A 144,179-nucleotide genomic window follows, 5' to 3' on the forward strand; every position below is an offset into this window, starting at 1 on the left:
CTTTTTCCTTCTGATTTCACTAATTTTGTGGCATCAGCAATGTCTTCCATATTCAAAACTATGATAATTTTAAAAACTCATCTTTCACCTTTCCAATCCAATTAGTTGCTGTGTCCTGTTATTTCTACCCAATGTGTCTCTCAAAACCATTCCCTCCTTTCTATTTTCATCACTACTACCTTAGTCAGAATTCTCCACACAGCCTATTGTCGAAGGCCTTCCTACTAGCTGCTTTCCTTTTCCTCCACTTTACCCTTCATAACACTGATTAATTAATCTGTCTTATGCATGAATCTGTTGAAAATATTTTGTTCTTTATTGCCTCATGAATAGAATTCAAAATCTTTGCCTGCCCACCAAAAGCTCTTCACAGTCTAGCACCACAGAATCTTTCTAGGTTATAATCAGATGATTACCCTCGATGTACTCTATTCTAGCCAAATCAGTCTACTTGCTCTACCCCAGATACACACTTTCCTTCCTCCATGACTTTGTCCACAGTTCTCCCTTATCCTGGAATAACCTTCCTTCCTTCCCCTCTTCATTTTTTAAAACACCTATCTATTACTTCAAGTCTGACTCATTTGCTACACCTATCTATGAAGCTTTTTCTAATCCTTAGAGTGGATTTCAACTATTTCACATATAGGCTCATATAACACTTTTCTTATAGTGTATTAAGCTATAGAGATAGGACCTGTAAGTTGTTAGTATAGACAATTTATGAATGAGGGACTTTCCTTAACATGTGAAGATAAACATCTCTGCAATTTAAATTCTTGAAATAATGTTTGGCGATCCTAAGAAGTCAGGTGATTTCCCAGAGTCACAATGCCAATATATGTGTCAAAGTTGGATTTGAGTCTACATCTTCCTAACTCAGAGAGCACCTTTCCAGACAGAGTATCATGCTGAATGAATTTCATTATTCTGGGGATTTTTTTTGCATTGTGTTATGTAGCATTTTAGTTATTTATGTGCACGCCATATTCCCTCCATTCTGTTCAGATCAATTCACCAAGCATTTATTGAGTGCCTACTAAATTTTGTGACAGGCACTGTAGTAGGCACTTTATAGATGAGGGAAAAAAAATGAAACAGTCCCTGCTTTGAAGAAACTTGCATTCTCCTGGAGAAGAGAGGTCTTGATAGCATTTTTTTCTTTTCTTTTTTTACTTGTGTAACTTTTCAGGGAGCAGATAAAGTACTTCAGTACAGCATTTCCAGGCCTTGGCCTCTTTCTAGGCCCTGAAGCAGTGGTAATGATCACAAAAGAGATAGGGAGTAAAAGTAACAAGAGAACAAACACCTAACTAGGCCTCTTCACTCATACAATTTTCAGTCACCCTTCAGAATCACTTGCAGATAGACCTCATTTTGACATTGTGGTGTAGAGGAAAAGAATGTGAAATCTATATTATAATAGTACCTGAACGCCTCTGAATGAACTTGGGAAAACTGCCTTTACCTTGGTGAGTGTCTGTTTTCTTGCCTGAAAAATGGAAATAATATTTGTGTAACCTACTTCATAAGGTTTTAAGCAGAAAAGTGTCTTTGTAAACCGTAAAATACTACAGAAATATGTTTGTTGTTATTAAAATTAAATTTATTGCAATGAAAATTTACTGGATTTGAATATAAGCTCTGTTAATTACTACCTATATGACTTGGGTGAAGTCAGTTCACTTCTCTTCACTGGCAAAATGAGCATTTTGAACAAATTGAGGGGGTAGGGACTAAAATCCCTTTTAGCATTTGATCCTATACATTTGTCGATTCATTTCCTCCCCACCCCCACCCCCATTATATCTAAATCATTGGACTATGGTCTTCATTTTGATTCTTCTCTACTTTTGTCCACAGTAGTCACTGAGCCCATACCTTCTTTATTATGTTCAATTCACTAGCCTTTCTTTCTATTCTTACCTATTCTCAACCATAGTTTGAAAAAGCAAAGGAGAATGATGACTGTTTAAGGGATAAGAGAAGAGCCAGGAGAATGGGAAGCATTCAGGTGTATAGAAACCAAAGAAGGAGAGAATATATAGAAGGAGGGAGTGAAATGTCTAAATGCTCATCCTACTTTCCACAGGTCACCTTTATCTGATTCCTTTTCCTCACCTCATATTTTCTTTTTGACTTAAACTCTCTGATGGTCCCATCATTATTTTACCCTTGAAGGTGCCATCATCATTTTACCCTGTCTAGCTCCAAAATAAAATGAATGAGTCAATAGTCAAATACTTTATTAAGTATCTATTACATGTCATTCACTGTGCTAAGCAATGGAGATCTAGGTACAAAGAATGAAACAATCCTTATTCAAAGGTATCTTATATACTAATGGTGGAGACAGCAAGTATATACAATATGTAATATAATACAAGAAGTATATATATATATGTAACATGAATAAATACAAATATGTACAATTCAGTTAAATACAAGATAGTTTAGGAGGGAGGACACTAGCATTTGCTAGCACAGGAGAAGCTTCCTGGAGAGGGTCATGCCTGGGGTGTGTGTTAAAGGAAGAGAGGCAGACATAAGAAGGGGGTATATTCCAGGATGTGGAACAGCTAGTTCAGTATCTCCATTTGATTTGGGAGGTGGCAAAAAGAAGTACAATTTAAATCACAAAAAGTAGCTGGGAGAATAAGGTCCAACAAGGCTAGAATAATAGATTGGGGCGGGATTGTAAAAGACTTTAAAAGCTAAAGAGATGGGGGCGGCTAGGTGGCGCAGTGGATAAAGTGCCAGCCCTGGATTCAGGATTACCTGAGTTCAAATCCGGCCTCAGACACTTGACACTTACTAGCTGTGTGACCCTGGGCAAGTCACTTAACCCCATTGCCCTGCAAAAAAAATAAATAAATAGATAAATAAATAACAACAACAACAAAAAAAAGCTAAAAAGAAAGCTTTGTTTGATCCTAATGGTGATAGGAAGCAACTATAGCTGATTGAGTAGAGGAGTCACATGGACAGATATGTATATAAGGAAAATCACTTGCTAATAGGGTACATGATGAAAAGGATAGTGAGAGACTTGAAGTAGATGGAGAAATTAGAAGACTTGCTATGAACCAACAAGTAGCGAGAGAGCCTGAACTAACTTCATGGAAGAAATAGGTCAGATGTAAGAATTCTTGTGAAAAGAAAATGCCAAGATTTGGCAACCAATCAGATAGATATATGGAGTGAGGGAGAGTCAAGAGTTCAGAATAACACAAGGTTATGAACCTGGGGAATTCGATATACCTTCTACAGAAATTGTTTTTAAATGGAAAAATAAAAGTTATGAGAAAGAAGACAGCAGAAAAACAGAAAGAAGCAATTGCTAAAGAACTGCTTTCCACATTTTTTTTAACAGGAATTTTGCAGAGGTGAAAATCACCTATCACTGACTGATGACCCAGTAGTGTTTCTCAACGCAGATATTTTCTGCTGACGGCCATCTAAGCCCTAAATGCCCATGAAGCAAATTAAATAATCCTCCAACTAAGAGTTTGTATAATGTGATTTGCTACAAATTATCTAATTTGCTTTTTTATTTGTGAATGTAATTTTTTTCTAGTCTATTGTGATTAAATAGGTTATAAATAGGTTGTCTCCCTTGGCATAAAAGATGCCCTAAGTTAGCAGATTGATGATGTATCTGGGATCAAATGTTGCTTCTGTTTGCAAGTTATTGTTAACCCCTTATTTTGTTGTTGTTGTTGTTGTTATTGTTTTGAAAATTGTAGATGAGCACTTAAAGTAATAGTTGTGGCATTTAAGTCAACTAATGATCAAAGGAATCAGAGCTGAATGGGAACTGGAGATCATAATAGCCAAAGGCACACAACCTTAGAGGAGGAAGAGACCTCAGATGTCACCTACTGCAACTTATTCCTAAACATGAATCTATGTACAACAATCAAATGTGATCAGTCAGCTTGAAAATCCATTATTTAACTCTCAATCAACTGACATTTATTTTTAGTGTATTTTTTATTTTATGTTTTAATTTTTTTCAATTACATAAGTAAAGATTTTTTTTTGTTTCAAATTTTTCTGCCATCCTCTCTTCCCTTCCTCCCTCTCCAAAGCCCAAAGCCAGCAAGCAATTTGATTTATGCTATATATTACAATCTTGTTAAACATATTTCTACATTAGTCACATTGTAAGAGAAGAATAAGAACAGGAAAAAAATGCAAGAAAGAATAAACAACAATGTCAAAAAAAAGCTACAACAAAAGTGAAAATAGTATACTTCAATCTGCATTTAGACTCCATAGTTTGTTTTCTGAATGTGGAGAGCATTTTACATTGTGAGTCTTTTGGCATTGTCTTGGATTAGTTTCTTGCTGAGAAGAGTTGTCTATTACAGTTAATCATCACACAATATTGTTGATACTATGTGCAATGTTCTCTTGGTTCTGCTTATTTCACTCAACATCAATTCATGTAAGTCCAGTTGTTGTTTTTTTTTTCTGAAATCCATCTGCTTATCATTTCTTACAGAACAATAATATTCCATTAAATTCATATATGACAACTTATTTAGCCATTCCCAAATTGATGGGCATCCCCTCAATTTCTAATTCTTTGACACCACAAAAAGAATAGGTATAAATATTTTTGTACATGTGGGTCCTTTTCCCTTTTTTATGATTTCTTTGGGATATAGACCTAGTAGTGGTAATTGTTGGGTCAAATGGTATGCACAGTTTTAGAGCCTTTAGGTCATGGTTCCAAATTGCTCTCCAGAATGGTTGGATAAGTTCACAGTTCCAACAACAGTATATTAGTGTTCCAATTTTCCCACATCTTCTCCAACATTTATCATTTTTCCTTTTTTGTCCAATTAGCCAATCAGATAGGTTTGAGGTGGTACCTCAGAGTAGTTTTGTTTTTGTTTTTGTTTGGGTTTTTTTGGTGAGGCAATTGGGGTTAAGTGACTTGCCCAGGGTTACACAGCTAGTATGTGTTAAGTGTCTGAGGCCGGATTTGAACTCAGGTCCTCCTGAATCCAGGGCTGGTGCTTTATCCACTGTGCCACCTAGCTGCCCCTGAAAACAGTTTTAACCTCTGGTCTTCCTGCCTCTAGACCCAGTACTCTCTCTACCCTTCCATTTAGCTGCATTAAGCTATGAAATCTTGGCTGTCTGTTCTCTGAAGTGTTGTTAATGTTGTTATTTCTTGGTTCTACTGAGGACTCCTGTGTGACAATTTTTGTCTTCCTCTCTATCTCACATTTAAAATACACTGTTTACTTTCTCCCAAGTTTCTATTAATTTCTACTTTTTGAAACTAGCCACTACTTATTGGTTATAGTCAAGTCAATAATTACATCAAACCTTGTCCTTGTCACCCTTTTCTCCTTAAAAAATATTGTTAAGACAAATCAAGAATTTACCAACTGCCTTACTTTGAGAGGAATGAATATTCTGTTGAAAATTAATTATCTTGGGGAGGGGGGGAGGGAGGGGAGGGAGGGAGAAAAATTTGAAGCCAGAAATCTTATAAAGACAAATGTTGAAAACTATCTCTGCATTTAACTTGAAAATAATAAAATACTTTTATGAAGAAAAAAATTAATTATAGCTTTTATCTTCCTGCCTCCTGCAAACAGAATTAATAAACAGATGAGAGAAATTATAATATCTTATATCTCCTATAATTTGTTTCCATACCTGTCCTCCTAAAAAACAAAACAAAACAAAACAACAAATGAGAGAACATAAGTCTCCTACCAAAAACAGATCACAGAACATGGCTAAAAACCAGATCAGAGACAGATAGAAAAAACATAATGCCAATTAAATTTGTCCCAAGAAGAAGAGACCAATGGTTATGTGGAGACCCTTCCCAAAAGGGCTCGGGGACTCCCTCTTTCTGAGGGTATAGAAGGGTTTTTTTGTCCATGGTTTACAGAGTGTTATCAGTTTCAATAGTATGATAAATTCAACCCATAAGCAAAAGCAGGTTAATAATTTCAGTTATAAGAAGTATGGAGGAAATACAGAAGCATCAGGGTTTGGCAAGGATAAGGACACCCAAATTTCCCCATAAGATAGGGACTTACTATCCTGAGGGAAAGAAGTAAGCAGGTAGGGACTTTTACCAGCTAGCTATCTGGGTTCATTTTGGAGTTAATTTAAAGGACATTTTGCTCCTATTAACCTAGGGTTTCATAAAAAACAAACAAACAAACAAAAAATTTTGGATAATACGGCACTGCCAACAAATCCAGATGATCCATATATTCATATTAATAATTCCAACAGATTTCCAGATAATTAGCATACTACAGGGGCACATTTGTTTCTTTGTTTTATAGAGTTAAGAATTAACTGCTGACATAGGAGCCAAGATGGCAGAAGAGAGGCTGTGACTCCCACAAGCTCCAGATAAACACATCCATTCACGCCCAAATAATGCGGTAAAAATCAAAACCCAGAACAGCCTAATGCACATAAGAATAGAGTGACACTGTTTCTCCACAAAAGAGGGCAATTCTGATCACCTACTAATCAGGCTGAACAGCTCAGCGCACAGTCCAGACCCAGCCAGGGACACTGCTTCCAGCGCATGTCAGTCTTCAGCACCAGCAGCTTCTGAGGCTCCAATCATGGACTGGTGAGGGGGTTTGGCAGTAGGCTGGGGTGAAGTGGAGGCAGTATCTACTGTAGTTGGGGCAAAGCACCCTGGGTCTGAACCAGTGGGCTGAATCGAGTGGTGGTGGCCCAGTGGGGGAGGGGTAAAAGCACACCAAGCTTCAGACCATAGAGAATCAGAGTTCAATCAGACTTCTGTTTCTGGGTCAAAGAGAAAGCAGCTATGATTACTCACAAGCCAGGCAGACTGAGAAGAAGCCCAATCACCCCCTGGGCCATGGTGAAGCACGAACAGTGTGTCCTGGAAGCAGTGCTACACTTTAAGGAGTAAAAAGCCAAGAAATAGTGAGCCAGGATGAGTAGGCAGAGAAAGCAGAAGACCATCAAAAACTTCTTTGGGGGAAAGGTAGACCACAAAACATGCTCAGAAGGAGAAGATAATAATAGGGTCAAAGCTCCAACATCCAAAGCTTCCAAGAAAAATATGAACTGGTCTCAGGCCATGGAAGCTCTCAAAAGGGACTTTGAAGAAAAAGTAGGAGAGATAGAACAAAGATGTAGAGAAAGAGAGAAAGGAATGGAAAAAGAAATGAGAGCAATGCAGGAGAGTCATGAGAAAAAAGTCAACAGTTTGAAAAGCCAAATGGAAAAGGAGATTAAAAAACAGTCTGCTGAAAATAATTGCCTAAGAATTAGGATTGAACAAATGGAAGCTAGTGACTTTATGAGAAACCAAGACACAGTACAGCAAATCCAATTAAATGAAAAAATAGAGGGCAATGTGAAATATCTCCTTGGAAAAACAGCTGATCTAGAAAATAAATCTAGGAGAGATAATTTGAAAATCATTGCACTACCTGAAAACCATGACAAAAACAAGAGCTTTCTAAGCTCCAAGAGATTGTGAGGGAAAATTGCCCTGATATTTTAGAAGCAGAAGCTAAAATAGAAATTGAAAGAATCCACTGATCACTTCCTGAAAGAGATCCCAAAAGGAAAACCTCCAGGAATATTATAGCCAAATTCCAGAACTCCCAGGTCAAGGAGAAAATATTGCAAGCAGCTAGAAAAAAGGAATTTAAATACTGTGGGGCTCTAATAAGGACAAAGCAAGATCTAGCAGCTTCTACATTAAAGGACCGGAGGGCATGGAATATGATATTCTAGAGGGCAAAGGAACTGGGTCTACAGCCCAAAATCATGTACCCAGCAAAACTAAGCATCATCTTTCAGAGGCAAACATGGAATTTCAAGGAGAAAGAAGACTTTCAGGCATTTGTTATGAAAAGACCTGAACTGAATAGAAAATTTTACTTTCAAATATAAGACCCTGCAGAAGCATAAAAAGATAAACAGGAAAAAGACTTCATGAGGGATATTAAAAGATCAAACTATTTATATTCCTACATGGGAAGATAATACTTCAAACTCATAAGAACTATCTCAGTAAGGATTTAACAGAGGACACAGGTCTGAACTGAATACAAAGGGATGTTATGTTTTGCTCTTTGTGGGGTGTCTTATGTCTGGGGACAGATTTGGGCTTGGGGCCTCCTGGGTACAGGGCTGGTGCACTGTCCACTGTACCACCTGACTAACTCATAATGACATCCTTAAAATAGGGTTGAGGTGTAGGAGAAATAGACTGGGGGAGGGGGAAGGGGAGAGATGGTCTGGGGAGAGGTTGTTCACATGAAGGAAACAAGAAAAAAGCTTATGGAGGTGAGGGGAAGAGGGGGAAGGAATTGGGGAGTGAGTGAACCTTAATATCATCAGAATTGACTCAAAGAAGGACTAACATATATACTCAAGTGGGTATAGTAATATATTTTTGCCCTGAGGGAGGGGAGGGAGATAAAGGGGCAGGGGGAGAGGGGAAGGAGGGAAGGGCAGATTGGGGGAGAGAGCAGTAAAAAGCAAAATACTTTCGAGGAAGGTAAAGATGTTCTGCATAACTGCACAAGTATGACATATTGAATTGCTTGATTTCATAGGGAGGGTTGAGGAGGGAGGGAGGAAGAAAATTTGGATCACAGAATTAGCTCAAAGACCTTAAACTCATCAGAATTGGCTCATGGAGGGAATAACATTTACATCCATTTGGGAAGAGTAATCTATTTAACCCTACAGGAAAGTATATGGGGAAGCGGATAAGGAAGGAAGTGTGAAAAAAAAGGGAGTGCAGAATAGGGGAGGGACAGTCAGAAGTAAAACACTTTTGAGGAGGAATAGTTTAAAAGAAGATAGAAAATAGAGTAAATATCATGGGAAGGGAATAGGATGGAGGGAAATAGTTATGATGATTGACTATAATGGCAAAACATATGGTACCTACTTTGCTGGGCTAATATGAAGAAAATTCTTTGTCAAGTTTAAGGTACTTTATTCAGGTTATGATGAACAGGATACTATCAGAAAAACCTGGAAAGACCTACATGAACTGAAGCAGAGTGAAATGTAATGTATACAAAATAACAGCAATAGTGTAAGATGATCTGCTGGGAAGCATGTGGTTATTTTCAGCAAGGCAATGGTCCAATATAACCCTGAAGGACTTATGAAAATGGCAACCCATCTACAGAGAAAGAAGTGATAGTATCTGAAAATAGATGGAAACACATTTTTTTTTCTTTTCTTTTCTTTTTCTTTTTTTTTTTTTTTTTTTGGTGAGGCAATTGGGATTGGGTGGCTTTCCCGGGGTCACACGGCTGGTGGGTGTTGGGTGTCTGGGGCCGGATTTGGGCTCAGGTGCTCCTGGTTCCAGGGCCGGTGCTCTGTCCACTGCACCACCTAGCTGCCCCTGGAAACACATTTAAAAAGAATTTTTTTTTTCTCTTTGACAATTCCTCAGTCTGAAGTTTTGGGAGTTTTTTGATTATTTTCTCTCACAACCTAGCTAATGTGGGAATGTTTTCCATGACTACTCATGTATAACTTATTTTGAAATGCTTGAGTTCTAGTGGGTGGGGGGTGGGAATGGAGGAGGAAGAGAAGTTAGAACACAAATTTTTTTAAAAAATTGATGTTAAAATTTGTTTTTACATATATTTTGGAAAATAAAATTCTATTCAATAATAAAAATATATATATATATATACTTGTAAAAAAAAAAAGAATTAACTGCCAGGGGCAGCTAGGTGGTGGAGTGGATAAAGCGCCAGCCCTGGATTCAGGAGGACCTGAGTTCAAGTCCAGTCTCAGACTCTTGACACTTACTAGCTGTGTGATCCTGGGCAAGTCACTTAACCCCCATTGCCCCACAAAAAAAATAAAAAATAAAATAACTGCCACTATGAGATTTGCAATTGAGGGACATTGTCAAAAATCTTTGAATCAGAAGGCAGACTTGTAATAACATCAGTAGAGAGACAGGATTCCCAGTCCCACCTAGTACTTTATAAGATAAGCCCAGAAGAGTCAGTGTTACAGGTGCAACAGATGAAACGTTTAAAAAAATGAAAGGAGAGAATGAAAGGAGAAGGTGAAAGGAGACTTGAGCTGTGTCAGAGAATGGAAAACTCCAGAATTGTCATCAGTATCCTACAAACATCTTCAAAAAGACTAAAGCTGAAACTACTGACTGTGCCTAATTTTTCAAGATTGAGGGAAGTTTCTACCAAAGTCTATTCACTTTCCAATGTCTTCTCACATCTGCTTAGGGACATATAGTGTGATATACTCTATTGACTTCTTTTACTTAACACTTGCTGTGTTTGCATGGTTTTGCTTCAAACAGAAAGAAGCAAATGGTTAGCTAGAAATAAGCAACATTTTAAATTAGAATAGAAAGCCCAACTCCTAACTCAATATTAGGGTGTTTGGTAGCTCTAGGGCCCCAAAACCTATTATGATTGTATTGATAAGTTTTATCTGATATAAACTTTATAAAATAAGGAAAGGAACCACATGCATATAACAGGCAACATATGGCCCTTAGGTTAAACAGGGAGATAATTTTTGTAACAAGTTTTGTTGAATTAAATCTCTAGAAATAAAAGGATTGGAGTTGAAAGGATGATAACTGGAAAAATAATCACAACCTAAACTATTCCTCCCCAACCACACCCCTCCAACACACCCAGGAAGAAGACCTGAAGGATTCAACTTTACCCCTACCCAACCAAGAAGAAGAAGTAGAAGTGAGAGAGTACTGGACAAGTCTACAATTCACAAAGAAACATATTAGTGTTTTATTTTTACTGATTTTTTGGTTTTGTTTTGTTTGGGTTTTGTTTTTTTTTGGGGGGGGCGGAAGAGATCTATACTTGTGATTTCACCATTCTAATTAAGTCTAAGCCTTCAGGGGCAGCTAGGTGGTGCAGTGGATAGAACACCAGACCTGAAATTTGGAGGACCTGGTTCAAACCTCAGACACTTACTAGCTGATGACATGGGCAAGTCACTTAACCCCAATTACTTTTAAAACATCTGGGGTCATCTCTAGTCATCTTGATATATATCTTGCCACTGGACCCAGATGGCTCTGGAGGAAAGAGTGAGGTTGGTGACCTTGCACTGCACTTCCTCCCTTAAATCCAATTCAGTGCAAGTCATGACATCAACCTGATGTCATGGTCCTCTTCAAGAATGAAGGCAAATATGGGGCAGCTAGGTGGCGCAGTGGATAAAGTACCAGCCCTGGATTCAGGAGTTCCTGAGTTCAAATCCGGCCTCAGACACTTGACACTTACTAGCTGTGTGACCCTGGGCAAGTCACTTAACACCCATTGCCCCACAAAAAACAAAACAACAACAAAAAAAGAATGAAGGCAAATAACAAGCCCTCTACTAATGCAGGTTAACAATCTTTTCATGATCCTGAGAGATTAAGGGATCTTCCCCGCCACCCCTGCCCCACACCCCAGCTAGCTAGGATATGTCAATGTAGGTAGGCCTACATTAAGCTTAGTTTTCTGAATATTTGCATATAAAACTAAAATATAACCACATATGTTTAGACTACATCTATTCTTGATATACATACAATGTGAATGGATCTAGAGAAAATCCTCCAGTTTATAAACATTTTGAGGAAACTTCCTATGGAGGATTTGCAGTGGATACAGACAGGAGTTGCATGGGATAAATAAGGTTAGATGTTGTGCTATCTGTAACATAGTTCTGAAGTATCCACATGGAGATGAAAGAGTTATTAAAATTTTGAATTTAGAACTTGAACATTGTTTCAAAGTATAAATTATGTCATGTTTGGCTTTGAGGCCTTAAATGTTTTAAGATGTCTAATTAAGTATATAATAATTCACTATAAAGCAATAAAGCTAAATTACAAAATGTTTTAAAAAACCTACTAACATTTGCACATTTAAATGAGTGTTTTCTGCCCAGATTCCCATCTTTGCAAGCTAAATTAATATTCCATCCCTTGCAGCTGCCATTGCTCAAAACATTTTGGAATTTACCTCTTGGAACTCCCTTTAGAGCCAAACTACAAGCTACATAAGAACATCCATTTCACTTCTTCATAGGCAAACCTTTTCTGATCCAAATTATTTTTATTTATCAGATTCAACTCACTTGGCTCTGGAAGGCCTTTTACATCTTCCAAAATTCAAGTCCACTCTCAAAGGATCATAGTGTGCCGTCAATCAGGATTTGCAAATGGATGTGCCCATGAACTCTGAAGGCAATTCCAGAAAGAGGATTGGGAGAAAAATGTTTTGAAAATGGAAACATCACTGGAACATTATATATATATATATATATATATATATATATATATGAAAATATATATATGAATACACACATATATGTATGTATATATAATCCATCTATTTAATCTCACAGATGACAATTTTAAAGCCAATAGGACTCACAAATATATTCCCCTCTTTTATATTTAATCTTCTTATTCTAAAATCATTTTTCCTATAGTCATTTTCACAAAATTCAAAGAAAGTTACCCATCGATTCATGGAAGCCTTCAATAAAAGAAGGTGATGAGAATTGTTAACTGCAGATTGTGGCAGATGTATTAAAAACATGAGAAGTACTTCTGACCCCTATGAGTAAATATAGCAGATGTATTTTTTAAAAAAACACAACTAGCTATGTTATAGTAAAAATCAACTCCACCATTATAAGGCACATTAAATAAGACACCATGAAATTTCCACATGTAGAAAAGAGCTTAACATTTTTGGGCACTTGTAACCAAAAGAAGCTGGAACAGTCTTCAGCTTTGTTGTCATGTTGATGCCAAAAATTGGCCACCTATATATTTTCTGAGCCCGTTCACTTCCCATTCAACCTATGTGCCAAGACTTTTTCAAAAGCAAATAATAGTATGATTAATTTAAATGTTAAAGGAATTTGCTGTCATTATTCTTGAAGTAAAAGCACATGTAATCCATTAGAACCAAAAAAAGAGAGAGAGCATAAAGAACTTAGAAAAGCATTTAACAGTGGAGAAAGAAGAAAGCTGTGTGTTATTTCTTAAGATTCAACTATTTCTCTTGCTCATTATATGTGTTTTTAGAAACAATACCAGAAAATAAATTCTATCAAATGGAAATATGTACCCACTGTTTAGTGTCAGAATAATAACGGATTCTCACACATTTACTCTGCAGTCTCACACACACAATAGAAACAGAACTATAAGTCTTTTCTCACATAAACAAAACTCAGTCTTAGGGGCTTCTCTCCAATAAAATTAACATTGGCTTATGAACTAAATATAATATCTATAAGGATCTGCTCCCTTCCAAACTGGGTTCATATATTAATTCCAAAAAAAAAAAGGATTACAAAGTCAGGACTTTTTTGCTCTTGGACTGGGTCAAGGCTCAAACTGCACTTCCCTGGACACAATTTCCTGGTATCCTCTGCCTGTATTGATATTGTCACCCAAGGGGTATAAAAAGGTTCATTAATGTGTGTTTAGAACATTTTCAGATTTGTTGGATGCCCCAATGCCATGTGAGTTACCACATTCTACCTTGCTGATTGGACACATTTAAATATGGAGACACAGGGGAGTGTGTAATTTAAGATTCTAAATGTGGATTCTAATCTGTTCCCCCAGCTTTGGGGGAAACTGACTACAATCCCTGATAAAATGAGTTTAGGTTTTTAAGGGTTTATTGGAAAATAGAAAGAAAAAGATTGAGAACAGAATTCCAACAGCCTGGCATTCCTATCTTTCCTCAAATTTCCTGTGAAGTCCTCTGCCGCTGCCACCACCATCAAGTCAGGAACCCAAAAGCAGGAGAGCTCTCTGCGCAGGCTCCCTTTCCTCCTTCCTGTCTCTTCCCAGAAAATAGGAGGCTCCTCAAGTTGATTGGCTGGTAGCCTTGATAGACAGCACCCATGAGCAAATGTCATTTCCTGACACCAAGGAAAAGGCACAATGACTCTGAGGCATTTTCTTCATGGTGGAGCTTTCCCACAGCAAGTCTCCAGTAGGTGGCATCATTCCAATCATTACAGGAACCATGTCTATTTGACATAAGTGCTACTCTTTGTGTGTTGAATATCTTTTCCTTGTTTGGGGAAGATAAACCTACATTTTTTTTAACTGTTCAATGTCCTACGAATACTTCATTTCTTAGTGATATCAAACCTAAACTAACAGGGCAATAGCAGAAACATTCACATTTCAATAGTGTCTCCTTTGATAATGTTATCTCTACCTAGGCTTTTCAATAAGAACAAAAGAAATTGGCTTCCTGGTGCCTTGGTTTTTCTGATAAAAGGGAAAGGGTTCCTATATCTTCATGTAAGGACACCATATAAATGATAAACTTTAACTCAACAACAATGAAAAGTACAAATACCTACATCTATCAAGAGTTGAAACAACAATTCTGTCCTCTATGTTGAACCTCGCCCTTTCCCACAGGTGTGTAAAGTCCTCTACACTTAAAGTACTTTTTTGGGGCTGAGACTTCCCAGAAGGTGAAAGGCCACTGATTTGCACATAGCACCAGTGAAAGGCACATTTGGGGTTTTCTCTTCCACACAGTGACTCATTGGCTTTCTGGTCCCTAGCTTCAGCTGTTTAATGGTCCAAGAACTTTTCTGCTGAACCAAAGAAGTTTAGCCTAGGAATTCCTCTTCTGTCCCAGGATTTAACCTTTTACTCCACCATTGGCTCTCTTGACTATCTTTCCTCAGTCCACATGTTTTCCTCCAGAAACTGCATGAATATTCAGGCTTCCATTCAAGGGAACATAATCTGACTATCTATGTAATTCTCTATGTATATCTCTCTGTCTCTTTCTGTCTCTGTCTCTTTCTGTTTCTGTTTCTGTTTCTCTGTCCCTGTCTCTCTGTCTCTCTCTGTCTCTCTCTCAAATGGTGTAGGACAGCTAGGTGGCACAGTAGATAGAGCACTGGTCCTGAAGTTGGGAGGACCTGAGTTTAAATCTTACCTCAGACACTTGCAAACTGTGCAAGTCACTTAACACCAATTGCCTTAAACATCCGGGGCCATCTCCAGCGATACTGATATATATCTCACCACATGACCCAGATGATTCTGGAGAAGAGACTGAGGTTGGTGACCTTGCATGGCCCTTCCTCACTTAAAATCCAAATCATTGCAAGGCATAACATCAGCCTGATGTTATAGTCCTCTTTGAAAATGAAGGACAGGGGGGCGGAGCCAAGATGGCGGAGAGGAAGCAGCAAGCTGCCTGAGCTCTCCTTCTGTTCCCTCAAAACGAACATTAAATCAAGCCTGTGGACGGATTCTGAAACTATAGAACCTGCAAAGAGACAGAGAGACACAGTCCTCCAACCAGAGATAATTTAGAAGACTTCAGGAAAAGGTCGGTCTGACTGGAGCAAAAGGGAGGCCCAGCGCAGGGCAGCAACCCAGCGCGAGGGGGTCGGGGCAAGTCAGAAGGAGCTGTGGGTCACAGCCAGACAACTGAGGCTCCCGGAACCTGGTTCAAAAATCTGGTGGCCAAGAAGGACAGTGGAAAAACCTACCTGCACCGGCCGGGAGGGAGACGAATGGGTCAGGCGGCATCAGACGCCGGGGTCTGGCGCCTGGCTGGCCAAGCGCAATCAGACAGGAAGTGCAGGGTGGGGGATCTCCACACACCATAAAGGCCTCAGAGTAAAAGCCCGGTCACACAGCACCTATACCCCTGCACAAGAAGAAACAATTAACAACTTTAGCAAAGTAGCAGGATATAAAATAAATGCACATAAATCATCAGCATTTCTATACATGACCAACAAAGTCCAGCAGCAAGAGATAGAAAGAGAAATTCCATTTAAAGTAACGGTAGATAATATAAAATACTTGGGAGTCTACTTGCCAAGACAAACCCAGGAACTCTATGAACACAACTACCAAACACTCTTCACACAAATCAAATCAGATCTAAATAATTGGAAAGATATCAATTGCTTATGGATAGGCAGAGCTAATATAGTAAAAATGACAATACTGCCTAAATTAATTTACTTATTCAGTGCCATACCAATCAGACTACCTAAAAATTATTTTATACAGCTAGAAAAAATAATAACAAAATTCATCTGGAAAAACAAAAAATCAAGAATATCCAGGGAAATAATGAAAAAAAATTCACAGGAAGGTGGGTTAGCGGTACCAAACCTGGAGCTTTACTATAAAGCGGCAGTCATCAAAACTATCTGGTACTGGCTAAAAAATAGAGTGGTAGATCAATGGAATAGGCTAGGCTCAGGAAATGCAGTCGTAAATGACACTAGTAATGTAGTGTTTGATAAACCCAAAGACTCCAGCTTCTGGGATAGGAACTCAGTATTTGACAAAAACTGCTGGGAAAACTGGAAGATAGTATGGCAGAAATTAGGCATAGACCAACATCTTACACCTTATACTAAAATAAGGTCAAAATGGATACATGATTTAGACATAAGAAGTGATACCATAGGTAAATTAGGAGAGAAAGGAATAATGTACCTATCAGATCTTTGGAAAGGAGAACAGTTTTTGACCAAACAAGAGATACAGTATATTATAAAATGCAAAATGGATGATTTTGATTATATTAAATTAAAAAAAATTTTGTACAAACAGAAGCAATGCATCCAAAATTGGAAGGGAGGCAGAAAACTGGGAAACAATTTTTGAGGCCAGTGCTTCTGATAAAGGCCTCATCTCTAAAATATATAGGGAATTAAATCAAATTTATAAGAATCCAAGTCATTCCCCAATTGAGAAATGGTCAAAGGATATGAACAGGCAGTTTTCTGATGAAGAAACCAAAGCTATCTATTCCCATATGAAAAAATGCTCTAAATCTCTAATGATTAGAGAGATGCAAATTAAAACAACTCTGAGGTACCACCTGACACCTATCAGATTGGCTAAAATGACAAAAAAGGAAGATAATAAATGTTGGAGAGGCTGTGGGAAAATTGGAACACTAATGCATTGTTGGTGGAGCTGTGAGCTGATCCAACCATTCTGGAGAGCAATTTGGAATTATGCCCAAAGGGCGATAAAGCTGTGCATACCCTTTGACCCAGCAATTCTACTTTTAGGTCTTTTGCCCAAAGAAATCATGGAAGGGGAAAGGGACCCACATGTACAAAAATATTTATAGCTTCTCTTTACGTGGTAGCAAGGAATTGGAAGTTGAGGGGGTGCCCATCAATTGGGGAATGGCTGGACAAGTTGTGGTATATGAATACAATGGAATACTATCATGCTGTAAGAAATGATGAGCAGGAAGAGTTCAGAGAAACCTGGAGGGTCTTACGTGAGCTGATGATGAGTGAGATGAGCAGAACCAGAAGAACATTGTACACAGTATCATCAACATTGAGTGTTGACCTACTGTGATGGACTATATTCTTCTCACCAATACAATGGTACAGAAAAGTTCCAGGGAACTCATGATAGAAGAGGATCTCCAAATCCAAGAAAAAAAAAGAAAGAAAGAACTCTGGAGTATAGATGCTGATTGAACCATATTATTTCCTTTGTTTTGGGTGGTGTTGTTATTTTTTTTTATTTTGAGGTTTTGCATCACTGCTCTGATAAAGCACTGGCCTTGGATTCAGGAGGACCTGAGTTCAAATCCAGCCCCAGACACTTGACACTTACTAGCTGTGTGACCCTGGGCAAGTCACTTAACCCTCATTGCCCTGCAAAAAAAAAAGAAAGAAAGAAAGAAAGAAAATGAAAGACAAACTCAACTGATACCTTTATTTAATGGCCACATCCAAAAGTGTTACTCATATTCATAAAGAGTTGCCATGATTTTGATGATCAACTCATGGTCAACTCATGGTAATGATAAATTGTCATTTGTATATTTGTCATCCAAGTACTTCACCTAATGTTAAAAGGCCAGTTAGGGCAAGGTGTGTCCACACATTGTCAAAGAGTCAGACTTGTCAATGCCTAATAGAATTTTCATCAATGTGGGGAAATGATGAGGACTCACAATAATGGGTAGGTAAACTCACTGCATTCCTTATATTTAAAATATTAAATGGATAATTTGGGTCCAGAAGGAGTGTTTTGAAATGGTCCAATTCTTCATCATTAGGAACTAAAGAAATTAACTACAAATGATAACAGGTCTTAAATCAGTAATTCTTAACATGGAATCTGTGAACTCTATAGATAGATAGATAGATAGGTCTATAGTTCTATATATGTTGTCATATATAGTTATATATACATATATAACATAGTATAGTATATTATTTATATATACATATAGATACAATTGTATTTAAGTATAATTTATTTACTATGTAATACATATTTTATTTTATTATTCCATGTTCTAGAAGAAAATGTCACCTTTTTTTCTATATTTATGAATTAGCTACATTAATCGGACTCTCAGTGATTTTCATCCTATTACTTTGGTTGCTTAAGGAGAAGCCAACAGTTTCTTTTCACGTTGTTACTATTGAGTGCACTGCTGCCTCTGCATTGCATTAATGAAATGGGACCGCAGTGGTTAGAATCAAATACACTGGAAAGACTAGTAGTTTGTCTATAATTTGAGAATTGACTCTTCACCACAAAGCAAGTCTTTATAATTTGAATTTAAGGCATAAAATTACAATAAATTAAAACTTGACTTTGTATTAATTACATGCAGTAAAATGGTAAATGATACTCTAAGATGAAACTCTAGAGTCTCAATTCCTATATGCATCAATGACTGAGCTTCTCTTGGATTAGGGTAAAAATAACCAGTAACTAAAATTATTTTTCTTTTTCATCTTCACATATTGCTCCCTAATCGAGAAGTAAGTGTTTATCAAGCTTAAATAAAAACAAGTCATACAAAAGCACCAAATGGCATATTCTATACAATTACTTTAGAAAGAGTTTTGAGGGTTTATTATTTATTTGTATATTTTATTATTTATTTTTGTTATTTGGGATGTTGTTATTCATCCTTTGTTTTCAAAGAGTACCAATGACATCATGGGGTGATGTCTTGACTTGCACGTGATTTGTATTTAAGTAATACAGAGTTGCATAAAGACATTAGCTTTCCTCTCTCTTCCAGAGTAATGGAAGTTTAGAGGAAAGACAAAAGTCAAGAATGCTGGTCATGGACCAAGATGCAGTGAATGAACTTACCATCTTTGATGTCTGACCAAATTCTAATCACTCCACAGATGCTGTTTCAGCTACCTTCATGCCTTTGGAACAAATTGTTCTCATCAGTCCAATTCATCAGGAAATCTTCACTTGTTATGTGTGTATGAGGTATTCAGGGAAGACTATAAGCTCTGATGTGGAGGCTTGCAGAGCCTTTTCCAAAGCTGTTCATCTACCTTTGGTGATAACCTCTCCACCCAACTCTCAGCTGTGGTTCCAAGAATCTCTAGCATGCATTGTGGGCCCACCTCCATCTTAGCAAATGGGCTAAGCCAGGTTGGGAGTAACCAGAAGGCCTCAAACCTGTTAATGAATTAGAGGGATGACTACCCAAGAAGTGATTGGAATATGGTCAATACAAAGGACCCACTCCAAAGGTTTTGTTACTCTTTTTTTTGGGGGGGGGAGCAGGGCAATGAGGGTTAAATGACTTGTCCAGGGTCACACAGCTAATAAATGTCAAGTGTCTGAGACTGGATTTAAACTCAGGTACTCCTGAATCCAGAGTTTGTGCTTTTTATCCACTGGGCCACCTAGTCACGCCCCTACCTCTATCTTTCTATTGAACCATGCTATATCTCTAACAGTAACTACCATAGTATGTGGAAGCTTTGTACCAGACTACATAGTTCTAGGTCATAAATCCAGGGAAGACTGAGGAGAAAACCTACTCCTAGGATTAATGGAAAGGAGCATGGATTTGGGAAGCAAACAGTTTTGGGGTGGCTCTGATCACAGGAGAAAAGCAAGGAGTCAATTTTAGCCTCTAGTACAGACTGAAGTAAAATAACCAGGGCAGGAATTCCAGACAAATGGGGAGCCTACAGTTCAGTCACTTTGACCCTTCAGAGCCTCACAAAGGATAAGAACAGGAGCAGTCAGTTTACTGAAACTTCAAACTACTTATAAACTGACAGACTCAAACCTGGGTCAGGAACTTGAAGAGCTCAGACTAGAAGGGTAGTAAACAGACTTCACCTGGGATCACATCATTTTGGGAGCACTGAAAGCTTACATGTCCTCAGCCTGAGCAATGAAAACAGAAAGACATGCAGAGAGCTCAGCCATAAAATACAAAGTCAAGAAGTAGGATATAAGAATGAGAAAACAAAGAAATAAAGTAACAACCACAGCAAAAGGGATCCCACAATAAAGAGACTATAGCTCAAGGCAAACCCAGAGATAGAGAATGACTCAAATACCTCTACAAGTAAAACCTCAAAGAAAAATGCAACTTAGGTACAAGTCTAACCAAAATACCTAGAAAAGAAAGCAAAACTTTTTTTTTAAAGAACTGAATATTTATTTAAAGGAATTATTTAGAACAGTAGAGAAAGTAGAAAGAGAAATAAGGGCTACAGAAGAAACATATGAAAAGAGAATTAACTTGGAACAAGGGGTACCAAAAACTTATTCAAGAAAAATAACACACTGAATATTGACCAAATTGACCATGTAAAAGCTACTGCCTCCAGAAAACTTCAAGAACTATTGAAATAAAATTGAAACACTGAAAAATAGAAAATATGAAATATCTCAGAAAAAACATAGAAGATGAAAAGCATTAAGAAGAGAATTTTAAAATCATTGAATGATCTGAAAGCCATGATCCAAAAAAGGCCTAGATATTATATTTCAGGAAATCATAAAATTGATCAGATCACTTTGGACCTCAGGGCAAAGTAGAAGTTGAAAGAATCTACCAGTCACCTCCTAAAAGAAATTCCCAAATGAAAAGTCACAGAAAGATACCTAAAATCCAGAACTCCTATTCAAAGGGAAATTACAACAAGTAGGCTGAAAGGAAAAAAAAAATCAAATACCAAGGCAGTATCACACAAGATTTAGCAGCCATTATTATGATGTAGAGTACTTAGAATATAATATTATTTATTTATTTATTTATTTATTTATTTATTTTTTAATTTAGTGAGGCAATTGGGGTTAAGTGACTTGCCCAGGGTCACACAGCTAGTAAGTGTTAAGTGTCTGAGGCCGGATTTGAACTCAGGTACTCCTGACTCCAGGGCCGGTGCTCTATCCACTGCACCACCTAGCTGCCCCTTAGAATATAATATTAAAGAAGGAAATTATTCTAGGTTTAAACTAAGAATAGCCTACCTTGAAAAACTGAATTATAATAATACATAGAGGGGAAATGAATTCTTAATGAAATAGAGGACTTTCAAGTATTTCTGATGAAAATCAGAGTTGAATAGAAAATTTGATTTACAAACATACAAGTCAGGAGAATAGTTAAAAAGTAAATATGAGTAAGACATCATAAGATACTCAACAAGGCTAAATTCTTTACCTTCTTATATGGGGATGATCCCTGTAATCTCTCAGAACTCTATGAACATCAGTTGTCATGGAGGAAATATGATTAGATTGAGGAGTTAGGAGTGACCTCTTATTTTTGGATGATCATAGAAGAAGCATGGAAAAGGAGAGGTAAGGATAGGGGGAAAATGCAAAAAAAATCATATGAATGAGGTTCTATACAAAAAGGGAGAAGTGAGGAGAAGAAAAGAGGAAATAATTGAACCTTGCTCTTAATTTCAGCTTGTTAAAGGAGGGGCAAATACACACACATATATAGTTAGGTACAGAAATACATTTCATACTTGGGAAAAAAGAGGGAAGGAAGAGAGAACAAAAGGGAGGTTCAATTAGTGGAAGAATTAGTCAGAAAGAAAAGAAATTCTTAAAGAGGGAACAGAAAATTAAGAGAAGAAATAGCATAAGAGAATATGATGGAGGGAAATACACAATTAATATTAAAAATTGAATATGATGAACTCATCCATAAAACAGAAGAGGACAGAAAAAAGTGGTTTATAAACCAGAATCTAAAAATATATTGTTTACAAGAATCACATTTTATTTTATTTATTTTGTGGGGCAATGAGGATTAAGTGACTTGCTCAGGGTCACACAGCTAGTAAGCGTCAAATACCTGTGGCCAAATTTGAACTCAGGTCCTCCTGAATCCAGGGATGATGTTTTTTCTCCTGCACCACCTAGATGCCCAAGAAACACATTTTAAGCAGAAAAATACATGGAGAAGTAAAATAAGGGTCTGGAACATAATCTAATATGCTTCTACTAAAAAAAAAAAGAAGGGCAGAAATAGTGATTATGATCTCAGAAAAAAGAAATAGAAAAAAGTAGACTTAAAGAGATAAACAGGAAAATTTCATGTTCCCGAAAGGCATAAGAGAAAATTAATTAATATCAATTTTATATATACATATATATGCATATATATACATATGCATATATAAATACATATACATATGTGTATATGTATATACAAAATAGGACCTAAATTTTGAAAGGAAGATTTAAATGAGTTATAGGAAAAAATAGAAAGTAAATCTAATAATGGAGGATGTTAAATTATCCTTTTCATATATAAATACATCTAACCAAAAAGAAAAAAAAAATCAAACAAGAAGTGAAAGACCTGAAGAGAATTTTAGAAAATTAGATATAATTGATTCCTGGAAAATATTGAATGGGAATATAAAAGAATATGCCTGTTTTCCCCAGTACATTAAATCTTTATAAAAATTAACCATGTATCAAGACATAAAACATCAGAAACAAATGAAGAAAAGAAGAAATGATGAGTCCATCTTTTACTTGTAATAATGAAATTTAAAAATTATATGCAGCAAAGGGCCTTTGAAGCAATGATTTAAAAGTTATTAGAAACTAAACAACAATCCTAAGGAATGGGTGGGCCAGAAATCAAATCACAGAAATAATTGCTATTTCATTAAAGCTAATGTAAACAATGAGACAGCCATTTTCTTGAATGCAGTCAAATCAATACTTTGGGCAAAAGGTATATCTCTAACTACTTTTACAAATAAAAGACAGAAAGAACATATTGATGAAATTAGCATGCAGCTAAAAATTTTTAGAAAACCAAGAAATCAAAAGTCCTTATTTAAAAAAAAAAACAGCAACCCTAAAAATCAAAGTAGAGATTAATAGAATTCAAAGCCAAAAAAAAAATCCCCAAACATTGCACTAACAAATAAAATAAGGAGTTAGTTTGTTGAAATAAATAACATAGATAAGCATTAACTATTTAAAAAGAAAGAGAAACAAATTATTATTTCTGCCTACCCAAATAAAGTTCCCTACTTAGATCCATCATCCTCAAGACAGAACTAATCTCTGGACCCACCCTCCTTCTTAATTGTCTATGTAAAATTAGTTTCCCCGTACTCGATTTGATTAAGCCTTCTTCATTGACCTATAAAGTGAAAATTAACTAACGTAGGAGAAAACACAAGTGCAAATACTTGTGCTTCTCTGTTAATGCCTATGTTGTATAAATTGTTAATAGTGGCCTTCTGGAAGACTTTTAGCCCAGGAAGGCTATTCTAACATTGAAAATGTCTGGCATAAAAAAGAAAGAGCTATTTGTTAATTAGAGAAATTTTCCCATGCATCATGAATCACACTTTGTGAGTTCTCTGTCCCTGATATCTTTACCAGTATGGGAAAAGCAATGAAGTGGGGGTAGGAATGAGGTGCATAATTGCTTTACTTCAATAAATCAACCCCTTGCTTTATTTGTTAAGCCAATGTTTTGGACATTTTTCTTTTAGTTTTGTTCATTTCTCCTTTGATTTTCAGGATTTGTATTTTTTTTTTGATTGAGGACTTTTAATGTATTGATTTTCCAGATATTTTATTTAGTTGTGTGGTGAATGGCCTTAATAAGGTACTTTCTGCACCTGTTTTCATCCTTGTAAATCTCCAAAGTAAACAATTTAGATATGCAAGTAAAGATGTATATTAGGGATACAAAAATGCCTAAATAATATATTAAGGAAAAGTTATTTATTCCCATGTTGCTTCATTTGAGCTCATTCTTTCTGAAATTGTCTTTCAGTTATTTAACTAATACTTCAACCAATATTAAATGAAATCAAAACTAGAACTGGTAAGCACCCTCATGCACTCAGCTTTATAGCACAACAGTTTATTTTTATTCCAGTTAAATTATTTGATTAATGTAGGGTTGGTCCTGTCATACTTAACAGTTTAGAATAGACTGAAATATTTCCTTGAGTTTCTTATTTCTTCACTATTCTGAGAAAACAAAGTGGAAAGTACTGTTAAGAAAGTGGTCTCCCAGAGTGAAGATGTAGCTTAAATCAATATGCTCAGCAATACTTTTAAGTCTTGAAATTGAGTTTCCCGTAGAGTAGTTTTCCAGCAGCTCAGTGCATTAAAATCAAGTTCCTTCCAAAATCCTGCCGTTTCATATACACTTTGTTAAAAAGAAAGTTTCTTTGTTTGGGGAATTGAGGCATTATTGACCACATTTGAAGAAAGTGGAGTTAAGCCACGACCTAACGGCTAAGAAGCTGCCTTTTGTCCATATTCACCTAAATTTGAGAAATCAGCAGACCTTAATAGATGTTTTGTCATATGGGAACACTAGTGGCAATTCATAACTTCATCTACTAGGATCAGATGGACAGGACACTAGAAATATTTCTTTGTACAATTGTACTGTGGTGGAGTGGTGTGATCAAACAAGTAGTCAGAATTCAAGAGATAACTATACTGAGGTGTATAATTTTATTCTTTTCTAGATAAATGTGTTTTGATTGATTACACTTGAGAATGTAAAGCATCCCTTATTCATGAATGTACATACAGATATAGACACAGATTTGGCTGGATAGGGATGATATAAATCTAGATAAGTAGCCGCACAACGTAGTAAATAGTTCTAGCCCTGGGTAAGAAAGTCTGGGTTTGAAAAAATATGTATATGTATATGGGTGTTAGTATAACTCTGTTTATCTTATATCTATCTATCAACCTATCATCTATCTATCCATCCATCTATCTGTCTGTCTGTCTAAAAAGAAAATCCATTTGCTGTCCAAGAATCAGGAAGTAAAGTATAAAACATTTTAATATCATAGAAAATCTTTGAGATTTAATTGGTAGTGACCAAGATATTGAGAAGGATCCACTGGAAAATGGACTTCAGGGGTTCAATGGAAGCTGAAGCTATTTCCTGGCCTCCCAGAGCTGTTTCCTCACAGAATTACGTACTACATATTACAAGTAGATATTCTGTGTTGAAACTTCATGGAAATGATATGTACAGTAGAGCAAATACTCCTAATCTGCTTTTTAATTTTTGTTCATTAACCAGAAGGTTTTCAGGAGAGGTTAAGCTTATTTTTGTTTAATCACTGGTGAATTCTCCACATCCATGTAACCCTTTTACATGGCATACTACCTCACATTTTGGCCAAGATTTCTCACAAGCTTTCTCCTCCTTGTTTTTGCTGAGTGACATATCCTACCATCTAGTGTGGGTTTTTTCTTATTAAGGGTATTTTGAATTATACTTTAATTTCCTTTAAAAACATGTCCCTTTATGATGTGGTCAGTGATTTTTAAACCATGCCAGATTTTTTGAGAATTAAAGGTTAATGAGAATTATTAATATGTATTAGTCTGTAGAAATTTTAAAAGTAGCTCTTGAGCATTTGCAATAGAGATTGTACTTCATGAAAAGAAAAATAACAGGGTTGAACAAGCTCTGAAGAAAAAAAAATGAGGATCTATTAAAGTGCTCTTGTGAGGGAGTTGTTGGAAAAGATGAAAGATTTTATTTTGCTGGGGTTTTGGGGGGGTGGGGAGGCATTTGTCAAAAGAGGGGAAAAGATGACAAGATTTAGCTTGTATAGTAATCAGTGCAGAATGCCTCTAAGGAGGCCAATTCACTGATTAAAGTGCTTTTTCAAGAAGTAATCAAATGATATGAACAAATAATTCTAAAAGGAGAATTGCAAATTACTAACAATAGCAAAAATTCTCCAAATTTCTAATAATAAGAGAAATGTACAAATGATAATACTGACATTTACCTCACACTTAATAAACTGGAAAAATTGACAAAAGATGGGCATAGTTACTATTGGAGGAGGTGTGGAAATATGAACATATTAATACACTGTTGATGGAGATATGAATAAGTCTGACCCTTCCGGATAGCAATTTGAAACCATGCTAAGCAAGGGATTGAAAGGTCCATAACATTTGACTCATAAATCTCATCAGATACCATGATAAGGGAAAGATACCACACACACACACACACACACACACACACACACACACACACAGCACTAGGATTGTACCTATCCCCATGGAGTTTATAATCTAAATGGAGGGAGAACATACAACTAACTGTGGCAATATATTGAGTTATCTTAACACTGACTTACAATGTTTCATGAGTTAACCAAATTAAATTTTGGCAGAGCAGAATAAACAAGCCACATTTTGCAGGTAAACAAATAAATAAAGAGTAGAAGATAGAGTAAAATAAAGCTGTACTGTTTATGGAAGATATTTGAACACTGTTTTGATCAGCTGTAATCTCATAGGATCATAGGTTTATTGCTGGAAGGAAACAGTAATTATTAAGTCTAACTAATTTTTTTGCAAAGGAAATAAGAATGCATTGACTTTTTTCTCAGTAGTTCAAATTTTCAAGCTGGGTTGGTTTGAATTCTATATTAATTTCTTACCATACTTGAGCTATCTCATCTAAAATTAAACTTGAAAACTATCATGTATATAATATATAGCACATCTACTGTAAAGTGGATATCCACTCAAATTTATATATTGGCAAAAATCAAATTCAGAAAAGATAGTTTTCCATGAGAATACTTAAGAACTTTTATCTGATCAATGTTGTGGTAGCTCCCAAATTTTCTAAATGCATCCAGATCCATTACAAATTATGATGTAAAAAATACAATTTTTACATCATAATTGATTAGTCAAAGATTTCAAATATATTTACACGTCCATAGTATTTACTTTATTTATGTTATTGATAAATTCACTTTGTAGGAACATGGCTATAGTGGGCACTTCTCTATTGGAACCAAGATTATTTTTGCAAACCTAAAGTGCTACATAGAAGTCTATTATCATTGCCTTTCTTCTCATATACTGAATGGAAGCTAGCTAGAAAGAGTCTGAGGTCAAGTCATTATCATATTTTAATTTTAATTTTAATTTTTTTGCTTTGTGTTTAATATTTAAAGCACTTGTGCTGGCAGAAAAAAATTATCGTTCTTTGTAGTTGGATGAAAGAAATGGGATGTAAGATCATCTTTAGATTCACTGAAAATACCTTTGGGACAATTTCAGTAACAGATTGGTCAAAAAAGATGATTGTGGTGGTGATAGTGATGATAGTGAAGATGATGATATATGTCATTTAGATTTTCTTTGTTGCAAAGCTATAGTGTGTAATTCCAATTCCACTAAATTATTTTGCAACTTATGTACTGCTGCTCACGAGAGAGATATATGTACTGCTGTCCACAAGAGGGATAGTGCTGGCCAAAGTACATATGTGAGATAAAAGAACATAGCTAGTTCTATGCAAAGCTCCTATTATCAGAACAGAAAAACAAACAACATGACAACAAAGATACCTCTATTTTATTTTTTGTTCTTTAAAGTGATTAGTATTGCTGGCTGATGATTAGGTACACCTGGTAAGCAGTTCATATAAATGTTTTCAATTAAGATTACTTTTACTTATAACAATATTGTAACTATGATCAACTGAAAAGCTTAGCCACTCTGATCAATGCAATGATATAAGACAATAATTTCAATGGATACATGATGCAAAATACTATCTAACTCCAGAGACAAAACTGATAGACCGTGAGTACAGATTGAAACGTGCTTTTTAAATTTTCTTTGTGTTTCTTGCTTTTTCTTGTGATTTTATTGCAAGATTAATATGGAAATGTTTTTCATGACTTCACTTGTATTGTTGATATATTGCTTCCCTTCTCAATGGCTGGGGGAGGGGCAGGAAAGAGGGAGAATTTAAAACGAAATTTTTTAAATGAATGTAAAAAATTAATAAGTGAATGAAAGGGGGGAAAATATTTCTTTTACTTTTATACAACCAAATGAAATTCTTTGGTTTTTTCTTTTTTTTTTTTGCTAGTTCTTCTGGATCTATGATTAATGTCAATTTTGATATTTTTTTACTTATGCCATTAAATATTTCTATTACCATTATCACAGTCCTTGACATATAGTAAGTACTTTATAAATGCTTTTCATTACATTATTCATTAAAGGAGCTAGGTCATACTGTGGATAGAATGCTAGACTTAGAAACAAGACCTGAATTACTATCCAGCCTAAATAATATGCTAACTTCTGACCCAAGACAAGTCACTTAACTTTCTTCAGCCTCAGTTTCCTCATCTATAAAATAGAGGTGAGAATGTCATATTTATCTCACAGTTTTGTGAGGATCAAATGAGATAATGTGTACAGAACTTTGAAAACCTTAAAGTGTTATTTAAAGGCTATCTATTGGGGTCAGCCAGGTGGCATAGTGAATAAAACATTGGTCCTGGATTCAGAGGACCCAAGTTCAAATCCAGCCTCAGACACTAGACACTAACTGTGTGACCCTGGGCAAGTCACTTAACCCTATTTACCCCACAAAATAATAATAATAAAAAAAAATTTAAAAATAAATGCTGTATATTATCACATATTAATGGTATTTGAACCTTAAAACATGTTCTAGGTTTATTCTCTCATAGTTGAACTTCCCTTGTCCCCAGCCATTCATTAGGTCCAAGGTTCAACATGCCCTATTTGTAGAACTACAATTCCTTTATTCCTCACCCATATCCCTCAACTCTATGTAAGGGATCTATAAACAACTATTCAAGTAATGGTCGTTGGTACTGGAAGCCTTGAGGCACTAGAAATGTTGGGGTTTTAGTCTATAAATTAGTTGTCCCAGAAAAAAAAAAAAACATGATTATCTTTAATGAGTGGCTGGAAGAGGAGAAAACCAAGCCATGATGTTGGCATATAGAGGGATGATGATCCAGTAAGAATGAGATCTCAGTTCCCAGAAACTGGGAAGAAGAGGACTGAAAAGGAAATGAGAGGTTTAAGTTTAAGGAAACTAGAAAGGAAATGGAAATAGAGATGGTAACTTCATAACCAGCCATCTTAAAACAAAACAAAACACAAGTTTCTCTTTATGCCTAGTCTTGGGCATGGGATACTTTTAGGAGAAAGAAGAGTTCCAATGAATCACCAAAATAACTCCTCCCAAAAGCTCAATTTTGCTTGAAATTCCTTTAACAGGGGACTAAGCCTTTAGTCCCACAACTAAAGATAAAAGGCTTAAAATGCAAATACCTGGGAGAGTTAGCACATTGAGTTTCAGCCAGTGTGCAGACAAATGGAAACTGCGCTCAAAGATACTTTAGGTTCTGCCTGGCTACACACATATATGCCTAAGCAGGAACTGGGTTTGCCAATTACATCATCTTTGCAGATAAAGGTCAGAGACTTTTAAAAGTATTGCTTCATATCCACTTTGCTTGATGTGCCATTGGTTTATAATGCTATTTGTGTGTGGAGATAAAGGTATATCCACATAAGTAATATGGATGTAATCCACATAAGACTTTTTCCAAAAGTGAGTCAAATGAATATGTCTGCACATAGTCAAAGGGTCCCAAGTCCTAAATGGAAGAATTTTTAGCAGGTGGGAAATCATTATCAGGTAAAGAAAGGTATACCTAGGATTCTACTAGCCTGATCATTTCTGTGGACCAGAAGTTCTTAACCTTTTCTGTGTCAGGGACTCCTTTGGCAGTCAGATGAAACCTGACACTGTGGTTTGTTGCCTACACTCATAATTGAAGGAAATACAAAATATCTGTTAGAAATTGTTTTTCATCTTTGGTTTTCAAAGAGGACAAATGTCTTGATTGCATGGGTGATGTCTTGACTTGTGTGTGAATTGGTTTTAAGTGAAGCATAGTTCTGCAGAGTTGTCATCCTTCCTTTCTCATCTATAGTCACTGAAGTCAAGTGGCAGGGCAAAATCCAAGACAACTTCAATGGCCCTGGAGGCAGAGGATGACCTTGGCATTTTCTATATCTAATGAAGGTCTAAGCACTTCCTTCAGTGGCCTTCATGGCCATTGGAACAAATTATTCTCATGTGCCCATTCTATCCCCCTAATTCACCAATAGGTTGAAGGCCTGTTGGTTGCCCTCAACTTAGTCCATTTGCTGAGACAGTTTTACTGGGTTGTGGCCACTATGAATGCCACAGCTTCTTGGAGCCACAAATGTGAGTTGTGTATGTGGGGTATTCAAGGAGGACGAGCACCTCTGGTGTGAGGGCTTGCTGAGCCCTTTTCAGGGCTGCTTATCCATCTTTGGTGTCCATCTATTAAAAGATAGTGAAAATAAATAAATAAACAAATAAATAAAATATAAGTGATATGTTTATATACTATTATATATGTAACACATAAATAATATTATACATACATATTCATATGTGTGTATATATTCATATGTAGAAAAATTTCTGTATGGACTACATGTTTAACAGCTTTACTCCTTTAAGACTTGCTATTAGTACAGAATCTTTTCTTAAAAGGATGCTGATCTAAGGAAGCATATGAGAACACAGCAAACTGTCCTTGGCACTGATGGCTCCCACCTTCTAGGCCTTCCTGCAATATTAGGCTAGTCCTGATACTTCATTCTCAGCCTGGTTTCAGCAATGTCAACACTTTGTGATAGCAATGAACTAATCATCATAGTTCTTGCCTATGAGGAACTTTTTAACTTTGCTCTTCCTTTTCTTTTTTTATTTTTTGCTAATGTACATTTTATATGTTTTAGCTAGATTTTAGAAGAATTGGTTGCTAAATATGTCATGTTTTCAAAGCTAAAAGGGGGGAGTATTAATATTTCATTGAGATACACTCATTTCCTGAATGAAAATGGTTTAAGTTAGTTTTAGATTACAATCTATGCTGATACACACTTCTGGATAACAATAAGGAAATTTATTAAGGGGAATGCAGAGAGTAAGTTGATCTTCTGATGACTTATCTTTATAATAACAAAATAATAAAAACTCCACACTAATCCTTTCCAAACAAACAAACAAAGGCAACAGGATTATTTGCATTTCCATTGCCTACTTATAACAATGAACACTGATGTCTCACCTTGAGCTGCTCAGTTTACAATTTCAATTTCCTCTTCTGTAATATTCACTGACTATTAGATTTTAGAGGTAAACATGATTGAAAATGGTAAGATAGACTCAGGAAAGAAATCAGCAGGGCCAAAGGTGTGGAAGAAAAATGCAAGTGGGATAAAAGATAGAGTGGAGGGGAAGAAGAAACAAAAGAAAAATAGGGGAGAAAAGAAGGTGATACTACTTGGGATTTTAGAGGAAGCTCACTGCTCTGCCTGTGCTTATCATAGCCAGCTTTCTACATGCCTAAACACAGGTTAATTGTTGCAGGTTCACTGGAAAGAAATTTTAAGGCAAAAAAAAAAAAAAAAACCAAACCACAAAGCAAACAAACAAACAAACCACATGGTTATGATGAAAAATATTCTTTAATCACCTATTTGTTTAGAGTTTACTGGACTATTTCCTCTGCAGAAAACTTAGATAGTTCTTGTTGTTGGTAAGAGAATTGATTGCTGTATACTATAGAATTGATTCACAGAAGCACAGAACCTTTCAGTTGTTAAGAGCCCTCCAAAGAGCTTTGTTATCAGGGTATAGGTGAGCCTGCCAAATTGCTCAAATACACCACTGAATCTAAATGGATGCCCATGCTATAAATGTCTAAATAACAGCTCCCTTGCATCAATTTCTTCATCCTCTCCTATAGACAGCATAGAAGAGTATAAATCTCCGCCTCAGGGTGCACATACCTCACAGCATAATGCCAGTTATAGAATAAATAATACCAGTTATAGAATGTGCACTATTCTTTTTGTTTGGGGAATCACCATTTAAGCTACATAATTCTGTACAAAGAAGAAGTAATCCTTCCAGATCTGTGAAGACCAATTATACTACAAGAGAAAATTATCTCTTTCTACCCAACAGATTTCACTAATACACTTTTGAATTATCTAGACATATAGATCTCTTCCAATTCACTTTCTTGGTGATGGTGGCAGTGATTGTGGTATTTCTGTTCTCAGTATTTTCTGTCAAATAAAATAAGGACAAAGAAAGTCTGTTTCAATAGAATCATTGTAATATTGCAATTTATATACTATTCCATGTTAATTGGACTAAATTAAAAATATATAGTCTGTTAAGTTTTGTTTTGTAAGCTTCTTTGAGACAAGGACTTCTGCATTTTTTGTATCTTCAGTGCCTCACACGTGTAGGAAGTTTAGTAAATGCTTTGTAATTAATTCATTGGCATAATTAGGGTGGAGTGACTGGGACTTTGCCTCAATGCAAGAGAATTTAGAGGGCACTAAGCACTCGAACTCTTTCAGAAACAAAATGTCAGCCTGATTACCAAATGTAGCAACCACCCAGGCCTTTAATCCAGGCAAGAGTATTGCAATATTCAGCATGTGAGTACTGTAGTGCTCAGGAAGGAAGGTGGGGGTTTGGGGGTTACTCTCATGGAAAGTAAAGCCTTGAGAGAATCTATTTGGTAAATTGTTTTTTCAAAATAGCTGAAAGTGTCTAAAGAAGACCTGGGGAGGCTTGGAAGTGGTGACATCTGATCAGAACATCAGTCTGCAGGTGCAACAACAGGGGAAAAGAGAAAAAGGTTCCAGAAAGACCACAAAACAAGCTCCAACTGGTTTGTACCAGCTGGGGTCAGGTAGCCCCTCAGATGCTTGCATGCAACAATAGTAACCTTTGACATTATTAATTGATTTTAAAAGTAACCTTCCAAGTAGTCACTTCTATACCTTGGTAACCACATTCTAGATTAGTGACCTCCTTTTAAGGCCAGATAGAATTCCCACCCCTACCCCAGATTAGCTTTAAACATCAACATGACAGAATTCCTTCCAAGGTTTGAATTTGTCTTTAAAAGTTGATTTTTAGGGTACTTTTGTGCTGCTTGCTAGAAGCAGAACCAGAATTGTTAGTAAAATTAGTGTTAATGACCAACAGCATAGCACACTTATTCTGGATATGCATAGATAGTTTGAGGGATTTTTTTTCAAACGCAAAACTACCTGCAAATTTCACCCATTGGATTCTTATGCATAGTATTTCTTTAGGCCTATGGATGTTAATAGATCTATATGGAAATATGCACTTTATTATTTGACCTAGTTGCAGAAGAGTTGAGTATTCCAGGATGACTTCAATTCCCATGTTACAAAATAATCTTCATTTTTGTGGATGTAAAATTCATGTTCATTTTAAAACTTGTAAAAAGATCAATTGTAAAAGAATAAGTCTCGTCTTTTGACCTTATTATATGGAAGTTTGCAGTGCTCAGCTGTTATTTTTTTCAACTAGTTGAAAATGAAAAATTAATTTAGGACCATGGTGAATATTGTTGGGCTAAAAGTGGATCTGTATATGAATTATTTCATTAAATCTCTCTCACTGGAACAATGCAACATAATATTACTGCCTTGGTTTTATTACATTAATCATTTTCTTTATTACAGTTTTCAAGATTGCTGTGTATGATGACACATGTAGCTAATACTGCCATTTGAAATAATAATTTAGTTACCTTTAGGGTTTCCCAATTTTCCATTAACTTGTAATAGAACCAATAATTTAAGCATCTCTATTTCTTGTTAAAGTTGTTTGTGATCATAGTATAATTTTTTTAAAAAGTCAAGAATCATAGAATTAAAAAACTGACTATGATATTAGGAATCATCTAGTACAAGCACTTTTATTCTAGAAATCAAGGAACTGAAACCCAGAGAGGCTCAATTGAGTCATATAAGCTAGCTAGAGCTGGGGCTTGAACATTGATTTCCCTCATCACCACCATGAAAAACCACTTAACCTCTTAGTATTCTAGGCTACTCTCTATGACTATAAATTGCTGAGAATGTGTCCAGCAACACTGAGTTTCCTGACGATACCAGGAAGTTGCCTGTTGCATGTAATTAGAAGATGAGAACAAACTTACAATGTTATTAGTTCATAATTTTGTAGCCTTTGAAGATCCATAGGATTTGCTCTTCACAATAACTCTGTGAGGTAAATAGTACAAATTTAATTATCTCAGTTATAAAATGAATAAATTAAGGTTCAAATAAATTAAATAAGTTAAGATTCAGAGTGCCAGGAAAAGACATGGTATAGTGGACAGATTTTGTTGTTTTTGTTTAGTTGCTTAGGTCTTGTCTGACTTTTTGTGACCCTATATGGGTTTTGGTTTTTGTTTTTGGCAAAGAAACTTAAGTGGATTGCCATTTCCTTCTGAAACAGTTTTATAGATGAGAAACTGAGGCAAACAGGGTTGTTACTTAACCAAGGTCACACAGTAAGTGACTGAGTCTGGATTTGAACTCATGAAGATGAATCTCCCTGACTAAAAACCCAGTCCTTTTTCCAATGTACCACCTAGCTACTCCTAGAATAGATAGTTACTTGGAATAAAGAGCAAGAACATATGAGTCAAGTCTTATTTCTGATGGCTATGTTACCCTAGGTAAGTCCCCTAATCTTTCAGTGTTCTACACAATACTCTAAAGTTGTAAATGGCAACTGGTGTATATTGGTAGAGGAGGTTATCATATATCAATTAGATCACAAATTTAGCTCCTGTTACAGAACTAGGGATGTCATCTGACAAGATCCCCCCTTTTTTGCTCAAAAACATATTTAAGTAGAAACAAAATGATATTAGCCATTTATATAATTTGAAAGTTCTACTACATACATGATTCTAGAATGTGATTTGTTAATTTTCAACTAACAATTAATTTCAACTTTATAAATTTTTTTTTCATAATTTATACAGAGAAGAGGCTCAACAAGTGTAGATGTTCATCTGATGTCTGGGCAATGGAAAGAGGAGGGGAGAGAGAGGGAAAGAGAGAGAGAGAGAGAGAGAGAGAGAGAGAGAGAGAGAGAGAGAGAGAGAGAGAGAGAGAGAAACAGAAACATGTCTGGAAGTTGGATTTCTGTGTAAGCACTTTTAGAAGACAAAAACTATTCTGAGAGCTTATTCTTAGGCGTTCCACAGGAAACTGGCAATCTGTATCTCAGGTTAGAGTAGAGAAAACCAAGAACCATCATATTTCAAGAAAATAGAGGGAAGGTCCCAGAAAATGCTGGCCGTGAGGGAGATTTTACATAAACAGGGAGATGTCTCACCATCTGTGCATACTTACACTATTTAGGGGCTAATAGAAATGAAAGATGCCAATCCAGCAAAGAGACGTAAAGACTGACCAACTGGAAGACAAGAGTAAAGAACATAAAATGAGGGAAAAGGAAAGAAATGGTTGGAGGTTATATTTTACCTTAAGATATTCTCTATTTTTATATGTGTTTATATATACCTTAGGGCTTTTACAGGAATCGGTGATCAAATATGGATCAAATGCAGCTGAGAAAACTAAATAGTATTATAGCATGAGTAATATTAGGAGAAAATATTAGGAGAAAACCAGAAAAAAGAGAGAATCTTAACTATAGATAAAGCCTTCCTTTAGAGCAAACAGTGACTGCCTTCTCCATCTCCTTCCCAGCACTTTAAATCACTGTCATTTGTGCCTAGTCAACCCTTTAGGGCCCAATAAATATGAAATTGATGGATCTTTCCACAGTACCACATTGTTTCCCCAGAAAAAAAAAATATGATCATTAAAAATAATCCTTTTTTCAAGTATTAGACTGTGAGCTCCTTAAGAGCATGGATTGTATTTTGTTTTTCTTTGAAATTCAAATGCTGACCATGGTGCTTGGCACATAATAGTTAATCTAAAATATTTGTTGATTGGCCTTCAATTCTACCCCTACAGTATCTCTCAACGCTCTCCTTATCTTCCTACTTAGAAGATCACTACACAAATTCTGAATATCATCATTGTTGCAGGGATTTCCTCATTGATTTCCCTGCCTCATGTCTTACCCCTTCAATCCATTTCCCAAAATATTGCAAATTGATGTGACATTTCACACCCCGCTCATGAAGTTTCACATAGGGCTCCATTGCCTCCAGGACAAAATATCCACTCTTCTGGTATGTATAAGCTTCTACCTATCTTGCCAGACTGATTTCACATTACTTCCCCTTAGGCAATTTATGTTCCCTTGGATTGGTCTGTTTTATGCTCTACATATATGGAACAACAAAGACATGACACCTTTGCCCTCCTGCTCCATGTCCTAGCACTGGGGACTATGAATCCACAATTTGTGCGATTAAAAAATTGGTCCCCCCACAAAAAAATAAATTGGTCCCCAAACTGCAAACCCATGACTAGAATACTCTCCTTCCTCACATCTGCCTCTAGAAATCCTTAGCTTACTTCAAGGTTAGATTCAAATTCTGCTTTTTACAAAGGTCTTTCTTGATTCCCCCCAGGTTGTTACTGTTCTCTACTCCACCCAGGAAACACTTCAGATTGATTTTACATTTAATTGCCTATGCTGTAATTTTGGAGGTTTTCTTTGGATCTGGGTTCTAGATTCAGCAGGAATACTCTGGTTCCTCCTGAGAAGACTGGACTCTGCCACTATTTTCCTACTTAATGGCATGAGGCTTTTCACAGTTATCAAAATTAAGCATCCATTCTGTTAGGTGCTCTCCAAACAAACTACTGAGGGCCCTTGTAGTCGGGGATCCTTCATTTCTCAATCCCCAAGCCCTTTTGGCCATCTGATATAGATGAGTGGAGGAGTGGAGAAACATAGAAGCAAAATAAAGCTCAAAGAACAATGTCATTCTATTTTCCTGTCTAAGTATGTTCCTGCCTTGTTTCCTGAAGCAGCATGGCACACTGGAATGTGAGTTGACTTGGAGTCCAAGAATCTGGGTTTACATTCAGTCTTCTGCTACTTTTAAGCTGTGTGATCTAGGGCAAGTCATAACCTCTCTGAGCGTCAGCTTTTAATGTAGTTGTTATTCAATCATCTCAAGTCTCGTCCAACTCTTCCTCACCCACTTTGGGGTTTTCTCCAGCTCATTTTACAGATGAGGAACTGAGGCAAACAAGATTAAGTGATTTGCCTAGGGTCATCCAGCAAGTGAGTGTCTGAGGCCAGATTTGAACTTAGGAAGAGAAGTCTTCCTGACTCCAGGGCTGGCACTCTATCCACTGTACCAACCAGTTGTCTGGATTTAGCTTCCTTATATGTAAAATAAGAGAGTTGGACTTGATGGCCTCAAATTTCTTCCAGTTTCAAAACTCTGATCCTGTAAAAATGTACTTAGCAAATCCTTCTCAAGCTTTTGCACCTTTATGCACAGGGTATATAAGGAAATAAGCAAACACAGGCAAAAGAGACATATTTAAATACAATGTCCCTTTAAGGGTACAAGACCCCTTCAACTATTCTTCTAGTTCTCTAGAATTCTTAGTTCACTTTTTGACTTTTTGCTCCAATTCTGCACCTTTTCACTCCACACACAACAGCATTTCTGGCCCAGGTGGGCATTTCTGAGACCTCGTGCAATCTCTGCCAGTTTCCAAGCTACAAAGTTTAGAGCCTAAAAGCAAAATACCCACTATCAAACTTGTCTATGAAGATTGTGTACTGCGTGTGCCATTTCCTAGTTGTGAGACTTTTTTTTTTTGATACTTGTGTTTGCCTCATAAAGTATTTCCTTGAGAACCTCTCTGGAATTTCCTGGCAGCCTTTGATTACAATGTTATCTATTTAGGAAGATAATCAAGTTACATGGAGGTATTTTCAGAGAATATACATTTACATGAATATTGAGTAATCTAAAAGCTCATAGGTGTCTCTAGATAGTTAAACTGGTTTCCCTTGTCAGTTGTAAAGAGATATTGTTCTGTGGTACTGAGACCATTAAGAGCCATTAAGGCTAACAACTTCAGTCACAGTTTGGAGAAAAATCCTCACAGTGAAATTGCTTCCAAATTAAAAAATCCACCTACTGTAAATGCATTGATAATGTGCACTGAAGAAAAGGTATCTAAAGTAATTAGAAGCTAAACTTTTTGCTGATTTAAAAAAGAAAAAAGGGAGAACAAAACTGCCAAATTTCAGACTGTATCAGATGGCACTTAATGGAGCCCTGGTCGGTAAGAGCTTACAGATAGACAGGAATCATTCATCATGTGCAAAGACAGAATACTAATTGAAAGGAGCCCAGGATGTCGGTAAAGACAAAGTGAGAAATTTAAAATCCTGACAATTGGATAGCACATAATACTTTGGGAAATCTGAACATGTTACAGAGCTTTTTTCTTTTTTAAAGAACAACTGACTAAAACTGCCATTCCAATATTTGAACTGAGTCCAGTGTAAGAATTTATGGTGCGGAGGTTATCCTAAAACTCTGGACAGTATGCCTGTAGTTAAAAAAAAATGTTGGCTGTACTCCAAAGCTAAATATTTATGTCCTTTTAAAAGTTACTACGAAGAATAAATCTTGAAGTATAGGAAAACTCTACTTAATTATTTATAAAGGATCCCAGATCTACTCTCCTCTTATGATGGAATGAGACTAAAAAAAGAGTCACTTTATATGCACATGCTTCATAGAGACTGCATATGTGAGCATTTAACAACTGCTATTTAATTCAGGAAAATCTATTCCCCTGCTATGACAAAGAATGTTAGTTTTAGTGAATTGTCAATTTTCAATAATGAAAATAACTACCCAGGACAGCCTGAATTTGGTGACATTGTTCAGAAATTGCCAGCTGTACAAATAGTGCTGTCACCTTTCAGAAGAGAGGAACTGTGTAATAGATCAGGTTAGGCATTATATCTCTTTAGTGAAATCGACTCCAGGGATGATGTATCTGTATCTGTAGTATGAGTGTCCTGTCACTAAATGGTACAATTCTGATCTCTTGTAGGTCAAAACTTAAATCCTGATTTTTCTGTAGACAGCACAGAGGGTTAATAATGTTATTCATTGCATATATATGTATACATACACACACACACATATATATATAATATGTAAACACACACACACATATATATAATATGTACACACACACACACACATATATATATATATAAAATTCCTCAATTTCAGAATGTAACTATTTGATCATTTATACCTTACTAATTGTCAAATGATACAAAGCCTGGTTAGATTTATTTTTTTGATGATTAGCACCAAAAAGTGATGGGAAAATAATATTGATTCATAACAAACTTAAAAGTGTGTTGTGCATTTTCAGACAGCTTGTTGTTAAACACTTGTTACTACACTACTTACTTTAAAAGCATAATAATCTATAGTCACTAACACTCCGAGTATTTTCTCTTAATAAGACCCCAGCTAGCCTCTTGGATTTAGGTCGTAACTTTTATCGGAAGAACTTCTTGTTAGAAGACTTCTATGAGCCCAAAGCATCTGTAAGTGTGTTTAGTCTTGTGGTTGAGGCTTAAGGCTTTTGTAGACACCAACCATGTTAAAATCACAGCTGGATCTATTCTGCCTTTCTGCACTCAATATAGGTGTTGATGCTTTAAGGCATTGTCCCTCTTACTCTTCTCAGTACACCAGTGTAACAGTAACTGAATGCACAGGCTAAAAGAGAGCTCCTTCTCCTATCCTGTGATTTTTCTTGTCCATTGAAGGGAGAAATTAGGGCAGGAGTTGTCTGTATTTTCAGCCCCTGACAGAAACACCCTCCCTTTCTTCTATTCCAGCCCACTTCCTCTCTGTAAGGTGTTGTTACTTTCTCATTCCACACAATAGGGGAACATAATAAGTAACTTCCACTTCTGCTGTCAAGGAAGTTTACAAATCGTTATACAAACTTGTTTACTTCTGACAGATTTTCTTTCCTTATTTCTCCTAATCATATATATTTAAATATGCCAAATATGTTTTTAAAATTCCAAATACAGTTTTCTCCATAGGTATTCACCTGTCACTCTGTCAAAGATCTGTCTGCTCTCACACCCATTGTCTGCTCTAACTTGTCCATTTTTTCAGCATTAGCCCCATTCATATTCCACCCCTCTCCTACTGCCAGCTCTTTAGGTTTCCATGAAGAAAGCTGGGACCTTGAAAGAAATGTAGGTTTTATTGTTAGTCAATCAATCAACAAGTATTTATTAAGCATTTATTATGTACCACTCAAAATGAATGGAAAAACATGGTCCCTGTCCTCCATGAAGCATTTATTCTATTGGGAGGGACAAGCAAATAGGTCCATAGGAGAAATACATTCTCATATACATTCTTGGTATATATGGAGTAGATGGAAGATAATCTGAAAAGGGAAGGTATTAACTATTAAGCAGAATAGGAAGAAGGTAGACTTTAAGCTGAGTTTTGAAGGAAGACAAAGAAACTAAGAGACAGACATGAGAGGCTTTAGCATTCCAGGCATAGGCTAGGAGACAGGACAAGGAATGTCTTCTTCCAGATATTTCTAGTAGGCTGAATCACAGAGTGCAGAGAAGAGAGTAAAATTTAAGAAGACTGCAAATGTGGAATGGGGCTAGATTATGACATATTTTAAATGTCAAAGAAAAAAAAAGATTTTATATTTGATCCCAAAGGTATTAGTAAGACTACTAAAACTCACTGAGTTCATTGAGTGCCATAATCCAATCCATACTTTAGAAAAATCACCTTGGCAGCTTAATGAAGGATGGGTTGGAATGAAGAGAGACTTGCATCAAGGAGACCAATTAGAAAGGAAAGAGGCAATGAGGTACTAGAAAATTAAAACCCATAATAGCTTCAGTCTTGACCAATTTTTGGGGTAAAAATGGAATTTGAATAATAAGAAGAGGAAATTACATATTAGCATGCTGTTATCTAACAAACAAGTAAAATATAAAAATCCCAAGGCCAAAGCACTATGCCCAGGATCAAAACCCCTCACTTTTTCCTTCCTTTATTCAGGATAGAAGCAGAGACAACATACAAGGTGCAATAAATTTGTAAGAACTGGAGGTTTCTAATATGTTGTTTAGGTAAAGTAAATGAAGTAATTCATGAACACTCTTTTGACACACATCTTATTGCCCCTCTGAGCAGCCATAGCCCTGGATACCTTCTAGGAAGAATAATGAAACTAACATGAGGTCAAGATCTGATCAGCTAAGAGTTACAAATCTAGACCTCAGAGGCCACGTAGTTCAATTTCTTCATTTTATTGATGAGAAAATAAAGTTCCAGAAAGTGTCAGAGGACCCTTTGAAGCAGATTCTTAGACTTCAGAGACAGTGCTGTATTGTACCCCTCTGCCTCCCTTAGTCATAAGGTTCTTGAACACAGGTACAAAGAAAAGGTAACTAGATTTCAAAACTTATACAACTAGTGGCTGTGAATCCCTGACCAGAAGACAGAATAATTTTAAAGTTTAGTAGGATTAGTGCCTGAATAAAAAGTCATCCAGGATCTTAACTTGTAGCCACATTAGATAATAAAGTGGCTTACTCCTGACATATATGTATATGTATGTGTATGTGTATATACATGTATATATATATATATATATATAAATGTGAGTATATATATTATATATATGTAAAATGAGGAGATTGGAGCATATTATTTCTGTGGTTCCTTCTACCTGTAAATCTATGATCCTAGTAAAGAAATAACTACTTCATGAAAATATATTCTTGGTTTGAAATTCCATAATATTTCAACCATCAGACTTCTTGAGTTTGAACTTTGGAGCTTAACCTTTCAATAAGAGTTCCATAAGAATTCAATAAGAGTTACAATTTTTACTGTAGTCTCTACTATTGGAGGAAATACTAATATTTAGGAAATAGTCTATACACTAAAGTATGAAACCTACTAAATTTAATCTTCATTATAAATAGCCCTTAGAATCTATACTTCATAAGTGAATTATCCATTATGTTTGGTTGTAATGAAATAATTCCAGTGCTTTCTGTAACTCAATCCATTTCAGTAGATTCCTAAGACAGTCCCATTCCACTGAATTCTATCCTCTACCAGCTCATGTTATAATAAAACTACACTGTATCATGAATCGCTAATTAATTTATGGAATTAGTCATTGTGGCAAAGATAATGGAACCTCAAGTGGGAGGCAAGCATACCCTGTTTTTTGAATACTAACTGGGAAAGACTACAATGGCAGCCGCTGGGGAGTAAAGTTCTATCGCACTTTAATAAGACAAAGTACAGAGACAAACAGCACAGGAATCTAGTGGTGGATGGAGTGGGGATGGAAAATGAGGTTGTGGAAGGAAACAGGCAGCATGGGGAAGAGAATGGAAAGGGGTAGAGATACAGAATTACTTAACATTGAATTGGAGTTGGGAGCACTTAGGTAGCATGGACCCATAGCAGATGTAGGAGTGCTAGGGTGGGGATGGGGAGGGAGGAGTTTGGGGTCTCATTTTAATTGGGTTTTGTGGGAGGACAGATTGATTCTTGTCCGTGCCATCTTAAGGATAGTTCATTAACATGTCCAAATCATCTCAAAGTTATCAACAACTTTTAAGGTTAGTTCATTAGAATAATATTTGTTGGTATTCTTCTGGCCTGACTGTAGATGTCTAAAGCTTATTTGAGGTTTACAGATCATGGGCAGTCAGCAGTCCCTTACAATAAGGCCTGCTGGTGTCCCCTGATCTAGCACATAGTCTTAGGATGTGCCTTTAGTTAATTTATGAGTTTTCAGTGGCTTCTGTGTTCCCCTAATTTATGAGACAGTTTCCAAGTAATCTTTATGCTTGCTTAATTTATGGACAGTCTATAAGTTACTTAGAGGTTTCTCTTTGCAATCTCACTTGCTATTATTATTACCTTATACTAGCTACATATAAACATATAAACTTATTCTAACTAGAAGGGGATGGTAGTAAGGAGGACCAGAACAAAATACAACTTTAACAAATGCCAACAATACCAGTGAAAACACAAGTTCTTGTTACATGACCTTCTTTCACATCAGGTCATTCTCCGCCCCCCCACACACACACTCATCCTAACATCCTAACAAGATGGACTGAGGTCATCTAAGAATTAATGACTTTAGAAACTATTGTCCTTCTAGATCTATAGAAATGTGCTTTTTTCCTCCATGAAACTTGATAAACTATCCAAAGCCAGAGGACCCTGGAAAAACTTTTTTTTCAAATCTGTGAAGTTTGTAGGAAGATTTCATCTTTATCACTATTTCGTAGGTTAGTCACAGAGAGATTTAATGACTTTTCTCAGAATTAGTGATAGAAGTGGAAATGAAATTAAACACAGCTCTTACCAACACATATTCTCTTTCCTACACTACATTTCCTTCAATTTGTTCAAATATGTTTGGAGATGAAAGTGATTATGTGATTTAGATAATTAGGGTTTGAATGGGTAAAATTTTGCCTTGTTTCAATTTGGATAGCTCAGCAATGAACACAACACTGTTCTCTGTCTTGTGACCTTAATAAAAAACACCACCAGAAATATCCAAGCCACTGAAAATTATTTCAGTGGAAAAGATTTGTTACGAAGGAAGGAAGGTAGGAAGGAAAGGGGAAGGGGAAGGGAAGGAAGGAAAGAGAGAGAGACGAAAAAAGACAAAAGAGAGAAGATGGATGGATTTACAAAATATTTACCATGTGCCAGGGGCTGTGCTAAGTTCTAGGTATATAAATTCAAATTAAATTAAAAAAAAAAGTAAGTCCGTTCCTGCGCTTAAGGAGCTTAATTGCTAATGAAAGAAAACACCATACAGATGGTGGAGGTACCTAGTTCAGGAGCATGTTTGTAAAGTCCTGTAAGCAGGAAGAGAACCAGGAGGGGAATGATGGCTGGCCTGGACCCCTCACAAAACAAAAGTTCCAGAAGGAACTTACCAGTTGGAGACAGAATCAGGCCTTATAGAGAGGTATCAGCTAGGGAAGGCTGAAGTGTTGACTAGATGTTAAGGGTGACAGGGTGATAAGGCCCCAGGATTCCACATCATAGTTTAGAATAGGACACAGAGAGAAAAATTAGAATTGTTCAGTAAAACCATACTTTTCATGACTTTATTTGGGGTTTTCTTGGCAAACATACTGGAGTGGTTTGCCATTTTCCTTCTCTAGCTCATTTTACAGATGAGGAAACTGAGGCAAACAGGGTTAAATGGTTTGTTCAGGGCCATACAGCTAGTATATGTCTGAGGCAAGATTTGAACTCAGGAAGGTAAATTTTCTTGACATCAGGCTCAGCATTTTATCCACTCAGATACTTAGTTGTCCTATAGATTTTCTTTTCTTTTCTTTTTCTTTTTTTGGGCAGGGTCATGAGAGTTAAGTGACTTGTCCAGGGTCAAACAGCTAGTAGCTATCAATTGTCTGAGGCCGGATTTGAACTTAGATCCTCCTAAATCCAGGGCCGGCGCTTTATCTACTCTGTCACCTAGCTGCCTGTTCTGTAATTATCATTGTACAAAAGTAAAATATGCTTCCCCTCATTGTTCATTTTATTATGTTCTACCAGAATCCACAATATAGGAATCACCAAGTAAATGTTTTTAGCATAGGGCATTATTACCATGAAAATTTTTAAATGCTATGTTCTAAAGATAAAATAGTCTCTATTAAAACATTGTCTACAATAATAGAGGAAATTTGCAACCTGGGATGATAAATAATATACAGGTACAATAATTTACTTGATGCTAATACAATCAATTTCAGAAACTGATGACCTTTTCTTTCCTTTCTACTGTATTTTCTCACAGAAATGTATATTCAAAAAGTGAGGGGGACTGTCAGAAGTCATCTGGTCCAATTAACAACCTGGATCTGAGTAGAAATGTCTTTTGCATGGACTCCAACCCTGCTGAAAGACCTCCGATGAGGGAGAACATACAATGTCCCGTAGCAACCTCACAACAGTCCTGTTTTTGGAATGTAAGATTATTTTTGCTGAAGTCTGTTTCTCCAAAAAGTCCACTGGTAGCTCCAAATTTTGCTCTCTGAATGTGATTAACAGGCCTAATCCTTCTTGTACATTCCAGATCCTTCAAATATTTAAATAATAATAAGTACTCACATTCATAATTGTGTTAAATGAGGAGAGGATTTTCATGTAACTTTAGGTGAGATTTTGGTAGTAGCAGCAGATTTACAACAGGGCTCACATATGTTATCAATTCACTTGAAATGCATCTCACCTGAGCCCACAAGGTCTGGGACAAGCAAAGGTTACTAAAGTTCAAGGTGATCTAGTCAGGTGAAGGTGGTCCTCAAGTTAGCTTTTGCTCTCAGGTTGGTTGTCACTGAGTAAACGATCTACAGCAATAAATAACATATAAACACTGGTAAAATATATTCAAAGTATATTATATATAATGTATATCCATCCCCCAAACAAGTCCTCATTCTTTGGTTCTTTGTTCCCCCTTTACCTCAAGAGCTGTTCTCTTATGTCTGGGGGTTTTATTCACTTTAGGTTGTGAATCTCTCTCTACTTCAATACTCTTTTTTTCTTAAAGAACTTTACCAGTCCTTAAAATAATAGCTCAATATGTCTCCAATCCATTCATGATTCCCAAGAAGGAATCATCTCTGGCAACCCCTTGAACCTCAAAATAAAGAAGGTAGCCTGTTTGTGACTTTTCCCAAACCAAGCCTTCCCTAAATGTATACCTGTACTCAGAGACTTATTAAGCACATAACAGAACAAATGGCCATAATTTCTCTTTTATACAAGGTGGATTTTTTTTTTAAATAGCAACAAAGAGGAAGAGATGAAAGTTGTTTGGACATTTGAAAAATAATGAGTCTGCTTCTTTTAATTCCTTCCTTATTTTTTTTTTGGTTTATTTCTTTCTAATTTATTTTGTTTTCAATTCACAGAACAAAGTAGGCATTTCCATAACAAGGTTATATAAAAAAGATGATTGAACATCAAACAACAAATCTACTATGTACAACTTGTTATTCCTTTCTAATATACAATGGAATTATCATCTAAATTTCTATTTTCTTTTTTTTATTTTCCAACTCTCCCTGTCCTCCACCCTCCCCAGATGGCTACCATTAGACACAGATAAGTGTGTATGTGTGTGTGTGTGTATATGCATATATATGTATTTATATATAATTATTCTATACATTCTCCTACTTATCAGTTCTTTCTCTGGATGCATATCTTTCTATGCCCGTTAGGTTTAATTTGTGTATTTATAATAGTCAAATTTACTTCATCACTCAAAGTCTTTCTTAAAACCATATTTCTGTAACTCTATACAACTTTCTCTTAGTTCTGTTCATTTTGCTCTTCATCATTTGATGCAAGTCTATCTATACCTTTCTAAGATTACTGGGCTCATAATTTCTTATAGCACGGTAATATTCCATTACAATCAAATACTACAACTTGTTCAGCCGTTCCACAATTAATTCGTTATTGTGAGAAGAAGGGAATATTGAAACAATAAAAGAGTGAGGAAGTTAATGGGACTTACTCCTACCATGCCCCATCTCCACCTTAGAGACAGAAGGATAAAAATGTTGCCTCCTGAACATAATTTTCATTTCAAGGCAATTCATTGGTATAGTTAAAAAGTTTTAAAAAATCAGTATCAGAAGCCTCTCTCTCTCTCTCTCTCTCTCTCTCTCTCTCTCTCTCTCTCTCTCTCTCTCTCTCTCTCTCTCTTTTGCAGGGCAAATGAGGGTTAAGTGACTTGTTCAAGGTCATACTGCTAGTAAGTGTCAAGTGTCTGAGACTTGATTTGAATTCAGGTCCTCCTGAATCCAGGGCCAGTGCTTTATCCACTGTGCCACCTAGCTGTCCCCCATAAATGTCTCTATAGGAAAGAACAGGGTAACCAAACTTAGAAACTCATCTCAGTGCCCAAACCTGGTATACCCATGTGTCACTAAGATGGAAAATGACTTCCAACCTCAAACACTTGACAAGAACTAATTCCTAATAGCTTCCCTTTCTCTGAAATCTTCACAGAGAAGTCCTAGAAATTCCATTTCCAAAATGTTGATGACTGTTGAACTCTGAAATAGTTTCTGCTTGGGTGTCTGTCATCTCTATGGAACCCAGGGTTTACCTGTTTTATCACTCACATTTTATAAAGCACTTTTTAGAAATTATCTCATTTGATCCTCATGAAAATCCCATGAAGGAGCTTTTATTTTCCCCATTTGACAGATGAGGAACTGAAGACAAAGTGGTTAAGTGATTTACCTAGTATTATATAGCTATGAGGTAGTACTTGAACCAGACCTTCCTGACCCCATGCCCTATGAGATATTCAGTAATATAATACTGCCATTTTAAGATAAGCTTTCACTTACCTGGACAAAATACCAAAAATTCATGTCATCTGATTTTAAGTCATTTTACTCAATTGATCAGCAGATGTTGATAACAAATCTAAACCCATGGTTCAGTAAACTCCTACCTGGTCATTCCCCCACACCCCAGAGAATCCCAGTGATTCTGAATTCCAAGCCTTCATTATTTAAAACCCATACTTCGTCCCTTAATACCTGCTCTCTTCTTACAATTACCCTCAACCCAACCCTTCTACAATCCCATTCTAAAGCTATGTATCTCTTCCACTGTGCTTTCTGGAATGCCTGCTCCATAGGTAACAAACTTAGACAAATTAAATTTGTTTAAAATTGAACTCATTATCTTTCCTCCCAAATCCTCCCCTCTTCACAACTTCCCTATTACTATCAAAGATACCATCAGTTTCACAATCACCAAAGCTTGAAACCTAGGTCTCCTCTTCAGTATCTCATTCCTCTGATCCTCCATATTGAATCAGTGCTCAAGTCCTGTCTTTTCTACATTCAGTCTCCCACATGTGCTTCCTTCTCTCTTCTAGCACTGCAACCATACCTGTTACCTCACACTTGGACTACTGAAATATTTTCCTGTTTATTCTCTTTCCAATTCAATACATTAACCATATCTATTGAATTGATCTTCCTAAAATTCAAATAGAGTCATATCAATCCTTAATCAATAAATTCCAGTGGCTCCCTATTACCTCCAGGACCAAATACAAAATCCTTTTTGGCTTTCAAATCTTTTGACAGCCTTACTTTTTCTTACATACATATACATATATATATATAGTCTTCTCTCTTTCCTCTCTTTCTCTATCTTTCTCTCTCTCTCATCTGTCAGGAGGTAGGTAGCATGACCTTTCATCTTGAGTCCAATAAAATCTTTGTTAGTCATTGTGTTGATCAGAATTCTTAAGTCTTTCAAAGTTATTTTGTCTTTGCAATATTGTCACTATTGTATACATTGTTCTCATTATTACTAAAATCTATATCAGATCATACAAATTTTCCCATGTTTCTCTGAAATTATCACCTTCATCATTTCTTACAGTACAATAGTATACCATCTCATACATATACCATAACTTGTTAAGCCATTTCCTAACTGGTGGGCATACCATCAGTTTCTAATTCTTTGATACAACAAAAGGAACAGCTATAAATATTTTTTATACAAATTGGCCTTTTTTACTCTTTCTTTGAACTATTTGGAGTAGAAATCTAGTAGTAATGATTCTGTGTCAATGGGTATGCACATTTAATTACTTTTTGGGGAATAGTTCTAAACTGTTTTTCAAAATGGCAATGCATTACTGAATCTGCTTTCCCACAGCCTATCTAGCATTTGTCATTCTCTTTTTCTTTTTTTTTGGCCAATTTTGCCAACCTGATAAGTGTGAGATAGAACCTCAAAGTTGTTTTAATTTGTTTCTCTAATTAATAGTGATATAAAGTATTTTATATGATTGATATGATGGATTTCTTCTGCTTAAAACAGCCTATTCATTTACATTTACCGTTTATCAATTAGGGAATGAGTCATTATTATCAATTTAAATCTCCCACTTGCCCTCAACATAGCTTTTTTTAAAAGTCTTTTTCGTTGTCATTAGCATTCATTAGTAGCCTTACCTCACACTTAAGCAGATTGAGCACTCATGACAATGTTCCCACAAAACTATATTTTTTTTTCTCCCATTCTTAGCAATTGATACTTGCTTTCATTGTTTGTCCATGTATTTTAAAAATCCAAATTTATCTTTTATTTCCCTCTATATCTTAGTGCCTTTTAAGGCCTTTCTTTTTCTTTATCGGTTCATTTATGTAATCTTAATTCTGTTTGTGGTGTATTCTATCCCTTTTCAGCCTTATAGAATTTTAGGGCATGAATTCTGTTCTTGAAATCCATTCTTAGAATGTCTAAGGTAAAAGTTACCCTAACCTGGTTTTTCTCGCTTCCATCACAAACTATAAGATATGGTCATCACTGCCTTCCAAAAGTCTCATAAATTCTACTTCAGCCACCACTTCCTACTTATTCTTCATACTAAGTAGTTCCCTTCATCAACTTTCCAACAGTTCACAAAATTATAAGCCAGTAATATATGAACTCCGATTTGCTAATCAATCAACAAATATTTATTAAATGTTTACTATAAGCTAGGTATTCCACTAAACAATATGGATACAAAAAGAAAAGTGAAACAATCCTGGCCATTCAAATACAGAAGACAATATTCAGTTCTTCAAGTACATCTAAAGTATACAGACAGTGAATATAATACAGGTGGTTGTTTTGTTTTTATGGGAAGGTTCCAGTAGTTAAGTTGGGAAGGTGATAGTCTACCCTCACAGAGATCTACATCGAGACAATAGGTTATCACTCTAATGGCTTTTTAACAATCTAGGTGAATATGTCTGCCCCAATGATATCATTATATCTGGCTATTGGCTAATAATCATAAGGTCACCTAAATAAATGATTTCCCTTAATAGATTCCTTTTTGAGTCAGGAATCTTTGTCCACTAGGGAATCATCTGTCTGGAACCTTCTTCCACAAGTCAGTCAATCAATCATTGAAAAAAAAACAGTTGTTAAGTACCAACTTTGTGCCAGGTACATAGGTAATGGGAATATAAAAAGAGACAAAAGACCATCCCTGCCCTCAAGGAGCTTAAACTTTAATGGGACAGACAACATGCAAATACATGCAAAGTGAGCAATATCCAGGATAAATAGGCAATTAATTTTTAAAAGGAAAGCACTAGGGGAAGCTAGGTGGCACAGTGGATAAAGCACCAACCCTAGATTCAGGAGGACCTGAGTTCAAATCCAGCCTCAGACACTTGACACTTACTAGTTGTGTGACCCTGAGAAAGTCACTTAACCCCCATTGCCCCACAAAAAAACACAAAAACAAAAATAAAACAAAACAAAACACACAAAAAACCAACAACAACAAAAGGAAAGCACTAGAATTAAGTGGTTAGCAAAGATGACCTGTCGAAGATGGGATTTTAGTTGGAAATTAAAGGAAGACAGGGAGATCACTGGTTACAGTAGTGATTAATTGGACACCAGGAGAGAAAAGTAGTGGTATTAATAGACAAGAGACCACTTGGGAAAAGGGACCAGACTCCCCTAAAGTGATAACTGAGAGAGGGAATTCAGAAAACAGTTAACACAGATAGGGTTCCCCTAGAAGTTCCATTGAATCACATGGTGGTGACTACTAGTAATGGAGTAGGAAGTGTATGTGGAGGGGTGTGTGTGTATATGGGGAAGGGGGATATATATAGTAGACCTCTGATAACACCAGAAAAATTGAGATGAGAGTGAGGATGGGAACTGATAGAGACACTCTAACTCCATTCTCTACTTCCACCATCTTTCCTTCCACTGTATAAGCTTTTTCTTGCTTCTTTTATGCAAGATAATTTACCCTGTTCCACCTCTCCCTTGCTCTTTCTTCCAGTGCATTCCTCTCTCACACCTTAATTTTATTTTTTAAAAGATATTATCCCTTCATAGTCAACTCATACCTAAGCCCTATGTCTATATATACTCCTTTCAACTGCCCTAATAATGAGAAACTACTTATGAGTTGCAAGTAGCATTTAATCTTTTTAAATCCCTTATGATTTCCTTTTCCTGTTTTCCTCTTTTTAATGCTTCTTTTGAGTCTTGTATTTGAAAGTCAAATTTTTTATTCAATTCTAGGCTTTTCATCAAGAATGACTAAAAGTCCTCTTTTTTACTGAATACCCTTTTTTTTCCCTCTGAAGGATTATACAAAATTTTACAGGATAGGTTATTCTTGGTTGTAATCCCATTTCCTTTGCCTCTGGAATATTATATTCCAATCCCTCCACATCTTTAATGTAGAATCTGCTAAATCTTGTGTGATCCTGATTGTGTCTCTATGATACTTGAATTGTTTCTTTCTGGCTGCTTGAAATATTTTCTCCTTGACTTGGGACCTCTGAAATTTGGCTATAATATTCCTGGGATTTTTTATTTTGGGATTTCTTTCAGGATGTGGTCAGCAGATTCTTTCAATTTCAATTTTAACCCTCTGATTCTAGAATATCAAGAAAGTTTTCCTTGGTAATTTCTTGAAAAATGATGTCTAGGCTATTTTTTAAATTTTATTTTGATCATGGCTTACAGGTAGTCTAATATATATATATTATCTCTGCTGGGTCCATTTTCCAGGTCAGTTATTTTTCCAATGAGATATTTCACATTGTCTTCTATTTTTGCATTCTTTTGGTTTTGTTCTACTGTAACTTGGTTTCTTGTAAAGTCATTAGCTTCCATTTCCTCAATTCTAATTTTTAAGGAATTATTTCTTCAATGATCTTTTGTTGCTCTTTTTTTATTTGGTCAATTCTACTGTGTTTTTTTTTTCAATTTTACTTTTTAAGAAGTTTTTTGTTCAGTGAATTTTTATGCCTTTTTTCCACTTGGCCAATCCTGCTTTTCAAAGCATTCTTATTCTCACTGGCTTTTTGTAACTCTTTTACCATTTGGCCTAGTCTGGGTTTTTGTTTTGTTTTAGTTTTTTTTAAAGGTTTTTTTTCTTCAGTATTTTTTGTCTCCTTTAACAAGTGATTGACTAATTTTTCATCATTTTCTTGCCTTCTTGCATCACTTTCATTTCTCTTCCCAATTGTTACTTTACCACTCTTACTTGATTTTTAAAATCCTTTTTGAACCCTTCCTTTTTTTTTTTGCAGGGCAAAGAGGGTTAAGTGACTTGCCCATGGTCACAGAGCTAGTAAGTGTCAAGTGTCTGAGACCAAATTTGAACTCAGGTCCTCCTGAATCCAGAGCCAGTGCTTTATCCACTGCACCACCTAGCTGCCCCCTCATATTTTTCTTGGAGGCTTTGGAGGTATCAGTTTAGAATTTGTTCTCTTCTGAGTTTGTCTTGATCTTCATTGTCAGGATAGTAATTTTCTAAATTCAGAAACCTTTTCTTCTGTTTGCTCATTTTCCAAGCTTATGTCTTGACTTTTAACTCCTTGTTAAAGTGAGGCTTTACTTCCAGGCTGGAGGGGACACTGTCCCAAGCTTCAGGGGTTTTGTATAGCTATTTTCAGAGATACATCTAGGGATATGTAAGTTTTCAGGTCTTCTAAGGTGATATGATCTAAGGAGAGGTATGTTTACTACTCTCCTGGCCAATGCTCTGGTCTGTGAATGACCCCAAGCCCTGAACTGTGAAGAGAGTCTCCACTCCACTGCAGCTACAAGCTTTGGCATGCTAGTGCTCCTCCTTGATGTGGGACTGAGACCCAGGACTGCCTCCCAGGACTTTGAACAGGATCAAAGTATGTGCAAAGAAACAGAGTCTTGCCTCAGTGCTAGCAAAGAAACTTTTGTAATCTCCTTCTGACTAGGTGTTCTATCCCCTTACCATCTGTGGGCTAAGAGTTCTAGAAGCAGTGAATTCCACTGCTGAGTCAGTGGCCTCCAGGGTCTGCTCCTGGATTCCTGGGGCCTGATCTTCACTGGCACAGCCTAAATGGTGCAGCCTGCACCCTGGTACAAGAGACTTTTCCTGATAAACTTCTAAATTGTCTTTGGCTAGAAAATTATTTCACCCTGTCCTTTTGTGGGTTCTCCTGCTCTAGGAATCGTCTTATGGCATTATTTGAAGATATTTGAAAGGATTTGGGGGAGAGCTCAGGTAAGTCACTGCCTTTCCTCTGCCACCTTGGCTCTGCTCTGAGCTTTATAATTTTCAAAGCACTTTACAAATGTTAAATCATTAAGTTGTCAACTCCAGGAAGTAGGTATTACCATTATCCTCATTTTATAGGTGAGGAAATGGAGCCAGATGGAGGTTAAGGGACTTGCCCAGAGTCAGACAGCTATTAAGTATCTGAGACTAGATTCAGATTCAGGTCTTTCTGACTCCATAGTGTTCTATCTATGACACCACATGACTAATGCTTGGTTTACCACCTAATAGCCTCTAGGCCCATGCTGAGTTGAAAAGAGAGATGTAGATTAAAATGTTTATCATATATTATCAGAAGAGATAATTTATGTAAAGTGATTATTCTTAAAACCTACATAAATGAGTACATTATTCTTATTGCCATGATAAGAAATAAATTGAGGTAACATAATCTTCGCTATTTATTTTTTTAAACAAAAATTGCAAAGAGTTGAGGAAGAAAAATGTTCTCTATACCTACTTGATATTTATACTGATGTTCAACATGTAGACTTTAAATTATGTTAGGGCCCAGGCTTAACGGAATCTGGAATGACACTTTACCTTCACTTTACAGTCCTGACTGATAGTGCAATACAACTTTTTTCCATTACCTTGTCACTAAAATTAATGAGTTCAGCCCAATATCAATAAATGGAACTATATAGCCCCATAATGAAGAATTGGGACGTTGTAATGAATCGTAACTGTATTTTATTTTCTTTGATTAAACATGTTAAGAATATAATTATTTTAATTTTATTTCATAGTCCTTTGGATCTTTATCTAAATGATGGACAACGAAATCCCTGTTTGCCCTTAAATGCATCATAAGTTAAGTACTGAATCATTTCTACAAGCTTATAGCTCAACTGGTGGATCATCTTAAGCTCGTAATACCTTGTATACCTAATATAGGTGATTATAACAGGAATTAATCAGATTGACTTGTGGACACCTCAGGAGTACAAGTATTTAATCTTTAAGTAATAAGATTCACCAACTATAATGAAAAATGGAATATGTTTCATAAAAGGTCTAGGCTTTTATGAGATATCCTCCATATTAAAGAAATAAATGGGCAGACTTTTTAGAAATCAAATTGCTATAAAGTCAGTGTTTTCTGAAAAGAAACAGAATAATAAGTTTTTTTAATTTAAAATGTGACCAAAAGTTTTTTACTAAGTGTCTACCAATCGATTCCCACAGAATAGTGCTAACTTATTTAAAAGTTTTCCAGTTGCCTAATCAAGAGAACTCAATTTCTCCAAGTTTCAGGTCTTCACTTCTGTACCTCATTAAAAGTAAAGGTTCTCTCACTAGGAATGGCCTCACAAGTCTAGATAAAAGAAACCATGACACGCCTCATGAAAGATATGAAGCTTAACAAAAGTTTCAACATGTATTCGAACTCTTTCAAACTCTTTTGATTAAAAACTGCTAAGAAAAATCCAAACTTTTAAATTCCATATTGAAATAGCTGGTTTTCCCTCATTGTATTGCAAGTGCAAATGCTATAATAGACAGGATTGTATTACTTTTTTTTACTTCCTCTTCTGATTGAGCTTTGACTTAGTTAGGTGCAGAGTGATTCAATTAAATTCTGTGAGCCTCAAATGAACAGACTGAATTTATTCTGGCATATTCAAGATTGGCTTTAAACAGGAGAAATTGCCTTTTTTCTGAGCAGTCATCACCAACCTGATAATTATTCAATAGGATCATGTTACATATTTTCTTTCTAAAACCTACCCGCCCATCCATCCATCCATCCATCCATCCATCCATCCATCCATCTATGTCTTTGTCAGTTGATCCATCTATTTGTCTGTCTACCTTGTTCAGTCCTTTAGTCATATCTGACTCTTCATATCATACCAATACTGTCCATGGGGTTTTCTTAGCAAAGATACTGAATTGGTTTGCCATTTCCTTTGCCAGAGACAAACAGAGGTTAAGTGACTTGCCCAGGGTCACACAGCTAATAAAACCTGATTTCAACTCAGGTCTTTCTAACCCCAAGACCCAGCAATCTATGCACTGAGCAATCTAGCTAACTCTACCTAACTACCTACCTGCCTGAAATTCTTTAACCTGATAATAAAAAAAATTCATTTTCCAGTTATGTCATTAGCATAATGAATAGCAGCCATCTTTATCAAATACTTCCTGAAGCAATTCTATGTGAAGAAACTTTTATGCTGAACACATGCCCTGACCAAACAGGAAGGCTAGGAAAATTTTTATCTCTGGAGGACATATAATATTCTAATTTCCTCAAGAAATATTTAAATATCAAGCAACTAGTATTAAGCCAACTTAAACATAGATTAGAATAGTGCCTAGAACATAGTAGGAACTTAATAAGTACTAGGTGACTGATTCATGTGTAACTAGCTATATCAACATATTTTTATCTGCATATTAATGTTATAAGGTAAAATATCACAGAAGTGATGAATGGAAGACATCAAAGAAGGGAAAATTATATCCCTGGACTTGCTCTTCTAATTAATATATCCCTCTTTGTCTATGCAAATTACCTACTATAGTCAAATAGATTTATCTATAAATTCAAATATAGATAAACAACTCATTAATTAATGACCAATATGGCCTATATGATTTGCTCATCTTTGATTTGGTAGGGAAAAACAGGTGGAATCAGTGACTTAGTGTTCAAAAAGCTAGCCCCTTTTTTCATTTTAACTCAGAATTGAACATGAGGAGAAAATCAGGCTGGATCACATTCAAGAAATTGCCCACAGCATATTCAATGGGCATAAGCCACTCACTGAAGCAAAAACCTATGTTAATAACACCAGTATGTTCTTAGTTGGTGCTATAACGCTAAAAACCTGGGAACACCACATGTACACAAGAAGAAAAATTGTAGGTGATCCAAGGACACTGGAAAAGACCCATGATGGGTATAAATGCACTGTGATATCTTAGCAAATCTAAACATTCAAGGTATGCCATGCAAGTCATTACTAAAAGGTACTATAGGATAGGAAGCAGGCAAATGTCCAACTTTCCAGAATGGAAGAGGGTATTCTTTAAGTGAGAGTGTTAGAATATTGATTTTTATTCTGTTAAAAAAAATTGCAGGTTGCAGTTTTAGAAGTCAGTTTATAATTATTTAGGAAGAAAAGAAGCAATCATTACTAAAAGTCAACAGTGGTTTATTAAGAATGAATCATTTGGGGGCGGCTAGGTGGCGCAGTGGATAAAGCACCGGGCTTGGATTCAGGAGTACCTGAGTTCAAATCCGGCCTCAGACACTTACTAGCTGTGTGACCTTGGGCAAGTCACTTAATCCCCATTGCCCGCAAAAAAAAAAAAAAAATGAATGAATCATTCAACATCTGAATTTTACAGAATAATTGCCCACTTAGAAGATAAAGTATAACTTGATTTCAGTATAATATTTGACAGTCACATATGGTGATACATTATTGTGAACAAGATGGGTGAGATGATTATATAATTAGGTGGATGTGGAACTTCTTGTTTAAGTGAATCCAAATCATACTTATTTGTGGACTCATATCTATCTTGAGAAAGTTCTGTAGGAGAAAGCCTCAAGAATTAATTATTGCCTTGAATTTTTCCAATGGTTGTATTAACGCCTTTAAGAAAGATACAGACTGAATACCAATCAAACTATCAAAAATATTTTATAGATCTAGAAAAAATAATAACAAAATTCATTTGGAAGAACAAAAGCTCAAGGATATCAAGGGAATCGAAGAAAAAAAAATGTGGGAAACAAGGTGGTCAAAACAGTACCAGATCTCAAACTGTATTATAAAGCAGTAATTATCAAAACAATCTGGTACTGGCTAAGAAATAGAGAGGTAGATCAGTTGAATTGAATTGGTACAAATTACACTACAGTAAATGACAAAATAATCTAGTATATGATAAACCCAAAGATCTAAGCTTTTGGAACAAAACTCATTATTTGACAAAAACTGATGGAGAAAGTGCAAAACAATATGGCAGAAAGTAGGTATAGACCAACATCTCACACCATATACTAAAGGAAGGTAAAAATGCATACATGATTTACACATAAAGGGTGATAGCATAAGAAAACTAAAAGATCATGGACTACTTTATCTGTCAGATTTATGGGCAGAGGAAGAATTTAGGACCAAAATGTATTTAGGACTAAAGAAGATCTAGAGAGCAATGAAAAATGCAAAACAGATAATTTTGATTATATAAAATTTAAAAAGTTTTTGCAAAAACAAAACTAATATAACAAAGATGATAAGGAAAGTAGAAAACTGGGAAAGAATTTTTGAAACAAGTATCTCTGATAAAGGCCTCATTTCTTAAATATATAGAGAACTGAGTCAAATTTATAAAAATGCATGTCATTCCCCAATTGATAAATGATCCAAGGATATGGGCAGTCTTTTCAGACAAAGAAATCAAAGCTATCTATAATCATATGAAAAAATGTTTTAAATCACTAATGTTTTGAAAAATTCAAATTAAAACAAATCTGAGGTATCACCTCACACCCATCAGAGTGGCAAATATAACAAAAACTGAAAATATTGGATTTTGGAGGGTGTGTGGGAAAACTGGGACATGATTCCAGTGTTGTTGGAGCAGTGAACAGATCCAACCATTCTGCAGAGCAATTTGTAACTATGCTATCAAATTGTGAATACCCTTTTATCCAGCAATGCCACTGCTAGGTTTATATCCCAAAGATACCCCCCTCCAAAAAAATAATTATAATAGCTCTTTTTGTAGTGGCTAAAAATTGGAAATCAAAGGAATGCCCTCAAATGGTGAATGGCTAAACAAGCTGAACAAATTGTGATTGATAGAAAGCTAAGAGCCAATAGATGACTAATATATTACAAATGAGAATCAATCTTCCAAAGTCCAAAGTAGCTTAGGATGATGAGCCAACTCTTTTTTAGAAGAAGTTTAAGATGGATAAAAGTAGTCTTGCACTTGTGTTCAATGCTTTGAATGCTCTCTCTTCTTCATTCTTACTGTAAGTCCCATCTAAAATTTCACCTTATACAAGAAGCTTCCCCAGGCCCTATTAATTCCATTGCCTTTCCTCTTCTAATTATTTCTGATTTATCCACTATATATCTTTTTGTTTTGTTTTGTTTGTTTTTTTGGGGGTTTTTTTTGGGTGAGGCAATTGGGGCTTAGTGACTTGCCCAGGGTCACACAGCTAGTGAGTGTTAAGTGTCTGAGGCTAGATTTAAACCCAGGTCCTCCTGAATCCAGGGCCAGTGCTCTATCCACTATGCCACCTAGCTGCCCCCACTATATATCTTGATAAATGTTTATAGCTATACTTATAATATATGCATATATTTATAGCTATATACTTAATATAACACTTTATTTTGTTCTATATTATACATATTTATGTATATTTACATGTATTTGAAGCTACATAGAGGATAAATAGGTAATCAGGTCATTAGATGAGAATGAAGATTGATTTCTTCTTTGACAACCCCATGAAGTATGTGGGGGAAACAGAAGAAAGTAAACAATAAAGAATTCAAGGGAAAAGAAAAAACATTTACTGGAATCATACAGGACAAAAAAGAAATCATATGCACCTTTGAAGGATCATGAAGAGATCATAGATCCATCTAGGAAGGAAGTAATACTTGACTGAATCCATCAACTCTGTATTTCCCACTTTGTTAACAATGAAGTATTCTGCAAAAGCTTGTTTGTTCACCTAATTCTTTTCTCTGACTGAATCTGTTTGATATCTCATCTCCCTTTCTGTCCAATTGATTTTCTATTATTAGTTATATGTATCACAAAACCAAATCTTTTGTACTTCCTACTGGGACAACTCTTTATAAATCGAACTGATAACTATGTAAGTCTGCTGTAGGAAGCTAGGTGGCTAATTGGATAGAGTGCCAGCAAGATGCTGAATCAGGAAGTCCTGAATTCAAATCTTCTCAGGTAGTAAATATTTGTGTCACCTTAGGCAAATCACTTAATCTCTTTTAGCCTCGTTTCCTCATCTATTAAGTGAAGATGATAATAACAATTTTAGCCACCACAAAAAGAGGTACTATAATTATTTTTGTACAAATAGGTCTTTCTTTTTTCTTTTTGGGGATATCTCTCAGGTATAAACCTAGCACTGGCATTGCTGGATCAAAGAGTATATAAGTTTATTGTGAGAATCAAATGAAATAACATGTGTCTTTATATCCCCAACACCTAGCACAGTTTCAGGAACACATTCGATATTTAGTAAGGTAGCTAGGTGGTACAGTGTATATATTGATAATCCTTGAGTTGGGAAGGCCTGAGTTCAAATTCAGCCTCAGACACCAGGTGAGTGATCCTGGGTAAGTCAATTAACATATTTGTATAAGGCAGCTAGGTGGTGCAGTGGATAGAGCACCAGCCCTGGAGTCAGGAGGACCTGAGTTCAAATCCAGTCTCAAACACTTAACACTTACTAGCTGTGTGACCCTGGGCAAGTCACTTAACCCTCATTGCCCAACCAAAAAATAATACGTTTGCCTCAGTTTCTTTATCTGGAAAATGTGGATAATAATAGCACCTACCTCTTAGAGTTGTTGTGAGGATATAATTAATCAATATTGGTGAAATGCTTTGTAAACCTTAAAGGGCTATACAAATGGTAGTTATTAATTCTGAGAAATATTTGCTAATTGATTACTTAAACATAAGTCCCTCCAAATGAGTCTCCTGGATTTCACCTATTCAAGAAAAGACGCTGGCTCTATTTTGTGTATATATAAAAGTATCCAATGCACAAAAGTGTTCATTTGTTGTTCAAAATGCATGTTTTTCTGCATTGTGATTGTGTCTCCCTGCCCCCAGGAGGTTTTGTTTTATTTTGTTTTTCTGTTTGATCACATGATCAGTTTTTCATTGTTGATAAAGATATGTATATAAACAGATAAATATTATTCCTTTTGCTCTTATTTCTTTTAAAACCACAGCCATATTTCTTTGTAGGGAAAAAAAAACAATTAGCCTACCAAAATCTAAGAAAGCATCTGGAATTGTGCCTCTACTTACAAATTTGATAATTGATCTTGACGACCTTTTTCATTAAAAGTTCTTTCTTCTTCCACTAAGCATTTGGCATTCTGTTCATATTCTACAGGTTTGCAGCTTCCTTGGGAAGTCCACTACATTTCCATCTGACATTAGCCATCCATCGTTTAAATGGATGTTTGTCATCTAAGCAGCCAAAAGCATTAGTTCAGTACACTTTTAAGAAGGCTGATATGATAAAGCCATGAAGTCCAATAGAATATCCTTAAAATTTTCTTCATGTCTGAAAGGGCAAAAGGGTAAATGTAGGCTAGAATGGACAGTCTTGCCTTAAGCTTAGTTTATTTATTGTCATGGTGTCATTCACTGCCACTACTTTTGCAGGGAAGGTATTGTTCTTTATGTTATATATATATATATATATATATATATATATATATATATATATATATATACACACACACACACACACACATACACATACACATATATAGATATAGATATGTATAGATATATATCTATATAGATATGTAGATAGGCTATGGATATGGAAGTATCCATAGTAAATTAGTTAATGATTTTTTTCACACAAGAATAATGTCTTTTCCAGAACTGGACTTTTTGAACTGTGCTTCCAATAAATTCCATAGATGAAATAGCCAGTGAATGGCAATTTTGGTCTTAAGAGTTATGTTTTATCTCTAGCCAGTATTACATACCTCCTTTAGATCCAGGTGTTCTCCTATCTAGGTCTCGACAGGCAAGTTAAAGTACAAATCAGAGGCAAGTATTTTAATCATTCACATCAAGGAAAAAAAAAACACAGAATTTTTTCTTATCTGTCTTAGATTATAAACTCCGATGGAACAGGAACAATTCCCATTCATCCATTATATATTGCCACCAGAAGATATAGCATTGGTCCAAATGCAGGCCATAGGTTTCCTCCAAATATGTGTTATATAAAACCATTGTTGACTTGATCATTGGTAACTTTTACTTTACAACTAACTACTTTTGTTGTTGTTCAGTCATTTTTCAGTTATGATCCCTTTTAGGGTTTTCTTGGCAACGATACTTGAGTGTTTTGCCATTTCATTCTCCAGGTCATGTGTTTTTTTTGGGGGGGGGCAGGGAAATTAGGGTTAAGTGACTTGTCCAGGGTCACACAGCTATTAAGTGTCACGTGTCTGAGGCCCGACTTGAACTCAGTTCCTCCTGAATCCAGGGCTGGTGCTTTATCCACTGAGCTACCTCACTGCCCCTAGCAGCTCATTTTGTAGATGAGGAAACTGAAGAAAAAAGGGTTAATTGTCTTGCCCAAGGTCACACAGTTAGTAAGTATTTGAGGGTAGATTTGAACTCAGGAAGATAGATGAGTCTTCCTGATCCTAAGCCTAGTAATCTATCCACCGCACCACCTCGAATATATATGTATATGTATACATACAGAGGTAAACATTGAAATCCAACACTTTAGACTAAAATAGAAATTTGAAGACACAGGCACATATATTCAAAACTTATAACACATATGTATAAATTTATCAATTTAATATCTCATAAGCCTATTTGATGTCATATCCTAGAAGAAAGAAGTCAAAATATAGGCATAAATCCCTGGTAATGTCTAAAATCAGAATTATATTTTATTGTGACACTAAGTATATGCTATGCAAATTATGGAGCTAGATCTTTTAGTATGTTGAAAAATAACATTAGTTATGGGTCAATAAGGTGTTTTTTTACAAGACAGATCTAGGAAAAATGTGGTCTATGTTTTATTCAATCATGTATTTTCCTGCTTTTACACAAAATGAGCTCAACAGAAAGCTGGGAAACAATTGTTATAGCCAGTATTTCTGATAAAAGCCTCATTTCTAAAATATATAGGGAACTAAATCAAATTTGTAAGAATGCAAGTCATTCCCCAATTGAGAAATGGTCAAAGGATATTAACAGGCAGTTTTCAGATGAAGAAATCAAAGCCATATGTAAAAATGCTCTAAATCACTACTGATTAGAGAAATACAAATTAAAACAACTCTGATGTACCACCTCACACCTATCATATTGGATAATGTGACAAAATAGGAAAATAATGAATGTTAGAGAAGTTGTGGAAAAATTGGAACACTAATGCATTGTTGGTGGAGCTGTGAATTGGTCCAACCATTCTGGAGAGCAATTTAGAACTATGCCCAAAAGCTTATAAAGCTGTGCATACTCTCTGACCCAGTAATATCACTACAAGGTCTGTATCCCAAAGAGATCATAAAAAAGGGAAAAGGACCCACATGTACAAAAATATTTATAGCTGTTCTTTTTGTGGTAGCAAAGAATTGGAAATTGAGGGCATGTCCATCAATTGGGGAATGGCTGAACAAGTTATGATATATGAAAGTAATGGAATACTATTGTGCTGTAAGAAACAATGAGTAAATGAATTTCAGAAAAACCTAGAAAGACTAACATGAACTGATGCTGAGTGAAATGAGCAGAACAAAGGGAACATTGTACACAGTATTAGCAACATTGTGTGATGATCAACTGTGATAGACTTAACTCTTCTCAGCAATACAATGATCCAAGATAATTCCAAAGGACTCATGATGGAAAATGCTCTCCACATCCAGAAAAAAAGAACTGTGGAATCTGGATGCAGATTGAACCATACTGTTTCTACTTTTTTTCATTTTTTAGGCCCTGATGTCAGTGTGGACCAGCCTTGGGTCATGTCAACCAATGGAACTGAATGATTCTAGCCAATTAGCTTTGATCAGTGTATAAGAGCCACCTCCATCAAAAGAGGAAGAATACTGACATCACAAGGTAAGCCCCATTCTGGGTGGCACGCTAGGCAAGGAAGTTTGGCCAATAGCTAAGCTCTCCCTCTGGGTAATATAAAGCTTCTGAACTCTGCTTGGATCCGTGTGCTCTCTCTTAGAGTGAATATGGTACTGGGGGAGTTTCTGGCTTGTGTTAAATGCAGTCAATGCTCTCCTAACATTAAATATGATTTAATAAATGCTTACTACCTAAATGGGAGAAATAGCCATTAATTTATAAGTAGCAATATTTTAGAAAATCTCAGTCTACTTCCCCAATAATTTAGACAGATATAGGATAGTCCTCCCAATATTTTAAATGACACAGGATCATAATAAATGTTTGAGGCAAGACTACAGACTCTACTCCTCTTGACTCTTTTTTTTTTTAATTTATTTTTTTTTTAGTGAGGCAATTGGGGTTAAGTGACTTGCCCAGGGTCACACAGCTAGTAAGTGTTAAGTGTCTGAGGCTGGATTTGAACTCAGGTACTCCTGACTCCAGGGCCGGTGCTCTATCCACTGCACCACCTAGCTGCCCCTCCCCTTGACTCTTAAATTGTTCCCTCTCTATACATAGCAGCATATAGATACCTAAATCTGGCAATATATGCAATGTTCCATAGCTGTGGATCTTCTGCCTCTGCAAAAGAGAAAAGAGATTAAATTAATGAAGACCAACTTTTTTTGCTGCTTTTCAATATGAAGCAAGATTTTCTGTCTCCAACTTTCAATAAGCTTTTTCTTCCTCTTCCTCTTCCTCCTCCTCCTCTTCTTCTTCTTCTTCTTCTTCTTCTTCTTCTTCTTCTTCTTCTTCTTCTCCTTCTCCTTCTCCTTCTCCTTCTCCTTCTCCTTCTCCTTCTCCTTCTCCTACTACTCCTCCTCCTCCTCCTCCTACTCCTCCTCCTCCTCCTCCTCCTCCTCCTCCTCCTCCTCCTCCGCCTCCTCCTTCTTCTTCTCCTTTTTTCTGGATACCTAGCAGGCCTAAACTCTGTGGGTGGGGTGTGTAGCCTCTGGGAAGTGACCATAATAAAATTAAATTAAAAGGGAGAGGAATTTTGTAGTAATATCTTGTCCCTTTAACTGATGTATCTCTTCTAATATATTATTTTCTCCCCCTTTCATGCTGTTCTGCTTTCCAACTTTCACTCTTATCAAGGAAATTCCATGTTAAGCCAATAACAGGCAATCTTGATTAGTGTGAAACATTGTACAGTTCCAGAAAAGTGCTGAGTTGATGAAAAAAATGTATCTAAAGGAAATAAAGTAACCTCCAACAGCTAGATAACATGAGTCAATCAATAGTAAAAATCAATAAGGAGAAAGCAGATTCCCATGGAAAACACCCTTCCTCTTCCAAATAGGATCCCCATGCATAGTGTCATGATCCCTACAAAAGATTTCAGATACCAAAACATACAAAGTACTCTCTTATCTTCAAGACCAGTATAAGACTTTGAAGCTAACAGCACAATGGAATTAGTGTTTTCAGGGAGGAAAATGACATACATTATATAGAGCTTCAAGATTATACAAATCACTTTCTCTACAATAACTCTGTTAGTTAATGGAGGAAGGGAACAACCCAAGAATAGTATGTGAAAATGCTTACCATATACTAAGGTAGTAAAGAGTGAGAAGTAAAGTCAAAAATGAAGAACAAAACAAGAGATATTTTAACTGTTTTTTAAAAAAATATATAAAAGGTGTTCAAAAACAAGAGAACTCTCTGAAAATATTTCTTTTTTAAGTTGTAGAAATATCAAAAATTTAAAATAAAATTAAGATGAAATTACATTGTTACACTGAAATAAAATTAAGGTTTTTGATGACAGGTATGATGAACACAAAATAAGCTGTATACCCCTCTGACAGCTAGCTGAATGTAATGTACAAATGGTTTCCCTTTTTATTGATATGATTAAAGTCAAAAGGTGGCTAATCTTGAGGAAAGTTCATATTTATAAAATGTCATTGTTTGCTTTAACATTAAATATATATAACATTGTTTCATATCTTTTCCTTTGCCAAACATTTGATAAACCAGTATTTCGAAGACTTTGCTTGGTTTGTTTTTGGTTTAGAAACTAGAGAAGAGGGGCAGCTAGGTGGCGCAGTGGATAGAGCACCGGCCCTGGATTCAGGAGTACCTGAGTTCAAATCCGGCCTCAGACACTTAACACTTACTAGCTGTGTGACCCTGGGCAAGTCACTTAACCCCAATTGCCTCACTAAAAAAAAAAAAATTAAAAAATTAGAAACTAGAGAAGAGAGGATTGATATGTAATCAAAACTGTCCATTTTATCTTATGTGATCATTTCTGTCACATGTTTAGGCATGAACTCTTCCCTTATCCATAGATCTAAAAGATATGTCTTTATCCATACACACGTGTGTGTGTGGTTATTTTTTCTTCTTGCTCCTATAATTTCTTTATGATGTGAACTTTTAGATTCAGATAAAGTGTTCATTTGGAGTTTATCCTGACATATAATATTAGGTAGTAGTATAAAGCCAATCTCTACCAGACAGCTGCCAGTTTTATTAGCAGTGTCAAATAGTGAGTTTTCTGCTAATAATTATAGTATTGGAGGTTAATAATTTCTGCAATTATTTTGAATGATTTGTTTTCACTCACTCTCTCTATATATATATATATTTATATATCCCTGATAGATTTGTATATATACATATACATGCACATGCATATTTATACATATGTACACATATAATAGTATATTTTACTGAATATAAATTTTACTTCATTATGAGTGTACTTAGCACTTCTACTTTTCTATAATTTTAGTGCCCCAATATATAATTGGTTTCCATGGATGAACTACCTACATATGAGAAATATGTAAATATATTTCTATTCTCATCCAGCAATTGCCAGAGATATGTAATTGGTAATTTTGATAGTTTATTCATGTCTTTAATCTATTTCTTGTTTTCATTTTGTCTAGATCTTTCTAGATCTGAAAGGAATAGTAGATTCTCTAGTATCTCTACGATCATAGGTATACTTTCTATTTCCTCTTCCAATTAACTATTCTTTTAAGTATTTAGATTCTATCAGATTAGGTGCATATAATTAAAATATCATTGTAGAGTCATTGTGAATTGTGACTTTAAAAATCATATAATCTCCCTCCTTATCTCTTTTTTATGATTTCTTTATTAATTGAAGCCTTATCTGAAACCATTGCTGCTCTCCTTGATTTAAAAATAAAAGATTTTACACCAAACACTTTAACTCATGTGAATCTTTTTTGGTTTTCAAGTATGATTCTTTTAAGCAACAGTACTTAATTATGGTTCCTAATGTGTTTTACTTTCCTCTTCTATTTTATGATTTAGTTCATCCTATGCATCTTTTCAATTGTGATTGTTTATTGTATATTTATTTCCAGAGTGTCTTATATTTTTCCCCTCTCCTTGCTCCCATTTCTCCCTTGACAAGTAAGAAGATATCAAAGAAAGGGAGTTTGATGTTTGTATTCTTTTAATTAAAACAAATGATTTATTCTCTGTTGCATCTCTTATTTTGTCTCTACGTCATCCTGATCCCAGGTTTCTCTTTCTTCTCTTCCTTTTGGCCATCCCTTAATTTTTGTCTCTCCAATATTAAAGTTTGTTTTATGATATTTCCCTTAGCTTATCTTCCTTCCTGTTTAGAAACCTTTGTATGCTTCCATTGTTCCTGTTTCCTACTATTTTCCTTTTTTATTTAATGATTTTCTTTTCATAGATCACTATTTGTGTAGGTGGAGGGACTTCAGTTTTCCTTTACCATGAAATTCATGAGATAATCATTCTCTCTACTTTTTCTTCCACAATTATATAGATATTGATCTATTTATATATATGTACATGTGTATTATATACATGGATGTATATATGTATTGAGTGTATGTATATGTATATTTGTATGTCTGTGCATATGTGTGTGTGTGTATATATATATATGTATGTATGTATGTATTCTTTACCCTATGCACCTCAAACAATAATAATTTCATTCTTTGTTTTCTTTCTAAGTCTTGTAGTTCCTGCTTTTATCTTCCTGTAATACCATTAAAGCAAATAAAACCATGCACAGACCTTCAATCCTTTTGACCTTTACCTGTGATGCTTAAAGAAAAAAAGTCATCTGAAAATAAATTTGTTGCTAATACTCCTATTAACATGTCAATAACTCATATCTGACAAAACCCTTTTTAATTAAACAAATATATTTATTCTTTTCTGGTTCTCTTGGTACCTAGATTTCCATTTCAAAATATCTACATAGTTCTGGCCTTTGTATCAGGAATGCTTAGAAATATTTCACTCCATTAAAAAGCCATTGTTTTTCCTCTGTGAGATCATACTTAGTTTCTTTTCTTTTCTTTTTTCATTTTTTAGTCTGCGTTCAATCAATATCAGTTCTTTCTCTCAAATAGGATAGTATACTTCATCATTAGTCCCTTGGGATTGTCTTGGATCATTGTATTGCTGAGAGTAGTTAAGTCATTCACAATTGCTCATAGAACAATACTGCTTTCACTGTGCACAATGTCCTCCCAGTTCTGCTCACTCAACTATACATCAGTTCATATGAGTGTTTCCAGGTTTTTCTGAAATCATCCTGCTTGTCATTTATTATAGCACAATAATATTCCATTACAATCATATACCACAGCTTCTTCAGTCCACAACTGATGGACATTCCTTTGATTTCCAATTCTTAGTCACCACAAAGAATTGCTATAAATATTTTTTGTATAATTTTCCCCCTTTTCTCTTTTTCATAATTATTGTTAACTGTTTCCCTCCATCCTATTCTCTTCCCCATGATATTTACCCTATTATCTATCTTCTTTCACTCTATCCCTCTTCAAAAAGGATTTGCTTCTGACTGTCCCCTACCCCAATCTGCTCTCCCTTCTTTTACCCCTCCCTCTTTATCCCCTTCCCATCCTACTTTCCTGCAGTGTTAAATAGATTACTTCACCCAAATGAGTTTGTATGTTATTCCCTCCTTGAGCCAATTCTGATGAGTGTTAGGCTCATTTACTGCTCAGTTTAGATAGACTACTCTACCCAGTTGGGTGTGTGTTAATCCCTCCTTGGGCTAACTCTGATGAGAGTAAGGCCTTTGAGCCTATTATCATTATTGTAAAATGCATTTACTGCCCTGTTCCTCTCCCATCTCTTCCCCCACTCCGTAGGCTTTTTCCTATTTCTTTCATGTAGGATTCCACCCCATGCTACCTTTCCCCTTCCCCCTCCCCCAGCACATTCCTCTCACCCTTCAATTTTACCCTAAAGATGTCATCATGGGGCAGCTAGGTTACATAGTGGACAAAGCACCCACCCTGGACCTAGGAGGACCCCATCCCCAATTTGGCTTCAGATACAAGATACTCACCCACTGTACAACCCCAGGCATGTCATGTAACTCCAACTTATTATGGTTCTCTAGGGTCTTGTATTTGAAAGTCAAATTTTCCATTCAGTTCAGGTCTTTTCATCACAAATACCTGAAAGTCCTTTTTTTCATTGAAGTCTCATTTTTTTCCTCTGAAAGTTTATACCCAGTTTTGCTGGATAGGTGACTCTTGGCTGTGATCTCAATTCCTTTGCCCTCTGGAATATCATATCCCATGCCCTCCTATCCTTTAATTTAGAAGCTGCTAGATCTTGTACTGTCCTGATTGTGGCTCCACAGTACTTGAATTGTTTATTTTTACCAGCTTGCAATGTTTTCTCCTTGACCTGAGAGCTCTGTAATTTGGCTATAATATTCCTGGGAGTTTTCATTTTGGGATCTCTTTCAGGAGGTGATCAGTGGATTCTATCAATTTCTTTTTTACCTTATGCTTCTAGAATGTCAGGGCAATTTTCCCTTACAATTTCTTGGAAGATGACATCTAAGCTCTTATTTTGATCGTAGCTTTCAGGTAAGCCAATGATTTTCAAATAATCTCTCCTTGATCTATGTTCCAGATCAGCAGTTTTTCCAAGAAGATATTTCACATTGCCCTCTACTTTTTATTCATTTGGATTTATTTTATTGTGTCTGGGTTTTTCATAAAGTCACTAGCTTCCTTTTGTTCAATCTGAATTCTTAGGAAATATTTTCATCAGAGAGCGTTTGTATTTCCTTTTCCATTTGGCTTTTCAAGCTGCTGACTTTTTTCTCAAGTCTTTTCTGCATCACCCTCATTTCCATTTCCATTTTTTCTTCTACCTCTGTAACTTTATTTTCAAAGTCCTTTTTGAGCATCTTTATGGTCTAAGGCCAATTCATATTTTTCTTGGAAACTTTAGATATAGGAGCCCTGACATTGCCATCCTCCTCTGAGAGTGTGCCTCGATCTTCCTTGTCACTAAAGAAACTTTCCATGGTCCTCACCTTTCTCTGTCTGCTCATCTTGCCTTTCTTTTATTTGACTTTTAGCTCTCTTTCTCTGGTGAGGCCTTCCTGGGACTGGATGTGTGTCAGGGTGACTGTCAGATTGGGCTCTACTCCTGTCTCAGCACAACAGCTTCCTCCTTCCAAACCTTTCAAGCCATCCTTGATTAGAAAATGATCTCAGCACATTCTGTGGGTTTTTTCCTGCTCCAGGAATTGTCCTATGGCATTATTGGGAGATACTTTGGAGGGATCATGTTGTGAGTTCAAGAGCTCACTCTCATAATTAGTTTTGCCAGATAAACTGTTCTTGGTTGTAAATATTTATATTTTGCCTTTTACAATATCATATTCCAAGCTCTTTTCTTCTTTATGATTATAGCTGATAAGTCTTGTATTACCTATACTCTTTTCTCCTGGGTACTTGAACTCTTTTTTTCCCTTTTTGGCTGCTTATACTACTTTTTAAAAATTATAATGGTTCTTCTGTTCCTGAGTTGTAATTTAGCGGTTTCTATCTAGAGGGAACTTGTATATTTTATTTTTACTTCCTACAAAGGCCAAGAATACTAGCACATTAAAATAGTTAGGTGTCCAACCAATACAGATTTCAAAACCTTGGATTTAATCATGACTCTTCTTTGATTATTCCCTCTCCTTTATCCTTTGAATCCATTCAGTTTCCAAGTCTTGACATTTCTACTTCTTTGATATTTCTTGCATTTCTCTTTTCCTTTCTCTCCTTAATACTGAATTATTGTTTAAATTAATGATTACTTATTAATTCTCTCCTGAAAACTATGCTTCTAGTTGGAAAATGTGTTTTAATAGCTTTCTAACTGATGTGGGTTTTTTTTTTTGTCTTACAACCAATCCATCCCACTTTCTGAAGATTATTCTTCCTAATACATATATGCAAACATATAACTCCTTTAACTAGTTCTACCTTAACTAAGAATAAGGCTTGGGGCAGCTAGGTGGTACAGTGGATAAAGTGCTGGCCTTGGATTCAGGAGGACCTGTGTTCAAATCCATTCTCAGACACTTGACACTTACTAGCTGTGTGACCCTGGGCAAGTCACTTAACCCCCATTGCCCTGCAAGAAAAAAAAAAGAATAAGGCTTAAAATTTCTTAGTCTGCTTTAAGGGATCACCACAGTTCAGCTCTAAGCAACCTTTCCAAACTTATTCCCTACTTCTCCCCCTTCACATATCTACTCTGCTTTTTACCAAACTGGATTATTCACTTTTTCCCAATCACAATCCATGATGTACTATCTCTGACCCTTTACTTATGAAATACTTTTGCTACAATGACATACTACCTACTTGAACAATTTGAAATCTATCCATTCTTTGAGAATGTCATCTCCTTTGACCTTCTTCCCTCTCCCTAACCTGACCTGGCCATTTTCCACTTTGAAAATACATATGTACATCGAAGAAATGCATATGTCCTCCTTTCATGTTAGAGATCATGTGGTACATTTTAAAAAGATGTGTAGCTGAAGAAGTGGAGATGATGACATAGGTACTGACACTGATACTAGTAGTGTTACCTTGGATAAGTCATAACATATTTGAGCCTCAATTTTTTTATCCATAAAATTGGCATGATGATGTATTCCTACTTCAGAGGATTATTAACAAGGAAATAGTATGTAAATGTTTATATATATATATATATATATATATATATATATAGTTGTTAAATTATGTCTTACCTTCCCTACTATCCTATTAGCTCCTTGAGAATAAGAAATTCACCCTTGTTCATTTTCTTTTATATATTCCCTTCATAGTTTGTTACATATACTAGATACTAAATCTTGGCTTAATTCAATACCATTAAACTAATTTTTTCAAATTCTTTAAGGGGAAATGCTCTGTGGGAGATACTAAATGGTATTTGTTTCCTACCTACATTTTTCAGATCATCACCCATGCATTTTTTTCACCTTGCCTATGTCATTATTTAGTGGAAAGGCTGCTGAATTTGGATTCATAGGAATTGAATTCAAATCTTGATAGCAACTTACAAAATATATGACCTTAGTCAAAGTTATAACCTTGCTTTACTTCAGTTTTCTTGACTGTAGAGTGAGGGGATTAAACTACATAAACTCAAAGGAAACTTTCAGCTTTAAGTCTATGATCCTTTGAAACAACACCATGCACCCTCTCCTCCTCCACCCCCACACCCCAAAAGAGTAGTTTTTAGCACACTTTAAAACCTGGGGAAAAATAGATAAAGCTGAAAATTAAATGAAGCTGGAAGAAGGTAAGAATTTTCATTTAAATTGAAAATACAGCCTCCAGCATTTAGCTACTGATGGGTGTCAGAAGATGCACAATCATTTTGAGAATGGCAGGGTTTGTAAAGGATGGTGAAGAATGCCTGGGCCCATGAGAAGGATTTAGGGCCAAGCCATGCAGTTGTTTTATAACACTGTACACTATTGCTGTCACCCAGGAATTTTTCTAAGAGACCCACATATTTATAGAGCACTTTAAAGTTTAAAGCTATAGAGGCACTCTGGCATCGTGTAGACAGTGGTGAACTTGAAATTCCATCTCAGACATTTACAACTATGTGACCCTGGGCTATACTCCGAGGCTGTTTCCTCCTCTGTAAAAACAGGAATAGTAATAAACACCTACCTAGTTTTGCTGAGGCACAAATTCAAGAATTATGGCAAGTATTTTGCAATCCTTGAAGTACTACATAAATGTAAATTGTTTTTATTGAAGTTTATAGAAAAAACACTTTATAAGGGTATGCTGGAGCCTGAACTAAAATACTTTGCAGTAGCCAATTGTTAAATTGTCAAAGTGAGCACTTACATCTCAGAAATTGGCAGTCTAAAAACCAGGACTTGATTTTTCTTCTTTTGTTGATTGTACATAGTTAAGAAATTGCTAATAATTCAAATTAAATGTAGGAGTGTTTGTGTGTGTTTCTTAAGAGCCCAGTTATTAATCACTTATCTACACACTCTTCTATTGTGCCAGAAACTTTGGTTGGCTAAGCAATAGTGTAGTAAAAGCCTCAGGATATGAAGTCCTCACTAGACTGTAAGCCTGGAGACTACAGGCCATTTAATAATAAATAACAATAAATAATGACTGGCATTTATATAAATGATATGTGGGTTATTATTAATTCATTCATTCATTAATTCATTAATATTGTTTGAAAACAGCTTTATGTGGATCAATTAAAAAAAAACAACTTTAATGCAAAAAGCTTGCTGTAGAGTTCAGGTTGACTTCAGAGACACTCCAGAGAAGCTAGATGGTTGTAAGGAATGCTTAGATCCCAGATCTTGTTTTGGGTCCTCTCAAAGCTTGTATTTTAAGTTTCCTGAATTAGATTGATTTAACTGATAATATACATTTCAAACTGCCCTGCTCTTAGAAGAGTTTGCTTTGGAATGGCTTATTTCCTTCTCCAGCTCATTTTACAGATGAGGAAACTGAGACAAACAAGGTTAAATGACTTGCCTAGGCTCACACAGCTAGTAAGTGTCTGAGACCAGATTTGAACTCAGGAAGATATCTTCCTGACTCCAGGCCTACCATTCTGTCCACTGTACCACCTAGCTGCTTTTCAAGTACTTTATATCCATTATCTTATTTGAGCTTCAGAATGTCTCTGACTTTTGTCTCACTTGAACCTTTCCCCAGTCTTGTGAAGTATGTGCAACAGGTATTATCCCCATTCTAGGGATGGGTGAACTGAGCCATAGAGAAATTAAGTAAATGACTTACTTAGGTTTACAAATTAGTGGCAGGACTGGAACCCAGCACTTCCTGACTCTAAGGCTAGCATCTTCTTGATTCCCTATGCTTCACTGCCTCTCAAATTTTCTTTCTTTTTAAAAGACAAATGATAAATGTATTACTTCTCTGTGCTACCTACCACTGGAAGAGAGGTCAATCTCTTCCCCCACCCCCTTAAGTCAGAATCAGATAACATGATGTTGTAATGCATTTCCTTACACACTATAGCTGGTGGGTATATTCTGCTCCCTCTATGGTAGCCCAAGGACTGAACAGTCAAATATAGTAGCTGCACTGATCTATCATGACTGACTGGCATTGTAGCGCTCCCTTCCAGCATGTTTAATGAGGGGGCTCATGATAATAATAAGGCATTTCGTTATCATCAATTGATCCTTGCTCTTACAGGTGATTTATCTTCAATGTGACTTGCAGCATTTTTCCTGGCTACAGGCTAAAATGTCAACAGATTTTCTTATTCTGCTAAGAAGGTATAGCAGATAAGGACAACTATTAGTGTATCATGTCACCTGAAATCATACATTATACATGACATAGAAATAGTAAAATTTTAATGCTCCTATTCTTTTATTGGGAAAATGAACATTATAGAAACATTGCTTATTTTATAAATTATAATCGACTTGGTCATAAGTAACATTAAATTTGAATAAATCAATATTTTAAATGTCATCAACAGGAAGTAGACCACAGAATGGACTAGCTGTTCATTTTGTCCCTGTGCATGATCAATGTGGATTGCAGTCTGATCAATAGCCACAACGATGAATATAAAATGTCACAGGAGCTAAAATCCCCTCACTGGCCACATTAGAGTTTACTTTGGAACTCATCTATAGACACAGTCTGACTGTTGAATACCTGTTTTTCAGTTTCTTAGACTGTAACATGACTTTTAAGGTCATTTATAACTCTAACATGCTGTGAGGCCATGACCTGTATAAAAATATAATAAAGAGCTTAATTAAACCATGAGATGATCCTTAAATATTTTGCTCTCTAACGTGCACAGTAGCCTACAAAAAAGATACAAATTGAGAGACAGCATGCCTGGCACAGGGAAAAGTGAGTTGTATTTGGAGTCAGAGGACCAGGTTCAAATCTTGCTTTCACTTGCTGCTAACTAAATTCCCCTGGAAAAGTCATTGAACTTCGTTAGGCCTTACTTTAATTTCTTCATCTATAAAATGAGCAGTTTGGAAAAGATGAGTTCTGTTATCCTTTCCAGCTCCAAGTGACCCTGCATTTGACTTTCTCAGTGAATTCATCCCTCTGTTGATGCAACTAGCATATATGGAGCACCATTTGATCATGGAGCACATGCAAGACATTTCTTCAGGCATCATAAGAGATCTAAAAATAAATAAGACTGAGCTGAAAATATCATGCAATGACCTAAAGTTTCATATATAACTCAAACATCTCCCTCCACTATTTCCTCTTTCACATCTTGCATGAAACAGTGGCTTCTCCCTTTCCTGAGGGATGCCTCTTAATGTGTACACTTGAACCCATCCTTTCCTATTTTCTCCATCAGATTAATTGTCAAAGTATCCTATCTACTGGCTCAATCCCAAATGCTTCATCTCTCCCCACTTCAATCCATTCTCCACTAAGGTAGTTGATAGTTAATATATACCCATGCTATATTGCAGGCACTTTTTTTCAGTGCTGAAGACACAAACAGGAAAAAGAAGTATAGTCTGTGTCCTTGTCAAAGAGCTTATAATCTAATGAGAGAATAATAGGAGAAGAACACACAAAAGAAAGGTAAAAGACGTGGGGAGAGATGAGGTACATGATGTAGAAGCATGCAAAAACAAATACACCCAGAATTAATGTTTCTGGACAAGACAAAGAGGTCCATAACAAGTGCAGGCTTGTAAGAAATAAGGAGATGTCTCCACAGCCAAAATGATTTTCCTAAATTATAGGCCTATCCACATCACCTCATTCCCCTTCACTCAATAAATTCCAGTGGTTCCTTATTTCTTCCAGTATCAAATGGAATGTCCTCTGTCATTTAAGCCCATTCACCTCCTAGTCCCTTTCTACCTTACCAGTCTTCTTGAACTTTACTCTCTTCTATATATTCTACAATGAAGTTAGACTGGGCTAGCTACCATTCCACACACATGGTACTCCATCTCTAGACTTCCTGCATTTGTCCTGGCTGTCCTCTCTGTTGTCTCCACAATTAGAGTAAGAGCTCTTAAGATAAGAGACCATATTTTTGCTTTTCTTTGTATTGTCAGTGCATGGCATGGTACTTTATACCTAGTAATCTCTTAATAAATACTTCTTGACTAAGTGATTTGTTGACTGATTATATCATCTTCCCTATACCAGTAAACCTATCTCTGCCTTACTCTTCTTACCCTGAGAATAGCTAATAAAGCCTTTTCTTGTACCTAGCCTGGGGGGGGATTTGAGGAAGAAGCATCTCCTTATTGGGACCTTTGCTCTTCTTTTCATCAGTACTGCTCTTTTGTATTCCTCTCTGGTTGTGTGCAAGTCTCATGTCCAACCAATTACTTAGATGAATCTATGATCTCATGCTCATAGAACATCTCAAGTTCTGCACATACGCCTTAGCATAAAGGCTTAAATTCAGGAACTAAAAGAGAAAAGATGAATAAAATCATGAAAACACCATCTAATATCACAATTTATTGCAAATCAAATTCTATAATATTTCTAATCAGAAATTTAAACAAAATTGAAAAAAAAGAATTTTCTGCAAATACTACATGTATACCTAGAAGAAATAAAAAAGAATGAAATAAGTGATTTGTTCAAAAGAATTCAAAGACAAAACAGCTTAGAAGAGAGCATCATATATTTTACCCAAGAAATGGAATCACTGACAACTAGAGTATTAGAAACAGAAATCAATGAAATCATGAGACAGCAAGAAGTATTAGAACACAGTGAAAAAATTGAAAAAAAAACATGAGAAAATGTCTTGTGTCATAAAAAAGTGAATCATTAAGTCAGTCAATAAACATTTATTAAATACCTGCTATGTATTAGTCACCTAGGATACCAAAAAAACAAAAAAACAAAATACCACAAACACAAAAACAAAGCAAAACAAAACAAAAAACCATAAAAGGGCAGTTCCTACTCTTGAGAAGCTCACATCTATTAGGTGAGGTAACAGGAAAATAACAATATGCAAACAATTGGGAATAACCAACAGAAGGAAGGCAGTAGAATTAAGACTGATCAGGAAAGTCTTCCAGTAGAACGTGGCATTTTAGCTGGGAAGGAAGTTGGGAAAGCCAGAAGGCTGAGTTAAAGAGGAAGAGAATTCTATATATGGGCACAGTTAATGAAAATGCCAGGAATAGGGAGATGGGAATTCTTATATGAGAAAAACCAAAGAGATTAATGTCCCTGAATCAGAGGTATGTGGTGATGTTAACAGTAGAATGGAGGGGGGAGAAACTTGTAGCAGGAAGAGTAATCAAAAGGTTATTCCAATAGACCAGGAATGAGGGTGATGAAGGCTTATACTGGTATGCATTGGCAGTGGAGAGAAGTGGACATATGTGAGAGATGTTACAAAGGTAAAATGGAGAAGCCTTGAGGGAAAGGGAAGAGATTGGAATGATACTTAGTTTATAAGCCTGGGAAACAGGGAGAATGGGGTATCTTTGATAGTAATAGGAAGGTTTGGCTTAACTAGTAGACAGGTCAAGAACAGATAAGGTAAAAATTATTGGACTCCATTAAAAATATGATTTCTAAAAAGCTTAGGCACTATTTGAAAGAAATCATAAATGAATACCGTACAAATCTTAGAAGCAGAGCACAATGTAAAGGTAAGGGGAAAAAATAACTTCCTGAAATGTACTCAAAAGGGAAAAGTCCCAGGAATGTCTTTGACAAAATCCAGATCTTTTGTGGCAAAAAAAAAGAAAGAAAAGAAGAGAAAAAGACAAGGGAAGAAAGAAAGAGAGAAAGAAAGAAAGAAAGAAAGAAAGAAAGAAAGAAAGAAAGAAAGAAAGAAAGAAAGAAAGAAAGAAAGAAAGAAAGAAAGAAAGAAAAAGAAAGAGAGAGAGAAAGAAAGAGAGAGAAAGAAAGAAAGAAAGAAAGAAAGAAAGAAAGAAAGAAAGAAAGAAAGAAAGAAAGGAAGAAAGAAAGAAAGAAAAAATGCAACTATCCAGAAAGAAGTTCAAGTACCAAGAAATGACAGTCTGGATGACATAAAACTTATAGGCATACAACCAAGAATAACATACCAGTAAAGCTTAATATAATCCTATAGAGAAAAAAAAAGAATCTTAATGAAATAGAGCACTTTCAAGAATTCCTAGTGAAAAGAATAGAAATGAGTTTGACTTTGAAATGTAAATCTAAGAGCAGAGCACATAGGAGGGAAAAATCTATTTGAACAATTGAAAGAAGCTGTATGAGTATTTAGTGCTAACATTCTAATGAGGAGAGAAGAAACATGTGTCCTTTTAGAACCTTTACATTTTCAAAGAAGTTAAATAAGAAAATAGACATCCTGGGTATGCACTGATTTTGTTCTTACTGTCTGATCAAGAAAAGAAAAGGATAGGTAAAAGGAGGAATACGCTAGTGTTGAAAGAAGAAAGAAGGGAGTAGGACTTGCTATTTCTCATCATCAGGGAGAATGAGCACAAGAATATACACTTTGGGAAGAAGAGGTGGTGTATGTGAACATCAAATGAATTTCATTCTTATCTACAATTAACACAGGAGGGTTGAATACACATATATAAATATAGTTCAGTAAAGAAAGACATCAAACTCAACAGAAACAAGTGGGGATGGGGGAAGGTGTATAACACTGGGAATGAAATAGTAGATAGCAAACAAACTTCCTGATACTGAAGTTAAATTAAAAGTGGAGGAAAAACGAACTACAGTTTAAGAGAGTGCTCTCTCCTCAATGGGCAGCTAAGTGGCACAGTGCTTAACGTGCTGGGAATGGAGTCAGGAAGATCTGAATTCAAATCTAGGCTCAGGCACTTACTTGTCTCTGTTTCCCCATCTGTAAAATGGGTATGATAATGATAGCACCCACCTCCTAGGACTGTTGGGAGAATCAAATGACATAATAACTGTAAAGTATTTAGCACAGTACCAGGCACAGATAAAAGAGGGAGAGAGAGAGAGAGAGATGACCTAGCATTTATCTAGCATGGTCTGTGTTTCAGATGCTTGACTAAGGAATGCTCATAAAAGTTAAAATAAAAAAGGTAGTTCTTATCCTCAAGGATCTTACACATAAAGGAGAATGGAAGGAGGGGAAGAAGAAGGGAAGAAGCATATAGTGCCTACTATGTATCAGGTACTGTGTTAATCACTTTACCAATATTATCTTATTTAATCTTCACAAAAACCCCATGATATAGGTGTTCTTATACTCATTTTTATAGTTGAGGAAACTGAAGTCTAGTGACTTGGGTAGGGTCATACAGCTAGTTTTAGTGACCAGATTTGAAGTCAGATCCTCTTGACTTCAGGTCCAGTACTCTATCCACTATAGCATCTAGTTGTTAAGCACTAGAATGGTATCAGAAAGTAGGAGGGGAGGAGAGGTAATGAAGTTTCAGGGGAGGAGGTAGAAAAGTTAGGAGCATAATTAGAGCCAGAAATTAAATGATTGTCATCTTGGCATTTAATGAAATATCGGTCTGGCCCAGGTATTCACAAAGTACTGGATAAGCCCATGGAGCTAAGGCATATTCACATAAGAAATCAATTAGGGAGGCATTAGAAAGTCTAGAGAGCATAGAATGGAACAAGAGTTTTTATTTTTGCGTATGAGTGAGAGCGAGAGCAAAAGCCAGAGATTTTTCACATAACCACTGGGTGGATTCATTTTGCTTGGCTATGCTTGTTTGTATGGATTCATCTCCCCTTCTCTTGGTTAATTGGTGGTGGGCAGGGGGAAATTTGCTATAATAATACCCAAAATAGGGTCATTGTAACATGTTTTAAATAAACAGGAGAGAACAGAAAGAATGTCAGATGGAAGCACAATCAAGTAGGACAGTTTTGAAAGTACTATGTAGAATTTCTTACATACTGAAAAAACTGGTATGAAATGGAGATTCGTGATTTCATATAGAATCCTCTTTATTTTGTTTTCTGCTATGCATATGTAAATGTTCTTTAGTTGTAAAGCATAGAATAAAAAAAAAGAGAATCAAAGGGGAGAGAAATAGTGTATCAAATACTATAGAAATGTAAAGAATACTGGTCCCAGATTATTGCAAGGTAATTCTTTTATTCTTAACTGAGACCCTGAATGATTCCTCTATGGAAGAAAAATTGATTTTTCCATATTTTACTAAATCAAATAATCACCAATAACATCAATTCTTCACGTAAGTTACCCTGCATAGAATTTCAAAGTTTTGGGATTTGGGGGTTTTCTTTGTTTGTTTGTTTTGAGAAGGAGGGAAGAATGTTCCAAAAATTTTCAGATGTGACTTTGTTATCAGGTGACTTTGCTAACCTGTTTTTCTTTGTTACAAGGAGTATTCTATTTGGATAGTGGTGTCAGATAGTTTCAGAAAGGACTGTGATAAAAATAAAGGGCACAAAAGAAAGGGTTTTTTTAATAAAATATATCTAACTCCCAATTAGAGAGGCAGTATAGCATAGTGGATGCAGAACCAGCCTCAGTCAAGAATATCTGGGTTCAATTCCAATCTCTGGCAATATAAGAATGGATTAGTTACTTAATCTCTCAAAATGCCTCAAGCAACTCTTCATGATTATATAAATTGCAGGGAAGTTCACCATCTTTTGTCCAAGTTTCCTAAGTCAACAAAATCCTAAATATAGTATAAAAATAAAACAAAAAGAGCTACCACATAAATTAGATTGGGTAATTTAAAAATATGTAAGTTTTCTTCAGCAGCTCATTATTGATGTTTATTGCAATATGATCTGAAAATATATACTTAATATTTCTCCTTTTCAGCATTTGTTTGTGAATATTTTGTGCCCTAATTCATGGCCAAATTATGGAAAGATGCCATACAGAAGTGAGGGATATGTATACTCCTTCTTATTCCCTTTTAACTATTTCCAGAGGTCTATAATGTCTAATTTTCTAAAATTCTGTTAATATCTTTCACCTCTTTCTTGTTTGCTTTGGTTAGATTTATCTCAGCTTTAAAGGGGTAAGTTGAGGTCCTCCAATATTACAGATTTACTGTCAGTTTCTTCTTCTAATTTCAATTTTTCTTTAAATATTTCAATGTCATGTTATTTGATGGATATATTTATTTTTGAAATGAGTTAATTATGTAAAATACTTGTCAGCTAGGGGCAGCTAGGTGGCGCAGTGGATAGAGCACTGGCCCTGGATTCAGGAGGCCCTAAGTTCAAATCTGGCCTCAGACACTTAACACTTACTAGCTGTGTGACCCTGGACAAGTCACTTAACCCCAATTGCCTCACACACACACAAAAAATACTTGTCAGCTAAACATAGTTTCTCTGTTTATCTCTTTTGAATTAATTTTATTTTTGTGATTTCCTTATCTAAGATCTTGATTGCTGCCCTTGACATATTTTACTTTATCTTGGGCATAGTAGATTGTTGGTGTAGCCCATAATTTTAACTTTGTGTGTATCTTTGTTTTCAAGTATCCTACTCAGAAACATTTCCTTTAATTCTGCTTTCTAATTCATTCAGCTATCTTCTCATTTTTTATGGAAGAATTATTTTACAATTACAATAAATAATTATGTAGTTATTTTTATCATCCTATATTCTTTTACTCTTTCCTCCCTTTGTTTCCTGTCCTTTCTTTATAAAGAAAAGGGTGGTGAGAGAGAAGGAATATGCACAACAAAGGTGGACTAGATGCTGTGCCATTTACTTCTTCTCCCTTTCCCTTTTACTCTTTCCTTCCCCAAAGCTCAGCCACAATGTCATAAATGATATCAGCAGCAGCAGCTAAAGTTATCTAAATTTTTTTTGTCATACCTGTGAAGAACAAGTTTTCATGTACCCAGTAGGTATACTCAGTTTCATTCATCATTTCTTGAAATATATCATCTGTTTATTGTTTTTAGGCATAATTTAATCATCTCCTTTTGATTGACTCTGTAAGTCCTAGCTTTTTAAACTTCTTAAACTGAATGTCGAGGTTGTGAAAAAATAGGCAACAATAAAAGGCCATGTATGCCTATTTTATACACCTAGATACCTGGGGTCATGCAAAAATTTCTTGGGCAAAAGGGGTTGTGGGTAGAAAAAGTTTATGAAGCTCTACTCTAAATGACTTGTTTCTAGCAATAGTTACTTTATCTTTTCTTCTTTTTTTTTAATCTTTCAATTTGAGTCTAGTATTTGTGATGTTTCATTGAGTAATCGAGGACTGTTTTGCTTAATTCTAATATTTAGAGAGAGTCTTTTACTCTTCTAAAGTTATCTATCTTCTTTTCTAAACTAGATATTCTCTTTTGAATTCTTCCCTTTAGAGACATTAAAAGAATTAATTGTTATTTGAGGTTTTAATGACCCCATCTTTTGGCAAGAATTAAAAAAAAAAAAAAACCTAGGGCGGGCACTGGCCTCTGGGGCTCCGCAAAGGGCACAGTGCTCTACCCACTGGTTGTAGCCATGGCCATGGCGCTGGCACCTCACTCATCACCACTCGCTAACGCCTATATGAGCCTGGCAAAATTATAATGATTGGAAGCCTAGTGAGGGCAGTCATGTGACTGTCAGAGCGGCCAGCTAATTGGTTGGGGGCTTCTGGGGTTCGCTGGGAAGGGGGAGGAGAATTGGCCATTCTAGCTAGAAGCTGGAAGGTGACAGGAGTGGGGCTGTGTATTCTCAGCTGATTCCTGGGCGGTGGTATTTTTTCAGGTTATATAATTTCCCTTTCCCCATTTTATTTCCTTTCCCTTGATCCTACTGATCTTGTTTGTGGTTTGTTTTTGTTTTTTTGTTTTTTTTTAAAGTTCATTCTTGTTAAAATAAATCCTGTTCTGTTTTGAGGGGGGCTGCCGATCTACTTCTTTGCCCCAATATTGTGGCAAGCCGCTTAACTAACACTCCCCAATTAAAAATTGGTTCCCACACTTATAGTTTTAGATGCAGACATGCATTCATATATGAATATAGATATTGATTTTAGTTCATTTCTTCTAGGTACTTTTTTACTTCTTGTGATCATGTCATTTCACCTACTGACCTTTTACTTCCAGTTGATGTGAACTTATTTTCTTTCTGGTGTGCTTCTGGGTTATCTCTTGACTTCCAATTTATTTATCATGTTCAATGTATGCCTATTTACTCATATCTGAAGCCTCACTTCATAATTTGCAACATTGTGCCAGGTCCATACTTCACCCCCTCTAAGCATTGTTGGATGGAATGAATGGGCCATGTTTGGCCCTGACCTCATTTACCTGAGTTCTTGCTGTTATCTTCTATCCCTCAGAATACTAGCAGGTTTCTGGCTCCTCTGTGGACTTTGAGACTATGTCTATGTAGCATAATACAGCACTATGCTAACTCCTAACCCTGTATTTCTGGTAAGAACGGGGAGTAATGTGGGTTTCTGGGTCCCTTCATGACTTCCCTGACCAAAATCACTCTTAGAGAGCAACACAAGTTTAGTATCTCAGGTCAGAGTACTGTGAACTTCAGCCTCTGTTGGGCATCACAGTCGGAATGTTAATTGATACTGTCCCCATATCCATAGTGAGAGAACTAGTATTTTCTGAAAAGAAAACCTGGGGCTTCTCTCTCCCCTTCATCTGGGCTTCCTGACCCACCACACTGCTCACTCAAAAGTAACACAAGCTTCAAGTGCACCTGAAACATCCCTCTTTTCTGAGCACTGTCAGACTTCCAGCTTCTTTTATTTGTTCTCAAGTTGGGTTCCCTGGAGGAGGAGTCCCTTAGGCTTCTGCCTATATATATTTTCCTTTTTGTATTTCTTGGTCACAACTTGGTCTCCTGATATTTTTAGAACTATGTTAGAGTACACATTGTATACATTGTTATAATGATTTGCTCATTGCACTGATGGAGAGAACAAGCCACTGAAGTGTACAGTAAATTGGTTGTGACCCTGTTGTCACAGTCACTCACAACTCTGTCAAGCTTTCTTGTCACTTTTCAAGTGACAATCATCCCTGTGGCCACAATACACAAATGAACTGACATTGTCTTGGATAAACCCACCACAGTCCATTTAGAAATCAGTAAGGACCTTTGATCAAACTTCATATTAGAGCAAATGGAGCCACTACACCTGAGAGATCATAATGCTGATCCTGTAAACATTAGAAGGCACCATGCACTCAGCCCACCAAAATGCTTTCCTTTATACCTAGAACATTAAAACAGCCTCTTAAGTGATTTTTCTTTCTCTTTTCCCCTCAAGCATCCCTTTTCCTGATGTCTTATGGAAGTGAAGCCTCAAAGTTTATGAACGTCACAGGTGGAATTCTATATTGGATAGCTTGAAGATTTCAAATTTCACCTAAGATCCCATTATATAGTAAAAAGAAAAAAAAAATATGAAACAGATCTTGATCTCGGGAGATCATGATTTATTCCAGGAGATGATAGGTACCTCTATGTTATATATACATAGCTGTGTGTGTATATATATATATATATATGTGTGTGTGTGTGTGTGTGTGTGTGTATATATATATATATGTATATATATAACACATACAAAATTATGATGTGTGATATAGTGTAATAAGTTCTATATCATATAGTATATAACATGTATAGTATGTGTCATTTATCATATATTACATACATATGACTTGTATAATTTGTTGTCCTTATTTAGTTGTTTCAGTTATGTCCAATTCTTCATGACTCTGTGGACCTTTTGGGGTTTTCTTGGCAAAGATACTAAAGTGATTTGCCATTTCTTTCTCCAGTGGCAAAGATTAAGTGATTTAAGGTCTCACAGTTAGGAAGTTTCTGAGGATGCATGTGAACTCAGGTATAATATAAAAACACTCAGGTATAGGGGCAGGTAGGCGGCACAGTGGATAGAGCACCAGCCCTGGATTCAGGAGGACCTGAGTTCAAAATCTGGGCTCAGACACTTAACACTGTGTGACCCCAGGCAAGTCATTTAATCCCAATTGCCTCACACACACACACAATTTTTAAAAAACCACACAGGTATATATGTGCACATATGTACATATATGTATATATATATACATACATATACACATTCATACATACATACATTTGTTGTTTCCCTCCTGAAGTCAAGAACTGTTTCCTTTTTGTCTTTTATCATCAACACATAGCACAGTGCATAACACATAGTAGTTACTTAATAAATTTTTGTTGAATGAATTTGCAAATTCATTAACATACCTTGATGTCTGGGATCTCAATATTCTGACTCAAATTCTAGTAATTGTTTCTCCATGGTCATCATACAATAAGACCTGAGGATAAATAAATAAACAAATAAACAAACAAAAGAATGAGTAAATGAATCTGCAAATAAACACAAACATATATGCATACACATATATACATATGCATGTATGCATATTGTGTCTCTACACACATGCATATACATGCATGCTTATGTATGTATGTATGTTTGTAAATATGCTAGGGTCTAAAACTCTCATTTGAAGCCTGGGTTTAGTATTCACACCTGATTATGCTCTTTGTTTTTTGTTTTAATTCTCACCCCATGTTGGTAGGCAATCAAGATATATTCTGATATTTCCTCTTAAATTAATAAAATTGCAACACATTTCTCATTAATAAATCAATAAGTTTTGACACGTTAATGCAGTTTGTTAAATATATTTATAAAATATACTAGTGAAATCTTTTTCCCATAAGCTTTTGTTTTGTATATCACATTCCCTAATCTCCTTGGCTTAAATAAACATCAAGGTTACTGGCTATACAATTTATTAACACTATATCAAAGAATAAAACAAAAACATAAATATTTATAATGTTCCAGCTATGAAGAAACTCACAGAGTCACCTCTAACTATCAACTGTTACTGCTGACTTCTCAATTCTGAAAAAAAAAAAAACAGTCCTACTGTTCTCTTCTCTCAGGATGACAGCCAAAGTCTCTCAAGAATTCTCTTCATAATATTTCTTCATAGGGTAAGAGTTAAACTCAGTTCTCTCAGGAAATGACTTCTTCACATGCTGTTATTTTGACAGTAAACTCAGTCTCTCAGGAAAAATCTCTTAGTCCTTTATGCCTGTGTCTCAACCAGTATCTTTCCAGGCATCACAGTTAACAACCTCCAAAAAGACATTTCAACCAACCCTTTTAAAGATAAAGTATCAGTATCCAAAGTCCTTGAGGGACGCTATTGAAGCTGCTGTTACTTATAGAAAATACCTTCAGGACAAACTAACAATTGGTATGATCAAAAAAGGCCATGTGTAGAAGCTGGTACTTGACTTGAGCTTCAAAGGAAGTGGAGGTGAGGAGGGAGTACATTTCATCCATGGGGGACAGTCTGTACTAAAGCACAGAGATAAGGCATAAAATGTCACATACAAAGAGCAACAAGTAGGCCATTTTGTCTGGAACATAGAGTGTATGAAGAAGGGGTAGAATGGAACAAGCCTGAAAGGGTAGACTGAGGCCAAACTGGGAAGGAATTTAAATGCTGAAAATAGCAACAAAAGGTCTGGAGTTGGGGATAGAGTGATGATAGGATAATAGCTATGTTCCAGGGGAAATTAACTTGACAGCTATGGTCAGGATTGGTTATAGAAGGAAGAGATAGGAAGCAGGGAGATTAATTAGGAGGCTTTTTGAAAAATTCAGATAAAATCTAGTAAGGACCAAAAAGAAGGGAATGAATGAAAGAATTGCTGGGAAAGTTTTATCAATCCAACCTGAGAACTAATTGAAATGGGCTATAAGAGTAATGATTTAAGTTTGATTCTGAGATTATGAATGAGTTGTCTGAGAAGATGGGGTTCAGTATTTTATAAAGGTTCTGCATAATTGGTATGTTATCCACAAATTCTTCCAAATGACAGGAAGGACCATAACCCAGTACCCCCGCAAATACTTCAACGATGACCTTAGAAAGGGAAATTGGAGGCAAATCTATAAATAGATAGATATGTGTATATACATATAATTGTGTATATATACATACGTACACACACATATATTATTGGAAAAATATAGATATAGATATAGATAGATAGATAGATAGATAGATAGATAGATAGATAGATAGATAGATAGATAGATAGATATAAATAAATAGACTCACAGACAAGTGACCAAGGCAAAACTGTAGAACAGTGGTAGGCATGGAACATGAACTCAGGTCTTCCTATGTCTACCATGCTAGGTCTGGAAAGTAGGAATCCCAGAGCCAATGATTGAGCAAGCCTAAATTTAGGTTAATACTGCTGAGTTTCCCAGAACATCTGGGAACAAGGACTCAGTGCCCAGAGTTCCAAGCTATCCCTGTAGCATAGGGACATCTAAGACTAATTATAAACTCAGTTGTCTCCCCGCCTACCCTCCACCCCCCACCCCACCTCCCCCTAACCCCCACACACATACACAGCAAACACAGTGTTTCTAAGCGTTGTGAACTAGGCAAGCTATTTAGAGACTCCTGCAGCTAATGTAAAACACAGGCTTCCATGACTCCACACGAGCAGCACAAGGTCTCTTGAAGGGTTCAACACTGATCACCATCCTAACAACTCTCCAATATGCCAACATCAGTGGGTTATCAACATCAGGTCACTAAGAAACTGAGTAAATAAAAAAAATAAGGAGCTATGATGAGGCCAATGATGACAATGATCCAAACCCAGAAGAGGAAAAATAACTCTGTCTTTTTCTCTGTCTCTATCTGTCTGTCTATCTCTCTGCCTCTGTCTTTCTCTGTCCCTCTGTCTCTCTCTGTCTCTGTTTCTCTCTGTCTCTGTCTCTGTGTCTCTGTCTCTCTCTGTCTCTCTCTTCCTATATTCAAATAAAGCCTCAAGGGAAAATGCAGCTTGTCCATGAGATCAGTCAGAACAGTAGTGTCAGACTTAAATAGAAACAGGGACCACTAAACCATGTATAAGGATCCATGTGGAAAATTTTTATAGCAAGTTTCTCTGAAAAAGGCCTCATTTTTCAAATATATAGAGAAATGGATCAAATTTGTAAGGATATGAGTAATTTTACACTTGATAAATGGTCAAAGGATATAAACAGGCAGTTTTCAAATGATAAAATTGAGCAGCTAGGTGGCTCAGTGGATAAAGCACAAGACCTGGATTTAGGAGGACCTGAGTTCAAATCTGGCCTCAGACACTTGATACTAGCTGTGTGTCCCTGGGCAAGTCACTTAACCCTCATCGCCCCACAAAAGAAAAGAAAAGAAAGAAAGAAAGAAAGAAAGAAAGAAAGAAAGAAAGAAAGAAAGAAAGAAAGAAAGAAAGAAAGAAATCAAAACTATGTATTGCCATATGAAAAAGTGCTCTAAATTATTGTTGATTAAAGAAGTGCAAATTAAAACAACTCTGAGGTACCACCTCATACCTAACAGATTGACTAATGTGACAGAAAAGGAAAATCACAAATGTTGGAGGGGATATAGACACTAATGCACTGTTAGTGGAGTTGTGAACTGATCCAACCATTCTGGAGAGCAATTTGGAACTATGCCCAAAGGGCTATGAAATTGTGCATACGCTGACCTACCAATACCACAAAAAGTTCTATTTTCCAAAGATATTTTTTAAAAGGGAAAGTCTCATATGTACAAAAATATGTATAGTAACTCATCGTGGTAGCAAAAAATTGGAAATTGGGGAATGGCTAAACAAGTTATGGTATATAATTGTGATATAATATTACTGTGAGATAAGAAATGAAGACTAGTATGCTCTCAGGAAAACCTGCAAAGCCTTACATGAAAATAGTGCAAAATGAAATGAGCAGAACCAGGAGAACATTGTATCCAGTAACAGCAATATTGTACCATGATCAACCATGGATAACTCACCTATTTTCAGCTATAAAATGATCCAAGACAATTCTGAAGGACTTATGGTGAAAAATGCTATCCACTTTCAGAAAGAGAACTGATGGAGGCTAAACAGAAATCAAATCATATTTTTTCTTTACTTTCTTTAATTTTCTTGATTTTTTTGTCTGTTTTCTTTAACAACATGACCACACATGTATAACCTATATCAAATTGCTTGCTGTCTCAATTTGGGAGCCAGGGAGGAAGGGAAAGAGAAAATTTACAACTAATTTTTTAAAAAGAATATTAAAATATTTTTACATGTAATTTGGAAAAAGACACTATTTTAACATAAAATGTATTTTACCAAATTAGATATAGAAACAATTTTTAATATTCTATTTTCCAAATTGTCTCCCTCTTTCCCTCCCGAAGTCCTCCTTGAAATAGCAAGCAATTATATATATATATATATATATATATATATATACATACATATATATGTATATGCATTCATTCAAAACCTTTCTATATTAGTCATTTTGTGAAAGAAAAAAGACCAAAAAAAGAAATAAAGTAAATTAAAAAATCTGCAAATATACTCCATCAATTTTTTCTCTGGAGGTGGATAGTATTTTTTTTTACCATATATCATTGAATCTTCATATTGCTGAGAATAAGTCATTCTCAGTTGATCATAGTATAATGTTGCTATTACTATGTAAAATGTTCTCCTGGTTCTGCTCAATTCCCTTTGCATCAGTTCATGTAAGTCTTTCCTAATTTTTCTGAAAACATCCTACTTATCATTTCTTATTACACGAGTATTCAATCACATTTATATATCACAACTTTAACCATTCCCCAATTAATCAACATCCCTCTATTTCTACTTTTTTGCTGCCTTAAAGAGTTGCTATAAATATTTTTTCTATATAATGGCCCTTTCCCTTTGTAAAAATCTCTTTGGTATACAGAACTAGTAAGGGTTTTTCTGGGTCAAAGGGTATGCATGGTTTTATAGGCCTTTGGACATAGTTCTAAATTCTTCTCCAGAATGGTCAGATCAGTTTACAATTCCACCAATACTGCATTAGTGTCTAAATTTTCCCATATCCCCTCCAAAATTTGTGATTTCCTTTTTTTTTCTGTCATATTGGCCAATATGTTAGGTATGGTATACCTCAGAGATGTTTTGATTTACATTTCTTTAATCAATAGGGACTTAAAACATTTTTAATGACTATAGATAGTTTTGATTACTTCATTTGGAAACTGCCTCATCATATCCTTTTACCATTTGTCAATTGAGGAATGGCTCTTATTTCTACAATTGTGACTTACTTCTTTATATAATTGAGAAATTAGGTCTTTGTCAGAGAATCTTGCTATAATCCCCCCACACACACACACACACAGGATTGCTATGTATTTCTTTCTACCATATTCCCCCGTTCATCCTCTCCCCGCCCCCCCATCTCTCTCTCTCTCTCTCTCTCTCTCTCTCTCTCTCTCTCTCCCTCTCCCTCTCTCTCTCTCTCTGTCTCTGTCTCTGTGTGTGTGTGTCTCTCTCTCTGTCTCTGTTTTTCTGTCTCTCTGTCTCTCTCTTCCTGTATTTTAAAATTGATTTCTATACCCAAATGAAGGTACGTATTATTCTCTCTTTGAGCCAATTCCAATGAGAATAAGGTACATGTGTCCCCAACCACCATCTTCCCTATCTCCTCCACTGCTATAAAAGCTTTTTTATGCCTATTTTATGTCAGATTATTTACACTTCTATTTCTCCCTTTCCCTTTATTCCAGTGCATTCTTCTTTCTCACCACTTAATTTTATTTTTTAGATAATTATCCTATTATATTCAACTCACCCCCATACCCTCTCTCTGTGTATACTCTTTCTAACTGCCCTAATAATGAGAAAGTCTTTAAGGAGTTACAAGTATCATCTTCCCATGTAAGAATGCAAACCATTCAATAAGGTTATTATTGAATCCTTTATGATTTTTCTTTCCTTTTTATGCTCCTTTTGAGTCTTTTATTTGAAAGTCAAGGCATTTTTCTTTTCATTGGATTTTTGTGCCTCTTTTACAATTTGACATATTCTGGGGTTTTTTTATTTTTTGTCTTTTTTTATTTTTATTTTTGCAGGACAATGAGGGTTAAGTGGCTTCCCCAGGGTCATACAGATAGTAAGTGTCAAGTGTCTGAGACTGTATTTGAACTCAGTTCCTCCTGAATTCAAGGCCAGTGCTTTATCCACTGCACCACCTAGCTTCCCCAAACACTATTTTTTTCTTTCTTTTCTTTTCTTTCTTTTTTTTTCTTTCTTTTCTTTTCTTTCTCTTTTTTCTTTCTTTTTTTTTGTTGAGGCAATTGGGGTTAAGTGACTTGCTCTGGGTCACACAGTTAGTAAGTGTTAAGTGTCTGACATCGGATTTGAACTCAGGTCCTCCTGATTCCAGGACTGGTGCTCTATCCACTGTGCCACCTAGCTGTCCTGACATATTCTGTTTTTAAGGTGTATTTTCTTCAGTAGTTTTTGTACCTCCTTTACCATGCTGTTGACTCTTTTTTCCTTATTTTATTGCATAACTGTCATTTCTCTTCCCAGTTTTTCCTGTGCCTCTCTTAAAATCCTTTTTGAACTCTTCCAGAACGTGAAATCAATTCAAATTTTTCTTGGAGGCTTTGGATGTAGTATTTAAATTTGGTTGTCTTCTGAGCCCGTGTTTTGATCTTCCCTATCATGATAGCAACTTTCTAAATTCAGGAACTTTTTTCTGCTGTTTGTTCTTTTCCTAGTCTATTTCTTGACTTTTAACTCTATACTAAAGTAAAACTTTGCTTCAGAAATGGAGAGGGTACTATTCTAAGCTTTAGGGTTTTTTGGTAGCTGTTTTCAGAGACCTATAAAGTTTTGGTTCTTCCACCATAGTATGATCAAGAAAGAAGTGTATTTACTACTTTCTTGGCCTGTGCTCTGGTCTGTGAGCAACTACAAGCCCTCTTTTCTGTCCTGGAACTATGACCAAGGTCCCAACTCCCCTGCAGCTGGTGTGCTAGTATTCCTCCTTGTCCTGGGATTGAGACCCAGGACTATGACACGGATCCAAGTATGGGCAATACCATATAGAGTCTTGTACCCAGTTCCAGCAAAGGGACTCCTGTAACTTCCATGTGACTCTCTTACTGTCTGTGGGCCGATAGGTATGGAAACTGCCACAGCAGCCACTGATTCAGTCACCCACAAGGTGTACTGATGGTATGCTTAGGTGTGGCCTGTGACTTGCACTGGACTGTGCTGCACCATCACCCTGTTGCTATAGACCTTTGCTGCTGATGTTTTAAGTTGTATTGACCTGGAAAATTATTTCAACAGTCTGTTTGTGGGTTTTTCCACTGTAGAATTTTTTTTAGGAATTATTTAAAGTTATTGGGAAGGTATTTTGGGGAAAGCTCAGGTTTCTCCTTGCTTTTTCTCCACCATTTTGGCTCTGCCATAAAGAAAATATTTTTAAATGAAAAATAAACATGGGAATGAAGGGAAACAGAAAAAAGGTAAATGCAAATGAGCAATCAGAAAAGACTTTATAAGGATGAAGTGTTTTCACTTTAATAGGAGAGTGGAAAATCATACAAACATCCAGGATTTTGAATAATATGAGGAGCCAGGGAGTTATTTTCATTGTGTTTTCATTATCATAAAAGAAAAAAATATTAGGATAAATGAATACATGAGAGCTTCTTTTGCCTCTTTTTGTGCCCCTATCACTAATACAGTCAAGGAAGGGAAGGAGGACAGAGGAAGGGTGGTGAAAATTGCAACATACAATAAGGGTGAGCCATTAGACTATATAACCAATGGGAAAAATTAGTTGGATAACACTTGAAACTCAATTTCTTGTGAAAAAAAGGAAAGTAGATACTTCTCATACACATATAAACACACAAACACTGCAAAAGATTTTTGCTAGAAATACATAGGAAATAGAGGAAAACAAGGAGAGATAAATAGGGGAAATTAGAGAAAGTATAGCTTTGGGGCAAAATTTGTCATAAGTAAAACCAGCCTTGAGTTCAGAGTGGAGACTGTGAAGAGACTTTAAAAGAAAGAAAGAAAAAGTAAGAACCATTGATTGGGGTCTTGGTAATCAGATGAGAAGTGGGTTAGGGAACTGAACATTTTTTACACCACACATAAAGAATTGATATAAACACACAATCCTCTTCTGTGGAAAAAAATGTTCAGAGGACAGAGGGAAAAAGTATAAGCAAACAGAATGGAGATATACAGTTTTTTGTTCGTGTTTTGCTTTTGTTTTGCTTTTTCACAAATCAATGCAGCTAAAATTAGAAGGGAGTAATTTAACTGGAAGAAAATCTTTGCAAAAATGTTTCTTTGATAAAGTTTTTATTCCCCAAATATATGAGGACTGCTTCAAATTTCTAACAATTTAAGATATTCCCTAATTCTAAATGGTCACAGAATATGAATTCGCTATTCCCAAGGGGGGAAAAACATCCAAGATGCCAATAGCCATATTTTAAAAATACTGAAAGTCAGGGCAGCTAGGTAGCACATTGGATAGAGTTCTGGCCCTGGATTCAGAAGGACCTGAGTTCAGATCCAGCCTCAGACACTTGACACTTACTAGCTGTGTGACCCTGGGCAAGTCACTTAACCTCAATTGCCTCACCAAAAAAAAAAAATACTGCTAGTCACTAACAATTAGAGGAATGCAAATTAAAGGAACTGTGGAGTTCTGCCTCACTCCCATTAGATTGGCAAAGTTCATAAGAAAGGAAAATAACAATACTTGAAGGAGCTGTGGGAAAACAGACACATTGATATACTTAGTTTGTGGAGTTATAAACTGGTAGTCATTCTGGATAAAAATTTGAAACTATGTCCAATAGGTTGCTTAACTACACATTCCCTTTGAACCTAACCATATAACTCATAGGCCTATACCCCTAAAAAGTTCAAGGAAAGAGGAAAAAAATCCCATAGATAAAAAATTATTTGTTACAACTCTATTTGTAGTGACAAAGAGCTGTATGCTGAGGCAGGGTGCTAAAGAATTGGAGAATGGATGAAAAATTATGATATATGAAAAATTATGATATATGAATATAATTAAATAGTATTTTACTGCAAGAAATGAAGAGATAGGACCCAGCAATACCACTTTTGGGTCTTTTTCCCAAAGAGATCATAAAAAAGGGAAAAAGACCCACATGTACAAAAATATTTATAGCTGTTCTTTTTGTGGTGGTAAGGAATTGGAAATTGAGGAGATACCCATCAATTGGGGAATGGCTGAATAAGTTGTGGTATATGAATGTAATGGAATTTTGTGCTATAAGAAACAATGAGCAGAAGGAGTTCAGAGAAACCTGGAAGGACTTGCATGAACTGATGATAAGTGAGATGAACAGAACCAGAGGAACATTATGCACAGTATCATCAGCATTATGTGTTGATCAACTGTGATAGACTAGATTCTTCTCACCAGTTCAACAGTACAAGAAAGTTCCAAAGGAATCATGATGGAAAAGGCTCTCCAAATCCAAAAAAAAAAAAAAAAAGGAACTGTGGAATATATATGGATGCTGAGTGGGCCATACTATTTCTTTTGTTTTTGGTGCTGTTGTTTTTCTTTTTACTCTGATTCTTCTCTTATAACATGACTAATGCAGAAATATGTTTAATGTTATTTTATACACACACACACACACACACACACACACATATATATAAATAACCTATATCAAATTACCTGCTGTCTAGGGGAGGGGAGAGGGAGAGGAGGGAGGGAGAAAAATTTGAAATTGGAAATCTTATCTAAACAAATGTTGAAAACTAAAATAAACAAAATAAATAAAGATTTTTTTAAAAAAAAGAAATGAAGAGATTGGTTCAAAGAATTCCAGAAAGTTGTGCATGAAAATAGGAAAAGTGAAATTATAAGACCCTAGAGGGCAATTAACACAATAACATAAGCATTTTAAAAACAAATAATTTTTTAAAATGTAAGAATTCTAATCAATAAAATTATAAATCATGTTTCCAGAGGATCAGTGAGGAAGAAGGATACTCACCTCCTCCCAAAAAAAAGTTATGAATTAATAGTGGTGTTGGTAAAGAAGTAGGAGGAAGAAAAAGTTTGAAAAGAAAAGAAAAAGAGGCATAGAATTACAGATAAAAAATTAAAATGGAGTTTCAAATGGCTAGGAAAAGGGGGTTCAAATTATTGGTGAATATGTTTTCATAATGTTGTAATTGAAACCAGATTGGCATATGACTAATAATTCTTTAGCTTCCCAAAGTATACTCTACACCAACAAGTAGAATTTTGGTCGCTGGAAAAATTAAAAATGGGTTATCAAATGAATGCTGTATTAGCATTTAGAAAATTATCATGAAAAAGCCAAAAGGCATTCACTATAAACAAGTTTGTTAGACTTATAACATAAGATTTTTAGACAGTCATTTTTCAGTCATGTCTGACTATGCCCCCATTTGTAGTTTTCTTGGTAAAGATACGGGAGTATTTTGCCATTTCATTTTCCAGATGAGGAAAATGAAGCAAACATTGTTATGTGACTTGCTCAGAGTCACACAGTTAGTAAGGGTCTGAGTCCAGATTTGAACCCATAGAAGTTGAGTCTTCCTGACTCCATGCCTGGCACTTTATACACTGTGTCACATAGCTGCCCTTTTAGACACTACTAAATTGGTAGATCTTCTAGGGATTTCCACATACATAATGAGTCCAGTATGACATTTAATAATATCTCTGTCCTGGTATCTTGGCAGATTGACCTGGTCTGAATAATAGTACTAATGAGTTAATTGATAACAAGCTGAATTACTGAATGCTAAGACAGTTGAATGAATTGGTATCATACTGTGTCTCTAGTGCCAAGGCCCAGGGCACTCACCCTTGTCTAATTTGGTATTTTTATTGATGGCTTGAATAAAAATAATGACTATTTATATACATGCATATAAATATGTGTGCATATATGAATATATATATATATGTGTGTGTATATATATGACAAGAAGCTGATAAGGGATTTAATAATTGATAAAATTAAGATCTAAACATATGTGAACTTTCTGGAGCAAGAAGCAAATTATATAGTAAGATGAAATTGAAAGGGATTGATATAAAGTATTGTCTTTGCTTTTGTTCATTCGTTCAAGTAGATTTGAAAAGTGAGACTAGATAGCAATTGTGAAAATAATTTAGGATTCAACTGGAATAAACTGTGTGATGTGATGACCAGTAATGCTAATGAAACCTAGGATTAATTAGTAGAAGGATAATATTCAGGACAAGGGAGGTAATATTTCCAGGGTCCTCCCCAGTGACCAGACTAGATGTAGAATATTTTGCTTTATCAGCCTCATGTTTAAATATCTATATTTATAAGCCAGACCTCAGTCAGAGATAAGCATATAGAATGATGATGAAATATCTCCTGAATATCTACTTTATGCAGAGCAATGTACCAGACATTAGGAGAAATGATGTTTGGGAAAGACATGGTGCCTGCCTTCATGGAACTTACTTTAATAGGGAAATGCAACTCATACATGAATAATTATGGAACAGAAGAACACTTAAGTATATCCAAGCAAAGTTGTATGTGAGGCATGATCGTATTTAAAACTAATAGAGGCCTTAGAGATTACATAATTAATCCTTCATTTAAATGGGGATAAATGAGATTAAGTGATGCTTTATATAGGGAATAATGTGCTCTTCTTTGGATTTCTGGCCTCGGTGAGATAATACATGTACCTTGAAGACAATTGGTAGTGTAGACTGAAGAAAGAGATAATAATACTAATTATAATACTTAACTATGTGCCAGGTACTGTGTTAAGCATTTTACAATTATTACATCACAGTATTCTCACAACACTGGGATAGGTGTTAATATTCCTATTTTACAGATGAGGAAACTGAAGCAAACAGAGGTTGTGACTTATTCAGGGTCACAAAGCTAGTAAGTGTCTGAGGCCAGATTCAGGATGAGTTTTTATATATTTATATATGGTTGTATGTGTCAACCTATATGCATATATAATCTTATATACATGTTACCTATGTATACATTATATGTATACATCTATATTTACCAAATATCTTAGTAGACTTAGTTAAAACTGGGAATAGACCGTGATAACAAACTCAAATAGAAACCAAATTCCTTGGAGGGGGGTACATTGACTTAAAAACCCACAAATCAAAATTATCTATGTTGTGTTGTATTTATCTGTATTTTATTAATCATTTCCCAAATATAATTTAATCTGGATCTACCCCAAGAGTTTGACATCTTTGATCATCAAGGGAGAGTACAAGGAGAGATAAGAATAGAGAATTGAGGAAATCACTTATACTTAGGTAGAGAGTGGAAGGGGGGAAAGGGAAGGAAACTAACATTAAAGAAGGAAAACCAGTAGAAACAATGGTCATGGAAGCCATGGGGAGAGAGAATTAAGAAGGAGGGAATTGTCAGTCAAATGCTACAGAAAAGTCAAGAAGACTAAAGACTAAATGGCCAACAGATTCAGCAATTTAAAACTCCTTAACAAAAAAAAAAAAAAGATATGATAGGATAGTAGTCTGACTATAAGTAGTTGAGATAGGGAAGTCCTATCTTTACACTTTTCCAAGCTCTGGCACCAAGTTTTCTTTGACTACTTCCTGTGATTTATTTTGTGGGGAAACTACTAGGGGCTTACAATGGTGAAATCACATAGCACATTTGCCAGGACTTTGACATTAGGGCCTCAAATGCTAATGTAACTAAGATTTGAGACAAAAACTACAGACTGGGAGGAGTGTTGAGAGTTTAGTAGATGTTAGTAGATGCACTCCTACACTTGAGAATAGCAGAAGCTGGGACCTGGCTATGGGAACAGGAGTGTTGAGACAGAATTCCCGAGGGTCTGGAGTTGTCTTTGTTTGCGTGTTTGTTTTTAACTAAGAGCACAACAAAGAAGAGAGTGTCTGATTGTGGTAATAGTGAAGGTGGCACATTTTGCTTTTAGTGTCCAGAATGGGACAGTGGTATTTGACTATTGATTTGGGAGACTATAAAGTTTGATCTCTTCCTTTTCCATCCTCCATACCTGAGTAATGGAGAAATTGATTCCAAAGTGTATTATGTTCTGTCTAGTTATTTTCTAATTTTGATTAGAAAGTCTAATCAAATCTAGTTTCTATCTGTCATCTCTCTCTCCTTTCCAGTCCTGTCCTGCCCTCCCTCACCCCTCCCCTCTCCTTTCCTCCTCTCCCTCTCCCTCTCTCTCCTGCCTCTTCCCCTCTCCCTGCCCCCCTTTCTCTCTCCAGCTGATCTAACTGCTGATCTGCTTGTTGCCTCATTTGGGAACGAGGAGCTATAATGGGGATGAACAAACAATAGGGTATTGGTATATAGATATGGAGAGAAACAGAGTTCAAGTCCTGGCCCCTCAAAATACTAGGCTTTCTCTCGACTGGGGCCAAAATCTACAATGAAAAAGAATTTTTCATTGGTTTTAAGAATTTTCTAAAATTTCATAGACACCAGAACCAAAGTGGATCTGTCATTTTATCGCTTTTTCCCTTAGGGCACATGGTTTCATTCACTTCTCCCACTTCTCCTGATGTTTGGCTTTCTGTACAGGTAGAGTCAATCTTAGTGACTAAGAAATAGTAATTTCCTAGTGGCCAAAAAAGATATTAATTGTCTTGCCCAGCAGGGGCCAAATTCCAAAGGTAGCAGAGGAGATGAGTACTTTCTTTCCTTTCTCCTTCACCAATAAACCTTCTGCACAGGCTGAAAAGGCTCCGTCAACCTTGCGTCACTCTCTAGACCATTAGGATCCAGTGTTATCATTTTCAGGGATGGAACCACCAGGAGAGTATACTAGCCTCTACCAACCCCTGCACACATTTTTGAAGCCTCCAGATATCCATGAGGGGCCAAAAGGTATCTTCCTTTTTAACTAGGTGTCCACACCTGATCACATCCTGACTCGAATATACACTAATACATTCTAGTTAGGAATAGGAAGGACCTATCTTGAGATTCTCTATCTTCAGTCAGCTAGATAGAACAGTGGCTAGAACTCTGTGCCTGAAGTTAGGAAGACCTGGGTTCAAATCTGATATCAGACACTTATTAGCTATATGAGCGAACCCTGGAAAGGCACTTAAATCTCTGTTTGCCTCAGTTTCCTTAACTGCAAAATGGGGATAATAATAGTACCTACCTTGTAACATATCAAACACTATATATGTTAGGTATTGTTGTTATTACCTTCCTGTGAGACACTAAACTCAGCCCTGCTATAGTTACGCACTAACTGATCTCTTGTAATATATTCTATAACAAATGCCTAGGACCTATTTATCAATCCTGTCTCCACTGAAGAAATGCCAATATATTACCTTGTTAGCTTGACATGTGCATGTGTGTATGGATATATGTTTGCAGGGAAGAAGAGATAAGTAATTCACCTCTTTCCAGAACTGAAAGCTTTCTAAACTTTGGCAAAACTTCCTCTCTCTCAATCAAGGCATCTCCGGAGTCTAGAAAATTAGAGGTGATCAGCATAGACTATTCTTTCTAAATGTTTAATCATGAAAAGGAAAAAAAAATATATATGCAGGTATATTTATATATGTATGTGCACGCGCACACACGCGCGCGCACACACATATATATATGTAATAGCTTCAAGGGGGTGCCAGGGTTGAGGTAAGGTGTATCTTCTTTTTTTTGTTTTGTTTATTTTTCTCAGATATTGAAGACCTAAATATATTGCATGGTGAGGTGTTTGAGCTAGCACAGAAAAGATTAGAGCAAGAAAGAAATAGGGAATGATTGATGAATCAGGGTCTCAGAAGAGACAGAAAGGAATCAAGTACACAACTGGAAGGGGTAGCCATGGCAAAAGAAAGATCTGAACCCATCTTCTTTTAACACTAGAGGAAAGGAGAAAGGGAAATAAGTAAGGGTAAGTATATTGTAAGATTTTTACGTATTTGAAAGTACAATAAAAGAGCTCATGATGGAAACAATAAGAAAAGCAACAATAATAACTAGAATTTATAAAATACTTTGAGGTTCACAAAGTACTATTCAAATCTTGGGGCAGCTAGGTGGCTCAGTGGATAGAGTGACAGACATGGAGTAAGGAAGAAATCTTCCTGTGCGCAAATCAAATAGTTACATAGCTGTGTGACCCTGATCACTAAATCTTGTTTAACTCGTCACTTAACCCTGTTCGCCTCAGTTCCTCATTTGTAAAATGAGCTGGAGAAGAAAATGGTAAACTATTCAGTATCTCTGCCAATGATACCCCAATGACTAAAATGATGAATCAATAAAATACAAATCTTATTGTACTTCAAATTGAAAACATCTCTATGACATAGGTATTATCAATACCCCTTTATTTTTTAGAAGCATAAGTTTTATTATTACTCCTATATTATTTAAATGAAAAAATGAGGCTAAGCAATTAATTGACTTGCCCAGAGCTACATAGCTAGAAAGTAGATGAGCTAGGATTTGAACTCATTTGTGCCACCTAGCCATCATCTCAGTTTTCTCAGTAAATTAAGAGGAGAGGTCATCTGTTGATAGAGAAAGGTGTGAGAGTAGATTTAGGGGTTTGGAGAGAGGGGATTTGCAATAGATGTTATATGCGTGTTGGGAAAGTTAATTGGACATACACAAGAAACATTCTGCAAGAGTGAGTAGAGATGCACTGAGACTAAATAGGCTCTAATAAACTGTTCATCTGATGCATTGAAATGTAAATTTCAAAGAGTCCTTATATGTTATAGAGTATAAAACACATTTTTTAAAGCTGGATTTTTTTTTTAGAGAGAAGGCAAAGAGACCCGACTTACACAGAGACTGTTTACTAACATAAACTGGTCAAAATTAAAAGCAAGATTTGATTCCTTATTAATGGTGTGTTTCATATTCTGGTCCTGACATCTTTTTTCTCTCAAGGGGACTACAGTATAAAAATTATTTTATTTTGCAGTTAAAATTAATTGACTAATTGTAAAGAATTGAAGAGTAATAGTTGATAGTTCCAAACTATTATTCTTTAAGTTAATGACACAAAGGTTAATAAATGGTATGTATGTATGTATGTATGTAGGATGATAATACATTTAGTATGAACTAGAATCTAAATACCCATGCTTGAAAATGGCAATTTCCTTTATAAATAAAATCCTTGGTAAGGTTTCTTATTGCCATATTGTGAATTTAGGAATGCCTTTCTTCACACTTCTTGAAAAGTAGAGTTATTGAAGCATGAAAAAAATACATGTGAAAAGCAGTCTAATTTTGTTAGGTTCAACAGGGACTTTCTGTGACCTCACCTGTTCTATACCAGCCAAACACAATCATGGTCTTTTTTGAAGGTTTGAGACAACATGCAACTAAGTTTTTAAAAATAGCAATGCATTGATCACTCCACTCTGATCAAACAACATATAGCTGCAAGGCATCTAATTAAAATTTGATAAATAGACTTATTGAAAGCAGCTGAAATTGAACTCTACCTTTGAAAAAAGCCAATATTTTATTTTAGTCATTTAAAGAAATCCATTGAAAGAACAAAAGACTTGGTTTTTCAGTAATGGACACCAGGTTTGTGTGTTACATAGCTTTAAGCACTTTGCAATATTAAGAAATGATTTCTTGACTCTTCTAATCCTTATAAGACAAAAACTAACTTTCCTCCCCAGTAAAAATACAAATGTCTGAATGACATGATTACGCACTTTGATCTTCTTAATCCAACCTCTCAAAACATTAGGGAAACAAGAGTCTTATGGGTGTGAAGAATGCTTGGGGTTTCATTTAAATAAGTGCCTTGGTTTAAAAAGAAAGAAAAAAATATTAAACAAAGCAAACAAAAACAGATCAAGATTTGCTATCTCTTTATCAAATTTTAGTGGATAGCACATTGGACTTAAAGTCAGGGAGTACTGGTTTCAAATCTTGTCTCTAAATCTCATGAATTGTGTGGACAAGTCACTTAAATTTTAGTATCCCCAGCTAAATCTCTAAGATTATATTTGATGATTTTCCTCAGCAGAAATTTTCCACATGGACAATTTACCACATAGATGAAATTAAAGTTCTGGATCCCTTATCTCACAGCTCTCCCATGCCCTGCCAAAAACAAAACAAAACAAAACAAAATTCTAACTATAAAATCTTATATTAGGTTTACTGCAAATGACAAATATACTGAAAGAGAATTTTATAGTCTTGGATGCATATAAGGTATTTGTGTGTGGGGAAAAGAGAGGAAAAAAATCCTTTGCAATATTAATAGGTATATTCCCTCCTCCCCACCCCAAAACAGGTACTATTGCAGTAGCTTGCTGGTTGGTCTCCTTTCTTTAAGTCTGTGCCACTCCAGCCCGCCTTCCCTCTCAGCTATCAAACAGATTTTAACAAAGTGCAGATTCTCTCCCTCCCTCCCTCCCTCCTTCTCTCTCTCTCTCTCTCTCTCTCTCTCTCTCTCTCACACACACACACACACACACACACACACACACACACACACACACACACACACAAACACACACCACTGAATTGATTCCACTGCCTAATTTTTGACTCCAGGATGAAAGATAAAATTCTGTGTTTAGATCTTAAAGCCCTCCATAAACTCACCCCTTCCTACCTTTCCTGTCTTCTTGCCCCTCCCAACACCCTCTCAACCCATTGCTCTGTGATCCAGTGACACTGGCCACCTTACTGTTCTTTGCACTAGACATTCTAGATAGACTTTTGTTACTTGTCACCCATTCCTGGAACCCCATTATCATAGCCTCCTAATTTTTCTGCCTTCCTTCAAGTCTCATCTAATGTTCTACCTTCTACCAAATGCTTATCCTGATCTTCCTTAATGCAAGTGCTCTTCCTCTGTTAATTATCTCCAGTTTATCTTGTATATATTTGTACATAGTTGTTTACATGCTGTTTTCCCCTGTTTGACTGTGTCCTTCTTGAGAGCAAGGACTATTTTTTTTGGCCTTTCTTTGTATTCCTAGCTCATAGCATAGTCCCTGGTACATATAGGCACTTTTAAAATGGTTGGTGACTGACTGTTACTGAAGTTTAGGCTTTTCTATTACAATTAGTCAGCAAGAAAACTCTCAAACTGTTGTTAGTGTTTGAGAATAAAAATTCAAACAACATAAAATGTACTTTCATATAATTTAACAGTACCTTTTAACAATATCTTTTTTTTTTTTTACAAAGGCCCCAAGGTATTGTATATTTCAGGCTGGCTTTGCAGTCAGAGGCCTAGATTCAAATCTCGCCTCAATACATATTTGGCTATGATCATGGACAATTCTTTTCAACTCTCTAATCCTCAGGACTTACCTGATAAATCTTAGATGCTTTGGGCTGGTAGCACATTTCTAGAATAAGTATTTATCCCTAACCCCATTGGTAGGTATTATATAATAAATAAAAAACATCTGTTATATATAATAATTGTACCTATTGATAATATCTAATAGTTTTATTATTTTCATTCTTTTTCAACATATTGAATTGTTTTCTGGGAAATTTATTTAATAAATTATTTATTTAATTTATTAAGTGATTTATGTATGCCAGGCTCTGTACTAGAGGCAAGTGATATAAAGAAAAAGAGAAAGAAAGAGTCTGCCTGCAAAAAGGTCATATGAAGATTCCATTGGATGAGATTGATGACAATGAGAATGAGCTTTTGCCTGGCACTTGGAGACTTACATATGACTTTTTAGTCATTATGGTGTGTTAAGATAATGGATTTAGCAAAACTGGGGGGAAAGATTAGAAACCACATTTAGAATTTTAAATTACACAATAGCAAGTGGTGGAATGCCTTACACTAGGCTACACCAGTAAGAATTGCATTTTTACTTTGCCTTTAAGCTTCTCTATGCACAATAATCTATTGTCCTGATTCACAGAGAAGTCAGCTTCTGATGCCTTAAGCCGTCAGAATCCCATTATGAACATGAGTGACTTTATTTAGCCTATTAATAGGTCGTGGAGACTAAGAGCAAAACCTGCCTCTTTTAGAATGTGGGATCTCCCTCTACCACGTCTCTCTCTTTTGAGAGCATTTTCTTTAGGCCAATAAGTAGGCTTGAAAGGCATTTTCAAAAGCTTACCATCCAAACAACTAAAAAAGCCTGAATGACCAAGATGGAGTTGTCTTAAAGCCACTTGAACTAAAGAAACAGGCAAGCAGTGTATATCTCAGGGCTCAGAATCACAAAGGAAACAACTAGACAAGATTGTTGCAGAAAAACTCATAAAATTAATTTCAACCCACTTTAGAACTAATCATATGATTTTGCTTCCTTAGGGCTAGTCTGAAAGGAACCCTGTTGAGAAAATTAGTCCAAAAACGTGGGTTCATGTTGTGCCTTAGTAGCTGCACAGAATGTTGAGCAAGAACATTTTGCATCTCTTGCAGTCACAGAGCATTTCTATTCATTAGGGCAATAACAGTCCCATTTTCACGATGAGAAAACTGGGTTGGACTTTTTACCTATTTTCAGTTCATGCCACTATCAGAAACCAATGCACCTGAATCCTACTCTTGTTTCTAGCTATGATACTCATAACACAATGAGCCATAACAAAGCCAAATAAGTATTCTTAAGCAAATTATGAGTCTATAAGCTAATTTATATAGTCTCTTTCTGTAAGTGACAGACTATATCAAGGGGGAAATCTATTTTTAAATCTTTAAAAAAGGCAAACTTTTATCTAGTGAAAATGTGCAAATCAGTTACCCAACAAGAATATCCTGTAAAGCTTACCATGCTGTCTTCTTTCTTATTTCCATTTTCACATTTTCCTCCTATGCCCTTCTTTATTCTCTTTGATTAAAAATTCAAGTGCAGTATTCTTGCTCTCTCTTCCAATTCCCTCTCTCTATATATATTCCTCTTGCTCATGAATATAGCTTTCAATTTTTGGTATTGCAAGTCATCTAATATACTTTGCTAGGAATCCTGTGACTGTAATACAAGCTTGGTTTGCTGCAGTTATCCTAATTTTGAAATCATTCTTTTTGCTTCAGAGTAATTCTTATGGATATCCAATGGATAATTTGTTTAAAAATTTGGTATGTTATTTGAGGTATGAATTTTTATTAATCAATTTTCATTCATTTCAAACTACATTCCTTTTATCTTTCATATTTTTAAGGGAATGTATTAGACCAGTTTGACCACTAAGCTTACATTTTCAAGATCAGAAATATTGCAGATGAGAAAACTTTCTTTAATGCTTAGGTTTTCTGTCAGTTGCTTAAGCAACAAAAATGTATTTGAAGGTAAAATAGCTAATTAATATTTGTCGAAACAGTCTAAACAATTTCTCCACCTTGACACTAATATGTCTCTCCTTTTTGGGCCTGAGTCTTTACTGAAGTCTATAGTCAGTAAATTAATTTCTTATCAGCAATTGAACAGCCAATCCCATATGCTTTTTATCAATTCCTCCGACTCTATTCATGGTCTACACACTATACTGAGCTTCCTACTTTACTATCCACCTGGTTACATATCAAATCTTGCTATTCTTCTCTATTTACACTACTCAACCCCTACTGTATAGCAGCAGACTGAGTAAAGGAATAAGGAGAAGATAAAAAAGAGAATAGTATGGCAGTAATTCAGACAGTTGAGTAGCCAGATGGGTAAAGAGAGTTTGTTGGGAAGCAGGGTAATATCTTCTGTGAACTTAGAGGATGACCTGTACACTAAGTTGAATACTGATTATAAAATGATGGAACTTATTGTGATATATCTGGGTTTTTTTGGTTGGTTGTTTTTTTCTTATTTGAGCCTTGATGGGGAAGAAAGAAATTGCTATCTAGTGAGTGAAGTTTTTTGTTGTGGTGGTGGTTGTTATTGTTGTTGTTTTTTGCGCGGATATCCAGAGTTCGTTTGTTTGTTGTTGTAATATGAAGAATTTTGACCGTAAGTCTGCAGATTCTTTTTTTTTTTTTTTTTTGGTGAGGCAATTGGGGTTAAGTGACTTGCCCAGGGTCACACAGCTAGTAAATGTTAAGTGTCTGAGGCCGGATTTGAACTCAGGTCCTCCTGAATCCAGGGCCGGTGCTCTACCCACTGCGCCACCTAGCTGCCCCATGTCTGCAGATTCTTGACTGGTATTATACTTGGCTAGCTTGGTCCAGAGATCTCTATAATGGACAAATCACATTTGGCTTGGGTATTCTGGGGAGGAAGGTGATGTTTTTGTGGTGGGTTATGATGAAAAAGGATACAGTAACATCACTCTTGTTCCAGGGGGAATTAGGTTGAATATGTGAGTAGCATGGGACATGTTCAGTATATTGGAGCTTAAAGCTTAGAGAATTTTAGGGCTACCTAGCCCTAAAGGGTCTATGTAGAATTTGATTCCTATACAAATTTGTAATCAATCCCTACCAATCACTTTTGGATTTGTATATTCTGTTGTTGTTTTTTATAAGACAACTCAAGAAAGAGAGCTTATGATTTAGAATTATGTGTAGATGGGGGCAGCTAGATGGCGCAGTGGATAGAGCACCGGCCCTGGAGTCAGGAGTACCTGAGTTCAAATCCGGCCTCAGACACTTAACACTTACTAGCTGTGTGACCCTGGGCAAGTCACTTAACCCCAATTACCTCACTAAAAAAAAAAAAAAAAAAAAGAATTATGTGTAGATGAGATAGAAGGGAGGGAAGAATTTGTGACATAAAATGGCACTCAGAAACTAGAGCTATATAAGAGATCAGGGAGTGACAAGTATTTCTTGTTCAGGTATCACATATCTCTGAACTCATAGAGATAACATGGCTCAGGGACCAGGAACATCCAAAAGATTCAGTGCCTCAATTTGTGGTGGAAGAATCAGGAGAGTTTTGAGCTCCAGTGACCAAAACCTTAGGGAGGAGAAGGAGTACCCTGGGTATCTGGCCTAGGGTCAGTGAGGGCCAGGACTGGATTCTGGACTCCTTTCCAGGCAGGCAAAAAAGTGCTTCTAGGGGACAAAGAATGTTGAGGTAGAAATGGAACAAAGAAATTGGAAGTGTTAAGTAGTAATACATTGTTTGTAAGGTGAAAGGGCCTAGCATAAATTTCTCCTTGTTGACAGCAGTATTAGCTAGTTAAAACAGCAGGAGAGTTAGAGTAAGAATCAGGCAGAAAATGAAGTAGTGGAGATGAAAAAAATGGGGCTGTTTAGAAGATAGTAACCTTTCTGGTTACATAGACAATTTAAAAAGCTTCTGCAAACTACATAGCCAGCCAACGTAATATCCAAGAATTCTCTAGTCCTCCAATCCCCTGGAAACAGGGCCCCATAGTTTTCTATTTTTATTATTTTAGTTTTATTGATGTTTTGATTTTACATTATATAAATTTAGAAATTGCTCACACTTTGTTAGAAGTCTCTTGTATGAAAGTTCAACAATTTACTATCTGGAAGTACATGTAACATTTACTATCTGCAGCCCCTCCTAACATCTCTATTGTTTTAAAATTAAAAGAAATCCATTTTATCTCCCTAAAATCTCTTCCATTTCATTAAAAGAAATACAAATTTCTTGTAACAGTTATTCATAGTCAAGAAAAATAAATCCCCTCAATGGTTGTATAAAAATACATCTTATTCTGAACCTTAAATCTCGCATTTCTCTCACCTTAATTCCCTCCATCTGTCCTAACTTTTCTCCATATATAACAATCTCCTCAATTAAAGGTTCCTTTCCTATGGACTTAGGGTAATAGGCTGACCAAGATTCTCACATAATTTTACCATTAAAACCACTCCAGCCACCATTGTTTTAGAGTAAAGATACTGGGCTAGGGGGTAGAGAAGGGGTGAGTCAAGTAGGCAAATTCAGTATTAAACATTTTTACTGAACGTTGACATTTTATCCAATGTTTGATAAGAGATCTAACTATTCAAATGATATTTCCTCCTTTGATTTATGTTTTATTCCTCTACTAATAAAACTTAGCATCCTGTTTGCTTTTACCTCTGCTCTGTATTTGGTTGATAGCTTTATGGATTTTTCTATAATAAATCCCTAATCCCTCTCTGCAGAACATTCTGAAGTTTCTTTCTCCAAACATGTACTTTGCTCATTTCATTTTGACTCTAAGACTTACTTTTTTACTTGTATCTTATTTGAACAAAATTTATCATTTGTTCACTTGGATTCTTAAATGTTCAGAAAGCTTAGTCAAATACATGGCTATAGAATAATTAAATTGACACTCTTCTTTTGATAGCTATATTGGTTCAGATTCTTTGTATTGCTCACCAGGACTCGGGGGTAAAAAGAATAACTTACTTTACATTGTAAGACTGGTTGCTCTAGTTCATCCTCCTCCCGTATTTCCATTTAAAATATCTTTCCTAACACCCAGGACATAAATGTACTAATAATACAAAGGGAAGTAAGCATAACAAGAAATATATATATATATATATATATATTCATATGTGATTATCCATCCCCATTCCATCTAACAAGTACTTTATTGGACCACTGCAATGAAGATATGTTATATTCCTTACATTATAACTATAAATCAAGATCATAGACTTAGCTGTTCAAATTCATTAATTTTCCATCTAAGTATTCAGTAACAATAACATATTTGTCCATTGCTTTATGCTTAAGGATTACTTTCCTATAAATTGTCTCCTTTGACCCTCATAACAACCATGGAAAAGCATTAATGGTTCCATTTTGCAAATAAGTTGATCAAAGCTCAGAGGAGTAAAACAACTTAGCCAGTATATGGTGTATTCAAGGAAGATCAGCTCTTCTGATGTGAGGGCTTGCTGAGCCCTTTTCAGGGATGCTTACCCACCTTTGGTTTCTACCTGGCATTCAACTCTCACCTGTGGCTTCAAGAAGCTTTAGTATGCACAGCAACCATAGTTCAATAAATTGTCTCAGCAGATGGACTAAACCAAGTTAAGGGTAACCAATAGTCCTCAAAGCCATCAGTGAGTTGGAGGGGAACCTACCTCAAGCATGTGAAGTTTTCCCCTAGTGGAAAGGGCAGATGAGAACAATCTGTTTCAATGGCTATGAAGGCAACAAAAGCAGGTACTAAGGAGTGCTTAGAGCTTGGTCAGACCTAGAAAACACCATGGTCATCCGCTGCATCCCAGGCCATTACTACTCATCTTGACATTTGTCTTATCATTGGACATTGATTATTCTTGAAGTGAGAGTGAGGCTAACAACTTTACACAACTCTGCCTCACTTAAATCCAATCCATATGAAAGTAAAGACATCACCCCATGTTATCATTGATCCTTTTCAAAAACAAAGGACAAACATCAACAACAACTTAGTGGCAGAAGCAGTCAGGGGACCCCAATGTCTTCTTATTTCTTATTATTTTACCACAATTATGTTTCTTATCTTGTTTTAGACACTATTTATAGATAACATGAATTTATGTTTCCCCTTTTTTCAAATATCAAAAATGAACCAAATCAAAGAGAATGCAGAGGTGACTTTTTCCCTAGTTACCAGACTCATAAACACACTCAACATGAAATATGTTTATAACCATTACAAATTATAAAAAGATAGTGAAAGTAACTAATAAACAATATATGATGGGTAACAAATAATTTAAATCTACTTATAAACAAATTTAAATGAGTTTTATTATATTTTCCAAGGGCTTTGCTCTTCTACAGTCCTGTGATATATGTAAGTGTGGTCATTCTCATTATATAGATAGACAAATTGAGGAGGAAAGTTGATGGAACCTCCTTAATATCCTAGAGGGAATCAGTCACATATCTTTCATTACTGTTTCATTGCCTAAGGTGTACACTTGGATTACTTAGCTGTATATAAGGGAAAAATACAATATGAGATGATTATTTGGTCATTATTGTCTTTATAACCAAGTAAATTAGTGATCTTATTGCCATTCCTAGCAGAAGAGCATCTTTTTCATTACAATGGATAAAACATTTAGGTCCATGATCCCAGTTATTTCCTTTGTTAGGTGGAAGGGTTGATATAAAGATGATAGCGGTATTCACCACAATGACTTGTGGTATGTCTTTGTTGTGAAATCTAACCTTCATTAGAATGAGTTTTTAAAATGGTCGTATTACATGTCATGCATTGTATCAAACACGTATACACACACACAAAGGCAAGAAATGAACAGAGATATGTATCCTTAACTTAAAATGAGTTCAGATGAGATATCCGTAAAGTACAGTGTCTGGCTCATAATAAGTACCCTATAAATGTTACCTATTGTCATCATTCTAGTTGTTGAAATATGCAACAAGGGGCAGTGTAGCCTGGTAGGGTGCTGCCCTCAAAATTTGGAAAATGTCACCTCTCTGCCACAAATTGAGTCTGGGCAAGTCATTTCACCCATCAAGTTTCCATTCTACTCTTATAGAATAAATAGTTCATCATCTGCAGTTGTAGAAGAACTAGTGAAATGGCAGGCCCAGTCTCTGGAAGAAGCACAAATAATTCAGAACAATTAGTCTGGAACAGCCTTAAATTGGTTTAGGGGAATATAATCAGAGACATAGTCAACACACATTTAAACCTAGAAAGAATAGTTCAGTTTCACTTAGCCTTAAACATATTTTCATCTAAGTCTCCTATAGCTATGCTGAGCCAGGGTGATAGAGGAGATATGACTATACATTGTGAGAAATGGGTAGTTGTCTCCTCTCAATGTGGATATAACAGTCAGTCATACTTCCCTGACCTGTTTGTAGGACAAAGGTCTCAGATCCCCTCCTCCCCCTCAGGTTAGCAAGGTCACATGGTTCAAGGAGCCCTGGTCTCAATTAGGTCCTCTCCAGAGTTCTGTCCATATAAGTAAGTATATCCACTCCTGAGTTATGCCCATACAAGGAAGAGGGGTGGGAATACTGCGTTCTGATCAGCTAGTTTTTGTGCATAGATTGTAACCCCAACCAGTGATGAAAAAGGGGAAGGTCCATTTGCGTTAGGGACTAGGGTATAAAACGGGGCCTGCGAGCCCCCTTTCTGGGCACCCACTAGCTGCACACTAGGGTGCCTCCTTCTCATGAGAAGAAAATAAAGCCTTTGTCACCTCGCTGCTGAGTTCCTGAGAATTATTGAGAAGAGGATGAATTTTTTCCCTCACAATTGGAGGTCCCACCGAGATGTAAGGAGCTGCAGGGCCCTCCGGGTTCCAGCACTCCCAGCGCCTTTCACCAGCAATGGTCGGAGCCGGAGCCCGGAGGGGGCCACCCCCAACTCCTGAGTTCAAGGAACTCAGCAGAGACATCACAAACACAGGGTGGAGCATGCTCACCAAGGGGGTAAGAATTTATCAAAACAGGGATTGCCGTGGGGAGGAAGGAAAAGCCAACGCTCTGGTTTGTTAGGCTCATGGTCGGGAGTCACTGCTATAGGTCTTTTGCAGGGGTATTGGGTGAATTTATGAATGAAAGCTTACCTCCCAGGATTGTGAGGATAGAGCAAAATGTTATTGGGGTTTAGTATAATGTTTTCTTTGGGCAGAAAAGCCAGGAGAGAGGTCCCTGAATTTCATCTCATGAGAAGAGAGCATGGTGCGGAGGTGTGGCTCGGTCCGATGGGGTCATCATCTGACTGTAGGGGTATCTTGTTGGGGGAGGGCCATCCCCCACTGGTGGTGGCTGAGGGAATTTGGGTGAGGGGAAGCTCCAGATCCCTCAGGTCATCTCACTCCCCCCCCCCTCACACCACAGGGACAGCAGCCACACCTTATCTTGTCTTCCCTGGGGGTGGAGGAGACTGGAGTGAATGGTGGTGGTCCTGGATTTACTCAATATCTCTTTGAGAGTGTCCCTCCTTTGGTTTGGTTTTGTGGGGAGGGGGTTCTTTTTAATTTGCTCCAGGAAACTTCTTTGGTAAACTAGGCCCATTAGAAAAACAAAAGGGTTTGCTTGGGAAAGGTGAGGGAGGCCTAAGGGTCCTTCAAGAGTCTGAGATTAACAAAGATCATTAGCCCCAGGCAATTCATTTGCTTGGGAAAGGGGAGTGTGAATTCAGTGCCTTTTCTTAGAAAAGAAAAAGTTTAAAAAAAAATGTTTGAGAATTCCTGAGAAAACTGATTCCATGTTTTAATTGGTAAACTGTTGACAGATGGAAATTATGGTAATATTTAGCAGTTGTTGCATGCTATTGTAAATTGGTTTTGTGATTTTGCTAAAGGTTAAATACTGTTTGAGTTTATTGGTTAACTGAAAGCCTTCCCTGAAGCCTTTAGATATTCATTCTTTTACATTAATTGCCTTTCTTCTGAGTTATCAGATCTGAGCAAACAAGGTACCAACCAGTGTCCCAGACAGTTAAAGTCCGTAGGTGTCAGGTATGCCAACCAGTGTGCCAGGCGGTTAAAGTCCGTAGTTGCCAGTTGTGCCAACCAGTGTGCCAGGCAGTTAAAGTCTGTAGGTTGCAGGTGTGCCAACCAGGGTGCCAGGCGGTTATAGTCCATAGGTGCCAGCTGTGCCAACCAGTGTGCCAGGAAGTTAAAGTCCGTAGGTGCCAAGTGTGCCAACCAGTGTGCCAGGCAGTTAAAGTCCATAGGTACCAGGTGTGCCAACCAGTGTGCCAGGCGGTTAAAGTCTGTAGGTGCCAAGTGTGCCAAGGTGCCAGGCGGTTAAAGTCCGTAGGTGCCAGGTGTGCCAACCAGTGTGCCAGGCAGTTAAAGTCCGTAGGTTCCAGGTGTGCCAACCAGGGTGCCAGGCGGTTAAAGTCCGTAGGTGCCAAGTGTGCCAAGGTGCCAGGTGGTTAAAGTCCGTAGGTGTAAGGTATGCCAACCAGTGCGCCAGGCGGTTAAAGTCCATAGGTGCCAGTTGTGCCAACCAGTGTGCCAGGCAGTTAAAGTCCATAGGTGCCAGGTATGCCAACCAGTGTGCCAGGCAGTTAAAGTCCATAGGTGCCAGGTGTGCCAATCAGTGTGCCAGGCGGTTAAAGTCTGTAGGTGCCAAGTGTGCCAAGGTGCCAGGCGGTTAAAGTCCATAGGTGCCAGGTGTGCCAAGCGGTTAAATTCTGTAGGTGCCAGGTGTGCCAACCAGTGTGCCAGGCGGTTAAAGTCCATAGGTGCCAGGTGTGCCAACAGGCCAAGCAGTGTGCCAGGCGATTGGAGTCTGTAAGCACCAGGTGTGCCAAGCAATGTACCAGGAGATGCCAAGTAGTGTGCCAGGCAGGGGTGGTCCCCAAGAATTCAAAGGGTTTATTAAAGATGAGGAATGCCATGTCTAGTGATACAGAAAAGGAAGAAAGTACACCTCCCTAAAATTCCCAAAGACAGCCCTTTGGGAGACAAATTAGAAATCGGGGATAAACTTGAGAAGTATAGAGGAAAATGCAAGAAGAGAATGATAAAATATTGTTTCCTAATATGGGCTGGGGTTTCCCCTCAAGGGAGGTTCAGTCCTTTTGCCTAAATTTGGGTCTAATGAAAATCAGGTATGCCAAGCCTCAATTGTATATGTGATCCTTACTTGGGAAGTTCCCAATAATAGAAATGAAAAGCATGTTTCTCAGATATTTCTGGCCTCTCTGCCTCTGTTTCTTTACTCTGACAGAAGGGACTTCTGGCCCAAACTCCTCGAGTTTCCAGCTCACCAATTTAAGCCTGGAGACTGGGTATTGATAAGAACCTGGAAGAGCAACAAGTTGGAGCCTGATTGGGAAGGGCCGTTCCTGGTGTCACTTTTCACTGACTTTGCAGTGAGGACTGAGGAGCAAAACTGGACTCACTACTCTCAAGTAAAAGGGGCATCTTTTCCAGAAGAAAAACCAGAGCAAAAACCTGAGCAGTGGACTGTGAATAAGGAATCTGATCGACTGAGGGTGAAGTTTAAAAAGACTTTAATGTACAATATACCAAGCCTGGTACAAAAAGGGGGAAGGGAGGTAACATTTTGGGGTAGTGGGAGCGGCTCAGGCAAACAAGTAGTAGAGGAGCAAAAAGAATTGTTTATGTGGGCATCTGAAGGAGGAACTGATCCCATAGGAAGAATAGGAATATCCTTTGATCTTACATCCCCCTATCTTTTTAAGACTCCAGAAATAACCTCTCCAAGTCCAGAAGGGAAATTAGGAAACTCCTGAGTTACAGACCAGTGAAGTTAAGGATGTGAGACAGACAGTGGAGACAGAGACTGGGTTTGGAGATTCAAATGCTCGGATGGAATGGGTCATTGCTTTGGGAAGACCAGCTTCCCATACTCTAAGTCCAGATTAGCCTGGAGGGGTTCTGGTGTCTCCTTCAATTATACCAGAACGGGTTGGCAAAGGGTGAGAGTTGCAGGGATTTGGAGCTACTCTTCCCTGTGATAAAAAGGACAGCAGAAAAGATCATACCCACTTTTGTTGGAGTCCCAGGAAACCATCCTGCCCATCTCTCCAGATGGGTGAGAAGTTTTCTGGTCTTGGGTAATATGAGTTGTGTCCAAACATGGGAAATAACCGAGAACAACTCGGTAGATTTTTCATCCCTGATCCTCCCCTGAGCCGACCTATGGTGGTATTGTGGTGGAAGATCAACCTTTCCCCCTATCTGGGCTGGGACTTGTGGGTTGGTGCGGCTGGCCACCCTCTTTACCATGGCATCTGAGTATTTCTCCAAATCTGAGTCTAAATCAAGAAAGAAAGGGTCATCTGATGCTCTAATCTGCCTAGATAGCATAGGATTCACAGATTTAGACCAAAAGGCAGAGGAAATATTCAATAAATTCAATGAGAGGAGCCAAATAGTCAAAAATAAAGAGGAGGGATTGTGAGAAATGGGTAGTTGTCTCCTCTCAATGTGGATATAACAGTCAGTCATACTTCCCTGACCTGTTTGTAGGACAAAGGTCTCAGATCTCCTCCTCCCCCTCAGGTTAACATAACCAAAAATAATGACCAAAACATCATTTATTACATAAGCACTTATTGATCACTTACTGAGTTCCAGGCACCCTTTTGATGCTAGTTACATAAAGATAAAAATGAAACAAATAGGCTATACCCTAATCATGATCTTACCTACTACTGAAAATTGAAATTATGTCAGTATTGTAATATTACATGATAATTTTCTCAGATACATTGTTCAAAAGGGATAAGACTTTATAAAATGGGAAAGATACCTATTTAGTTTGCTTACTTATTGCCTGCGATAGTGTCATAGGGTTTCTGAAAAAAGTTACTTGCTAATGGTTTTGGTGGCTAGGAGCAATGTATATTTTATCTATGTGGCAACAAGGCAATCATGATGCAGGTTAATTTTGTCTACATTGTTTGAGGCTTTTACCATAACTGTCCTGTTTTAGCTCATTTGCAAGATGGGTATTCATGGCCTGTGTTATCTTATTTGATCCTCATGCCAACCCTCTGAGGGAAAGAATGTTAAATATCACCATTTTGCAGATGAGGACACTAAGCAGAAAAGAGGTCCAAGAGTCACATGACTATCATGAATTTGAAGCAGAATTTGAACTCAGGACTTCCTGAATTCAGGTCAAGCACTCTATGCACTGTGCCACCTCCTGGCTAGTACATAGATTCATGTATTTAAGTGCATCATCTTTATGCAGATCAAATATATCCATTCCTGCTGTCTCCAGAACTCTAATCATAAATCAATTACAGGACAGTTATCTCCTCCTGGAAGTGCTGGAGTCTTCTCAGCTTCAACACATATAAATAAAACGCATTATATTTTGCCTTTGAACCTTCCCCTTTTTCAAAATTACTGTTCACCAAGATGCCAAATTTTGTGACCTTAGAGCCATAATAGAATCTCTCTTCTCAATCAATCCCCACATCCATTCAATTGCTAAGTTTTGTCAATTCTACCTCCAAAATGTCTCTCATATCAGTTTCTTTCACTCTTCACTCCTAAAGTGATCTTATTCTGGCATTTATGAATTATTGTCTGAACTTTCATAAATGTTCACTTCCCTGGAACTGTGGCCTCTCCTTTCTCCCCTCCTCAATTTATTACTGATAAAGTTGACAAAAACCTTAAGGCACAGAACAGACCATGTCACACCCCTGCTCAAAAACAAGCAGTGGCTCCCCATTGGTCTCCAGGAAAATATACACATTTTTGTAATCTTCACTAGAATCTGCATCAGATTTAATGTGTTCCATAATTTGGATCATAAATTACAAGTTTTTACCAATCCTCATTGGTTGAACAACTTTCTTCCTGGGGAATTTCTGTAGCAATTATGAGTTTCTACAAACTGGTACTTATCTTTTTGAGGCTGACTTCACAGGACCACAAACTCAAATACTGCATCACTATTCTCTATACTTTCACTAAAGCTATTTTTATTTTATTTTTTATTTATTTCTTTTTTTGCAGGGCAATGAGGGTTAAGTGACTTGCCCAGGGTCACACAGCTAGTACGTGTCAAGTGTCTGATGCCGGATTTGAACTCAGGTCCTCCTGAATCCAGACCCAGTGCTTTATCCACTGTGCCACCCAGCTGCCCCGTAACGCTATTTTTATGACTGAAATATATTCTTGCATCATTTCCCCCTTTTCTCCCAGAGCTAGGCTCAGGTCCTTTCTCTGTCATGGAACTTTTCTTGATTCCATAACAGTCTCTCTGTCTCTGTCTCTCTGTCTCTGTCTCTGTCTCTGTCTCTGTCTCTCTCTCATCTGTCTCCCTCTCCCCAGTCCTTCAGTTTTACTTGTCCTATATTTATTTTTGAATGATTTTATATATTATATCCTACCCCATTATTCTAGAAAACATTCCTCGAAAGGAAATACCCATTTCATTTCTGTGCTGGTATCTCTATGTCCTAGCGCAATATGTTAGTATCTTGAATTGAATGTCTGTTGAGTTGAATTAAATGAAAGGTGTATAATAGAAGCAATTGAATTTCTCTGAAATTGCAATCAGAAAAAGACAAATTTCTAGTGCATACATGCTGGACAGGTGCTAAGAAATTAAACCACTTCACCTGCACTGGTCTTACTTTCCTCATCCAAAATATTAGAAGATTGAAACAGATGATCTCTAAGGTCCCATTTAAGGCCAACACACTGTTACCAACATTCTACTCATGGTAGATATAAAAGAAGGCAAAGAGAAATAAAGATTCAGTTTTCTTCTCCAGTATGAAAATCTGTACTATCTTTTTAAATTTTAGTTTCATTAGGAAGATACTCCTTCCTTATATTTTGTATGGGCTTCCTCTGGGATTATATATGTGTGTACATGACTGAGTTAGTCATTCATTCAATAAATATTTATTAAGCAACTGTTATGTGCTTTAAAGAGCTCAGAATTGAATGGGGGAAACAACAAACAAATAAACATGTACAAACAAGCTATATATGGGATAACCAGGAAATAATTAAAAGAATTAAGATGCCATAATTAAAAGTGATTGGGAATTATATATATTCATATTATATTCTATCATATATTATTTTATAGTGCGTCATGTTATATCATTCTATGTTATGTTGTTGTGACATGTCATATTACATATTACATGTTGTTTATATTATGTGTGTATATATGTGTATATATATATATATATATATGTACATATATACACACACACACACAATTTGATAAATATTTATTAAGTGCCTGCTATGTGACAGGCAATGTGGAAACCATTGGTGATACAAATAAGAAAAGAAGTGTAGTCCCTACACTCAAGGAATTTAGAATCCAATGGGAGAAGGTAACACACACACAAAAAGAAGCCAGAAAGATCGGGAGAGACACCAGGTTATGAGCAGTGCTGGGGTATGTTCTTCCCTGAAGTTAAAACCTAGCATAGCTTCATATGGAAAGTGGAGTGAGCTGGAAATCACACACACACACACACACACACACACACACACACACACACACACACACAAGAGAATGCCACCTGATTGAAATGTTAACTCTTCAGCTTCACTGATATAGTCACTCTCGGTTTTATCCTCCTCTGTCAATTTCAACTTACTGGCATTTTCTGTCAGGATTTTTCAACCATGAATAAAATGATGGTGGTAAATTTATACTTATGTCTTTACTTTTTACATTTAGATCTTTTCAACCATAGTGCCCAATGTCTTTTCTTTGTCATTTTATATATTACATATTCTAAGCATTTAACACTTCATTTTGTTACTCTCTTTGAAATTTATTAATCTTGTCACTCAGGAGCATTCAAATATCATTACTTCCACTACTCATATTTATTTTACTTCAATATGTACTACAGGTACAAGTCCAAAGACAATAAACTATTGCTTCAGGCACCTCTGTGTTAAATAATGGTGGTCTCATAAGAAATTGTCATGAAGAATCAGAATGTCTGTCACCTAAAAAGGAGTAGATGACTAGAGTTAGCGATTCTCTTTATCAGACTCACTCTGAAGTCAAGTCAATGCAAGTGAGCAAACATTAATTAAGCATTTACTACGTTTCTGGCACTTGATAAGTGATAGTAATACAAAGAAAGGCAAAAATAGTCTTTGCCTTAAGAGAGTTCACATTCTAATTGGGAGACAACATGCAAATAATTAGCTATCTATGTGATATATACAGAGCAGATGAAAGGCAATCTTAATCTTATAGAGAACAACACTAGTTATACAGATTTCCCATGTGAGCTATGGGGATTTTTTTCCAAGCATACAATAATATATTATTCAATGGTAGAGGCTGCATGACAGTGCTATAGATTCAAATTTTGCCTTCAACACATAGTGGCTGTATTGATGGAAGACAATTTAATCTCTCAGTGCCCCAGTTAGTATTCTCATATTATTGATTACAGTTGCATAGCCTATTTGCTTTGGTGGAAGAAATTTTCATAGCAGCAACCCCCCCTTACTAATAATCACAGTCCTGGATATGTACCCATACACACAAATGTTATTCATTTAACATTCAGGATACTGTGAAGCAATAAAGAGCATATAGTATACAGTGGGATAGGAAGTATACAAAGCTAGTTTCTCCAACTAGTTCATGGACAATTTGGGGAAAAAGACAATTTCTTTCATTTCACACTATTCCCTCTCTCAACTTGTGGCCTACAGTGTCCAGGACCTTTTTTTTAGGGCATATTCATCCTTTGATTTATATTTCTTGATTATTAAATTCACTTCCAAATTTCATAAGTACAAGTTCTTTAGAGATAAGTTTAATTTGTTATATAGCACTGAACTAAGAGTCAGAAGAGCTAAGCTATAATCTTCACTCTGCTCCTAATTACCTGAGTACCAATGGGAAAGTTAGTCCCACTGTATGTTTTGATTTCCGGACCTATAAAATTAGGTATTAGACTGTGATCCCCAAGTTCACTTCTTACTCTTGGATTCCAAGATCAAATGATTGTTTCAGTTTTATAATATATCTGTGAAACTGTTTCTGAAACTGACCATATTAGCCTACATTAATTAATATGCCTGTTATTACCATGATTATAAATTATTTGACCTCTGTGGATGGCAGATACAAGACCAAAGAACTACATGTAGCTCTACTTCTATACATCTGCTAAGTGCCAGGAACCAGAGGTAAAGAATTAGGAAGAGTCAAGCACATATGTATAATCCCTTAATTTATTTGAAAATTTTCACTAAAATATAACTTTCTATGTAAATAGGTCCTTATTAGTTGTGAAACATAAATTCCTTTTAAGGAAGTGATATTTTTACTTTTAAATAATAATATTTAAATTATCACTATTTTCAGTTAAAATTATGTTAAATACAGTAATTAGTTTTAGCCCAATGGAAACTTGCAGTGCAAATTTAAATAATGCACATACTTCTAAAGAAGTATATTCATATTAATAGGTAACTAGATGTGTGTAGAATTGGTATATAACTTTGATTATAAAATATTGTACCATGAAGCTCTGATTCAACCTCCTCATGCACCATAGAAATAATTTAGCAGGAACTTTTCTCTATGTAATTCATTATTCCATTCTCTCTTGAGGTTTTAGGTAGGTGTACAATAGTCTTGTGCCATTCAAATTTATTTTCCTTTATGATCTTTCCCCTTAGTTGCTTGCAGAATTTGTTTTTGTTATTGTTATTTTTCACTTAAAACTTCAATTAACAATGCATCTTGGACTTTGCAGGACAGTGTTTTGATTTTTTTAATGTGGTCTGTGAGTCTTTTCAATTGATACTTTGCTTTTTGTATTTATTGTGTCACTTTTTACTTTATGATTCTTTAGGGTTTTTTTTTTTTACTTATAGTCTTCTGTAAGGTGTGTAGGGACACATTATACTTATCTTTACTATCAATATGCTTTGTTTGTAGAGAGATCTTTAACATTGTTGCTTTTTGTATCTCTTCTTCCAGATTGTCATTTACTTCTGTATATTTGTATTTCCAATAAGTTGTTCTTAGTTTTGGTTCTTTCTTTGGTGAGGTTAGCCACCAGGGATTTAATTTTTTTCTATTGTGCTAATTATTTCTGCTATTGAGGCTATATATTTTGCTTTAACATATCTTACTTCTTTCTTAAATTATTCAGGAAAATATTGCTGAAGTTCTCTGATTTCTTGGGAATCTATAGAGTTCAACCTCATTAGGTGTTGACTATGTTTTCTTCATCTTGTAATACTTATTCATAGATATATTGAGTAATTTAGATAGTTTCAGGCCCGTATTTCCTTGTGATATTAATATATTGGTTGTTGGTTTATCTATTTGTGCTCAAGATTTTTAACTTAATTTTCTTTCTTAGGAGATTTTTGATAATTTCATTTATTTACATATATTACATTCTTGCTCACATTCTGAATCTTCTACTTAAATGGAGCTTTCAACATCTGTTTCTGCACCCACTGACTTCTCAGCGACAGAAATGACCATAAATGGATGGCAGTTTCCTTTTTTTTTTTTCATACCTGGAGGAGGTCCATATACATCCTGGTATCTTTGCTGAGTTCTTTCTTTTCCAAAATTCTCTAACTGAACACTGTTGCAGAAAAACATGCATTTCCAGGCAGAGACGGTTTCTGACTTTTGGTATTCTTAGGTAAAGGGAGTGGAGGAAGGGAAAATTGAGTTCTCTTGGAAGCCCATGTGTTGGTTTGTGTGGCTCTACCAGAGCTGGTGGCTGGTAGGGGAAGGTATGCTGATTGAGCATATAAGAGATGAGGAATAAGTCTTCTCTCCTGATAATTCATTTGTTTGTTATCTTCTTTTTTTTTTAATTTTTTTTTAGTGAGGCAATTGGGGTTAAGTGACTTGCCCAGGGTCACACAGCTAGTAAGTATTAAGTGTCTGAGGCTGGATTTGAACTCAGGTCCTCCTGACTCCAGGGCCGGTGCTCTATCCACTGCACCACCTAGCTGCCCCTGTTTGTTATCTTCTTAAGTTTATTGGTTTCTTGGACACTCTAGATATTGCTTTATATCTTGCTCATAATTCCTATTTTGGAGATATATGTGATATCATGATAATTGAAGAAAATGTCTACTCTTTCATCTTATTGGTCACATACCCCAGAACTCAGTTGATAATATTTTCAAAGTTCAGCAAGTGTTTCAGCCTCATCTACATGACAGGATTGAAAAGAAATGTTACATAATTCACTTCAACAAATATTTCTAAAAATCCTACTACATGAAGGTCATTGTTCTACACACAGATGATAGATACAAAGACAAAAAAGAGAGAGAGAATAGTTCCTGCCCTCAAGGAGGATAGAAGCTCCTAAGGGCTTGCATTTATAGATACAAGTAAATGAAGAAAGAGTTAATTCTAAAAGGCAGTTTGAGTTGTGTAACAGATAACACCTGACCAGTACTTCAAAGGATTCTCATAGCAGGAGAGAGGAAAAGACCATATATTTCTTGAATGAAGGATGGCTTATTCCAGGCTGAGAAGTCTATATTTTATCTTCTAGGCAATAGGAGTCATTGAAGGTATTTGAGTGCTGATGCCATGATCAGGTCTATATTTACATGATGGTATGGGAACAAGACAGATGAAAGAAACTTGGATTTTAATCTAAAATCTTGATTTTTCTTAGCAGGAAACCATGGTTATGCAGCAGAAAGATTACTTAGAATGAAATCCAATTTTGGATTTTATTCCAAACTCTGTCACTTCTTTGCCAACTACCTTGAGCAAGCTATTTAACTGTAGAGCAGTTTTCCCATTGGTAAAATGAGGATAATAATACCTGTCCTCTACCCACTGCACAGTGATGTTAAGAGGATTAATGAGATAGCCTAGTGCATTGAGTTCCTAGGAGAATGGTACAATGTAAATGCAAAGTATCATCATTAATTGAGTCCCCAGGCATGTCTCTTAACCTCTCTGCCTTTGCTTCCTCATCTGTAAAATGGGGAGACTCATAACCCCCAGTCTTCCCTAATTAATCTTTGTGTACATTAATCAGTAAATGATGGGAAAGGGTTTTATACAACATAATTGTGCAACTTCACAACATTAACAAACAATTTTTAAAAATATCCACAGCAGATACATTTTGTAGATAAATGAGTAGGGTAAGGTTAAATCTGATATGTACCTTTTTCTTTGACAAGGAAAAATCATAATTGTGCTTTATAAAATATAAGTGGTTGAATCTAGTACATTTTATTACCCAAGAAAGTCTTAGGAAGATGAGTCATTGAAGGGCTCTGACTTTATTTCTTATAAGATTAAAACCTTTTTAGTTACCTGTAATATTTTTCAAGCTAAAAAACTCAAAGATAATGGAATTCCTGTCATTTTATACCATTTTCTTGGTACTTAAACATTCAATAATTGTATGCCACGTAGCAAACTGAAAAATAAACCAATTTATGCACAAATACCTGGCATTTTGTGATGCCATCATTATTTTATTTTTAAAGCAGTGTCTACTTTTCTACAAACTTTTGGCAACCAATATACATTGAGCTTCCCAATTTTTAAAATGGACCAACTCCAAAGACTTGTAAATGAAAAAAAGCTTCCCTTTTCCTCTTCAGATTTTCAAAGTCTACTAGGTTTAGGTACTTTTGAGAAGGGTAATTTTCACCTAAGTAACCTTGTGTTGCTATATTTCCCACCCCCACATTTGTGGCATGTGTGAGAATGTAGCTTCCTGAGGGCAGGAACTGTGTTTTCTCATAAATGGAGCTGGTAATGTCTAATAAAGAATTGTGTATGCACTATGATTAATCTGATGTAGCATCTAACACAACAGTCTACTTTTGTTAATTTTTCTTCTTATGCATCAATCTTTCGATGACTGTATTTACAATGTTACATGAGAAATGTTTCTGTTTCAAAAGTGAATTTTTATGTACTAAAATCTTTGCTTTGGGCAAAGGTCCAAATTGACCTTCTATTTAAATGTATGGGCATAGATTTACACAGGCTGAGATTTGATAACCAGAGGGACTCTCATAGGTGTCCTGTTGTTTTTTCGGCAATTACAATTAAACAATCCCACACCAACCTAATTACATTTCACTGGCTACACAGAACACCACTAACATTTTGTTCTTTTCCTTTTTCTTAGAGCCAAACAGGCACAGTAATGAGACAAACTCACTAGGCAGGGAGGCCTTAATGTTTTATATGTTCCTCAACTATTCTTGTTAGTTTTTATCTGAATTCAAAGGCATGTTAACCTGAGGTTAAGAACAATAGTCCCATTTTCCTATTTTCTCTGTATCCCACAGAGCTCATCAAGGGAACTTCCTTTGAAGTGAAGACCTTAGATCCAGGGCAAGATAAGAAATGTTCCCCAAGATATTAAAGTAACATAAAATGTTTTTTAATGGTATTTTCCCAGTGGCTCATTGTTTCATTATTTTGGTAGAAAGACATTTTCATATATAAAATAAACAAACCCTTTTGTGCCTAGCATAGTGCTATGTGTATAATTTGGGAATGAATGAGCTCTCAGAATCTTAAGGTAATTGTGTTCCATTATTAAGCATACTCTGCTATTGTTGTTTAGTCATGTCTCTTTGTGACCCCATTTGGGGTTTTCTTGGTAAAGAGACTGAAGTGGTTTGCTATTTCTTTCTCCAGCTCATTTTGCAGGTGAGGAAACTAAAGCAAACAGGGTTAAATGACTTGCTCGGCATCATACAGCTAATAGGAGTCTGAGGCCAAATTTGAATTCAGGTCTTTCTGACTCCAAGTCCAAGCACTATGTCACCTAACTGCCCTATCAAAGCATACTGGCCTTGTCCAATTGATCACTTATTCAAGAAAACTGAGGATCAGATTGCAAGCTGAGATACGACACATAGAAATTGAGATTTTTTTTTTCTAGAACAATCAGGATAGGAGTAGCAATGGAGAGGCTGAAAATGAAATACAGTGATAGTTTGGCAGGAAGAATAGAAAGATATGAGCACCTTCAGAGAGGCAAATTCAGTTCACAGGGGCCAAGGTACACTCAGAACTAACTTCTGGGATTTTTCTAAGGATTGTTATAAAGTTGTTCTGACAAAGGATTTTCATTAGATGGGGCCTTTCTTATAGTAGGCTAGGATTTTCCAGGGAGTCCCATCTTGGTAATTGGAAAGGGAAGATGGCCATTTGAGGCATTCCAGAGACCAGGAAAATAGCTATATTAGGGCAAGGATCTTTTAGGTTAGAGGTGAAAGGGAGCTCTGAGAACCATGGATAAAAAACAGCCTTAAACAGAATCTTGAGGGCATTGTTATCATTTTGCCTTCCCATTTCAAAGCTGAGGGACTCCTAGAAGAGCATCATCCCCAGATCTCTGATGCAACTTCTCTCTTCCATAGAGAACTTTTTCTCCTGTCTTTTGGAGAGAGCCTCCACTGCATAAAAATGCCACAAAATTCAGGAGGAATTTTATTGCTTACCAGATGGGACATTGGTTTAGTCCTCTGAAAAGATCCCAAGGTGGATCCCTAGGGTTGTGAGCATTCTAATCTAATTAGCTATTTTCTTCACCAGAACTGTTCCCACCCACTGCTACCCATTATGGCTAGAAAATTTCCATCACCTGCTACTCACCCAAATCCTGCAATACTTAACCATTAGATACCTCAAAGTAAGTCATCACTCTCCCTACTCCCACCCTGACCATGAAATACTCACCTGTTCATGCACCCCTATCATTCTCAATCCCATCCCTCCCAAGCTCCATTCCAATTCTGTGTGCCCCTTCCATTATGCCCTCTGCAATTACTATTTCATAAAAGGCAGATTTCCCTTCTTTCAGTACTCTTACTCTCATATTCTTTCCATATTCTGGTACTTACAGAAACATAGCATACCCCAGATTACATTACATTCCTGGCCATGTTCCCAGTGCCAGGTACACCTTCTCCTGGGCCTATGGCATCACATTAATCCTAGTAGGGAGCTGGGATATTCCTTGCTCCCCAATGCCATTTCCTTGCCATAACTCAGCAACATCTACTCCTTTGAGAAGTCCATTCTATTTTAATTTATTAATTACCCAATCCAAATCATGGTGTCTATGGTCAACCACACACACCCCCACCAAATTCACGAAATTCTCAAAAAATCAAGTACTTGACTCACTCTCTTCCTCTCTTCTACAACTCCAGCTCTTACAACACAGTACTTAATAACTTTAGGCTTGGACCTCAACAGCCTAAAATTGTATCTCCTCAATCTCTTCAAATTTTATGATTTAGTCCTCAAATCTACATCAGCCATACAAAGCAATTTGGCCAGTACCCAAAAGTGTTTGACCTTCATGATCAATAATTCTGACATACTTCTACCTGGTCATAATTTCCTATCATTCCATCTCTTTCAATGATTTAACTGTATTTTTTCAGCTTTCTCAAAACCTCTAATTCCTCTCTCCTTTGTTACTTTCTCAAGTCATTAGCCCTATTGGCTTTAGCCAATTTAAAGTACCTACTATGTCGCCCTGTGTTAAGTACTTTTCTTCCTTCCTATTCTCCACTCAATTGTTAACCAGTTCAATTCCACACTGATCTGCTGTCTACTCTCAAATTCCTTCTTCTATACTTTATTCTGTGACTGGTCATACCTAACAAAACCTCAGTCCTGTATTATTGCCCCAATCTCCCTATGGTTTGTTTTTCAAATATTGCTGAATAGAGCCAAAAGAAATCATACTAACTAGCTGACTAGGTCTGCTCTACACTACTTCACTTGGTGATGTAATCAGGTCCTATGGATTTAATTACCATCTCTATGCTGATCATTCTCAATTATATCTGTCCTGATTTTTGCTAAAGCACAGGTCTTACCACATTACTTCCCTCCTTAATAAACTGTATTGGCTCCCTATCACCTGAAGTATCAAATAAAAAAAATTCTGTTTATCATTCAAAACCTTTTTGTCTGGGTCCCCTTCTACCTTTCCAGTCTTCTTGTTCCTTACTCCCCAATAGGTACTCTTAGATACAGTGGCATTTAATACAGTGGCCCCTTGGCTGTTCCATGAAAAAAAGAAACTCCATCTCTTAGATCTGGGCTCAGCCTGTCCCCTATGACTAGAATTCTTCCTCCTCAGTTCTACCTACTGATTTCCTATAAGCTTCCTATAAGTCTTAACTAAAATCCTATCTTTTACAGAAAGTCTTTTCTAACCCCACTTAATTCTAGTGTCTTCCCTCTGTTAATTATTTACTAAGTGTCTGGTATATAGCTTGCTTTGTATAAATTTGTTTGCAAATTGTTTCCCCCATTATATCATAATCTTCTTGAGAGCAGGCTATATTTTGCCTTTTTTGTATTCCTAGCTCTTAGCACATTGCTTGACACATAGCAGGCACTTAATAAATGTTATTGATTGATTGATTGATTGATTCCATTACAAAATAAGGAAACAGAGGACCACATAGATTAAGTGCTTTACCCAGTCCAGCAATGAAATAATTACTCTTCAATCAATTTTCTATTACACCACCCACAGAAACTCTTACAGACCTTTTCTCAAAACTCCCACTCTTCCTTGTTTTCTCACTCTCTCAGCTTATGGCCAAGAATTAATCTTTGGGGGGGGGGGGCAGGGCAATGAAGGTTAAGTGACTTGCCCAGGGTCACACAGCTAGTTAAGTGTCAAGTGTCCAAGGTTGGATTTGAACTCAGGTCCTCCTGAATCCAGGGCTGGTGCTTTATCCACCTTGTCACCTAGCTGCCCCTGAGAATTAATCTTTACTAAGAAAATGAAAATCATTTTCCCTGAGCCCCCCTTTTCCCCTTTCTCTGAATTAAACAAGCCCTCCTCTAATGACACAATTTTATTAGAGATAAAGTCTTGCATTTCTAATATCAGTTTGTTGAACCCAAATACAAAATAGGGGAAGCATGACTTGATAGCAGTTTTTCTGAAAAAAAAAAAAGATATCAAGTTTATAACTAACTAGGGCCTCAATAAGTGTTCCTACTGTGGAACAATTTCAATTAACATCAAAGAGTGGATACAGTCTTCTTGGGCTGCATTTTGAGACATACAGAAGTGGAGGAAAGAAATATTCTTCCTCTCCTTTTCCAAGATTAGACAGAGTCTGCCAATAGTGTGTTCAGTTTAGGAAATAGTAGTTGAAGAAAGCTATTGCTAAGATAGAACATTCCCAGCAGAAAACAATTAGGATGGTAGGAGACTTTGAGTCCAAAGCATACATGAGGATTGTTTGAAGACCATAAGGAGGTGTAGCCTAGAAAAGACATGACTAAGAAAGAAGTACTTGAAAGGTTGTCATTAATCTTGTTTTGTTCATCCCCAAAGGGAAGATACAGGAACAATGTATAAAAAGTTTCAAGAAACAAATTTAAATTTTATATAGAGAAAAAAAAATATTACTAACAATTAGAGCTATCCAAAAATGGAGTAGACAGTATAGAGGGTAGAAGTTTCCTCTCCTATGTAGTTTTCAAATAGAGACTGAACACAATATCACATAAACTGTGATATTGTGAAGGCTCTTTTGGGGGAATGGATTGGGTAAAATAGCCAATGAGTTCTTCAGCACTAAAAGTGTGCTCTTTTGGGGTTCTAAATGTGTGGAAATGTCAGAGTATAATGAAACCACAGACTGAATTTTTCAACATTTTATGCACTGATACTTGGCTAGGACAACATTTAATATTGATACTTCTCTTAAATATTCTGGATGCTTTTCAATTATGGGTGATAAAAATCAGTTTTGTTTTGTTTTTTTAAAGGTGTATCTCAGGAATATGATTAACCTCTATTTAATCATTAATCTTTAATGAATTGTGGGCTGATGGAGAACTCATACCTTATTTATTTATTTTTTGGTGGGACAATGAGGGTTATGTGTCAGGTCTTCCTGAATCCAAGGCTGGTGCTATATCCACTGTGCCACCTAGTTTCCCCCACAAAATCAGTGTTTACTGGAATTTTCAGGTACCAAAATATAGCCATACATGAATAGCATAGATACACCAAAAAGGAAGCCATACCATATTGACCCAAAGGGGGAAAAAGTTGCCAAGAAATTTACCACTTTTTTCAGGTTTTGCTTTTCATACAGAGGCTTTCCCTTCTAAATAACTCACTGTGTAACATTGAGCAAGGCACTTAATCTATGTCGTCCTCAGTTTCCCCATCTATAAAAATTATAGGCTTAGACTCAAGAATACAATATCTCTTTCAGTCCTATGATTCTAGGACTCCCTCATGACCAACTTGGTTACACAAAGATTATAATTCCATAGTTGCAAACTTAAAAGTAATAAAAATCCAGTAAAAACAATGTTGTCAGGGCAAGATAGTAAAAGATTACTTTTATTATACGAATAAATCTCTCAGCATTATCTTCAAACAATGGTCAGAATCCAAATAGCTTTTAACTGGTATTAATTTGATATTGAAGTCAAACTGCTTTATAACCAGGTTTCAGGCTTAAGTCATAGTGCAAGAATTTTTGTTCCCTTCTTTATGAATAGATTAAGAAAACATTGTTTTTGTAATTCACGAGAAAACCAATTAAGCCTGACACATAATGAGCAATGATGCCCCCAAACGAATCAATTTCTATATAACCTATTACAGACTGATGTGAATCCATTCAGAATGTAAAAGGATTCAGTAATGTAATTTCTACAAAAAAAAATCAATAATTGGCAATATAACACAGAGCCAGAATTCTCCAAAATTTCTGCAGGCAAACTGCACATTCTTGTATAAAAGCCTAAATCTTTGTTTTAAGGCTTATTGTCTACCTAGTATAATTCCACTTAGTTATAATAAATTGTGCCATATGTACATACAAATGACCTACTAAAGATAGAAGATGAGGGTAATACTCTAGAGATAATGTTAGTACATGGGAGGTTAATTCTGTTTCAAAAATGCTTTGTTATTTGATTTGGGCAAGCCCTTATTCTGTGCTCTGCCACAAAGAGACTGTACTGGATAGTTGCCTCTGCTGTTCCCTGGACCAGGAATAGACAGATTCAATTCAGTTTAATTCTACTAACATTAAATGCCTCAGGTGCATGCAGAGCAGGCTTACGTAGGAAAGGTGAATGAGGGGAAGAGAATAAGGATTTATATAGCAACTACTAATGCCAGATACTGTGGTAAGCACTGTTTTTTTTAATTTTAGAAATATCTCATCCTCCCAATTCTGCAAGGAAAGTGCTATTAGTCTTCCTATTTAACAGTTCAGGAACTTGAGACATACAGAGTTTAAGTGACTTGCTCAAGGTTCCACAGCTAGAAAGTATCTGAAGCCAGATTTGAACTCAGGTATTCTTTTTTTTTTTTTTTTGTGGGGCAATGAGGGTTAAGTGACTTGCCCAGGGTCACACAACTAGCAAGTATCAAGTGACTGAGGTTGGATTTGAACTCAGGTCGTCCTGAATCCAGGACCCATGCTTTATCCACTGTGCCATCTAGCTGCCCCCTCAGGTATTCTTGATTCCAGATCCAGCATACCAACCACTGCACCATCAGGAGTGATCCAAAATTAGACAAGACATGGCATCTATTTTCATGGAGATGAATCAGACCTGGAGCATAGCATGGCTTACCTTTGGTGAAAAGGACAGTCAGTATATTTTGTGGCAGATGAATTGGGTCTGAATCCTGACTATTAATTACAATGTGTATAGCTTTGTGAAAAGGTAATCTCAAATTACCTTTGAAAATATCTCTAGGAACAGCTAGGAGGCATAATGGATAGAGCACTGGCCCCAGAATCAGAAAAGCCTGATTTCAAATTCAGTTTCAGACTAGCTGTGTGACCTTGGGGAAGTCACTTAACCCAATTCCCTCAAAAAAAAAAAAAGGAAGGAAGGAAGGAAGGAAGAAAACACCTCTAGTCAGGAGTGTGCTCAAGGCTGTGCTGAAGTCAACCAAATGTTCAAGCTGAACATTTAGACATCAGATATCAGCAATCTAGAAATCAAGGTTTGATTTATTTTTGCTTGATTGTCTAGACTTAAGAAAGTGTTAATAATACAGATTAAACTTTCACTTTTGTTTTGTTTTGTGTTTTTTTTTTCTGGAATACATAGTTAAGCATTTACCTGTACACTCCTGTATTGTTCTATGAATATTGCTTGAGTTCAGCAAGAAGACAATAGAAAGATATGAAGTCATCACTAGAATGGAGTCCTGGTAACTGTAGGCTAACAACAATGATGATGGAGGAGGAAAAGGAGGAGGAGGAGGAGGAGAAGAAGAAGAAGAAAATAAGTGGAATTTATATAGCACATTGAAATTTACAAAATGTTTTACCTCCATAATCTCATGTGAGTTTCACAATCTCACAATCTTTATAATCTCACTTGAGCCAGTTCCTACAGGAGCCTGAGAGACAATTGTTAAATTTTCATTGTGAAATTTTATACCTCAGAAATTGCCAAATGCTACAAATCAGGGCTTATTTTTAAAATTTTATTGATTATCTAGACTTTAAAAGTGATGAAATATTTTATAGAGCTAGAAAAAATAATAAAATTCATCTGGAAAAACAAAAGTTCAAGGATATCATGGGAATCAATGAAAAACATTATGAAAGAAGGTGATCTAACAGTACCAGATCTCAAACTGTATTATAAAGCAGTAATTATCAAAAGAATCTGGTACTGGCTAAGAAATATAGAGGTATATCAGTGGAATAGAATAGATAGAAATTACACTACAATAAATGACTACAGTAATCTAGTATATGATAAACCCAAAGATCCAAGCTTTTGGAATAAAAAATCATTATTTGACAAAAACTGGTGGGAAAATTGGAAAACAGTGTGGCAGAAACTAGGTATAGACCAATATCTCACATGAGGTCAAAATGGGTACATGATTTACACATAAAAGATGATACCATAAGCAAATTAAGGGAGTATGGAATGATTTATCTGTCAGATTTATGGACAGTTAAGAATTTAGAACCAAGGAAGATATAGAGAATAAAATTAAATGTAAAATAGATCATTTTTATTATATAAAATTAAAAAGCTTTTCAACAAATAAAACTAATGTAACCAAGATTACAAGGGAAGTAGAAAATTGGGAAAAAATTTTTGAAACAAATATCTCTGATAAAGGCGTCATTTCCCAAATATATAGAGAACTGCATCTAATTTGTAAAAATACAAGTCATGGGGCAGCTAGGTGGTGCAGTGGATAGAGCACTGGCCCCGGAGTCAGGAGTACCTGAGTTCAAATCTGGCCTCAGACACTTAACACTTCCTAGCTGTGTGACCCTGGGTAAGTCACTTAACCCCAATTGCCTCACTAAAAAAAAAAAAAAATACAAGTCATTCCCCAATGTATAAATGGTCAAAGGATATGAACAAGCAGTTTTCAGACAAAGAAATAAAAGCTATCTATAAACATATGAAAAAATGTTCTAGATCATTATTGATCATAGAAAGGCAAATTAAAACAACTCTGAGGTATCACCTCACACCCATCAGAATGGCAAATATAAAAAAAAATCAGAAAATATTGGATGTTGGGGAGGATGTGGGAAAGCTGAGACACTAATCCACTGTTGGTGGAGTTGTAACAAAAGCCAATCATTCCAGAGAGCAATTTGGAACTATGCCCAAAGGGCTATAGAACTGTGCATAACTTTGATCCAGCAATATCACTGCTAGGTCCATATCCCAAAGACATCCCCAAAAGAGAAAAAGATTTATTTGTACAAAAATATTTATAGCAGCTCTTTTTGTGATGGCTAAGAATTGGAAATAAAAGGAATGCCCATTAATTGGGGAATGGCTAAACAAATTGTGTTATATGATGGTGATGGAATATTATTGTCCTATAAGAAATGACAAGCAGGATGATTTCAGAAAGTTCTGGAAAGACATGTATGAAATGATGTACTGTGAAATGAGCAGAACTAAGAGAACATTATACACAGAGACAGCAATATTGTTTGATGAAGAACTGTGAATGACTTGACTATTCATAACAATACAATGATCCAGGACAATCCCAAAGGACTATTGATGAAACATACTATCTACCTCCAAAGGAAGAACTGATATTGATGGAACAGACTGAAACATGCTATTTTTAACTTCCTTTCATTTTTTTCTTTTAATCAATTTTTCTTGTACAAAATGACAAATATGGTAATGTTTTACATAATCATACATGTATAACCCATATCTGATTGTTTGCTGCCTAAGGGAGGGGGGAAGGAAGGGAGGGAAAGAGGGATAAAAATTGGAGAGCAGAACTAGAAATAAAAATGCTTAGTTTTTTAAAGCGATGAAAAATGATCATTAAAAGTACATGGAGGGGGGGCAGCTAGATGGCACAGTGGATAGAGCACCGGCCCTGGAGTCAGGAGTACCTGAGTTCAAATCCGGCCTCAGATACTTAATACTTACTAGCTGTGTGACCCTGGGCAAGTCACTTAACCCCAATTGCCTCACTAAAAAAAAAAAAAAATGTACGTGGAGCATGCATTTCTCAGAGAGCTGATTGTTAAACATTTAATAGAATAATGCTATTTCTAGATCAAAATCTGTGTTTCTATCACTGCTCCATTTGAAGAAGCAAAGCAAATAGAGGGAGCATACACACACCCTGAACTGGTATAAAACAAACAGGGCTTTGTCCTGGTTGTTGAAATGAAGAAGGGGGAAAAGTGCTTCTTCTCCAACAGACTACGTTATCTTTGTGCTTCTTCAAAAACATGGGACCCAATTGTTACAAAGGACTCTATAAGAAGACAGGATTCCCTCTCCCAGCAATGGGATTTTTTTCTAAACTGCCACTCCTTTTTTCAAATTCAGCTTGTCCTATCCATCTATTTATGTACCTACTCTTTCAATTAATCAAACAACTGATCAATAAGAATTTATTTAGTCCTATCCCTGTGTTCTAATATGTACTGTTTATTTAGATGGGTAAAGAGAGAGGAGGGCTACATAACTGTTTCCCTAAAATTACCTACTTAAAGAGCAGAAACTTTCTTTCTAAAATAGGTTAGAGAGTAGCTGTTGGTAGCTTTTCAGTTTGGAAAATGCTAAAAATCCCTAGAGAATGAGGAGTGGGATTTCTTGGACCAAATTTCCAAAACTGCTTTTTTCTAGGAAATGCAGATCCATTGAAGGATCCTAGCCTACAGCAATCCCTAATCTTGTCAAATAACCAACTGATAGCCAAAAACTAATTTTAAATTATTTTAACTTTCAAAACAGTTAAAATATGGGATCTTTGATCAAAGGATAATTAATTTGGAGCAGAAAGGACCCTGAGAAGTCATTTCTTCCAACCTCCTTATTGTAAAGATGAGGAAATTTAGACATAGAAAAGTTAAGTTTATTGCTCAACATCACGGTTTTGTTTTTCATGTAGGGCAGACCTTGGATTATATTTTCCAGAGCTAGGAGGGAATTTCAAGATCATTAAAAAGTTTTAAATGCCTTAAAATAGGGCGTTTGCCACCACACACCCAAAGAACCAGATTTATTTAAGACAAAGGACTAACTAAATTAGAAAATATCACAGTGGATAAATTACTCCCCCTCATTTACTGGTAGAAAACTTCTTGACTCAAAAAGAAAAAAAAAATTGAAATTCCACTGCATTGTTAATAAAGTTAAAGAATTATTCTGTTTTGTTTGCAGTATTATTTGAAGTTTTATATTTGAATCATTCAGCTCAGATGAGTAAATTATGCTAGTCTGGTTCACTCCTTGGTTATCACTCAGTAACACTTGGCCTACATCTATTCTGGCTTCTTAGCTCTGCCCCAAGTGTAGAATACCTATTTACATGATAGCACACATAGCAGCTTTAGGCAGGAGCTATGTGGAGCCAGATAGGAAAAGGACTAATGGTGTGCTTATGTTTAGATTTCCCAATTGCAAAGTAATTTAAATGTTCTTCAAACAAGCAATGTCCATGTCTCAATGTGACCTCACTGAATCTGTCAGGCAGAGATGGAAATGGAAGTAAAAAGATGAGCATCTCCCCAGTCAAACTCAATCCTACCAAAAGAACAGTGTGAGTGAATAAGTAAAGAGTGAATAGAGCATAACTGTGTGCATTATTTTCCTTAGATATCCCATTTCGACTCCCTTGTAGTTCACAATCATTCAGTCAGTAATAAGTGAAACCCAGGCCAATAACCTTGGGTAACTTTCATCTCTGGGCAGCACTTGATTCTTTCATCTGTAAAATGAGGCAATTGCACAGGATGATCTCTAATGTGCTTCTGTGCTCTAGAGAGAACACTAGAATCAGACATATCAAGGTTAAGTCCACCAGAATGTAAGCTCTTGGAGAGCAAGGACAATTTGTTTTTGTTTTTGTTTTCATACCCAGTGCCTAGAGGCCACAGTTTCTGGCGTATGAGAAGCCACTAATAATAAATGCTCGTGGATTGATTAATTGGAATACCAGGTCTTTGCTCCATAAAGATGGACAAATTACTTAAACACAAAATCTTATGTTCCTCATTTATAAAATGAAATATAAAGTTTGGTGTTACTAGATAGAGAACTAATGTTGAGTCAGGAAGATGAAGGCTAGTCTTCTCTCTTATATCTACTGCCTTTGTAACCATGGAAGAATATAACAACCTCTTAGTGCCTCCACACAACTCTATAAAACTGTGAGTTGCAGACCAGGTGCCTATCAATTTTGATAAAGAGTTATTTGCCCTAAACTTATGAAATTGCAAATCTTATCCCCAAAAAAGTAATGTAAATAATTACTGAGCTACCTACCTTAAAGGACTGTTTTGAAGAAGGACTTTTGCAAACCATAAAGTACTACATAAATAAGTGTTTTTATTATTACAGGTATAAGTCTGACTTCCTCCTGCAATGGTTCATTCAAAATCCACCTTGTCAGTGTAACTTCTCATAACTAGAGCAGCTCCTTCTCGAACTATCCTTAATCAGTTGTATTTTGTGGCCTGTCTAGTCCTAAATCTTTGCAGCCTGATCCTTTCACATCCAGGATTAAATTGCTCAGTCAAGAAGAGTGTTTGAAAAAAGGAAGGATACATGAGAAGGGTTAGACCTCTAGGCAATAATAGGCAGTTTCTCCTTCCCTTCTAGGTGACTTATGCCCCAACTCTTTTTCTCCATTAAGTCAAAGCAGGGAAACACTCCAATGTAGACTGCATTTCTATGCCCACTTTACATGTTTAAATAACACTTCAACAGGGCAATTATCTCATCAATATAAGTAATCCCTCTGGGGTTTGGTTAGCCATCATCCATGCTTTTTCATCCTATATGATTTGTGTCCAGACTTCTCACAAATGCTCCATGATGGATCTGCCTAATTCGTGGATGCCTTCCCCAAGCCTTTTAACCACAACTTGGGTGGCATTGTAAGACCTCCTTAGACAAGTTCCTTTTATGGTGAAGAGATGTGAGTAAGATTTTCCCCCTCCTTTAGTTATAAGAGATTTAAAGTGATTTAATTATGATAATAATCAGCATATAATGAAAAAATTGTGATTTATTATATTTAGATATCTTATTTTTTAATTGTATTAGTAGATTAAGTCTCTCTTCTGACTACTTACTTTCCAGTGCCAAGCATTAAGTAATATCAGAAGATACAATAGTTACAATAGTCAGCAATATTATATTTTAGAAACCATGAGTCTGGGGCAACTAGGTGGCGCAGAGGATAGAGCACCAGCCCTGGAGTCAGAAGTACCTGAGTTCAAATCCGGCCTCAGACACTTAACACTTACTAGCTGTGTGACCCTGGGCAAGTCACTTAACCCCAATTGCCTCACTAAAAAAAAAAAAAGAAAGAAACCACGAGTGTTATGCTTGACTCAAGGGGGTCATGCAGCTCACTAGTAATATACTTGACTAATAGAAGGGGTCATGCAGCATAATTTTAACCCTGTTGCCACAAGAAGACTGATAAGAGTATTGGAAAATGCTGACATTTATCACGTAGGCAGTTTCAATATTTCCTAAGAATATGCTTTAATTTTAGATACTTTTAATTAGTATGGTGTATAAACATACAAACTCTAGAGGGGTATAAAAACCTGTTGATTTTATAACTCAAGTTATTTCAGGTCCAACCCCTGATTGACCAGCTTTATTGTGGGAATAAACCTCTCTCAGTAAAGCTATTTGCTTCAGCCTGGAGACTTCATTGTTTCTGTTCCTCTGTCAAACGTAGAAATTTTCCCAACAGAGGCCAATTAAAGGTGCTATACTATCTGAAATATCACTATATAGTTAAAGATGAAATATAAACAGAGGTGTACAGGCAAACATTTGACACCTAATTCTGGGAAAAGCATATGCATGATTTGCTTTTAAAGTTTAACATGTATTACTAATATTTTCTCCATCCCTTTAAGTCTAGACAATCAAAAAAAACAAATCAAACTCTTATTAATAACATTTGCCAATTTGTGAGGTGTCAGAGTTCACACTGAATATTTAACAATAGGCTCTGGCCAGTCAGTTCAAACTGGCTCCTTTATACTACTGAATATACAATGTTATGAACTCTGAAATCAGGGTTTACTCACATACAAACAGAAAAATGTTGGGAAGTGAAGAGTTACACCTATTTCAGGTGCCTCAGACTTAAGTTGCAGATTATGGTAGTAAACTTGTTCATATTGTGATAGGCATACAATCACCAAACCTTTCCTTCAGGGACCCAAACCCTACTAAAGCTATAATTTAAAAACTAGACTATAGCATTTAAAGTTATGGGGGAAAAACAGTCTTTAAGGAGTTAGGTTCTCTCCAGATCTAAATCCTGTGGTTGTATGATTCTAAGAAACCATCTAGTCACAACATTTTACAGATAAGTAAACTGAAGCTGAGATAGGTTAAGTGACTATAATAGTAACTGACATCTATATAAGCAATTTAGGGTTTGCAAAATACTTTATATATGTAACACTAGGTGTCATTGTGGAACATGAAGATATTTGCACTCACTTTCCCCTCCCTAAAAAAAGAGACTGGACCATACCAAGTAGGCCTGCTCAAAGGTGAGGTTCTCTCTTCTTTAGTTCCCCTTAGTCCCTCTCCCCGCACTTCTCTTTGGGTAAAAAAGTGGAATTTAGCCTTTCAGAGTGGCTCTCACACGTGAGCAGAACCATGGCTTCAATAGATTAATTCTCCCAGGGGAAATTGAAATAAGGCTCATTTTCACATTTTAGGGTTCTGCTTGGGAGAGTTATAGGATCAATTATGAAATGAAACTGTGACTCAATAGCCCCATAGAAGGTCTTTTAACCTTCAGTGATGGAATTTCAGGATCCTACTGTAGATAGTCTGTTAAATTCAAAATCCCTCAAGGATCATCCTCTTCCCATTCTCCCAGCACACACACTCTGATCTCAAGTAATAACAGGCCCACAAACAATGGAAACAATTTCACTTTTAAAAAGAGAAGTAGGCTTACAAACTACTGTCAGTAATGGAGAACAGCAAAAAAGGACACAGTTTCTCCTATCTCCTTGAATTCCCTAAATGAACAGGGGAAGAAAATTGGGGAAGGAGAAAGGAGATCCTCCCTCCCCCCCCCACACACACACACCAGTCACTTGGCTTAAAAGAAGGAGGCAGCGTAGGAAAAGAAGGGAGAATTCTCTACCATGTGGAGCCTTCTTTCTGTATTACCACAATCCATTGCACAGTTTCTGCTCTGCTTTGGGACAATGACTCCCAGCTAGGACCCCAATTCCGCCAGTCTCCCTAAGCTACAGGATTGGGTCCTTAGTCCCAAATATATGGGAAGTTTCCTCCCTCTCCTCCTGGGCTAAGAGTCTGAAAAAAACAATTCCAAAAATGGCCAGCTGTCATAGTTTACAATATTTGTCCTTGAAAATTTAGCAGGCAGATATTACATATATATATATATATATAAGAGAGGATTAAACTGGAGCTGTCACAGAACATGAGCTTAAGAAATAAGATTTTGAAATCCTTGATTGTCCATACATCTCCCCTGAAGAGAAAATGAGCATGTTAGGGGGGGTGTCTACCCCAAGAATGTGAAGGCTCCCCCTAGTGGAATGGGTGAATAAGAACAATTTGTTCCAACAGCCATGAAGGCAAGAGCAACAAGTGCTATGGAGCATTTAAGAGCTTGGGCAGGCATCGGAGATGCCAAGGTCATACTCTGAATCCCAGGCCATTGCCAGTTGTCCTGACTTTTGTGCTGCCACTAGAATTCAGTGACTCAGGAAGATAGAGTGAGTCTGATGACTTTGTGCAACTTTGCCTCACTTAAATCCAATTCACATGTAAATCAAGATATCACCCTGTGATATCATTGATTCTCTTCAAAAAACAAAGGATAAACAATACTCATTCCACAATGATTCTCCAGATGCCTGCACACACAGACACACACACACTCATATAAACATACACTCCAGTGTATAAAGCACTGGCCCTGGATTCAGAAGGACCTGAGTTCAAATCTGGGCTCAGACACTTGACACTTATTAGCTGTCTGATCCTGGGCAAGTCACTTAACCCCCATTGCCTCGAAAAAACAAAAAACAAAAAGTAAAATCAAAAACAAAACAAGAAAAAAACATACACTCATACAAACACACATTCACAAACACATACACACAGAGAAAGGATCTTTGTTTCATGATAATGGAAATAGTTATATGATATAGTCCTCTATTTAGCTTAAAAATAAAAATCAATGCTCATAATGACTACAACTTGAAAAGTCCAGCACTTAGATGAAATTATGTACATTTTGAATGATTGAACATTTTCTTTTTTTTTTCTTTTTTTTTTTTTTTTTGTGAGGCAATTGGGGTTAAGTGACTTGCCCAGGGTCACACAACTAGTAAGTGTTAAGTGTCTGAGGCCGGATTTGAACCCAGGTACTCCTGACTCCAGGGCCGGTGCTCTATCCACTGCGCCACCTAGCTGCCCCTTTTTTTTTTGAACATTTTCTTATACATTTTTGACACATCTAAGTAAGTGTGTGCTTTCTTTAATTTTTCTTTTCCTTTTCCTTTACTTCAGATGAGTGTGTATAGTGTTGTAAATAGCACTGAAATTAGGCTTAAGAAAACCTGGGCCCAAATTGCACCTATAACACAACTGGCCTGTGGTGTTAGGCAAGTCACAGAATCTCTGTGAGTCTCTGTCTTCACCCTAACAATTACCTATTATTATTGAAAACTGCACTAGTGGAAAGAGCTCCCATACAGCATCTGTGGCTCCCTGATGCATTTTCACTTTGCTATCTTCCTCATAGCATGTCTTTATAGAATATAATTTTTAAGTTGGGAGCTGCTTTATTGTGAGGCAAATATTATGGGATGAAGGAGAGGCAAATTCACTAACAACTCTAGGAAATGAGTTAAGAATAATTCATCTCAGAAAAAATTGAGTGAATAAATGGAAAAGTAGCATTGCTCAGTCCCAGACTATTCCTTAAGATACAATTAGTCCATGCCTTTATAACAATGTCTTCATAGAAAGCAAATAGTTGCATGCATCTGTAGGCAGCAGTATTATGCTTCCTGACTGAACTGGTCTGCCAGAGGAAATGATACAGAAAAAAATTGTTGCTTTTCAATAAATAGATTTTATTGAGAGAATTTTCTTCCAAAATGTTGGCCTGTCACTGTATTGCTAGTTTCCTGTTCTTAAGGACAGCTATGGTTTGCTTGCTTTTTTTTTTATATCAGAGATTTCAGTTGAAAATTTTGCAAATTTTCCCATGGGTCTAGGACCATGTGCAATTCAATGGAAGTATAAGTAAACAATATCATACAAAACAAAAACAAGAAGGTTTACTTGCATCTTACTTAATAACAGAATAGGAAAGGTACTGGACCCATGAGTGTTATTGTACCCTGTCTTTTTTCTATATCTATGATTGCTGCTGTAGGGAATGTCAGCCAAGTCACCAATAGGATTCATTTTGACTTCTAGTCAAGTTAAGAAGAGTAAGAGGAGGGCAGTGTGGTGCTAAGAGCAGATGATTGAGCACTGGGGGTGTTTCACTTGGCATCAAATGTGCTGCATGTGAATACTGCCTTTTCTATTTACTACCTGTGTAACCCTTATTTCTCTCTGGATCTGTTTCCTCATTTGTGAAAAAAAAAGTCCAGGGCTTAGATAGATTGATTTCTGAGGTCACTTTCACATCTCTTTTGTCTCTTTCCTGACTCTATATACAAACCAGTTGAGCTTGAAATTCAGTCATTGAAAATAAGGGGTCCTACAGATGACAGGGAGTCTAGAGGAAGACAGCTAATAACTAGCCCAGCATCCTTTCCCACATCTCTGCTTGGGGTCATTTTTCTTTTTCCTTGGTACTTAACCAATACTTGGATTAAATCCAATTGGCAATGCAATGGGAGGGTTGGGCACTACTGTCCCCAAGGTAAGAGGCATCTTTGCTTGCATGTGCCAAGTATTAAAGTTCCTCTGGATGCTGGACCAGATGGTTGCTGAGGTCCCTTCCACAGCTTGAGAAACTCCATTACTCTGTGAGTTAATTTGGAATCTCTACCAGTTAGAAAATTAGACTCAGCTAGGATATGACAGGAGCAGCAGAAGAATATTTAGTTCTCATTCATGTATACACAGGCACTAATCACACACTCCAGAACCCCATTCATAAAATCGTTAAGTTTTCATCATTATCTTCCATTCAGATTTAACCAACCATAGCCATTTTGTAAACCCAAGGGGGAAGTTAGTATTATAGCATAAGAGCAACCAATACTCAAACATCTGCTCTTAGCACCACACTACCCTTCTCTTACTTTTCTTAAATAATATTTGCATCGATGATACCTCAGGCCCCTCATTTGATAGTCCATTCTTTCTTCAGGCACCAGTGTCCTGAAATCCAATCACTTGTCATACTAAATGGATTTTCCCAAATTAGTCTCTACCTTTGCTGTGGCATTTAGCTCCTTTAATTTTCCACTTCTGCAGTTCGAGACAACACAATTGTACATTATATTGCTGTCTCAATAACAGATAGGATAGAAACCTCAGAAGAAGTGAAGCATGTATACAGTGCAAAGCATTAATATGCCCCATGATGTGCACATGTGCAGTAAGACAGCAATAATATTTATGGCTGTGTCAGGCAGAACAGTGGTGTTTTCTGGGGTATATGTGTATTGGGGGAGGAGGGTAAGGGCTAGAGATGATATATCACTTCTACAAGTCTGGAAAATAAGTGGTCAGCTCATCCAAGCTGGGCCCTGGGGAAAAAACAACAACAAAGTGGTTCATATTGCCTAAACTCACTGACGACTTCTCTGTACCATAAATCTAATTTAATAACTCACAATGAGAAATTGAATTGATAAGTGGATTGGATATTTATATTGGCTAGTCAATACATTATTTTCCCAGCAAGGGAACCTAATGCAAAAACTAGTAGGCTGTTTAGTAAAATTATCTTCAGACTAACATGGGTTGTCTTAAGGGAAATTTTTTTATCAGACTCTAGGATGCCAATAAGTCAAACTTCTCAAGCAAAGATGTATACTTGCCAAGTGGACTACATACACACATCACCAAATTAACTGGATATTAAAGGAAACGAACAGATGAATTCTTACTCTTTAGATCTCCATCAGTCACCTTGAGCACCAGTGTCCTATTGTATTCTTTTGCCATTACAATGTATCTTTCTTCATTTTAAGATTCTTTCTTTCCTTGTCATGATTGCTAAATTTATAGATTATTTTCATGGACAATTTTTTTTATTTTGGGAAAGTACTTTAATCCAATTCATATTTGCATTTTCAAATATGCTACTAATCATGTTGTGTGAAATCTTTCATTTGAATCAGATGATGTGTCATTTCTTGACTGATTTAAAAGTTTTAGACTTTTCTTGCTGAGTTAACATGTAATAATGGCCAAAAAGTTAGATGGAGAGTCAGAAAGGTCTGAGTTCATAATCTCACATCTGATATTGCAGTGATAGATTTTATATTCTTGGGCTCAAAAAGATTACGCAGATGACTGCAACCATTTAATTAAAAGATTCTTGCATCTTAGAAGGAAAGCTGCAGAAAATCCTTACATTATACTAAAAAACAGAGACATTACCTTGCCAACAAAGGTCCATATAATCAAAGCTATTGTTTTTCCAGTAGCAATGTGAGAATTGGATTATAAGGAAAAGATAATCAATACATTCACATTGTAGTGCTGCAGAAGACTTTTGAGAGTCCTATGGACAACAAGGAGATCAAATCCGTCAAAATTTAAAGAAATTTTTTTCTGACTGATCACCAGAAAATCAAATACTGAAGCTTAAATAGTTTGGCCACATAGTAAGAAAACAGGACTCATTGGAAAAGAACTTGAAGTTGGGAATAATCAAAGGCAAAAGGAAAGGGGGATGGCAGAAGATTAGCTGGATATATAATATCATGGAAACAAGTAGGAACTCATCCTCTAAGAGCAAGAAATAGTGGAAGATAGAAGGATGTGGCATGCTATGATTTACTGAGTCATAAATTGTCAGACATGACAACAACTGGATAAACAAAAGCTGTACAACTATTGAAAATGCTGAGCCCTACTTTCTTCATTGTTAAGTTGGACATAATACCTTTAATAAATATTTCATAGTGTTGATAGAAGGCTTCAATGTGACAATATATGTAAAACATTTTGCAAACTACAAAGTACTATGTAAATGTCAGCTTTTGTTATTATTTTCTCCTGATTTTGTCCTTAGATTTGGATTCCTCTCAGTTTTCAGCTTGCCCATTGGTTCTGGTGTGGTTAATATCTATCTATAGGATTTGTTGCAAAATTGTCTTCTTCCTAGAACTCTCCGAATGGTTTAATTTAAGATTGAAAAGGGTAATAGTCAAAACAATAAAGTTGAATTCCATTATGCCACTACTATATCACTGGTGCTGCAGGATAGTAATGATGCCCATTGTGTAGGCTCCTCAAGCAGATTTAGCGTTTTGCTGTTTTAATGTTGTGGGGTTTTTTACATAGTTATTCTATGGTAAATCATATTGTGAATTGTGGTATAACCACAAATGCCTAACAATAAATGTTTTTTAAAAAGGAATTCCACTGTACTTGTACTTTTTTCGGCATTTTACAACTCAAACTATCACAAAGTAAACATTTCTGCAAATAATCTATTTAGGGGTCATTGCAAAAAGAATCTTTCATGTGGCAATCTGGAAGCACCCAAATAAAACATTTGCAATTTTTATGAATTGTTTAGGCCATGACCTAGATAGAAGATATGTTTTTCTCCTCAGCCCTCTATGAAATTTCCACATTAATAATGAAGTTTATAGAGCATTTTATTAAATGTATTAAAACTTGCATCAGCAAAATATATAAAATGTGTTTATAAATCAGATAAAATGCTGGCCCCTGGAATACAGTTATACTGTAGGCCCATTATTAATAGGAAAGAGGACTGAGTAGCTGTATAAATTAATTACCACAATCTTACTGCTGGGGCTAAGGTTTATATCTGCACTAATAAGATTGGTCGAAAAATGACTTTCGTCAGATTGCTAGAGTAAACAATGGCAAAATGAATTTCATGATCTCAGCACTGATCTGTGTGCACGTCTTCTCCTCTCTCCAACACAATAAATAGTCCTTGTTTAGATGACAAGATTAAGTGAGTTTGAGGACCAAGATGATGTATTTGTCCAGAGTGCCATTTCTGTACTGTCAAGCAGCCCGGTGAAGCTTGTACTGAAAATAAAGGGTCCAAGAGCAAAAGCTTTTCATGATCTGTATCAAGCTGACTTCAAGATCATTTATAACAGGAATTCTATAGATTTAATGGGAAAGGAACATTTGTATATTTGAGGTAACCCTTGTCATTTTGATGTAACATATTTTAGTGATATCCGTAGATTTTCCTATAATTTTCACTTTGTCTCCAATGCTAGAAATTAATTCATTCTAACAAAAGACCTTTTTAAAGACAGCAGGTCTCTGAAACAAGAGAGAATAATTACTGTACAAGCATGAAGGTTCTCTCTGGCTATGTCAATAGAAACACACTAAATCAAACAGTCTGATCAAAAGCTTGTTTAGATACTCATCTGCAAAATAACAAACAAAAAATCATTTCCAGGGGCATGAACTCTTTCACATAGTGAAAGCAGTACAAATACTATGAACTAAGTGGTTCCACCTCCCTGACCTCTTGCCCTGCCTCAGAGAGGAGGCCCACTCTCCAGCCAAATAGGGTTTTGTTTAGACTGAACTTGGTGTTGAGATAAACTCATTGTCTATGCAGAACTCAGCCAGCAGGTGGAGCTGAGAAGTCCAGTACCTTTGGAAGATGGACAGGAAAAAATAATAGACAACTAGCAGCTGAAAGGGAAAGAAAGTGGGTTATAGTGAGTTGGG

This window comes from Dromiciops gliroides, chromosome 1 (assembly GCF_019393635.1).
Source record: "Dromiciops gliroides isolate mDroGli1 chromosome 1, mDroGli1.pri, whole genome shotgun sequence".
NCBI classification, from domain to species: Eukaryota; Metazoa; Chordata; class Mammalia; order Microbiotheria; family Microbiotheriidae; genus Dromiciops; species Dromiciops gliroides.